Consider the following 140,928-nt stretch of genomic DNA (forward strand, 5'->3'; position numbering starts at 1 on the left):
CCCGACCAGAGGAGGCGCTAGTGCAGCGACTAGGACATATACCCACATCCGGCTTCCCACCCGCAGACACGGCCGTGTCTGTAGGGACGCCCGACCAAGCTGGAGGTAACACAGGGATTCACCAGCATCCCCCGTGTTGGTAGACAACGGAATAGACCGCTCCGATACCCGGGCGCCCAAATGTGGTTATCCTAACTGGGCGTTTGTCAAAGCCAGTGTAACCGGTTATTTTCTTGCCCGGTGCGGGATTCGATACGAGGTGTACTGCACCACAAGGCGACATCACTAACCGCCCGGCTAAAGGGTCAGACCCGTTAGCTGGGGACTAACGTGTCTTATTAGTAGTTTACACCAGGAAGACACCCAAACAGTGCACCAGTCAATCGAAGAGACAAGGACAACAACTGCCTAAGCGTACACCGGTGGTGATTCCGTATGTGGCGGGAGTGTCAGAAAAGCACGCGTATTTTCCAAACACCGGGTCTCCGTTGCTTTCAAACCTCAAAACAAGCTGCGCCGGGATGTTGGTCCACCCCAAGGATCGGATCCCCTGGCACAAACAGAGCAATATAGCGTACGCAGTTAAGTGCTGGGAGGATTGCCGTGACTTATACATTTGGGAAACTAAACAGACGCTGGTCCAACACGTCAGGCCAGGACTCTGCGGTCTACACCCATTTGCCGCTCTTTCGCCCGGGAACCGCCGCAGCCGGGACGCGAACCCGCATCTCCCGCACCACGGACGACTACGTTAACCAGTCGACTAAAGGGATCAATCCATTAGCCAAGGGCTAGCGAGTCTATTTATCCGTGCACGTTACAATACTGTATTGTTTATAAGGGGTGATGATACCTGCAATCAGTTTAGACTGAAGATGTCACTTAGTTGAGCGATGAAACGTATCTGTCAATAAACGTTGTATCCAGATGAACTGATTCAACCTTCTTTGATAGTGTAAACTACTAATAAGAAACGTTAGCCCCTAGCTAACGGGTCTGACCCTTTAGCCGAGCGGTTAGTGACGTCGCCTTGTGATGCAATACACCTCGTATCGAAACCCGCACCGGGCAAGAAAACAACCGGTTACAATAGGATAACCACACTTAACCAGGGCATGTTTAGAAATCCCACATTAAACGGCTCCTGATTCAACTTTCTGTGATTTTCTTACCTGGATTATTGAGCATTAACTTCTTTGTTTTCAGTGCTATATTTATCCAATATGTAGAAATTCTTAAATCCAGTAAACACTGCCTATTCATCCGTGATCGTTACACTATTAAAACACACAAAAAAATCAGTGAAACCTTCTTGTCTTCCTAACCATGATGTATTGAAACCCCCCCCCCCCAAGCGTCTGTGTTTAGTATCTTTGATGTGCCTTATCTTGCTTGTACCCTGTAATCTGTATAATTATTTTGTATATTTTTGTAACTGTATTGTAACGTTGTAAATAGACGCGAACCATAAAATAAATGTCCACCCGCATTTCGCGAAGACCCGCCCTACTCTGCATCTTATTGGCTAGTACTCGTGCTAGGTTGGTTAACGCTAGCCAATCTGAGGCAGAGTAGAGGCGGGTCTTCGCGAAATACGTTGGCAAAAGAAATTAACGCCTCCTATTTGTTCTCCTTGTGTTCGGGCTCAACGTTGACCCGTCGCTCCTCCAAAAATCGTTCACATTTGGTTATTTTTACAAGTCGCGACAGTATTATTTTGTAATTCGACGTTAGTGAGGTTTTAGCCTACTCACCGAGTCGGCGTATGATGAGTCTTCTGAATGCTAAGAGCACCGCTGATCCTGCTGTAGTGGTTCCACCGCAGAAGAAAAGCAAAATGGACGACAGCAAGTATCTGCCGGAGCTACTTGCAGAAAAAGACAGCCTGGATTCGTCATTTACACACGCAATGAAACTAATTTCCGCAGGTAGCGTGTTTTGATTTCTATTGTGGTAGCCTAATTTGAAGCCAACAAAGGCTTAAGGTGAAGTTTAATTGGAGGCCTGTCCGAGGCCTTTTGAGACGCCGGATGCATCGAGACTGAACAATGAAACCAGGCCTTGCTCCACTTTATGCACGTGGCGCACAGTGTACAGCTTAAACATATTTTAATAATGTCACTTTTTAACATCTACGATTAGAAATGCATGGTCAATTGGAAACCATTTGCTTGTTTAGAAAGCTTCACTTTCCCGATACTTCATGGCGATTGAGAAAAAAAAAGACAAGTATATTTGTCGCCATGGCTTGCGAAATGGCGCAAATGGTACCTTTGGTGTTGTGTTACCACGCCTATGCAAGAAAATGTTAAGAGTCGTAGCTGACATGGATTGTTGGGACCCGTGATTTGTTGTGCTTTTTTTTTATTGATGACGAGTTTTGCTTTGTTTTTTGAAAAAAAGTTTGTTCTGTCAACAGAGATAGAAAGGATTCAGAAAGGCGACACCAAAAAAGAGCAGGACAAAGAAACATATCTGGACCTGTTTGCCACAAAAAACCTGAAACTCAAAGAACGTGTGCTCATTCCTACTAAACAGTTCCCGAGGGTAAGTCTTAGTCTTTGTTCCTCACTGGTTCGAAACCAGTCTTCTATGAAGACTTCGGCTGCGCCTGATCCAAACCTGACTGGTGGTCCGTGTCTTCGCGTGCTGTGTCTCACAGTCCCGCCGAAATTGTCGTTACTCTTAGACATATGGTACAGCAGATATTGTGTTTAACTCATTGCATATAATTATTTAGACAGTTACCACTATTAAATAGTTAGGCAAATAAATTGTATAGGTAAATATTAGTGTTTTCTGCATTTGTAACGTCTGGCCGTTATGTTATTCCAACTGCTGAAATTTGGAGAATTACAGTTTAAGGTGGCTGCTGTTAACCCTTTTTATGCGACTATTTTTTCCACAGGTCAATTTTGTTGGCAAGATTCTGGGACCTCAAGGAAACACAATCAAAAGGCTCCAAGAAGAGACTGGAGCCAAGATTTCAGTCCTGGGAAAAGGCTCAATGAGGGATAAGAATAAGGTAAGGCTGGGCCAAGGGCTATCTGACTGTATTGGTCACAGTGAATCAATGTTATCCTGTACTTTAGCACAGAACTTTCTCATAAAGTTTTTTTTTTTTATGCTGTTCTTAGGAGGAAGAGTTGAGAAAGGGCGGTGAAGCTAAATATGCACACTTGGCCATGGAGCTGCATGTTTTCATTGAGGTCACAGCCCCCATACCAGAAGCCTATCTGCGTATGGCTCATGCCATGGATGAAGTGAAGAAGTTCCTTATCCCAGTATGTTCAAAACCCTTTTTCTGATGTAATCTTTTCCTCCAAGGGGATGCTGTGCCTCATAATCTTTTTTTTTCCCCTTGTCTGCAGGAGCCTGGTGAGCAGGATCCATACATGGATCCCCACTACTTGAATGGTGCCCAGGATGGTTCAGGCAGGGGCAGAGGTGGTCCTCCAGTCAGGGGCAGAGGTGGGCCACTTGGCGCTGCTGGACCCAGGTAAGACTTGGTTTATTCCAGCTTTTATTCCCCTGCTACTACTACCACTTTTGGCTTCTCCCATTAGGGGTCAACACAGCGGATCATCCATTTCTTCCTGTCCTCTGTATCCTCTGTCACATCAGCCACCTGCATGTCCTTTCTGACCACATCCATAAACCTCCTCTTTGGCCTACCTCTTTTCCTCCATATTCAGCATCCTATAGGCTCTTTGGTAGTTTTCTTAAGTTGGATTGAATTTTTAAACCTTGTGAATTTTTCATAGGGGGAGAGGAATGCCACGAGGGTCCCCCCGTGGAAGTGCTCCACGTGGTGGGGCTCCACGGGGAGGTCTAGGAAGAGGTGGAGCCCCTAGAGGAGCACCAGGTGGTAGAGGTGGACTGCCTACTACAACCACCAGAGGAGGTGCAGCTTCCCGCTCTAGGCCATCAGCAGCAGGGGCACCAAGAATGCTCCCAGCCCAAGCTCTTTCCCACCAACAACATCAGCTTGCTCTCCCTCCTGCATCACAGCCTAAAGCCGAAGCCTATGATGAATATGTAAGTAGATGTGTCCTGTTGATTTTTTTTCAAATGTTAATTGTCTGCTAAATGTCATTTAAAAATGCAGTGGTCTTTGTGGTTCCTTTCATTAAAGCAGTCAGTAGTTTTTGTCATCTATACCTGGTAAAACGTTAACCATGAAACACAAGTTCACAGGCAGCATCCTACTACTGTTTACTAGGCAAAAGAAATCCCAGTTGAAATTGTGGCATATCAGTGATCAGGGGTGGTGTTAAACATTTTTAGGCACTTTAAAGTTAAAGAAAAGGTGAGCATGGTATTTTGTAATGTCTGTATGGTTATGTCTTGTTGATCACCAAGGTAGTCTTTCTATTCCGGTCAGCAAGCCCAATCTTAAAAGGCCAGTATAAAAAGTAGACAATGCAATTGCAGCCTAAGATAAACTGGCCTGGGGGCTTAAGGTAAATTTAGTGGCTTAAATTAAGACTTTAAACCTCTTGTGGAAGAAGTCATGAATAAGACTTATCAATCCACCATATTTTTCAAAATGTTCTTGTATAGTGGTTCTCAGTCCAGTCCTCGGGTACTACTGACAAGTTGAAAATGATGGTAATAATTTTCTCTTCTTTCCAGCAACAATATGAAGAGCCCTATGCGGAGGCTACCTATGAAAACTATGATGCGTATTATAGTCAGCAACCTGCACCAGCGTAAGTCAAATTTATCAGGATTTTTTTGTTTTTTAATCCAGCTCGATTTCTGCCTCTGAAACTTGAGTGTGGTTTGGCAAATTACCGTATTGACACTTCAATTCTTTTCTCAGGGATACTGAATACTATGATTATGGCCATGGAGAGTCCCAGGAAGCAACATATGAATCTTACTGTAAGCATATCCTGGCATTTTTGGTTTCCTTATGCATGAATGTAAAGCTGTGGCCCACATTACTCCGTATTTGCTCTACAAATAACACTGTTCACTTTCCTATATTTTGTGTCTGAATTCTAGCTGAAAACTTAATTCACGACATAGTGCCCTCAAAAATAACCAAAATGCAACTGAAAATATAGTTGATGCTTTAGTAGTGTCCAAAATCCTCATTTATTACGTCCTATATGTTAGTACCCTACTTTGTGTTTAGGGAATGATGAGTGGATGAGCAAGGAAACGATTCCATTCACAACTTGTGTCTTTACCACAGTTTATGTTAACCTTCATCGCCATGCAAGATTTCATCCCTCACTGAGAACGGATGTTACACGCAATTAATAAGCACTAAATTCCTGACGATACATTGCTTTTGTCTATGAATTGACATGTGGCGTATGTTTTTCTTCTTCGAATCCTTCCAGCTCAAGACGATTGGGATGGCTCGTGGTCCAACAGTGGGGCCGGGGGAAAAGTCACCCCTAACAGACAAAACAAAGCGTACAGAGAGCATCCATATGGAAGATACTGAATGGCTTCTGGTAGAGTTGCCTTGGCAACTGTCCTCGATTGTAACAAACTTTTACCTTTTCAAAAGTAATTTCCTTCTCGTTGGTTCTTTTTTATGTTTTTAAATGAGTTGAAAAACATTTTTGGTGGGTGTATCACAGTACATCAGAAATTCGTAAATGCAAGAAGTTTTTGTTTAGATGTTTCCATTCAATGTTTCAATTGCGTAGTTGGCAGATTACGATCGTAAGTGACATAATCGTAAAAAGGAAAAAAAGTAATATTTAGTTGTATTTGTTTAATGATTATCTTTTTCATAACAAGGTGTAAATGTGGCGATTAGCTTTTACACGTAATGACAGGGCAAAAAAAATTGATGGCTTAATGTAACTTAACTAACTAGCATAGGTATAGTTTCAAATCCAAATGCAGCTCTCTGCGTTGTTTTGGCGAGAAAACAAAAACTCCCAGTAGAGATGTTTTATCTTTTTGTATTTGTTATTCTAATTTAATTTTGTCTACGAAATCTCGCCTAAAATTTCATTCAATACATTAAATCGATTACCACAAATGCCTCGTTTTGCCACCCTTGCGAATGCTACACTGATTTATTGCATTACAAGCTAAATGACCACAGATAATTCCTATTGTTGTGAAGTCTGTAGGGTTAGTGAACGGTCCTTACAGCCTGTAAGACGAGCTGCAGCCAACTCAATATTATGTATATAATCTTAGGACAATTGTATATGTTCTAAAGCCGTGCCGTCTCCAAAATGCATAGTGCTTGTGTACTCTTGGCTAAATAGGATACTAAATATATTTCAAAATGTTTTGCTGCAGTGCGTTGTTTCAATAAAGCCTAAGTTCTTCTTTAATCAATCAAAACATGGTATTTTGCATTTGTTGTTTTGGAGGAATACTTTCAGTTTTTGAGAGTGGTTCTCATTTTCTTAGTTTCTCAATAAAAGTGAATGAGGTTTTCAATTGTATTTATTTACGATATTGACATGATTTTAAAAAGTTCTATCTGCTCTTAATCATGAGTACACCATCTTCGTCTCTGTACTCAAAACTTATGAAGATGATACATGTTATGTCATTCTCCAAAAAAAAGCCATCATTCCTTGAACTGATTTATTGCCAAGTACTTGTTTGACAGTTGAAAATGACAGTGCTGCCTTTGTCAACAACCTTTAGCTAGCATATCTCTTCAAGCTCCCCAAAGACCCATGTATCTTCAGGCATTTGAAATAACTGAATGTCATCAGTATTTCAAATCAAGCTTGCAGGGATCTTACTTTGATGCAAAGTCATGCTGGCTGCTTTTTAAAAAAGAAAAAAATCGCAGAAGAGAGGATTCTAAAAGCCTAAAGATCGCCACAAGAAGGTAAAACTAACCCCAACACTCATTTATTAGATTCTTTGTTTTATTTTTATTTTTTGTACAAAATATTTTAGTAATGCAAGTCATCCAAAACCTGGTATCAAAAACAAGTACATTCAAGTACAAAATCTGCTATGAGTAGCTCTCCGAGCAAAATTAGCTGTACAAAACAATCTTGTTATGGCTGTGATGCAACTCTTGCTCAAATAAAAACAACAATGGTCCAGTCATTTCACTCGGGAACAGTATATTACAAATTTCCATCTTTGAAAATTTGTTGTAGAATGTGTAAAACTTTGCAATTGCACCAAAAAGGTTTGTAAAAAAAAAAAATCCTATTGGTTCGCAAAACCCCTTTTCAGCTCGAGTTGCATGATACTATTAGTAGGATATTTGCATGAGTGTCTTGCCCACTGTGCAAATTTCATATGCATGTGCTGGGGACTGATGTTGTTTTTCTCTTCTTAGGTTGTGAAAGAATTGTTTAAGTGCAGTTGAGATGTTGAGCTTCGGCTTGTAATATACTTCTCGCTGTAAGTTGGAAATTGAAGAACTTTAAACTTTTCAGTATTAACGATTGTTTTACATATTTTCTCTTTGGAGTGCAAACATTGATTAATGACAGCTGATTTAGGGAAGGTTTGCAGAGCACTTTGCACAATTTTGGTTGGAAAAGAGGGCTGATGAGTTTTGCTTTGTTTCCACAGGTCTTTTCCATCACAAGCCTTTGGAGAAGGCAGGAGGTCACAGGGTCTTTGACAGATGACTGAGGGGTATTGCTGACTAATCATAGTCAAGGTCACCCTGATTTTTTATATGATGGGAGCTTGCCAGGTGATATGGGTACATGAGTAATGATGTTCCAATATGGATATCTTTTCTCTTTTTTATCAAATGAACTGATTATCCGCTCTGGCGACCCCTAACAGGAGCAGCCAAAAGTAGTAATAGATTTATCAGAAGAGCTTAATGGCTGCTTATCAGATGTTTCGCTATTTTTGATTTTGTTAATTTATTTAAATGACAGACTCTGATGCCTTAGGAAGGCTTTACAAAGCTGTCAATTAGCTTATGTTTTAGATGACTGTTTACTCGTAGGGTAACTGAAGTTGCCAGTCAAGTCGTATTGCTAATATTGAGCATGGTTTTGAAGACAAGTATGCCAGATGATTATGTGACTTTCACATAGGATGTTCAGTTACTGGTACATTTCACGAGACATTCTTTTTTAAAAAATGTTTTTTAATGATTTAATGAGTGAATTTATTAATGGCCAAGGGAGGAGTACAAAGTATACACACAAGGTGATATCTGTAGTCTTCCTGGTCACGAGACATTCTTTAATCACTAGTGCAGTGTGAATTGTATGGACCATGTTAGGGTAACCCTAACACTATACATATAATTATAGTTATTATGCACTGTGAAAGCACAAATGTCTATATTATGATTTTTAGATGAACGATTTAAACTTAACAGACAATTTCAGAAACCACAGGTTGGCAGGTTTTCACTAGAGGTGCCCGAACTTGCATCTCAATTCTTGTACCTAATTGTGGGCTCTCGGCTCAATCTTTTAATATATATATATATATATATATATATATATATATATATATATATATATATTTATTTATTTTATTTATTTATTAATATTTATTTTTTACCATTGTGGAATTCATTGTCTGTAAGCATGCTCAGGTTGAAATGAACTGATTCAACTTTCTGTGATTTTGAAATGCGTTGTATTTGAAAGTATATATTTTCCTACACATTTTTTTAGGATTAGTGTTCTGTAAAGGATTACTTGTGACCTGATACATTTTCTCTCAGTAAGGTGTACTCAAAAAAGTTTTCTGTATGTCAAACCACCTTGACGAAACCTTTTCAAATAAAATTCTAACAAATACCTGTTTTGTTTTTCGGGTTTTCCCCCCCCCCATATTTTACACATTTCACCTCAATTAGTTTTTCCAACAACTGCTTATATCTAGCAAATTTTCTTAGCACATTGCTGATTTCGTCAATGGCTGTTATGATGGTCTATTTAATCAGTTAAGGGAATGTCTTTCGTTGTCGCAAATGATGCCTTTTGAGCTACTTCACTGATGATACGTGTTGGTTAAAAGAACTTATTCACTGTGGAGATACAAAAGCTGCTGTCAGTGATAACTTGCTGATGCTTGGTGTCTGTGCACTGCCTGAAGCCAAGTAATCTGTAACTGAACTATTGGTGAACTTGGTATTCATGTTTTCCATCCCGAGTGTTTTTACTTAACCATGCGCTCCCAATTAAGATGGTCCATATTTTCCATAAAATTAGTCATCTAATATTTGCTCCGTCTCCATTTTAAGAGTTGGGGTAGTATATTTTACAACGATATTACGCGCTGAAGTAAGATTTCTCAATGTTTAAAAGTACTTCATGTGCATAAAGTTATATTGCGGATACAGCTGACACTAGGGGGGAACTGTTTGAGTGAATGTGATCCAAATACGTGTCCATTCAACTTATTAAGGGTCCTTAAAATAATCACAACCGTTGATATAAACTGATAAAAGTTGTCATCTAATAAAAAGTTGCACTCTTATGGAAGTATCTAAAAGTTGCGTTTGTATATACTAGACAATAAGACTCGTGTATTCAGTATTAGTGTTGGTTCAGTAGTATTGGCGTTGGTTGGTTAGTATACTAACATTTTGCTAATATACTATACTACCTATATACTAACATCAGTAAATTATACTTGTAAAATACTATACTGAAGTATAAAGTATGTAAAGTATATGTTACTATTCTGTTACAGTATTATCTACTACTACTTTCGGCTGCTCCCGTTAGGGGGCGCCACAGCGGATCATCCCTTTCCATTTCTTCCTGTCTTCTGCGTCTTCCTCTGTCACACCAGCCACCTGCATGTCTTCCCTCACTACATCCATAAACCTCCTCTTTGGCCTTCCTCTTCTCCTCTTCCCTGGCAGCTCCATATTCAGCATCCTTCTCCCAATATACTCAGCATCTCTCCTCCACACATGTCCAAGCCATCTCAATCTTGCCTCTGTTGCTTTGTCTCCAAACCGTCCAACCTGAGCGGTCCCTCTAATATAATCGTTCCTAATCCTGTCCTTCTTCGTTACTCCCAGTGAAAATCTTAGCATCTTCAACTCTGCCACCTCCAGCTCCGCCTCCTGTCTTTTCGTCAGTGCCACTGTCTCCAAACCATATAACATAGCTGGTCTCACAACCATCTTGTAAACTTTCCCTTTAACTCTTGCTGATACCCTTCTGTCGCAAATCACTCCTGACACTCTTCTCCACCCACTCCAACCTGCCTGCACTCTCTTTTTCACCTCTCTTCTGCACTCCCCGTTACTTTGGACAGTTGATCCCAAGTATTTAAACTCAAATGCCTTTGTCACCTCCACTCCTTGCATCCTGACCATTCCACTGTCCTCTCTCTCATTCACGCATAGGTATTCCGTCTTGCTCCTACTGACTTTCATTCCTCTTCTCTCCAGTGCATACCTCCACCTCTCCAGGCTCTCCTCAACCTGCACCCTACTCTCGCTACAGATCACAATGTCATCCGCGAACATCATCGTCCATGGAGACTCCTGCCTGATCTTGTCCGTCAACCTGTCCATCACCATTGCAAACAAGAAAGGGCTAAGGGCCGATCCTTGATGTAATCCCACCTCCACCTTGAACCCATCTGTCATTCCAACCGCACACCTCACCATTGTCACACTTCCCTCATACGTATCCTGCACCACTCCTACATACTTCTCTGCAACTCCTGACTTCCTCATACAATACCACACCTCCTCTCTCGGCACTCTGTCATAAGCTTTCTCTAAATCTACAAAGACACAATGCAACTCTTTCTGGCCTTCTCTATATTTCTCAATCAACATTCTCAAAGCAAACATCGCATCTGTGGTGCTCTTTCGTGGCATGAAACCATACTGCTGCTCGCTGATCGTCACCTCTCCTCTTAACCTAGCTTCTATTACTCTTTCCCAAATCTTCATGCTGTGGCTGATCAACTTTATACCTCTGTAGTTGTTACAGTTCTGCACATCGCCCTTGTTCTTGAAAATCGGTACCAGTATGCTTCTTCTCCCCTCCTCAGGCATCCTCTCACTTTCCAGGATTGTGTTAAACAATCTAGTTAAAAACTCCACTGCCATCTCTCCTAAACATCTCCATGCCTCCACAGGTATGTCATCAGGACCAACTGCCTTTCCACTCTTCATCCTCTTCATAGCTGCCCTCACTTCCTCCTTGCTAATCCGCTGAACTTCCTGATTCACTATCCCTACATCATCCAACCTTCTCTCTCTCTCATTTTCTTCATTCATCAGCCCCTCAAAGTATTCCTTCCACCTTCTTAGCACACTCTCCTCGCTTGTCAGCACATTTCCATCTCTATCCTTGATCGCCCTAACTTGCTGCACATCCTTTGCAGCTTGGTCCCTCTGTCTAGCCAATCGGTACAAGTCCTTTTCTCCTTCCTTAGTGTCTAATCTGTCATACAACTCACCATACGCCTTTTCCTTTGCCTTTGCCACCTCTCTCTTTGCTTTACGCTGCATCTCCTTGTACTCCTGTCTACTTTCTTCATCTCTCTTACTATCCCACTTCTTCTTTGCCAACCTTTTCCTCTGTATAATTTGCTGTACTTCCTCATTCCACCACCAAGTCTCCTTGTCTTCCTTCCTCTGTCCTGATGACATACCAAGTACCTTCCTAGCTGTCTCCCTCACTATTTCTGCAGTGGTTTTCCAGCCATCTGGCAACTCTTCACTACCACCCAGTGCCTGTCTTAACTCCTGCCTGAACTCCACACAACAGTCTTCCTTCTTCAACTTCAACCATTTGATCTTCGGCTGTGTCTTCACTCGCTTCCTCTTCTTGGTCTCTAAAGTCATCCTACAGACCACCATCCGATGCTGCCTAGCTACGTTCTCCCCTGTCACCACCTTGCAGTCTCCAATCCCTTTTAGATGGCGCCTTCTACATAAGATATAGTCCACCTGTGTGCACTTTCCTCCACTCTTGTACGTCACCCTGTGTTCCTCCCTCTTCTTGAAATATGTATTCATCACAGCCATTTCCATCCTTTTCGCAAAATCCACCACCATCTGTCCTTCCACATTTCTCTTCTTGACTCCATACCTTCCCATCACCTCCTCATCACCTCTGTTCCCTTCACCAACATGTCCATTGAAGTCGGCTCCAATCACCACTCTCTCCTCCTTGGGTACCCTCTCCACCATGTCGTCCAACTCATTCCAGAATTCTTCTTTTTCATCCATCTCACACCCAACTTGCGGGGCATATGCGCTGATAACATTCAGTAATAAACCTTCAATTTCCAGCTTCATACTCATCACTCTGTCTGACACTCTCTTCACCTCCAGCACGCTCTTGACATACTCTTCCTTCAGAATTACCCCTACCCCTTTACTCCTCCCATTCACACCATGGTAGAAGAGTTTGAAGCCACCTCCGATACTCCTGGCCTTACTCCCCTTCCACCTGGTCTCTTGCACACACAGTATGCCTACCTTTCTTCTTTCCATCATGTCAGCCAGCTCTCTCCCTTTACCAGTCATAGTGCCAACATTCAAAGTTCCAACTCTCACCTCCACATGCCTACCCTTCCTCCTCTCTAGCTGCCTCTGGACATGCTTTCCCCCTCTCCTTCTCCTTCGCCCAACAGTAGCATAGTTTCCACCGACACCCTGCTGGTTATCAGTACCGGTGGCGGTCGTTGTTAACCCGGGCCTCGACCGATCCGGTATGTAAGTCTTATTTATGATCCGCATATTTGATTTGGCAAAGATTTTACGCCGGATGCCCTTCCTGACGCAACCCTCCCCATTTGTCCGGGCTTGGGACCGGCACTAAGGATGCACTGGCTTGTGCATCCTCAGCAGCTGGGTTATTCTGTTACAGTATTATAATTAACACTTACTAATTTTCCAAATATTGTCAAGCACGAGCAATCCAGTTCACACATTTAACATCAAATAGCATGGAAAACCTCTGGAAGCTGCACTCCGATCAGCCTAGGAGGCCAACAAACAGCAGGTCTCCGCGCACAGCGCGGAGGTGAGGGGAAACCGTGAGATTCTGGCGGACTTGATACGTGCTGCTTGCTACTGAGGGTAACGGGAATTAGCCTTCAGGGGAAACAAGGAAAGCACCGGCTCATCAAACCGGGGGAAACCGTGGCGCTCTTAAACCTCACTGCGGAGGAAGACCAGCGGTTATCGACACTCCTTGAAGTTTCCTCAGTGTTTTCCGGAACATCGAACCGTATTCAAAACGCCTTACCTTGGGTAAGTGACACTCTAACACAGAACAGTCAAGACGAGGTGAATGCAGCCCCCTTTTCGTGTCCGTGCAAGTTAGACCACTCACACAACCAACAGAGCGCAGCTGTCTGTTGTATTGCGGTATGTCTGCCAAAATTGAGTTAAAAAGGCGTTTTGGGGATTCAGTGATGTAATGCTGTGTAATAATAATAATGTAATGATGTGAGGCAATGGTGTTACTTAGTCATTTCACAGCTATCAAAAACCATATAAAACAAGAAAAAAAACTTTAATATATAGTTTGACAATATGTTTGTTTAGGTTTTCATTTGGAATGTAGTTCAGCCGGGGGGGGGGGGCACAATATTCTACAATTCTGTGTCAGTTGGAAGAATGAAGAAGGATCAGATTATTGTAAAACAGCACAAGGGCGTCCAGGTAGCGTAGCGGTCTATTCCGTTGCCTACCAACACGGGGGTCGTCTGTTCGAATCCCCGTGCTACCTCCGGCTTGGTCGGGAGTCCCTATACAGAGACAATTGGCCGTGTCTGCGGGTGGGAAGCCGGGTGTGGGTATGTGTCCTGGTCGCTACAGTAGCGCCTCCTCTGGTCGATCGGGGCGCCTGTTCGGGGGGGCTGGGTAACGTGATCCTCCCACGCGCTACGTCCCCCGGGCGAAACCCCATAATGTCAGGTGAAATACGGTGGCTGGTGGCTCCACATGTATCGGAGGAGGCATGTTGTAGTCTGCAGCCCTCCCCGGATCGGCAGAGGGGGTGGAGTAGGAATCGGGAGGACTCGGAAGAGCGGAGTAATTGACCAGGTACAATTGGAAGAGAAGGGGGGGGGCAGCACAAAAGGAGGCAATTTGGATTTGTGAATGCCCAGCCGCTGACCTCACGCACAGTTTGGCATACACAACCACTGGCCTGTGAGGAGCTGCTTAGTGCCGTCCCTCTCATGAGCGCGCACACCCACCCTTCACACTGGAGGATGTGCGACAGCAGGGGTTGCCTGAAGTAGGGGGTCTGGGTGTTCCGCCCCCCAGGAAATTTTAAGCATCGAACACTTAATTTCCTGCATTTTGATGAATTTTTATGCACCAATTTGTGCCTTTTCTGCATAATTTATGACCATATCTACTTTAATTACTAACATTACAATCCCTGTGTTTAAAGATAAATAGTACTAAACACAACAGAGTGGCACCATACAAATGTAATATAACGCTTCCATACTTTATTCTTTAAAGAAATTGTGCCTCCAAAAGTAGGATACATACAAAAGAAAACAATGCACATTAAAAAAAATACAGTCACAGTATAGAGTATAAAGTGCCAACAAAATTAAGATAAATAAGCCTGTGTGGACAAAGTATTTACTTGAGAAATTTGTGAAAAACTTCAAATGTGCTACAGTGTAGTTTGTTAGAAGAGCAGACACCGTAGTAATCTCACCAACAGAGAGACCTGAAAGTCTACAAAGCCTACAAAGTTAACGGTACACAAGACAGATTTATTTTAGCTACATAGCATTAGCTAGCTAGCATTAGCATTGTTGATGACAGGTTTGCTAGCAAACTGAGATGATGACAATTCTGCACCACATTATCATGAAAATCAAAAAAAGACAGGGAAAACTTTATCTTACTACAGCTAAAACTTTTTTAACCACTGGCAAAGTATGTGTATCAAAACGTCTATACTCACACTTCTTCAGCAGCGACAAGACCAGCGAACACGTGTAGCCTCCGGAGACTTCTTGGCGTGTGGTTGAAGAAGGTTTTCAATTTCTCCGAGGAGCCGTGCGCGTGGCGGCTTAACCGCCTTCCTCACCCGCGAGGAGCAACCATGTCTCGCGCGCAGCAAGGAAGTAATTGACCTTTCACAAAGTACCGCCCCAGAACGGTGCTTGTCCAATCCTACCTTAGCAACGGTCCGTCAAGCTTTAAAACACAGCAAAATGCTGAAACGGTGTGCCTATGGGATCTGCAAATCGGACACTAGATATCTGAAAAGTTTGGAGGGGGTGTAATTTTCTTTCCCTTCCCGAAACCCAGAACGCAAGAAGCGCAATGTCGGCAATAGATTTCGCAGTATAGCAGACCCCATGGCCAGCTTAATCCATCCAAAATCAACAAAAATACCTGTCTTCTCCAAGCTAAGCTTGCTACTAGCTATTATTGATAGCTAATACAGCTAACGTATTGTAACGTGCATGGATAAGAAGACACGCTGGCCGCTGGCTCGCGGGTGTGACCCTTTAGTCTAGCGGTTAGCGATGTCTCCTGCGGTGCGGGCGATACGGGTTCGCCTCCCGGCCGCGGCAGTTCCTGTGGTTGCGCTTTCCCCCGAATTCGCTACAGTATTATTACTGGTACTTTCCCCACACAATGCGCTGATTTCTTCCTTCATGTTTTGGTGTTTTCCGGCTACTTCCTGGATAGTTCTGAAATGCATGACGGGCGTAGCAACAGTAACTAAGGGGGGCGGGACTTTGCGAAAGGTCAGTTATTTACTGACCGCTCCAAATCAAAACGTATTGTCGCGGTTTTTCTATAGCCCGGATAACTATGGATGGAGGCGGGGACTTTTAGGTGCGACAAACCGGGCTTCACCACCGTTAGCTAGATAGCTGCGCCAATGCTAGGGCTGGCCTGCTAGTTAGCTAGTTAGCCGTGTGCTAATGGGTTAGCAAGCTCACCTTGGGACCAGGGCTGGTGATGGAACAGGGCGGCTGAGCTCTAGGCGGGGCGGGAGATGGATGGCTGCTCTCCGGGGTGCGTGTCTCTCTCTCTCTCCGTACTCTGGCTCCGGCGTGACCGGGTGAATGTCTCTCTCAGTCTCTCTGGGGAAGCTCACGGGGGTAGTCAGCTAGCTACAGGTACCGAGGCAGTCTGCTGCTAACACTACCACTGCTAGCCACCGTATCTGCTGTCTAGCCCAGGATACGCTAGGTTTCCCTGCTCTATCCCACGCTAAGGTGACAGTCTACGATATGGTTGCTAAACAGTTCTGGCCTTTGTCTCCCCCGCGGTGTCTAATATAGTTGCGTCTGTGACAGCGCGAGCTAACCTGTGATTGGTCCTCTAGCTGCACGTGCCCAGTGCAACAGTCCAAGTACATCCCCAGGCATTTCCCACTACACTGCCCCCCTCCAGCACTGTTGAGTCCCTTCAACATAAATGAACAACAGACTACAAAGATCAGTCTGATTAATCTAACACGATAAACGGGACAGAACACCCGCGAAATGAACTAGGCCCGGAACAAAGGGCGTCAAACAAATGTGGGTGGTCGCTATCCATACTGGACTCTTGTGACTAGCCTAGTAACCCCCAAGTCAACTAGTCACGTCCGTCAAAGTTAGTCTAGGAGCCAGGCGGGCCTCCGGACTGGCCGGCCCCGTCTGGTGGTGTACGGGAGATGGGACTCAGCGGCGTCGGCTTCGTCTCCTTCTGGGTCAGGGGCGTTGGACTGCCCGCCCGGAGCACAGGCTGCTGTCCCACGACGTTGGGTGATTGTCGACTCGCCTGAAGAGTAGCTGGCAGCAGTGTGTTGGAGCGGCTGGAACCGAGCCGGGGAGCCTGGTGTGCTGGGTCCTCCATCGTCGTTTGCGTGGAACAGGTCCTCCAGCCGGAGATCAAGGTCTTCATCGATCTCCTCCTGCTCTGTCACTCCTTCGTACTCCTCTGTTCTCTGCGCCCCCGGCTCCTCCATGTCAGCAGCGGGAGGACCTCCTTCAGGTGTTTCCTGCGGCCCTATGGCTGGTGCTGGAGCAGACAACAGAGCATGGCGCCTGTCATCTGTGCCCCAGATCTTCACCAGGCAGTCATCTGAGCCCGTGAAAATGCGTCGCCCGGTGCGGTCGAAGGTGACACAGTAGACAGAGGAGAGATGTCCCAGAATCCTCTTGTGCATCTTCATGTGCTGGTAGACAGCTGTAGGCAGTAGCTGGCGTAGACGGTAGGAGCCATTGAGCCGACGCCCATTGCTCGTCTCCACGATATTGGGTGGACTCCCATAGATAATAGGAGGCTCTGGGGGTCGTCCACAGTGCAGAGCAGCCAGCGCTGAGCCCTTCCACACAACATGCTTGCAGCTCTTGTTGGTACGCAGGAGGTTCTGCCTGCCGGCTCCCAGGATGCTGTGGAGACCAGGCACGCTGGCAGGAACCTCTTTCTCCAGCAGTGGACATACTCGAGAACACACTTGGAGTAGGTGGTCTGGGCTGATGTGCCTGTGCAACTTCACCTTGTTAATGTTGTCGATGCCACTGGCCAGGGTCTTGAGCTCGGGGGTGCTCAAGCTGTCTCCTACCGGCGGAGGACTTGGAGAGCTATCGCGACGCCGCTCGTCTTCCCATGCTACTCGCCGGACTCTCCCCCCTCCTTCAACCTCTCGCCCCAGCGTCGCTCCAAAGTCATACTCGCGTGCCTCAACCTTCCTGATTGCTTCAGCTAGTGTTTTGGGTTCTGCCCCCAGGACTTCATACGCGATGTTTTGGTTCTTCAGCCCGCGCAGAAAGGCTTCTGCAGCGTAGGCCTCCTGCAGTGTAACACCAACCCGCGGGTATGCCAGTGTGACAAGTCCCCTCACTTCCTCGCCAAACGCATAGAGGGTCATCTCTCTGGCCTGCTTAACCTCGCTGAGTTTACGGCGCGCAGTTCCCCCAGGCAGCTCTTTACCGTAGCGGCGGCGTAACTGGGTGATGAGCGCGTGGTAGTCATCTTTTATCGGAGCCGGCTGCGCGATGACAAAAGACATGGCGTTGTCCCTCAGTCGGAGATACAAGGCGTTCAAACAGGTCTCGTCGGTCCAGCCCCTCTTTCTCGCCATCCGTTCGAATGGTCCAACGAAACTATCCCAGTCGCCCTTACCATCAAAAGTGGCGAGGAGCTTGATGTCATTTTCGTGTCCTCGGTCGGGACCTTGTGAGCTTCGGTTGCCGCTCCGACTTTGAAGGTCTCCTGTCTGGCTCTGTTGACCTCTAGAGGAACCTGCCTGCCCTCCAACGCTGTCATCCAGCAGGTTTCGGCCGCCGTTGCTGTCCAGGGACATTTGGCCACCCTGCATCCCGTCGGGGGGTGGTACTGCAGTCGCTCCATTTTTTCCACCATGACCGATCGGAGTGCTGGTAAGTGGTGCGGGCTCACTGGGTCCATTTCCTGTATAGCGCAGGGCTGCTGGGGCCGCTTTGCTGCTCGGCCTGGCTGGCGTCTCCTCATTGCGCCGGTCGCTCAAGTTAGCCACTGCGCCCATAGCTGCTGGCAACAGGTGATCAGCGCCATCTCGCTGTCTGGCCCCTGGGTTCTCCCGGGCCGGGGTGAACTGCGAGAGTAGGCCCATGTCTTGCACCGTTCTGCTAGTTCGTTCTCCGAGCACAGCCCCTGCCGACCCTACACAACTATCGCTTTGAGGGCCACCAGGAGAAACCCCCTGCTTCACCACTTGAGCGATGGGCGACAAACCGGGAGGCTCACCCCGGATATCCGAACGATGACGGGCCCAATCGGCGCGCTGAATGGGAGGTGTGGGGGGACGAAATCGCTTAGCCACCGCCTCCGCTAGTCCATCGATATGCGCTGTGAGGGCCTCCATCTGCATCTCTATCTGGCGTTGCATCTTAACCTGGGCCTGGCGTTCCACGTTTTCCATCTGGCGTTGCATCTGAACCTGGGCCTGGTTCATGGTTTCCATCTGCGCCAGGAGGAGCTTCATCCAGGCGTGCTCTCCGGGGTCTTCGGTCCCCACACCAGCACCATCCAGACTCAACTCAGACTGTTCTTCTACATCTCCCTTGTCCTGTGACATTTTCACTTTTCCACTGATTTACGTGACTGCTGAAGAAATTACAGTGCTTCACAAAACGGCTGACTCACTCAGTTGCTAGCTGGGTTAGCTCACAGTGTGCAGGCTGAATTATGCCGCCATGTGACCGGGGCAGGATCCTCCGGTGTTGAGATTATGGCGAATCCCAACCTTTTATCCCACTTCTGACACCACTTGTCGCGGTTTTTCTATAGCCCGGATAACTATGGATGGAGGCGGGGACTTTTGGGTGCGACAAACCGGGCTTCACCACCGTTAGCTAGATAGCTGCGCCAATGCTAGGGCTGGCCTGCTAGTTAGCTAGTTAGCCGTGTGCTAATGGGTTAGCAAGCTCACCTTGGGACCAGGGCTGGTGATGGAACAGGGCGGCTGAGCTCTAGGCGGGGCGGGAGATGGATGGCTGCTCTCCGGGGTGCGTGTCTCTCTCTCTCTCCGTACTCTGGCTCTGGCGTGACCGGGTGAATGTCTCTCTCAGTCTCTCTGGGGAAGCTCACGGGGGTAGTCAGCTAGCTACAGGTACCGAGGCAGTCTGCTGCTAACACTACCACTGCTAGCCACCGTATCTGCTGTCTAGCCCAGGATACGCTAGGTTTCCCTGCTCTATCCCACGCTAAGGTGACAGTCTACGATATGGTTGCTAAACAGTTCTGGCCTTTGTCTCCCCCGCGGTGTCTAATATAGTTGCGTCTGTGACAGCGCGAGCTAACCTGTGATTGGTCCTCTAGCTGCACGTGCCCAGTGCAACAGTCCAAGTACATCCCCAGGCATTTCCCACTACAGTATTCTTCTTCTCTGGGTTTTTGGCAGCCTAGACACTACTCCGGCGCATTACTGTCTCTCAGGTTTAAGACTGAATTGCGCCTATAGAGAAAGTTCGGTTTACTCCTCAAAGAGTTCAAATTAAGACCCGCCTCTGACTGGGCAGATAGCCAATCATAGGGGTGGCACCTGGGGTGGCCAAACAGGTTCTAGGGGTGGCACGTGCAAACCCAGGCCACTCTCTGGACACGCCACTGCAAGGCACCCCGGCTAGGGTGCTCAAGCTCTGTGCCGTGGAGCTCTACCTCATCCTCTACGCCATCTTCTGTGATCCTATAGGACAGTATCAGGAAAACATCCACCATTATACCGGTACTCAAGAAACCCCGCCCCTCTGAACCTAACCACTACTAACGTCACGCAATAGTCGAAATCAAAACACCGACATTTTGGCAGGAAATTGGGCCTATTGCTGGGCTAGCTAGCAGCAAGTCTTTTCGCCTGCTGTACTTATACTGCAGCGAATTCGGGGGACAGCCGCGGGAACCGCCACAGCCGGGACGCGAACCGGGAATAGCGAACCCGGGTCTCCCGCACCACAAGCGACAAGTCGACTAAAGGGTCCGACCCGTTAGCCAAGGGCTACCGAGTCTACCGAGTTGTCAAGTGGAAAAATTTAACGTTTTAAGCCTGTTTCCCTCAGTTTAATAATTTGATGAACTACCATCGCTGCACATAAATAGGGAAAACATTATAATAAAAATATTCATCTGTATGTTATGACTTTGGGCGGCACGGTGGCGCAATGGTTAGCGCGGTCGCCTCACAGCAAGAAGGGTTCGAGCCCCGGGGTAGCCCAACCTTGGGGGTCGTCCCGGGTCGTCGTCTGTGTGGTTTGCATATTCTCCCCGTGTCTGTGTGGGTTTCCTCCGGTCGGGTGCTCCGGTTTCCTCCCACAGGCGAATCAGCCATACTAAATTGCCCCAAGGTGTGAATGTGTGTGTGTCGGCCCTCTGATGGTCTGGTGGCCTGTCCAGGGTGTCTCCCCGCCTGCCGCCCGCGACCCTGAGAACAGGATAAGCGGTTTGCATAATGGAATTATAATGAAAATAATGAGCTGATTAATAATCACCACCACTGCACATAGCGTAAAAAAAACATTAAAAAAAATCTCATCTCATCATCAGCCGCTTCTCCGGGGTCGGGTCACGGTGGCAGTAAACTTAAGTAGGGCACTCCAGACGTCCCTCTCCCCAGCAATGCCCTCCAGCTCCTCCTGGGGGATCTCAAGGCGTTCCCAGGTCAGATTGGGCATGTAGTCCCTCCAGCGCGTTCTGGGTCTACCCCGGGGTCTCCTCCCAGTTGGACGTGCCCGGAAAACCTCCAAAGGAAGGCGCCCATGAGGCATCCTAATCAAATGCTCGAACCACCTCAACTGGCCCCTTTCGATGCAAAGGAGCATCATTGTAAAAATTATCTGAGGAGTAATTATCACTACTGCACAGAGTAAAAAAATAGTATAAAATGTATCAATTTAATGTTATAAACTATCATTTTTAAAAAGCGTTTTAAATGTTCATTGAACGTAGTTTATTCGTCAAAGTTAAATTTTTCCTTCAGAATTATTTTCCTTGTAGATAATTGAAATTGATCAGATAAAAGAAAACAAGAACGCCACAATGAGTAACAGACGCCATCGACCAGATGTAATTTGTAGTAGGAGGGGGGCATAATCTGAAGTGACAGTGGGTCTAATTTGAAATGGAAGGGGGTGTGACGTCTAGTTTTGCAGGCTGCAGACGGATGCTCTTGCCGCGCCCTGTCTGGACACACGGGAGAAATTTGCTTTTTGCCAGAGATTAAGGGCTTCCTGCCAAATTAACTGAATTCGCCTTAATTTAACCTAACGTTTACCTTAACCTAACCATCAACCTAATCCCAATTTCTGTTTGACCGGAAGCTTTCTGCCAGAAAGAGCTGAGGGCAAATTTGTCCTGTGTGCTCCGCGTCTATCGTTTTTTCCCATAGACGTATAGCTCCCGTTTACTGTGTACATCCATGGTATTTGTTTGCAGGCCAGTCTTGCCCAGTCGAATATGGCGGCTACGTTGACGTACGATCCAGCGGCCAATGCGGCGTTTACGTGCGTCAGTTATGGTTTTTCCAGCCAATTTTAGATCCAATTTCCGCGTAACAGAAGCGTTCACGTGCCTGATTGACTAACCCTAAATTTTAACCAATCAGAGGTAGAGTTCCCCGCAGTGCTGTTGGAAAACAATTGTCGCCTCTCCGTCAAATCAGTTTTGTTTGATTAGCCCAATATCACAAATTACATAATTGCCTTAAGGGGTTTTACAGCAACACAGCATCCTGTCCTTAGACCCTCGGATCGAATAAGGAACAACTCCCTTAAAAAACTCTTTAATAGGGAGAAAAAAAAACAGGAAGGACGCTCAGCGAGAGCAAGAGAGGGCGCCGTCCAGCGACTTTATTATTTTTCCAACCTGCGTTTCATGAAGGCCCGCCCTACTCTGCGTCTGATTGGCTAGGCACTCGTGTCAGGTTGGTTAGGGTAAGGTTAGCCAATCAGAGGGAGAATGGGAGGGGGGTCGCGAAATGCGGGTGGGAAAATAATAACGCCTTTCAGCACACTAGCTACCTTCACGTCAACAATGACTACCCCCGGCTATTACAATGAAAAACCCGTCGTTGTTTCAACTAACGACCACGAAACCTTTTACGTCTGATTTGTTGTCCATTCCCTCACGGCAGCATCTGCTATAGATTATCTGCGGCGTTATTGGTAAGATTTGTTTTTCATCCGGTCTGTCCTGTTGGGTTAGGTTTGGGGGGAGCTAGCTAACCGACTAGCTAGGCCTCAGTCTTTTGTATTTTGTCCAACGTGCGTTTCCCCCCTCTCGACGGAAAGACTGGGGTCGGGGGTGGGGGGCTCGTTGAGGATGCACGTTGTATATTGCGTGCATACTGATTCACTGAGTGTATGCTTTTACAGATATCCTTCTGTCAAGTAGGGGGAAAAAATGCAGCTAGCCAACAATCCTGCACTGTCCGCTTCCGCAAAACTTAATTTGAGGCGTGATCAAGATCTCGTCAACTTTTCAGCTGTTTATAAAACATCGGTCCGGGAGCACGTGTGAATGCAAATTGGCTTTTTTTTGTATTAGCATCTTGTTCAAATTAGCCAAGCTGCATGTTGCACATGGTGCCTGCTTAGGTGCACTGTAAATTTGGACTTCTGTAACAGTATCAGTTGTCATTTTCAACTGTTTGCCCAGGAGTTGACGAAGATAACGTTTCATTACTAATCCTTGCTTACTCTTTGGCCAATGTACTCTACCCTTAAAGAAACATAATGTTATATATTTGAATGTATATTATCTTCTTATTCGATGGCAATGATTGCGCAGCTGCAAAGATATGAGAGCAGTCTGAGAGGGACAGAGTAATGTCTGGTCTGACTTTTCAAGGTGCGAACTGGTACGAGAACAAGAGGAGGAAAAGCAAACGAGGCATAGAGGGAGCCGTGGCTGTGTCTGCGATGGCCGGTGGAAGGAGAGGGGCAAACCGCACTGCTTATTGCAGGTCTGCACTAAGCAGTGAGCCAGGCTCAGTCAGCAATGGCAACCACTCCACCAGTTCCCCAGTCACAGGGGTTCGATCTCGGACAAGGTGAGGCGGCCTGGTCTTAAGCAGACAGTTGAGCGTGGAAAGGCAATTACACTGCAACCAGGGAGTCAGTAATGAGCAGCTCAGGTTGTGATGCTAAGTTTTGGATGGGATATGGTTGGCTTGGTTATAAGGCATGCTTGTGTCACTCCCCCCTGCTGACAAGAGTTGACACTTAGGCTGTTTGAGTCTGTTTTGTGTGAGTTTTAACAATTTGCTGTATGCCTGTATAGGTGAAAGGACTAACCGAAGGTTAAAAAAAATGTAATGGGCTTTGAGGGTGCACTTGATAAAATAGTCTTCAGAATCAAGTTTGTTGGACATGTAAGTCTGCACATACAGAATTTGACTCTGTTTTTATTGGTTCACACATCTTCAGATATATACACGAGGATTGACTATACAGTGCATCCGGAAAGTATTCAGACCCCTTCACTTTCCCCACATTTTATGTTACAGCCTTATTCCAAAATGGATTAAATTCCTTTTTTTTTCTCATCAATCTACATACAATACCCCATAATGACAAAGTGAAAAAGGTTTTGTAGAAATTTTTGCAAATTTATTAAAAATAAAAAACTGAAATATTGCATGTACATAAGTATTCACACACTTTGCTATGACAGTCAAAATTGAGCTCAGGTTCATCCTGTTTCCACTGATCATCCTTGAGATGTTTCTACATCTTGATTGGAGTCCACCTGTAGTAAATTCAATTGTTCAGACATGATTTGGAAATGCACACACCTGTCTATGTAAGGTCCCACTGTTGACGGTGCATGTCAGAGCAGAAACCAAGCCATGAAGTCAAAGGAATTGTCTGTGGACCTCCGAGACAGGATTGTATTGAGGCACAGATCTAGGGAAGGGTACAAAAAAATTTCTACAGCTTTGAATGTCCCGAAGAGCACAGTGGTCTCCATCATTCGTAAATGGAAGAAGTTTGGATCCACCAGGACTCTTCCTAGAGCTGGCCGCCCAGCCAAACTGAGCAATCGGGGGAGAAGGGCCTTGGTCAGAGAGGTGACCAAGAACCCGATGGTCACTCTGACAGAGCTCCAGCGTTCCTCTGTGGAGATGGGAGAACCTTCCTGAAGGACAACCATCTCTGCAGCACTCCACCAATCAGGCCTTTATGGTAGAGTGGCCAGACGGAAGCCTCTGCTCAGTAAAAGGCACATGACAGCCCGCTTGGAGTTTGCCAGAAAGCACCTAAAGGACTCTCAGACCATGAGAAACAAGATTCTCTGGTCTGATGAAACCAAGATTGAACTCTTTAGCCTGAATGCCAAACGTCACATCTGGAGGAAACCAGGCACCTCTCATCACCTTGCTAATACCATCCCTACAGTGAAGCATGGTGGTGGCAGCATCATGCTGTGTGGATGTTTTTCAGTGGCAGGAACTGGGAGACTAGTCAGGATCAAGGGAAAGATGAATGGAGCAAAGTACAGAGAGATCCTTCATGAAAACCTGCTCCAGAGCGCTCAGGACCTCAGACTGGGGCGAAGGTTTACCTTTCAACACGACAACGACCCTAAGCACACAGCCAAGACAACGAAGGAGTGGCTTCGGGACAAGTCTGTGAATGTCCTTGAGTGGCTCAGCCAGAGCCCAGACTTGAACCCCATTGAACATCTCTGGGAAGACCTGAAAATAGCTGTGCAGCAACGCTCCCCATCTAACCTTACAGAGCTCGAGAGGATCTGCAGAGAAGAATGGGAGAAATACCCCAAATATAGGTGTGCCAAGCTTGTAGCTTCATACCCAAGAAGACTTGAGGCTGTAATCGCTGCCAAGGGTGCCTCAACCAAGTACTGAGTAAAGGGTGTGAATACTTCTGTACATGCTATATTTCAGTTTTTTATTTTTAATAAATTTGCGAAAATTTCGACAAAACCTTTGTCACTTTGTCATTATGGGGTATTGTATGTAGATTGATGAGAAAAAAAGGAATTTAATCCATTTTGGAATAAAGCTGTAACATAACAAAATGTGGGGAAAGTGAAGGGGTGTAAATACTTTCCGGATGCACTGTATACAGGCGAAATAAGAGGTGATAAAGTGCAATGGTGCAGAGAATATAGCAGAGATGCTGAAATAGATGTTAGCAAGTTACTTAGTACATACATGCCTGAGGTAGAGCGTACCAGTATACGTACAATTTACAGTACAGGATATACAAAATGTTTGGATTTATTTGACAAAGAAACTGTTTTTATATCTGGTTGTTTTGGTGTACAGTGCTCTGTAGTGCCTGCCAGAGGGGAGGAGTTGAAACAGGTTGTGAGGTCCTACAACATTTTTGGCTATGTCCTATTTATCCCTAGCCTCATGAAGCCAGCCTAAATCTCACAAACTCAGTTTTCACTATGGAAGATACTAGAGCTGGACCCGAATATTCGACTATTCACATATTTGTTCATTGGGTAGGTATTCTGTTTTCAATTCTGGGATTTATACTTTTTTTTTTTCGCTAAATGTAGGTTATCAATAAAGGCAAACTGCAAAATTTCATTTTGTCAGCACCTTCTGGTAGAAAATTTATACTTTTTAATTGCACTTTTTACTTTTTAATTTAATAATTAAATTCGGTTTTAATTAATAAATGTGGAAATACATACCGTCTCAGCTTGGGCGTGTGACATTCCTCTCACAGCAGTGTCGTCATGCTTCAGTTCACCTTGGCCATCAAAGAGAAGACAAAATACCAAAGACCTCAGCTGTGCTGCTGTTATGATAATTGCGCTACCTTGTTCTATTTATTACAGTTAGCTCATTTAGTTTTCATTATTTACTGTGTCAGTAATCGGTAAAAATAATTGTATTTCCAAGTGATATGTGATTTCTTTGTCAGAAAAATGTCAGAGTATTACACTGTTAAGCCTACTGTTAACGGCTGTCTCATTAAAAGTATTGTTGTTATAACAGAAATAAGCGTGTTTTGTATCTGTTTGACTCTTGTTAGGTTCAGGTTGAATTTTTTTTATAGATTTAGGCTAATAGCTGACGGAATCTGGAACTGGAGTTGACCCCGCCCGCTTCCCCTAGTGTATAGGAAGGGTTAAATGCAGAGGACGAATTTCGTTTCGGTGTATGGGAGTACTGAGAAATTGCAATAAAGAAATTATACATAAATAGAAATCTTCTAGATATAAATCTTAAATTTGTCAGAGCTAGGATGCTGTTTCTGCGCTTCTTTTTCACAGCGCTTTCTCGGGCGCTGTCTCGGATTCGGAGCCTATTACTATGAGCATTTCTGTAGATCTATAATTTATCCATGATAAGAAGAATTGTCTCCCCACCTGCTGCCCAATGACTGCTGGGATAGGTTCGAGCATCCCTGAGAGCAGGATAAGCGGTTTGGATAATGGATGGATGGAAGAATTGTCACACAAAGTACATAGATAGGACCTCGTTCAACCAAATCCATCGGGATTACAAACATGCATAACACACCAAACCTTTTGGAATATGTTTTGTATTAACAAATAATTATACAAACAGTACTGCAGAATAACAGAATCCTTAACAATTAATGCCTTTAATTAAACTGAAAGATGTGTTGCAGTGCTATGCCGTCCATCTCATCCGAGAACGGAGTCATGTCCGGCTGAGTCCTTTCTGAGTCATGTTCACCCCCCCCCCCCCGTCCCCATCTGAAGCTCTGAATATTCGCTGTTGATTACCACTGATGCTCCGGAGCCAAAAAAAAAAATGTATTCAGGACAGCCCTAGAAGATACACAATGAGCGGAGCAGAATTTGTGGACTTACTTTGCAAGGCTAATGTTTCCCGGCTTACATAGAAAACTGCAGTCCGCTTAGATATTAAGTTTAGTCTTAAAGAATTTTAATGTTGACACTGAAATTTGTTCTATTGGCAGAAATGGCTCTGGGACAGGCATCTCTAGCCCACCGCTGGCAGCCCAGACAGTGGTCCCTCTAAAGCACTGCAAGATCCCGGAGTTGTCCATGGACCGCAATGTGCTATTTGAGCTGCATCTGTTCTTCTGCCACCTCGTTGCCCTCTTTGTGCATTATGTCAACATCTACAAGACAGTTTGGTGGTACCCTTCCTCACATCCCCCCTCACACACATCTCTGGTGAGTAGTCAGTTGTCAGCTACCACCCAGCGGTGATGCTATCTGTGTCATTATCAGGGTTCGTCTATGTTGAGCTTTGTGACGTTTGTCTACGGATTTGTTTGCCAATGATTACTTCACAGCTACTTTGTCATGGTTTGCTTATAATTGTGTTGGTGTAAACATGATTTTCAGTCTTTTGTCAGGGTGTTCTTCGTGTTTAGTTGAGCAATCTTCTGGAGATAATTCATTTGATAATACTGAGGTTTGGAAAAATACACTGATTAAAGATTGTATTTTGTTTGAACAGAATTTTCACCTCATTGACTACAATATGCTGGTGTTCACAATCATCATACTGGCCAGGAGATTAATTGCAGCAATTGTTAAAGAGGTAAGATTTCCTTTTTTTAAATTTTGTTTTTTTACACAATTATGAGGGTTTAGTTGTGCAATTGTGGCCTTACCACCGCTGCATTTTTCTGTCTGCTTGTATAATATAAAGACACAAAAAATTACTGCTCACCGGAGAAAAGCAAATGTAAGGCAGTTTAAGTCCAATTATTTCTTGTGTCATGATGCAAGCATCCAAAGTAAAACGTGAATTTATGGTCTGAGCTTAAGTATTCTCTCTTTCAGCTTTCTTGTTCAGAAGGAAAATAACTTGGTGAAATTTTTAATACTATGATGTGGATTTGTATTAACAAATGTAATTCTGTGCTTTGCTCTGGAGTAAAACAAATATATGACTAAGTCTTAACTTATTCCTCAAAACTCCTTGTATGTCCCATATAATCCCATCCATACCCATTCAGAATTGGTTGAAAATCATTTGATGACAATAAAATTTGAGTTTCATTCTGCTTTGTTGTCACTGTTTGTACCACAACAAGCAAGAGTATAATTAACCTTAAGGATACAAGTCCACCCTTAGAGACCTTAGAATTCCTCTTTTCACAATATGTGTAGTTATGAGGATGTATAACGACAATGAAATTGTAATCAGCCTTTGGGAATGTGTCCAAAAAATGGTTTCAAGATGACAGGGAAGGATTGCTCAAATGGTGGGGAAAGAACTTTGATTAACTGCCAAACAGTTTGAAATTGACCTGAAGGCTCAAGGTCTGTTTCAACCTGCAACATCTGCTGCCGTCTTAAAGAAGATGGTCATGTGGTGTCAGGCCCCAGAAGGAGCACATTGATAAGACATAAAAATGCCTAGCTGGAATTTGCCAAAACTCACCAGGACGAACCAAAATTCTTCTTGGAGAATACGCTGTGCACAGATTTAGTCCACATTAGGGGTTTTTGAAAAAGCACATGACCTATTTGTTTACTGCAAAACAAAGTGATACATTGTTGAACATGGAGGAGGTTCAGTAATGCATTTTAGTTGCTTTACTGCTTATTGTACTGAGTCCCTTAGATGGGTGGCATCTTGAAATCAAGAGATTATCAAGGCACTTTGGAGTGTATTGTCAGACCAAGGGTTCGAACAAAGGCTGTGCAAACCAGTATTAACCTGAGCTTTCATTAAGTTGCTATTTCCTGTTTTTTTTTTTATTAAAAGGGGTTTTACAGTCTAAATCACAAACTCTGTAATAATGATATTTATTTTAAAATGTGTTGGCATTATTTTCTATTTTAACTTATTTGTAGATAAACAATTATATAAAACAATATGGTATCAGTATCCACTATTGAAAATGTTTACTGGTACCCGCTTCCTTTTTTGTTTGGCTATGTTATTGTTTGTGTTTCTCATACAGAGTTGAGTTTGTTTCTGTCCTGCTTAAGTGACTGAAACTGCATTGACTTAGGAGTTCATGTATTTTTCTTTTCCTTCACTCCCCTCTGTCTTCCTCTCTCCTGTTCTGCATCACAGGCATCACAGAGTGGGAAGCTGTCCTTCCCTCATTCCATCTTTTTAGTGATGGCACGGTTTGCCGTATTGACACTGACCGGGTGGAGCCTGTGCCGCTCCCTCATATACCTCTTCAGGACCTACTCTGTCCTAAGCCTGCTCTTCCTCTGCTATCCGTAAGTAGAAGCCATGCATTAGTCCAGATGATAGACTGGTGTTGGATTTATTCCAGTCAGGCTTGCTGAGATACAGGGTGCCTGCCCAATGCACAATAATACTGAGTGAAAATTCACAGCTCCTCGCCAGCAGTTCTTGCTCTCTTGCTAGTGCCGAACAGTAATTAGATTGAAACGCTGACTTTTTTTTTTTTTTTACCTAACATTGAAACCTGTTTGTGTAACCTCAAAAGAAGAAAAGCTGTATCAGAAATCTGAAGGACCTCTGTGTTTCTCCCGCAGATTTGGAATGTACATTCCCTTTTTCCGGCTGAGTTGCGACTTCCGGCGACTTCCGCTGTCTCCCATTGCCAGCATCGGCTCCAAAGAGGTGGGCAGTGTTGGGCGAGGAAGGGACTACCTGACCGTGCTGAAGGAGACGTGGAAGCAGCACACCAGCCAGCTGTATGGTGTCCAGGCTATGCCCACCCACGCCTGCTGCCTCTCCCCAGACCTCATCCGCAAAGAGGTAGAGTACCTGAAGATGGACTTCAACTGGAGGATGAAGGAGGTGCTGGTCAGCTCCATGCTCAGTGCATATTACGTGGCCTTTGTTCCTGTCTGGTTTGTCAAGGTGAGAATCTGGCAGAGGTCTTTTTACATTTTGTTGGAGTGCGTTTCACAATCACATGTACCTTTAATGGTGTATGACATTACCACTAATATTTAAACATGTTATTTAGCACATCTTCTGAATGAATCGGTTTTAACCTCTAGGGATCTTATTCAGTTAATTTATTTTTATGTTTAGAGTCTCTCTGCTTGTACCCTTTCCTACAGAGTACACAATATGTGGATAAATGCTGGTCCTGTGAGCTCTTCATCCTTGTATCAGTCAGCACCTCAGTCATTCTCATGAGACACTTACTGCCTCCACGATACTGTGACCTTCTCCACAAGGCTGCAGCTCACCTGGGCTGCTGGCAAAAAGCAGACCCCTCAGTCTGCTCCAATGTTCTTCAGCACATGTATGTTACACTGGGCTTCAATTCATGGATTAGGAGTTGAGGGATGTTTTTCAGGGTATTGCAAAGAGCACTCATTTTTCACCAGGCCATTTTTTCCTTTGATGTACAAAAAGTGCTGATTGATCATGGGGGAAAAATGTGTACTTGGATATATTTTCTACGACAAGGTTTTGTGTCTGTCTAGGGTAATTTGACTTTAATTTGACTTCAATTCTCCCTCTTGCACAGATGGACAGAAGAGTACATGTGGCCCCAGGGTGTCTTGGTCAAACATAATAAGAATGTCTACAAGGCCATGGGCCACTACAATGTGGCTGTCCCTTCAGACGTTTCCCACTATCGCTTCTATGTAAGTATCATGGGGCTGTACAGATTCTATGGAAGGGGGCTAGCCTTGATAATTCACCAATGACAACGTTTTTATTTGAAGCACAAAGCAGCACACCTGGTGCGATTAAGTTTCTACTGAAAATTGAGGGGAACATGTAACTGTTTGTTTGGAATGAGAGTCTGTACTGACACAGTGTCTTTGTACCCAAAGAAATATTTGGCACTTCTATTTAAAGACTTAAGAGGCCATAATTCACACAAAACTTAAGATCATTGTTTAGGTCATTGACTGTGCATCTTTGTCTGTTTCCATCTTCTAGTTCTTCTTCAACAAGCCTTTGCGAATATTGAACATACTCATCATTCTAGAGGGTTCTATGATATTCTACCAACTCTACTCATTGATATGCTCAGAAAAGTGGCATCAGACAATATCCCTGGCATTGATCCTCTTCAGCAACTACTACGCCTTCTTCAAACTCCTAAGAGACAGAATAGTTCTAGGAAAGGCATACTCGTACTCAAACAGCTCATCTGACCAGAAAGTCAGTTAAGACATAAGTTATTGTTGGCCACATTCACCATGGAACAAGAAAAAAACATGCATGAGAGCTTTGTATTTTTTCTACAACTGCATTTTGTGTCACTGTTAGTTTTTTGTTCTGATCTGCCATAATAAAAAGAAACATATTTTTGTATTACTTTAAATCTTTGCTTCAGTATTATATGATTTCAAAGATATGTATGATCTTTGGCTATCCTGAACACAAGAGGCCTTCCCATCTCAAAGCTTAAATCATCTTTATCATTTATCTTTTCTCTCCAAAGAGATACGTGTATCATCACTCATCCTTGTATAAGAAAAACTCAAAATATCCCATGACACTAACCTGTCACTTTTTTTATTACATTCTGACAATGATTGCTGAATAATTATAAGTTGCGTTGCAGGAGAGGTCAGTAAACAAGTCGTTTGCCCTTGTTGGAACTTGAACTTAAAGTAATATAAATATTTCAAATAACTAATGACAAAAAAATGGCTCAAGGCTTCAATGCAACTGTGCTTTATGACAAGCTACCACCATTGCTATCTCAAACAAATGAAGGGCTCAAGACTGTAGAAAGCTATCAATGTCATAATTGAATTTAGCACCACCCACTTAATATTCCGCCTATTGCACTTGTCCTCCGTGTCCACGGCTGTGATGTCTGACAGGCCACTGAATAAACAATTTTATTGTTTACTGGGCAGCCTCCATCACTTGCAGCGAACAACTGTGTACTGGCCCTTTAAGAATCGGATCAAGACAAGCGCCTCTTCATTGAGCGCTGCCAAGGTACATTTTGTATCCCGTGAAGAATATGTTCCTGCGACGCCATGGATGGAAACGTATTGTCCCCTTTTAACGCTATTTTAAGATTATTAAAACGATTTTACAAACAGCAGCATACTGATAGCAGACGAATTGCGGCTGGAAAACCGCTTATGTTTTCGGTATGATAATTTGTAAAGCCGTGTTCATAATCCAATAAATAGCGAAAGGGAAATAAATCAAACTATTCTGTTGCTATTTTCCGTTATCGCTCGTGAAATGGAAAAGTAATAATCAAGGTCCAACTCGAAATGAACGCACGCGCATTGCCGCGGTACCACGCACGGATATCTGGGATACATATTCTTTGGGGGATACAAAATCCGGCAACGCAACGCGTTGATGCCCTGCCGCGCTTTATAAATTATCAGAAATTTCTGAGAGCGTGAAAGGGATCGATATACCTAGTGTGGTGTTTAGAAATTACCAAAATCTGTTAAACTGCAATGACACGTTTTTAGGTGGAAGAAAAGAAAAGAGAAAAAAAAGTCCTACGCTCGGAGGGTTTTGCTTGCCGTGCGCAATTGATTCGGTAAGTCTGTTTTGTTATCCGAGGAACGTTAGCCGTTCCGTCTTCCAGTCATTTTAAATGGCGAGTGAACAAATCGTGGGGAAGGGGGGGGTGGTCCGGGGCTCTTTGCGATATTAAGGCAAGAGAGAAGAAAAGGTTTCGGTCTGTAAAGTTCGCATTGTCGCAGTGGCCATCTTTAGAGAGCGAACCCCCCCCCCCCCGATTCTTTCCCAGCAAAGCCTTGCCCAAGATACATTATTTCCACAGGATGACATCTTTTACCCCAGCGCAGGTGCATTACTTAGCTAGCCCGGGAATAAACACGCCAGACTATTGCTGCGTTCGTGTAATCGCTCGGTGCAAGATCAATATCAGATTTTAACTGAAATAGTGGCCAAGGGCTACTCACTCAGCCGTCCGTCAGCAAATGTAAGTGATGAGGGTCTAATGAATCCTGTCAGGGAATTTTATTTCTGATTTGTTTATATGGGAGATGCCTAATGACGCGACTGCGCATCGCTGGGGTTCAGTTCAAGCCTGATTCTCATTCTCACAGGGTTTAACGGGGTCAAACTAGCCTATTAATAATAATCTGATGATGGTCTAATGACAAGTCTTGAGTTTTGATTCGGTCTGCAACATAGGAGATGCATTTTGAAATTATCTGGTAAAATATGCACTCATATGACCTATTTACTTTAGTAAATGATTGGCGACACTTTTTGATTTGATGAAGTAATACTATGGCTCAGAAATTGCTTCTTTTTTTTGTACTATGGGATGAACTAATGTAACCCGAGTCCATTTGATATGAAGTGGTCTATTCGTGTGTCATTGCTATTGTTTCTGACTTGAGAGTGAAAAGATATTGGAATATCTTTAAGATAAAGAAAAAAGAAAGACAATGCCTGCGTCTGTCTGCAGGGGGGAGCTTCTGAGTTTAAGTCCTGAGTTTGGCAATTTTGTTTTGCAGATGCACCGTCAGTGTGCCCCTTCGGACGTGCATGTGTTGGCTTTAAACCTCCTGCCTTTGTTGTTTCAGAACATCCTGTGCATTGACTGACCAGACATTGTGCTCTCGTCTTGGTCCAGAGGGACTTTGGCTATTAAAGAAAAACAAAACAAAGATGGAGGACAAACGCAAGAAACGGAGCCCGAAGGTGTCTCTCCCCCAGCCTCCTCCTCCCCCCATAAACACCCGCAAGCTCTCTGTCCTGCCTGCGAGCAAAAGTGCCACCTTCTCTCTTGGCCTGCCCCAGCCTCCTTCCCCCAAGAACAGAGGCAAGTACAAGAGATCCATAGGAGCACCGGGACAGACTAAAGAGGTTCTCGCTGCAGTTGTGGCCCCACCAAAGACCACCAGGTTTGTATCCTTAACAAGCCTGAAAATATGGGTGTGTGCAAAGTGTACCCTCTCCTAATATGAGATGTGTTTTATATCTGTAGCTGTGATGGTGAGTACAGGGTACCTTAAAATTCACTACTAAGCATTAACAGGTAGAAACATGAAATAGTGAACTTGCTGATAGCATTTCTGCTGCAGATGTGCCACTGTCACATCAACTCACTAGATGAAATAAGAGATGATTACATCTGTTAGAGTGTATGCAGTATGTAAAATATGTGAGATGGGAAGAGGGGAGCGTGAAAGGTGTTCAAGTGTGGGCATGCAGTCAGGTATGTGTAACCTTGTTATCTGATTTATGTTTGTGCGTCTGCCAGGCCCCATAAGGAGAAGCCCAGGGCCCCACAGCCTGCAGGTCCAAGTAAAGTAGCCCAGTCTTCCCCCTTGCAGCACTCCTTTCTCACGGACGTCTCAGACGTGAGGGAGATGGAGGGAGGGCTCCTCAATCTCCTCAATGACTTCCACTCAGGCAAACTACAGGCCTTTGGTAAGACAATCTCGATTAGCCGGGCCACCCTGGGAATATTCAGTTACCTGCTGAAGATAAAGGTGGTTGAATAGCGGCTTGGTCACACAGAACAAAAGGGAAATCGAATAGTTGCAGCTCTATTTCCATTCAGCTGTCACTTGACTTTGCTAATAATGCCCATCCCCTTCCAACCCCACACACCCATACGTACATACACACACTTGCAACTTAAAAGAGATGACACTCGAGTTTCTTAAGGAGTAATCTGTCAGAAATGTCGTGCTTGACAGGCTAAGCCTTGTTCTCCCATAGGCAAGGTGTGCTCCTTTGAGCAGCTGGAGCATGTGCGCGAGATGCAAGAGAAGCTGGCACGACTGCATTTCAGTCTGGACAGCCATGTGGAGGAGCTGTCAGAAGACCAGAAGAAGTGTGCCTCTGACCACAACCTGGAGCACCTGCTCTGCAATGTGAGTACCAAACACAGCAGCCGAAGAAAGGAGAGGTGCGCATAAAAAAAACCACAAAAAAACCCCCAACTCGTACAACTTTCTTTTAAGAACTTGTGCATTTATTTTTAGTCCAAAGGAGATTCGGTGTGCATTCAGCTTTGCGCATGTCGTCTTTTTATAGCTTAAAATAACAGTGAGCACCTAGGAACTGCATGGCATATTTACCATGTATCTGCATTGTCATGAGACAAACTCATGACCTGTGTTTGATGCTTGTTATCCTGCCTCATCCCTCTCTCTCTTTCTCTCTCTCTTTCTCGTCATTCCTGACTGCACAGTGAAGGAGACACACCTTAATCTGAATACAAGAACAATCTACCACTGCCACTAATGGTTAAGATTGTAGTGACCAAACAGATGCAACTGTAGCTGTGGGTGTAATGGTCGTGTGATATGCTGAGCTACTAGTATTCATATTTGGGCCAGAAATCGCTGTGCTGTGTGTGAGGGAGGCGTGAAAACTCTTCCGCTCATTGCAGATGGCGGTGTGGAGAACACTAGGTGGCTGTGGCAGCTGTGAATGATCCTCCCTCGAAGCAGAGCTGTGAAATGACTTTCTGTGGCCAAAACGAAAACTTGAGAATTTGCTCTTAAAAAGAATAAAGTGCATGAAAGGAACCAGGGTCAAGTATTGATTGGACATGGGCCGTTATGTAACATGATCTCATGTATTGTTTACTCGTACTACAGCATCAGATTCTATTTCAAGCTGTTTTCTACTTGTGTTACCCAACTCATCTAATGTTCCCTTTTTCCACAGCTGGAGGAACTTAGCACCTCAATGTATCCTTTTTATTTCCACTTATAAATAATGAGCTAATAGGGTTAACCTGGCATTCCCCAGGTGCATACACTAGATTTGAGTCATCTTTATTCCCCGCAAAATCTTTTTGTTGTGAATCCTCAGTGTGCCCTTGTTCAGACAAAAGCTTCACTTGGCCGAGAATCAGGACCTGCCGAAGACATCTGGTCCTTGACGTGGGAGGTGTGGACACTGGCAGCCACTCATCTTCTCACAACATCCAGCGAGTCCAGGTTGCCATGACATATATCCAGCTTGCCTTAGCACCAGTGTGGGAAGATCCACCGGAGCGGGTCAAATTTTTTCCATTTTGTTTAGTCAAAAGGAAGAAATTTTGTAGTGACATCAAGCAGCAAAGCACTAGATGAACTTGAAACCAAATTCATTAATTCCTCATCCATAGCACAAAGCGATGACCGGCTGGATTACCTTGTTCTTTTCTATTAGAAACAGCCAGTAATGCTGCTGAATCCAAAAAGATAAGCTCCCTGATCCACTATTTTTCCCCCCAGTTAACAAGAAGCACATATATTGAGAATGGACAGGATATTATAATGAATTTCTGTTGTTGGTGGCGTGACGTTTTCATCTCGAATAATCTGAGGGTCCAACGTCTCCGCCGGCAAAGTAAGAGCAAATAGCCATATTAAAGTAGCAGAAGTGCTTGCCCTTATGTTGAAGCCACTGCAGGTCAGCTCAGGATTTTTGAGGGACTTTTCACTCTTGCCGGCATTATTCAGAAAGCCCCCCTTTCATTTTTATATCTTTACAAAAAAAATGATTAAATACTGCAAAACACTAAAGCTTGTCACGAAGGGAGAATGTTAGACAATTGCCTGTACGGGCAAGACAAAGACAACCTGAGTATTAAGTGTAGAAGCTGACATGTAAGAATGTATGAAGCTGCAGATGATATGAATTAACCATGTGCAGTTCAGCTACTGTATGTGTTGTCACTGGTGTTTTGATACGAGGAACTGGAAACTTTTTAGTCCTATGATATGCCGTAATTTATTTTGCTTTCTTAAAATTAAGGCATTTTGAGGGCCTAGTAGCGGCACCCCTCTTAGCACAAGCCTGCCCAATCTGCTACTGCAACGCTGTAAAACCAACTATTGTACATTTAGGTGACGGGGAGGCTCCCTGATCTGACACAGAAGACACTCACTCGTTTCTCTTTCGAGACACCGTGTTTGCATGCACACACACACTCTAACACAGCAGACACAAATCTCTGCTATTAACATTTTCACAAGGGCAGCTATGTTCATAATTGCATTTGTTTGGGTCTGATCATAAACCATGTTGAGTACTAAACTCCTGAGTACCGCACCGTAGCTATTCATATAGCTCTTAACAGGGTTAACTTGTTATTCATGTTTAGATTTAAACTTAGAGGCATGTTGTGTGTTAGTACCTCTCTAACATTGTGCGACTAATTTTTCTGCTTTGTCAAGCCTACCTCTTTTTGGACCTGAGTATTGAAGGACCTGCAGCCTCTGGTTACTCTCTCAAGGATCCACAGATTTTTCATAGTCCGGCTTTTCCATTGCTACGTGTTTGCTTTCTCTTACATGTGAAGCGGTAACTCGCCATGTTTGACTAAAACGATACCTAACTGCAAGATTTGGACACCATGTCATATAACTTTGCCACGGTCAAAAAGTCAGAAAACAGTAGTTGGAATATCTTTTTATGTGCGTATTTTATAATTTGCCAATAAATACAAGCAAATGATGAACCTCAATCAGTGCTGTTCATGTCAGGTTTTTTTTTCCATCTTGAGGACACAAAATAATCTCACAATAATCAAAATCTCCAAATGTAATCGTGATGATCATGCTTTTTCAGCCAACAAGTAGAGGATGAGTTGCTGACGATTCGGCTGAATGAGTCCATCAATGATGTGACCATTTCACCTTCTCCAAAAAACAAAACACACATCGATATCAAATCCCATCAAGATTTGAAAGAGGCAACTTTGAGGCACTTTTTATACAAATAAAACACTTTATATATATATATATATATATATATATCTGCTGTTCTTTCTCTTCACAAACTCAATATAATTTAATAGAGTAGCGGACGGGCTAAACGGGGACTGGCACTACACTGAAACGGTCACAGAAGTGGGCATAACTGCTTTTTGAACCAACAATTAGTGTAAAGCTAAATGGTTTCCATGTTCTATGCATGTAATAGAGTAAGCTTGAACCCAACCTTGACTTAAGCATCAGTGTACATAGATATCTCCTTAACAAAAATATAAACTTGTTTTTTTTTTAATTCCCTGTCAGTTAATTTTGGTCATGCAGAAAAATGACAGTACTCAGAACATCAGTAACATATTTCACACAATAGGACTTTAGAACCACAATGTTTTCTGATAGATAAATTATATACTGTAACATCAGACACATTAAAATTACAGATTAGATTAATACTGTGCAATTACACATTTGAGTTGTACAATTTTTTTAGTGTCATTAATCTCAACTCACAAGTCTTCAAAACAACTGTGAGAGACACATCAATAACATCACATTAAAATAAAACATTAAAAATATACATGCTCCAGGTCCCTCCTGTCCTCTCCTTTTTGTGCATTTCAATATTATATTTTGCAATGGTTTGTGTACAGTATACACTTTAAGATTTTTACACATAAACCAACAATGACATTCAAAGGACAGTATATCTGATGTAAAACCCATGACGTCTATCATGATAATGAGCTACCTTTCAAAGTGCAAAGAGAGCAGGTTGTTGAATATGTGTGAGACCTGATACCAACATGAAAATGTCTGCCCATGCTTCAGTACCAGAGGATACCTCGCTGAGATAGGGATTGAGTTAAGCGCTTAAATTCTTTTAAGGACTTTCTCTTTAATGACATAAAAGTGCAGGCACTATTAGAAATGTAGAACATCTCTGTCTTCAAGTAAGGTCAGTATTAGTGTTCTTTCAGGGTCTTGTTTGTGTTCGGATTTTCCTGTTTACCTCTCAAGAAGAGGACGAGGTTCTCAGGAACTCATTGAGGCCCTTGTAGATGTTGGCAGGCTGGGAGGCAGCACACTCAGCCAGGCTGGGCCCCATCTGGGCATAGAGGGCTTGGCACAGGTTTGTAGTGGCCCCCCGCACACTGCCGCCCCGGCCGTGAGCAGTGCCACTGTGACTAGAGGTACCCAAGAGGTGCCACAGCAATGGTAGCACTTTCTGCTCCACCATCTGGGGCTTGCGATGGTATAGTTCTGTCACAAGATCTGAATTTTCATTAAAAAAAAAAAGAAAAAAAAAGAAGGAAGCCAAAGGAAGTAGTTACAATAACCAGTCAACCAGAAGCTGAGGTCATCACCAAGTATTGTGGTAATATGCACTACACAGTTTTCAGCCATACCTGCAACCTTTTCAACAAGATCCACCTTAGCTTTTCCACTTAAAAACTGGGCCTTGGTACAGAGTGGCTGGAGGAGGAGGAAGTTATCTAGAATGGAAACAGAAAACAATGTCAAATGCAGACCTGCTAAGCTCTCGGGTTTGACTGAACCCAGACAGCCCAGCCCCAAAATGGTACTTGAACCTAAATGTGTGAGGTGCGTACCAAGGTTAAAAGAAAGTGCATCGATGGCTCCAATAGCAGCAGAATAGATAGCGTTATTTTTGGAGTTTAGGTGATTGTCCACTATAGCTGGTACCAGAATGTTGACCACCTGGGACAGATTGTCCTTCATCAAGCTGATGATGGTCTGGAGAGACTCCAGAGCATATAGGTTGACCTTACTATTGGACTCCTGCAGCCTGCCCTTAAAGGCATCAAACACCTAAGTAGAAGGGTAGAAGGGAGAAGACAGAGGAGCAACAACAAGAACAAATAAGGCCTTGACATTAAAGAGAAAGAGCAGAAGAGGGCGCTCTTCTCTAGACAGACACTTGTTTGGTAATTAAGGTATTAATTGTTGCCAGGTAAAAGGCAATGGAATGTCAGCATGAGTAGTAAATATACACAAAGCTAATGATTGTTACCAACCGGGAATATACTGCTGATGACCATAGTGGGGTTATGCTGGCAGTCAGCAACTAGCTGGTCGATGCCCTTTATCCTCTCTCTGAAGTCCTTTGAACCCAGCAGAGCTGAGATCTGCTTGATATATTCAGTCTTGTCTGCAATGCTGTGTACCTGAGACCTGCAGCTGTACTGGCTGCTGGACTCCCTGTAAGAATGCAAAACATGTCACATGCAGAACTTTGATAAAGCTTGTGCATAAAATAGCTCACTATCCGGCCCTGTGATGGACTGGATAAGCGGTTTGGATAACGGAAATGGATGGACATACAAACTAACTTTGTGGATAAACTCCCAAAGTCAGACTTACAGGCATCATGGAACGAAAGGGAATTTAGCTGTGCTCTTTATAGGCAGTACTGGTGCACATTGGTTCTCAACCTGGGGGCTGGAGATAATTTTTGGGGGTCGCCAGATGGTTGTTGAGAAAACAAGCACGAAACTGTCCAGACCTGATGTGAAATGTAGGTGTGCTGTCCCTTCAACTGCTGTGCCGTCACAGTATAAAAAGGCGGTGTGCTCTGCATTGGCCCTCAGTATACTGCAATACTTCTTTGAGAGTGCAATACAAGCACAAAACGTCTGTACGTTTAGTAGAAAATAACAATCATTCTTCATCTCAGGATCAGCATGGAAAAAACATCGCTGGTATTGAATGTTGCACAAATCGAACATAAATGATTGGCACCTTTAAAAACGCATTCAATTTATTGTCAGATAATAGGGATACATTCTAAGTTTCAGCTTCTTAAAGAGATAATTTCATGCTGTTTCTGAGTACATGTTTAACATGGGTGGTTTGAATTACAACCGAAAGGTAGGTGTGGTTTTATGATTTCATAGGTATTGGCTACTGAAATTCAGGGTGGTTGTGTGGGTGTGGCTGGGTGGGTGGGCTAAACTACTACTACTACTACTACTACTTTCGGCTGCTCCCGTTAGGGGTCACCACAGCAGATCATCCGTTTCCAATTCTTCCTGTCCTCTGCATCTTCCTCTTTCACACCAGCCACCTGCACGTCTTCCCTCACCACATTCATAAACCTCCTCTTTGGCCTTCCTCTTTTCCTCTCCCCTGGCAGCTCCATATTTAGCATCCTTCTCCCAATATACCCAGCATCTCTCCTCTACACATGTCCAAGCCATCTCAATCTTGCCTCTCTTGCTTTGTCTCCAAACTGTCCAACTTCAGCTGTCCCTAATATAATCATTCCTAATCCTGTCCTTCTTCGTCACTCCCAGTAAAATCTTAGCATCTTCAACTCTGCCACCTCCAGCTCCACCTCCTGTGTTTTCATCAGTGCCACTGTCTCCAAACCATATAACATAGCTGGTAAACCTGTGGCTGGGTGGGCTAAACACTGGGGCTAAATCGCTTGCCGTAGAAAAACAAGAAATTCACTGGTGACAGCCCCCTTCCTGCTCTGTCGTCATTTTACAAAAAAAAAAAAGGCACGTGACGAGACCACCGACAGTAGCTTTGAGGTCGAGGATGTGGAAGACAATTCCTCTTTCTCAGTGGAAGTTGAATACTCGCCTCACGAATATGTTGCTCAGCCAATACAGCCATATTCCTTCGAGCCAAAAGGGTGCGTCTCCGCTTTTATAGCGTCCTGCTATGGACACGCCCTCTATGCTAATGGTAATTCGTGATGTGGCAAGTTACCACATTTTCGCCAACCGGAAATATGATTTCGACTACTGATATCTCTCGTCTGGCCATAAATGTGATTTCAGGGCTACCATTTGTCCCATCGATCACATCCACACTCCTTACATCGATTAACAACAGGAAAAGTGGCATTTTGATGCAAGTATCTCTTTAAGAGGACCCTGGTTTCCAGCGGTCTTGGTGGCTATTGTGCTTGGAGGAACGGCTGTCTAGAAAATTGAAGGAAAGTGAGGACAACAGCAGACTAATAGCAGGTGCAGTCCAGAACACGGTTAATGTTTAAAGTTGATGTATCAAAGCCTGTATCAAAGAGGAGTCACACTATTTGAAGGGGTGTGCGTAAGACGGACATGACATTGTCATAACCATGACATGACACCTGTCATGAACATGAAGCAATCTTTATGAATGTTTTTCATTCAGTCAATTATGTCATTTTTAATGCAAAGTTGACATTGTTTGTGATATGTCTTTGTTGTAGCAACCTGAGTGGGACCGAGCCGCTCGGTTTGATATATTTTGCGCATCTGTAGCTCGAAAACAGACATCTCAAACAATGTCAACTTTGCATTAAAAATGACATAATTGACCAAACGACACTTAATGACAACAGTCACAAACATTCATAAAGATGCCTTCATGTTCAGGACAGTTGTCATGTCATGGTTATGACGGTGTCTTGTCAGTCTTATGCACACCCCTTCAAATAAAGCGTTACAAAGACGATAGGTGGACACGCGAGTTGTGGCAATCAAAGGACAGTGAGGACAACAGCAGACTAATAACAGGTGCAGTTCAGAACAACAAGGTTAATGTATATATTTAATATATCCAAGACTAATGTTTAGTAGGATGTGTTCGTGCGTGAGTGACCACAATTTGCAATGCATAGCCCACAGCAGCAGTTCCATGGTGCCATGGGAAAAATAAAACAACTTAATTTAGACTGGGGAATGGTTTTTACATTACATCGCCTGTACCAGTGATATAATTTGCCTTAGAATAGATTTTATTGAGTGTGTTTGGAAGAGTCAAAGTGTGTGTGTGTGTGTGTGTGTGTGTGTGTGTGCACGCGCACGTGCACATGAGGTGCCGTTATTTCACTAATTCTAAAAACACTAATTAAAGCCAAAATTGAATTAGTTGTTGTTCTGTCTGTGGGCAAAGCAATAGTTTTCCTGTGTGAGTTTGGCAGCTTTCATGTGTTATATTACAGTAATCCCTGAACAGTCTCGGGCAGACCGTTTATGAGCAATCAATGTGTTTGCATCGGGGTGTTGTGATTTAAATGTCCCGGGGGGGGGGTCGTGAACACCAACCTGATTATTCTGGGGGGATCATGACTTGAAAAGGTTGAGAACCACTGCTCTAGCAGAAGTGAGCACCCACCTGTTAGTCTGGTTGAGCGGTTCTCTGGTGAGAGATGAGGCCCTGACTGTGCCACTGCCTGGGAGGGACCGTCTGCCTCGAGCTGACGGTATATCCTGGGGAATTTCACCGAGACCCTGAGGAACACAAAGCTTCCATCTAACAACAGCAAGATTATGCATGATCTTAAAAGCAACAGGTTTGGCTTACGCGAATCAGGTTTTAATCCTGAAAACATGAGGCTATATTATACACGCATATGAATGACTGTTATACCTTAGTCTTGAGTGTAAAGACAGTGTCTCTGACAGTCACCAGGTCTTTGGTGGGGATATACTTCTCTAGAACCTTATCAAAGTCACGGTGGGATGATAGAAACAGTAGCATCCGCCGACCAAAGTATCTGAAGAGAAAACCGGTCCAACAATCAGCACTCATATGAGAGAGTGACACTGATAACAATGGTATAAAGTGCCACACTCTTCTACATGCCTGGCTTCCTGGGAAGAGTCCTGCGCCAGCTTTATAACAGCAGGTAGAATTCTGTCAGTCAGGTCTTTCCCTCCGGACAGGAGACGGGCAGCACCAACCTTCTCAACCAAATTGGTCAGGTGCTGGGCTGTGCATTTCCTCACCACTGCATTGAGATGACTGCACAACAAGGGGGAAGACAGTTGGTCAGTAAAACAGTTTGAATTATTAGGCTGCCAATTTTTTTTTGTGCAATCCCCCCCCCCCTTTTCCTCCCCAGTCGTATACGGCTAATGGCCCCACTTTTCTGAGCTATCCCAGTCACTGCTCCACCCCCTCTGCAGATCCAGGGAGGGCAACAGACTACCACATGTCTCCTCCGATACATGTGGAGTCGCCAACCGCTTCTTTTCACCTGACAGTGAGGCGTTTCACCAGGGGGATGTAGTGCGTGGGAGGATCATGCTATTCCCCCCAGTTCCCCTTCCCCCCGAACAGCTGCCCTGACCGACCAGAGGAGGTGCTAGTGCAGCGACAAGGGCACATACCCACATCCGGCTTCCCATCCGCAGACATGGCCAATTGTGTCTGTAGGGACGCCCGACCAAGCCGGAGGTAGCATGGGGATTCGAACTGGTGATCCCTGTGTTGGTAGGCAATGGAATAGACTGCCATGCTACCCGGACGCCTCGCCAATTGTTAACAACACATGCATGTGCTCATGTTTGAAAAGAGTATGGTATTCACTTCTATCTTACCTGAGACCTCCAGTGAGCAGAGCATTGATGCTGCGGATGGGGGTGCAGTGCTGCACCATGCAATCCAGTGCTGCATCAACATCCTGCCGGATGAAGGCATTGCTCTCCCCGGCCTTCTGAAGCAGGGCTTTAGCTGTCCCTTCCAGCTCCTGGTCCATGGCCTTCTGCAAGTGGCTGTACAGGTCTCCAAGTGTATACACTGCCACCCTGGACACCCCTGACCGCAGGTTCTTGACCTAGATTAGATGAAGAGATTCATTGATACCCAAAGAAAAGAATACAAAAAAATAAAACAGTAACAAAGAAAACAGTTAAGATGCAGACACAATGTTGTATGTAAATATGAACCTGAGGAGGAACAGAATGAATTGGTTATTTGCAAGTCATGAGCAGATGTAAATAAAATTTATGGTGAAAAAAGCAAAGTCGATGGTGGAGTGATCAATCAAAAGAAACGTTGTTTAAAGAAAGGTTGTTCATGCAACAGAGATCATATAGTGTATGTCAGCAAACTGAGTCTGAGTCAGGGCACTGAGGGAGTGTGGCCTTCGGAGAAGCATTACCTCTTGAACGAGGGCAAGGCAGACATCATGGAGCCTACTGTGAAGTGTGTCTGAGTGGTACTGAGCCAGACTACGCAGGAAAGTCAGACCCTCAATCTTCTTTTCCCTTCATTCATAAACAAGAAAGACACGACTGAAAAACAAACAAAAAAAAACAAACAAAAAAAACATAGCATGTGGGGCCCCTCCTCCTCCTCCTCATATTAAAAATTCCATAAGTTTTTCCGATTTTCAGTTCTGAATATAATTTTCAGCTAGTGGTCAGCGGTGTATTTAAGGTGGCTGAGTTTAACATTCATTCTTAAATGCTCAAATGTTGTTTGACCCAGACAACGTATGACTATGCTCACCAGTCTTCTGAACTGAGAAGCTTGAAGCTCCGTGTCAGTGCCAGGTCGGGTTTGGAAAATGGACGGATCTCAGGAGGCTCCACCAGATCTCTCTTCTGACTGACAGTGCCTGGGGCCAATTCATCTGGATATCCCAGCAGCCACCAAACCATGTACACAGGTAGGCGGGCATAGCCGCATGCACGTGCACGCACGCGCGCGCACGCACGCACGCACGCACGCACGCACGCACGCACGCACACACACACACACACACACACACACACACACACACACACACACACACACACGTCTCACGTTACATCTCCATCAGTCTGAAAACGAGCAGCATGTGTGTGGGTGGAGGCATAACAACAGTGGGTTGTCAAAACACAGCATGGTGGTAAATTACCTGAGAGCAAACACCTTGTTCACCCATGCTGTGCTGTGCTAGCTTTGACTGCCTATTTAACAAGATAATGTGCTCTATAAACACATTCCTGTTAATGCGCTGGTTCACCTATTTATAATGCAATGCAGTAATGCTGGTTTGCAAAGCCAAATGACCAAGCTAGAATGCCTACTGAGAGCTAGGAAAACAGAGGAAAGTTTGACATACTGGATGTCAGAGATGCTGGATTTGATTGTAGATGTGATCGTTAGTTGTCGGCTCCACTGACCTGAGCTGTGGGAGAGAGAGGGTTGTGTCCTACTGAGGCTAGGGGCCCTTCTGAGATGGGTTAATGTTTTTGGGTTGGGGCGCACCATGGGAGGGCTGGGTTTGTGAGGCGGGGTGAAGCACTTGATGGGGCTCTGGGGTACTGGGGAGCTGGTGAGTGTGACTGGGGCCTCATCGAGGGGAGTGTCGAGCCTGATGGAGGTCAATGTACTGCCATTTAGATGAAGATCTGAAACAGAGATGATTATCTGTTCAAGTCTCTAACTGTGAATGATGTGAGTTGTACACTTTGGTCGCCCAACGATTGGCTTTGTTTACGGCAAGTTAAGTCTTTAAATAAAGGTATTTCATTCATTATGAATCAGAATTGGTTAAGGACTGACAGTATATAATAGTTAAGAAAATGGGCTTTCTATGTATTTTGAGGCAGCAAAGATTTGCAAAATTTTGCCGTATTTTCTCATGTGAGAAAAACAGACTTGTATTCTTACTTGAGAGGGTTCTGAAAGCACTTATTTCTATCTACAAGCCAATGTGAACATGAAGTAAAATAAATTCCAGATTGTTTTTTTGAAAATCATAAAGGTCTCCTTACTATTTCTGACTGATATTGGATTTTCCTCTGTGGGTTTATCAGCCAGCATTCGTCTGACACGGTAGCGGACTTTGTCTCGTTCAAGATCACTCTGACCAAACTGCCCCTCCGACTGGTCCAGACGTTGAAGCCGCATCTTATCCCTGCTAAACCTTGCATTTCTCACTCTCTCCTACACACATACCAATCATAAACACACAAACCAGTTGTTTAGTTATCTTCTTATTCGGCTGCTGCCATTAGGAGTCACCACAGTGAATCATCTGTTTCCATCTTTTCCTGTCCTCTGCATGGTTGATTAGTTATTCTAAATTTTGCCACTTTAAATCACTCTTGACAGTTATTCTTATCAATCAATCAATCAAGTTGCATTTTATGTAGCGCTTTTGTAGCTGCAACGGCCACTCAAAGCACTTTACATTTCTGGTCAAATCTCAATTTCAGACACCTTTCAGACACCTTAAAATCAGTTTTTTGGTCTATAATGCAACATTAGACAAGGGTGAGGCTAACCTTAGTCTCCTCTGGATCTAGGCTGTCATCAGTGTCTAGGTAATTGCCAGTCTTGGCATGGCCATAGATGCCTGCTGGGGGTTCACTGGGGGGCTTTGCCATTAAGTCACTCTGCTCAAATGACATGGCAATGCATGGACGACTCGACAAAACTGCTGAGCCAAACATACCTGTGGAGTAAAAGGAAAAAATGCAGATGGTGCAAAGAAATGTATATAGTGCTGGAGACAACACTTTGTATGGACACAGTAATCAATCTGAGCATTTTTAAAAAGGGCAGACAGAATAGCAGTGAACTTCATGTGGAAACTGCATGCACAAGTCAACAATAATGCTGTTCAGCCACTGCAAACAGTTCTTGGGTATGTTTCTTTATGAGTCTGAGGTATCACTTTGGCACGCATGATACTTTGCCTCAATCTTTGTGAAACACTAGCCTCGCACAGCTGGCCTAAATCTCATGTTTTTTTTTTTACTTCGAGATATTACACTGGAAAGGATCCATTGAGAATTGATTGTGTCTGGCAGCTGAAAGCTGGACCAATGGCGAGGGTTTAGATAACGAGGAATAGTGAACAGCGCTACATTAGGAAAGTAACAATTGCTGCAGTGCTCACTGTCGCTTGTTTTACACTGGAAAAACAATTTCTAAAAAAAAATTATTTCTAACCCAAAACCAGTGACCATTTTGAATCCAAAACCAGTGAGCAGTGCCGTATTTGGAAAACAACAATGGCAGCAATGCAGTTTGTGTATGTTGTAGCAGATCACTGTCATCATTATCTTAACCCTCCCCATAAGTTCACTAACTGGTCCAACTTCCAGTTGCCAGACAATCAACTTTCAATGGATCCTTTCCAGACTAATATCTCGTAGCAAAAAACCTGAGCTGGCGTGATTTATGCTGGGTGTGTAAGGCTAGTGAAACACAGCACTGGTCCACAACAAAGCGACCACAAAGCAGAGCACTGAACAAGGTAACAATGACATTAGAGCATAGATAAAGAGCTGTAGCGACTGACCCCTTCCCACCACTCCTGCTGGCATGTCAGTGGCTGGTGAGTTCCTGCTGCTGTGGCTCTGAGAACCTATGGAATAGGGAAGGTAAATGATTAATTTCACTGAGCGCACAAAATGTTTGGACAAGTAGCTCTTATAAAGAAATATTAGTTGATGTGACATTTGCATGTGCTCTGTCTGAAGAGCACACGCTCGAAAATGTTACATGTGGTGGTACATCTTATAAATGCCATTTCATGACTTTATTTTCCTATATTTGATTGTATTTCTGTCCAGCTCCTAATAATTAAATTGGATGTGCATGCTGGGCGGCTCAGGGGCACAGTGGTTAGCGGGGTTGCCTCACAGCAAGACGGTTCTGGGTTCGAGCCCCGTGGTAGTCCAACCTTGGGGGTCATCCCAGGTTGCCCTCTGTGTGGAGTTTACATGTTCTCCCTGTTTCTGTGTGGGTTTCCTCCGGGTGCTCCAGTTTCCTCCCACAGTCCAAAGACATGTAGGTCAGGCGAATCGGCCATACTAAATTGCCCCTAGGTAGGAATGTGTGTGTGTGTATGTCGGCCAGGGTGTCTCCCCGCCTGCCGCCCAATGACTGCTGGGATAGACTCCAGCGTCCCCGCGACCCTGAGAGCAGGACAAGCGGGTCGGATAATGGATGGATGGATGTGCATGCTTTCATATTTCTTGACAACTTGCTCTTTCCGTGAGAGACCTATCAGTTGAACTCTGGTGAAAACTATGATCCAGTGTGCACTGACATTTTTGACGTCTTTCGGTATTGGCCAAACACACATTATTCTGCCTAAGAGCACTGTAACACACGATTGTGTTTTCTTTGCTCTCCTTGGTCCACATGCGTTGTGTTTAGCCAATGTTTAGCCTATGATAATGTGCTGTGCATCTATCTGCATGGTGCAGACAGGAGGCTGTTTAACCCTGGCATTAACACGCGTATTGTGTGATCCGATCACAAGTGGACAGCTCTAAGTACAGGTGTGAATGCACCCAGTGCGTCCTAAATGCATCTTGAGATCCGATCGCTCAGGCCACATTCAGAGGTGGCCTGGGACGCATTTGTCCACATCACATTTGAAGTGTAAACACACATGTCCCAGGCCGCATTGAAGATCCCCCTAGTCAGCACAGGATGTCAGTTGACACAGAGGATGCCAGGTGACTAGGCAGTCATCAAAGCCTCCTCTGGGTTTAGTTTAGGGTTTGTTTTTTTTTACCTCATCTATCATTTCTGACACACATCAGACCCACAACTATCGAAGAGCCCCCGCCTGCTTGCACATTCAAGTTAAATTTCAGGTTCAAGTTCATTTATCTACTGCAGCACAGAGCCTGACCCTCTCAAACCTGCTGGAATAACTAAATAATCTGAGCCTGAACCGACGTGATTGGTTTGAGCCTGACGGGGCTTCGGGTTGAGAATTACAAACTAGTGTTCAGACAGTTACACTTTCTCACATAATGAGTTTTAAGAATGAGTTTCAACTTTTGCTGTGTATTTTCGGCAAAATAGAAAGAAGGCAAACAATCGGAGCCTGATGCTCCTAATTCACTCAGGTAACTTTCCTTATCATATTATTTGTCTCTATCTGCCGTGACATGCAGTTACTGCATCCATGCCATTGTAATAATGTGAAACTATTTACCCACAATAGACTATTTCCTAAATGCAATATATCAGGCCAGGGGTCTGAAGGCTTTCAGAGAGATCGACATCATCATCATCAGAATAATAACTTATGTACACAGCACTTTTTTAAAAACCTGCTGTGCTTCACAACAAAGTGGTATAGAATTGAAGTGCAGTTAGCATATGGGAAGATTTATTTTATGTTTTTAAAAGAACTTCAACCCAGCCACTGAGGATGCACAAGCCAGTGCATTCTTAGTGCCGGTCCCAAGCCCGGATAAATGGGGGGGGGGGGGGTTGCATCAGGAAGGGCATCCGGCGTAAAATCTTTGCCAAATCAAATATGCAGATCATAAATCAAATTTCCATACCAGATCAGCTGAAGCCCCGGTTACCAACAACCGCCACTGGTACTGTTGGCTAGCAGGGTGCCGGTGGAAACTATGCTACTGTTGGGTGAAGGAAAAAGAGAGGGAGAAGGCATGTACAGAGGCAGCGGGAGAGGAGGAAGGGTAAGAGTGTGGAGGTGAGAGTTGGAACATTGAATGTTGGCACTATGACTGGTAAAGCGAGAGAGCTGGCTGATATGATAGAGAGAAGGAAGGTAGATATGCCGTGTGTGCAAGTGATCAGGTGGAAGAGGAGTAAAGCCCGGATTATCGGTGGGTTCAAACTCTTCTACCATTGTGCTGATGGGAGGAGAAATGGAGTAGGTGTAATTCTGAAGGAAGAGTATGCCAAGAGTGTGTTGGAGGCAAATAGGGTGTTAGACAGAGTGATGAGTATATAGCTGGAAATCGAATGTGTGTTGATGAATGTTATCAGTGCATATGCCCCACAAGTTGGGTGTGAGATGAAAGAGAAAGAGTAATTCTGGAGTGAGTTGGATGAAATGGTTTCTGGAGTGAGTTGGATGAAGTGGTGGAGCATGTACCCAAGGAGGAGAATAGTGATTGGAGCGGACTTCAATGGGCATGTTGGTGAAGGGAACAAAGGTGATGAGGAGGTGATGGATAGGTATGGTGTCAAGGAGAGTCAAGTCAAGTGAAATTTATTTGTATAGCCCAAATTCAATATCACAAATATCACAAAAAGAGAGGAATGTGGAAGGACAGATGGTGGTAGATTTTGCAAAAAGGATGGAATGGCTGTGGTGAAAACAGATTTCAAGAAGAGGGAGGAATACAGGGTGACGTACAAGAGTAGAGGAAAGTGCACACAGGTGGACTATATCTTATGTAGAAGGCGTGACCTGAAAGGGATTGGAGACTGCATGGTGGTGACAGGGGAGAATGTAGCTTGGCAGCATCGGATGGTGGTCTGTAGGATAACTTACGAGACCAAGAAGAGGAAGAAAGTGAAGACAGAGCCAAGGATCAAATGGTGGAAGCTGAAGAAGGAAGACTTTTGTGTGGAGTTCAGGGAGGAGTTAAGACAGGCACTGGGTGGGAGTGAAGAGTTGCTGGACGGCTAGGCAAGCACTGCAGAAATAGTGAGGGGGACAGCTAGGAAGGTACTTGGTGTGTCATCTGGACAGAGGAAGGAAGACAAGGACACTCGGCGGTGGAATGAGGAAGTACAGCAAAGTATAGTGGAAGAGGTTGGCAAAGAAGAATTGGGATAGTCAGAGGGATGAAGAAAGTAGACAGGAGTACAAGGAGATGCAGCATAAAGCGAAGAGAGAGGTTGCAAAGACAAAGGAAAAGGCGCATGGTGAGTTGTATGAGAGGTTAGACACTAAGGAAGGAGAAAAGGACTTGAACTGATTGGCTAGACAGAGGGACCAAGCTGGGAAGGATGTGCAGCAGGTTAGGGTGATCAAGGATAGACATGAAAATGTGCTAACAAGCAAGGAGTGTGTGTTGAGAAGATGGAAGAAGTACTTTGAGGGGCTGATGAAGGAAGAAAATTAGCACGAGAGAAGGTTGGATGATGTGGGGATAGTGAATCAGGAAGTAAGATGGATGAGCAAGGAGGAAGTGAGGGCAGCTATGAAGAAGATGAATAGTGGAAAGGCGGTTGGTCCACATGACATACCTGTGGAGGCATGGAGATGTTTAGGAGAGATGGCAGTGGAGTTTTTAACTAGATTGTTTAACACAATCTTGGAAAGTGAGAGGATGCCTAAGGAGTGGAGAAAAAGCACACTGGTACCGATTTTCAAGAATAAGGGCGATGTGCAGAACTGTAGCAACTACAGAGGTATAAAGTTGATCAGACACAGCACGAAGATATGGGAAAGCGTAATAGAAGCTAGGTTAAGAGGAAAGGTGATGATTAGCGAGCAGCAGTATGGTTTCATGCCATGAAAGCACACAAAAGATGCGATGTTTAGTTTGAGAACGTTGATGGGGAAGGTCAGAAGGAGTTACATTGTGTCTTTGTGGATTTAGAGAAAGCATATGACAGGGTCCCGGGAGAGGAGTTGTGGTATTGTATGAAGAAGTCGGGAGTGGCAGAGAAGTATGTAGGATATGTATGAGGAAAGTGTGACAGTGGTGAGGTGTGCGGTTGGAATGACAGATAGGTCAAAGGTGGCGGAGGGATCACATCAAGGATCGGCTCTGAGCCCTTTCTTGTTTTCAATGGTGATGGACAGGTTGACGGACAAGATCAGGCAGGAGTCTCCATGGACTATGATGTTCGCAGATGACATTATGATCTGTAGAGAAAGTAGGGTGCAGGTTGAGGACAGCCTGGAGAAGTGGAGGTATGCACTGGAGAGAAGAGGAATGAAAGTCAGCAGCAGCAAGTTGGAATACATATGCATGAACAAGAGGGAGGACAGCGGAATGGTGAGGATGCAAGGAGTAGAGGTGACAAAGGTGGATGAGTTTAAATACTTGGGGTCAACTGCTCAAAGTATTGGGGAGCGCGGAAGAGAGGTGAAGAGAGTGCAGGCAGGATGGAGTGGGTGGAGAAGTGTCAGGAGTGATTTGCGACAGAAGGGTACCAGCAAGAGTTAAAGGGAAGGCTTACAAGATGGTAGTGAGACCAGTTATGTTATATGGTTTTGAGACAGTGGCACTGATGAAAAGACAGGAGGTGGCGCTGGAGGTGGCAGAGTGGAAAACGCTAAGATTTTCATTGGGAGTGATGAAGAAGGACAAGATTAGGAATGAGTATAGAGGAGTTTTCCCGTCCTTACCTAGGGCGCCGGGGTGGGTGCATTGTTCTTCCGGTCTAAACATCCGTAGCCGGATGTAAACATTCAAGTCTAGATCTGCGATATCTTCAACAACATTAAACATTAAAAATGGACATTAGAAAATTTTAAAAATTCAGAATGAGTGGTTGGTAGAGTGTGTTGCCCATCAATCTGCCACAAAACGGAAATGTCCCTGCATTCCATTGTTTTCCTTCCACAGAAAACCAACAACAGATTTCGAATCACAGATGTGGTTGAAGGCTTTGAATTTGAAGAAACCACCGCAAAACGTCTTTTTTTGTTCCCATCACTTCATTGCCAAAAAGCCAACCACAGAAAACCCTTTCCCTGAACTGTGGTAACTAGGTAGCTACTCGTTACAATGGAAAAGAAAAGCATAGGGTGGCCTGAATGCAGAAATGGACCGGAAGTGCCGCGTAAACTTGTCTATGTTAGAGGGACAGCTCAGGTTGGACGGTTTGGAGGCAAAGCAAGAGAGGCAAAATTTAGATGGTTTGGACGTGTGGAGGAGAGATGCTGGGTATATTGGGAGAAGGATGCTGAATATGAAGCTGCCAGGGAAGAGGAAAAGAGGAGGTTTATGGATGTGGTGAGAGAGGACATGCAGGTGGCTGGCGTGACAGAGGAAAATGCAGAGGACAGGAAGAGATAGAAATGGATGATCCGCTGTGACAACCCCTAACAGGAGCAGCCAAGAGTAGTAGTAGTAGTTTTAAGAGCACCTCAAATTTTGTATGACAATATAATTTGATAGAATAATTGACAGTAATAATTTACAGATGTGGAATACGTCATACTAATTGACAGTGCATTAAAACGAAGCTCGAGTGAGCAAGGATGTCTCATTTTGTTAAATGACTGTTGCTTCGACTCCTCGCTCCTTGTCTGTATCTGCTTATTTATGTGATCGTGACATACCATGGTGGGGTTTCGTGATTAGGTGGACTTGGTTTTAGGTGATGAACACAGGCTTTATTTAATAATGTCTTTCAATCATTCACTCACACAGGCACTCCTCTCTCCACTTGCAGCCAAGACTAAACCACACCCCCTTACTACAATGATGTTGGTGTTTATTTGCATATACAGCGAGGGAGTGAGATCCAATCACAAGTGGTTACTCAAGACGCATGTGGAGACAACATTCTAATGCCAGGTGTGAACAGCCTCATAAATGCCGTGATACCCCCCTCCCCCGACTAATCAACAGGCCACTTTGCCTCTCTAGGCCCCACTGACAGCCGATTTATAATATAAAATTGTACTTTTACTTTATATTATACTTTTTAGATATTTTACACTGATAAGCCAAAACATTATGACCACCTGCCCAATATGTTGTTGGTCCTCCGTGAGCCGCCAAAACAGCGCCAACCCGCCGAGGCATGGACTCTACAAGACCCCTGAGGCTGTCCTGTGGTATATGTCACCAAAACATTAGAAGCAGATCCTTCAAGTCCTGTAAGCTGTGAGGTGAAGCTGCCGTGGATTGGACTTGTCGGTCCAGACCATCCAACAGATGCTCAATAGGATTGAGAGCTGGAGAATTTGGAGGCCAGGGCAACACCTTGAACACTTCATCATGTTCCTCAAACCATTCCCAAACAATGTGTGCAGTGTGGCAGGGCACACTATCCTGCTCAAAGAGGCCACTGCCATCAGGGAATACCATTGCCATGAAGGGGTGTGCCTTGTCTGCAATGATGTTTAGGTAGGTGGCATGTGCCAGATTGACATCTGCATGAATGGCCAGACCCAGGGTTTCCCAGCAGAACATTGCACAGAGCATCACACTCCCTTCACCGGCTTGTCGTCTTCCCGCAGTGCATGCTGGTGCCATCACTTCCCCAGGTAAACGGCGCACACGTATGCAGCCAGCCCCATGATCTATAAGAAAATGGGACTCATTGGACCAGGAGACCTTCCACTGCTCCAAGGTCCAGTTCCGACACTTGCATTCTCATTGTAGGTGCTTTCGACGGTGGACAGGGGTCATCATGGGCACGCTGACCAGTCTGCGGCTATGCAGCCCCATTTGCAACAGGATGCAATGAACTGTGTTGTGACACATTCCTCCTATAACCATCATTAAAATTTTCTGTGACTTGTGCTACAGTAGATCTTCTGTCGGTTTGGACCATATGGGATAGCCTTCGTTACCCTCACGCATCAATGATCCTTGGGACCCCAACACTCTGTCGCCTGTTTGTGATTTGTCCTTCCTCAGACCACTGTAAGTAGGTACTCACCACTGCTGACTGGGAGCACCCCACAAGCCTAACCATTTCAGAGATATTCCGACCCAGTCATCTGGCCATAACAATTTGGCCCTTGTCAAAGTCGCTCAAGTCTTTACTCCTGCCCGTTTCTCCTGCATCCAATACATTGACTATGAGAACTGATTATTCGCTTACCATCTCATCTACCCAGACCCTTGACATGTGCCCTTGTTTGGAGATGATCAACGTTATTCAGCTCACCTGTGAGTGGTCATGTTTTGGCTCATTATATATATATATACATACACACACACACACACACATACATACATACTATATGTACAAAAGTATTGGGACACCTGGCCATTACACCTACAGGAGCTTTTATGACATCCCATTCTAAATCCATAGCCATTAATATGGAGTTGGTCCCCCCTTTCCCCCTTTGCAGCTATAACAACTTCCACTCTTCTGGGAAGGCTTTCCACAAGATTTTGGAGTGTGTCTGTGGGAATTTTTGCCCATTCATCCAGAAGAGCATTTGTGAGGTCAGGCACTGATGTTGGACGAGAAAACCTGGCTCGCAATCTCCGTTCGGGTTCATCCCAAAGGTGTTCAATGGGGTTGAGGTCAGGGCTTTATGCAGGCCAGTCAAGTTCTTCCACACCAAACTCACCCAACCCTGTCTTAAGGGACCTTGCTTTGTGCACTGGGGCACAGTCACGCTCGAACAGAAAAGAGCCCTCCCCAAACTGTTCCCACAAAGTTGGAAGCATATAATTGCCCAAAATGTCTTGGTATGCTGAAGCATTAAGATTTCCCTTCACTGGAACTAAGGGCCCTAGCCCAACCCCTGAAAAACAACCCCGTACCATTATCCTTCCTCCACCACACAGTACAGTTGGCACAATGCAGTCAGGCAAGCAATGTTTTCCTGGCATCCGCCAAACCCAGACTCATTCATCAGACTGCCAGACAGAGAAGCGTGATTCATCACTCCACAAAACACATTTCCACTGCTCCAGAGTCCTGCGGCAGCGTGCTTTACACCACTCCATCCGAGGCTTAGCATTGTGCTTGGTGAGGTAAGGCTTGCATGCAGCTGCTCGGCCATGGAAACCCATTCCATGAAGCTCCTAGTGCACTGTTTTTGTGCTGTGTTAATGCCAGAGAAAGTTTGTAACTCTGCAGTTAGAGTCAACAGAACGTTGGCGACTTTAACGCACTATGCGCCTCAGCAGTCGTTGACCCCGCTGTGTGACTTTAGGTGGTCTGCCACTTCGTGGCTGAGTTGCTGTTGTTCGTAAACGCTTCTACTTTTCAATAATACCACTTACAGTTGACCATGGAATATCTAGCAGAAAAGAAATTTCACAAACTGACTTACTGCAAAGGTGGCATCCTATGACAGTACCACGCTTGAATTCACTGAGCTCTTCAGAACAACCCACTCTTTCACAAATGTTTGTAAATGCAGACTGCATGACTAGCTGCTTGATTTTATTCACACGTGGCAATGAAACACCTGAATTCAATGATTAAGAGGTGTGTCCCAATACTTTTGTACACACACACACACACACACACACACACACACATATATATATATATATATATATATATATATATATATATATATATATATATATATTGTCATGGGTGTGTGATCTGGGTCATCGGGGTTCCGCCCATCCCGATTGGTGTTTCAGATCACCTGCGCCCATGTGCCTGAGTGACCCTGATTGCCCGGCTTCACGCACCTGTTCCCTTCTCCCATTGGCTGTACGGTTCCTGTGCACCTGCGCCCAATCTCCCTCCCCTTTCTCCAATTGGCTGTCCGGTTCCTGCCCTCTCCTGCGCACCTGTGCCCAATCCCCCCTTCTCTGATTGGCTGTCCGGTTCCTGCCCCGTCCTACGCACCTTTGCCTAATCTCCCTCCCCTTTCTCCGATTGGTGGTGCGGTTCTTGCCCTGTCCTGCGCATCTGTGCCCAATCTCCCTGATTGGGCCCACCTAGGTATATATGCCCCATGGTTTGTCAGGCTCGTCTCACATACTTACAGAGAAACTCACAAAGACTCTTGGTCGTCAGATGCGCCCTGTCATGTTGTGAGCTTTCCCTGCTGTCTGTACCTGATGTCTGTTCCTGTTATGTAAGTTCGTTTGCCTTATTAAAGCTTTGTTCAAGCCCAGCCTGTCCTTGCTATCTACATTTGGGTGCTCTCACTGTGACCTATATATAGACGATGGCGCTGGCATAGGGCGACATGGTGCTGTCTGTTTGTCGGGTGACTAATGACTGAACGAGTGGTCTGTTTGTTAAAATATGGAGGATCAGAACTACTGCACATTCGGAACAGGCATGCGTGCGTGTGTGTGTGTGTATATATACTTAAGACTATTTATTTTATCGCACCAATAACGCCAAGTAAAACTCCTAATGAATGTAATGTACATGACAACAAAAGTCTTTCTGATCCTGTTCAAAGACTGATTGTGAAATGTCAGCATTAAATTCTACAGTATGGGGCTATTTCCGTTTCTGAAAAGACAAAATACACTGCTGGTGGAAGCTGTTTGGCTGAAATACCAAGAGAGGTGGGGGGCATTGCTAAGAGCAATGAATTTAATTTACTGCCTGAAAATGCAACATCTGGGTCACCATGCCGAGTACAACAATGTGAAGTTCGAGGTACATGCATCCTCCTCCCAATATTTGTTTTAGGAACAATGTCTTCTGGAAAAGAATTTAATATTTTGTAGTGCTAATGTTTTTGGTTTAGATGACCGACAAGTTAAATGTCAGAAAAGTGATTGTTATATTCCAAACTCAGTGTGTTTTATTTAACTTATAGTGCCTGTCTCTGACAATTAATGGTAACTCTAAATGGCTTCCCTCTGGCCATTGGCTAACCTTTGGGAGGCCTCAGAGCTCTGATTGGCTTACGAGAGGTTGGTTTCACTGGGGGAGGGGATGGCTCGCTTGTCTGGCACTCATCCTCGTATTCCATTGGTCCATTGGAGTACATGACTCTCTGGCCAATCACACCAACTTCAGGGGATGCTTTCTCTTTGGCAGACAAGCCTAGAGAAAGCAACAAAAAAAAAAACGTTTGGAAAGAGTCCTACATGAACAACAACACAATCTAACTAGCCAAAAACATCTTCGCTTAGCCTATCTTTACCTTGAAGGCAACTGAAGTCCATGGACACAGAAGACCTCAGTTTTGCTGAAGGCACTCTTGCGATGTGAGGTTTCACTACTGAAGAGGCACAGTTTCCAGAACTGCTGACGAGTGTGAAAAGTGAGAGACAGTGTTGAAATACCACTCAAAATGTCCTTCATTAATGCCAGATGGACTTCAAGATCATTGCTTGGTCTCATTACAGGTTTATGGAACACTCTCCTAACGGAAATAATATAAAAAGCAATGCACGCTAAATCTACAGTGGGGGAAATGTCAACATTTTTTTCATTAAACCTATTTCCAGTCCAGCTATTCACATTAAGATCAGACATTGGTACTAATTCAACAAGGCCACACAGCTTAAGAAATAGCATTCTGATCAATAAAAAGTTATGTGCATTAACCTGGAATGACAGGAAAAAAATATTGAACATACTAACTGAAATGTATTTAATACTTGGTGGAAAAGCCTTTGTTCGCAATGATAACTTCAAGATGCTTCCTGTATGAAGAAACTAATCTCCCGAGTGTTCAGGGGGGATTTTGGCCCTTTCTTCTAAGCAAACATTCTTCAAATGTAGAATATTCCGGATGGCCCGCTGATGCATCTTTATCTTCAGTTCCTTCAACAAATGTTATATTGGGTTCAAGTCGGGTGATTGGGCCATTGCAACACCTTTATTTTCTCTCTCTGGAATCAGTTGAGAGTCTCCTTTGCAGTATGTTTTGGATTGTTGTCCTGTTGGAAGGCCCATCCATACTATGAGAGGAGAAAAAGCCCCAATGAGGCTTCCACCTCCAAATTTTACTGTAGGTATGGTATTTTTAGGGTCGTATGCAGAGCCATTTCTCCTCCAAACATGGCGTGTAATATTATTGCCAAAGATTTCCATTTTTGTCTCGTCTGACCACACCACATTCTTTCAGTAATCAAACGAGCTTCAACACGTCTTTTCTTCAGTAATCGAGTATTTTTTTTATATGTCTTATAAATCCATGTTATTTTGTTATCCTGTTTCAATGTTATATCCTTCTCTCACTCTGATGTGTGACTTTTTTCTTGTTTCTTTTCCTATATAGTATGTGAATGGTGTGATGTGAGTCTCCCTTGTGTGCATGCGTAGTCTGTCCTGTTAGGTTTACATAATGATGGTTGTCGCGTGGCTCAGGTCCTTGGCTTTTCTGGTGACATCTGGACACTGCTTGGCACCCTCTTCAAATATCTTATAATTCCATTATAATTCTGATATCTTCTTTCAATGTTGCATTCTGTAAATTGTGTACACGCAACATCCATTGCATGTCTGTCCATCTTGGGAGAGAGATCCCTCCTCTGTTGCGCTCACTGAGGTTTCTCCCTATTTTTTTCAACCTGTTAAAGGTTTTTTTTTAAATTTTTTTTTTAGGGAGTTGTTCCTTACCCGATGCAAGGGTCTAAGGACAGGATGTCGTATTGCTGTAAAGCCCACTGAGGCAATTTTGTAATTATGGGCTATACAAATAAAATTGACTTGACTTGACTTACGGGGTGACCGTAGCAGCAGAGTGCATCACCTATTGTTTTCTCTGTGACAATTGCACCTGCTTCTTCCAGGTCTTTCTGGGGCTCTTTTTGAGTGGTCCTTGGATCTTGGGCTACTCTTCGGATCTTGGGCTACTCTTAGGACTAAATTTCTTACTGCCCATTCAGCAATCTTACGAGGAACTCCTGTGCGTGGCCGGTTGTTGGTGGAGTGATGCTTCTTCCACTTGTGGATCATGGCCCCAATGGTGCTTATGGGAACATTTTAGGAGTTCAGAGATCAGTCGGTAGATAACCTGTGCCATTCCTATATTGCTGAACAATCTTGTTGTGAAGGTCTTGGGAGAGCTCTTTGCCTGTACCGATCATGAGATGGTGCTTGTGTGACAGCTTGGTAACAAATGATGCTTTCAAAGATAGCTAACCCTTTTTAAAAGAGTGGAAATACTAATAGCCACATGGACTAACCCAGCTGATTCTAATTAGCATGGGTAAGAGGACTAAGTAGCGGAATAACCTGGTTCAGTGCTTACTGCGTGTTCAATATTTTTTTCCTGTGTCATTCCAATTTAATACACATAACTTTTCTTATTGATCGGAATGTTATGAGTTCTTTAGCTGTGTCACTTTATTGAGTTAATGCTAGGGGTGGGACGAAACTGGATCGAATTCCAAATCATTCGATACAGTCTTCACAGTTTGAGATGCTCCACATTTCGCGAGATCGTGTCTTATTAACACTAGAATGACCGGGATTTCCCTCCTACCTAAAACAACCATGGGCGGTCAAAATGACCGCCAGTTTTTAAACTCTATATTCTGTCAAGATAAATACCCAACTGAGATATTAATGCATTGCATATGTCAGTACGTAGTAGAGGAAGATGCAGAGGGCAGGAAGAAATGGAAACGGATGATCCGCTGTGGCGACCCCTAATGGGAGCAGCCGAAAGTAGTAGTAGTAGTAGATATGTTAGTATGTCTGTTAGGAAATGACTGACACCAAAATTAACATTTTAACTTTAGTACTGTAGCGAATTCAGGGGGCAGCCGGGAATTCGCCGCAGCCCGGACACGAACCGGGGTTGCCCGCACCATGGGCAACTGCGCAAACCAGTCGACTAAAGGGTCTGACCTGTTAGCCAACGAGATAGCGAGTCTACACATCTGTGATCATTCCAATACTATTTTTCAAACAATTTAAAATCGCTGCTGTCCAACGCCTGCAAATACTGCAACGCCTCGGTGGTAGTCATGGTGCGTCTGAAGCGGTAGCTGTACCCAAACATGTTGGAAATAATACCTGAAAAACAAAACGGAAAACACATATTGCTAATCTAACAAACGTAACAAAGCCTATAAAACGTGAAATGTAAAAAAAGAACTGAACGTTGCGAAGGAAATGACACAAACAACACACGTCATAAATAGTGGCATGATGCGCATGATGACGCGCAAATTACGCACGGTCATTTTGACTGCTCATGGTCGTTTTAGGTATTATAACTTTTTTGTGCAATCGATCTAAAACTCATTTTAATGCAAATATATGCAATTTTAAGAGCATTCAAGGAGCAGCAGGTCTGTATCTTTTTTTTCTTTCAGTTAATAAACTTTGAAAATCCAAAACGGTCAAAATGACCGCCTTGATCATTCCAGTAATTTTTAAAGTTAAAGTAAAGCAATTGTGTTACACAACAAGATGGCACAAAATTTTGTTAGAACTTTTGGACTTGCATTATGTTTGAATACGTGCCTTGATAATGCAAAAATATTGGGCCTAATTCTTAAAATAAATTAAAAGTAGAGAACTGCAATGGTGTTTTGTCTCTTGCTTACCAAGGCATCCACTGTATAGTATGGAATCGAAATCGTGAGCCCTGAATCGTGACACGTGTCGAACCGTGAGATTTGTTAATCGTCCCACCCCTAGTTAATACCAATATCTGGTCTTAATTTCATGTTACTAGCTACACTAAAAATATGTTCAATGAAAAAAATGTTGATGTTTTGAATACTTATTTCCCCAACTGTATGTGAGCAACTAGCAATGTGGAGATTCCATACCTAGTTTTGGTGCCATTGAGGGTGGAGTTTGGGGGTGAGCAGAGACTGGAGAGGCCACTCTCACTGCCAGGGCTTGTGACTTTGGGGGAGCTGCAAGACGGTGAATCAAGACCCAGCTCAAGTTTCACAGCTGAGTCTGGGCTGTCAGGGTCCTGATCGGAACTGCTTTGGCCCACTTTGGCCTTCTTTTTGGCAGCACTGTTGCGTAGCGAGCGCAGTGAGTTCAACATCTGTAAATAACATATGCATTTGCACATGTGAGCATGGGGATGATTGTAATGTGTGAAATGGAAAAAAGCTGTCAGCAGACTCACAAATCACAACACAGATAGGGATTCTTGTGCTGTATTTATAACAATCTATACACAATCAAAGCCCCTCTTGCAGAGCGGATGCTCTTAAACAGCAAATTGGATAATATTCAGCATGTCTAACCTAGTCTATAATAAGGAGGGAAAAGTGATGACCTATAGCTCATTCCCCTGCAATGAAATGGCCAGAGTTATGTATACATAACGCTGAGAAATCCCTCATGTACAGCATGCAAGTGGAAACTTACAGGGTTTTCTAAATTCCTAAACAGTCTCAGACTATCCATAGATTGGTTTACCTCTTCCATGTCAAGAGGTTCATCCTCCTGTGGGTCCTGTACCACGCTGATGCTGGTAAGATCCAGATCAAGGTTCCTCTCTAGCTGCTGGTTCTGAGGGCTGGATGAGGCACTGGACCTCTGGTAGTTATGAGACTGGGCCCGCTCTGTAGGGAGAAGTGGTGAGATAGGGAGGGCTGTCCTTGTTCCGCTCAGAGCCTGATGGAGGGAGGAGGGGGAGCTCAAAAAGGTGGCACGAAGAGGCCTGGGAGAGCATCTAGTAGATGTATAGTCTGCAGGGAGGGGAAACAAAGCAGTGTAGAAATCAAATGAATCATCAGAAAGATATCAACATCAAGATAGAGGCCATTTGCAGAACATTATTGACCTTCAACTGACACCAAAGGAGATATCAACTAACAATCTTTTCACTAGCTTCCAATTTTGTCTCCTTGCCTGTTGTGTCTCTCCAGGGACTGGGGTCTCGCTGGTGAGGGCTGATTTCTCTCTTGTTGGGCCAAGTGTTGGACATAGAAAGGGGGGATTCTGCTTGGCGACGGGGTAGCTTTGGGGTGAGCAGACCTCCAGGAAGAGCAGCCAGTGGGTAGGAGGGCAACAGGAAGGAGCCAGGTGTGGTGGGATTGGAGGGGAGGGAGAAGGTGCGCTCAACACTGGGGTTTCCTGAGAGAATGCGTGCTTTAGGTGCCACTGTCAAAGCCAATCACAATGACAATCATCCTTAAGTACCCTAACACAAAACACTGGAAATGCAATAATAAACAGTAGCTACATGCAAATACAGTTCATGCTTAGCACAAGGTCAAAAACTTCAGAGGTGAGCAATTACTCACCACCATATGGCTCAGAGAAGTTGGTGGATTTAAAGAGGTCAGGTTCTAAGTCCAGGCTTCCGCTTCTCCTGAGGCGTGCAGGGGACTCCCTCCTTCTGGAGGACTGGAACTTCTCTGGTGCTGCAGAACCTACATGAAAAACATAGAGTGCTCAGTTCTCTAAACAACTGAGCAGGGCTACACAAAATTTGATTCCTACCAAAGGGTTAAAATTACAGACCAATGAAATACTTGTGTTACAAAGATTATTGAACAAAGCCGTTGTAGGTAGGTTTTGTGACTATTCATATACTGCCTGATGGTTTTGACAGGAGAAATTACATATATAAACATCCACATTTTAATGTATCATTGTTATTTATTGAAGAAAGAAAAGAAAAGAAAAAAAACCCAGGAAAACCCTGGTTAGATTCTGAAGTCTATTTAGTTCAAGCTACTGAATACTAATCAGTACCTGATCATTTTTTTCTTCTTTCTCCTGGTGTCACAATGCTATATTTGTAAATGGTAGCCTCTACATACTTCATAGCAGTATGATAGTGTTACATTTAGTACTTTGACCACCCCTTGAAACCCACTGATGGCCTGCTAAAATTGGTCTAGATTCAAGATTCAAAGGTTTATTCATCACATATTTCACATACCATACAAATACAATGAGCAGTGAAATGCTTTTTTTTCTGGCAAACTCCAAACTGTGCAGAAGAATTAGAACAAGAAGCAGGTTGGAATAATCTGGAATCAGGAATGATTTATTTGTCATTTCATCTTATGTACTATGTACACAAAAGAAATGAAATTCTGTTTCCCCCAGCCCACAGCAGTGCAACACAAAAGACAAAAACACATATCTAAAAACCTCCAAAAGCAACACCACCAAAAACATACAAAAACAGAGAGAAGCAACAAAAAAAAAAAACCCAAAACCAGCCAACAACACAGTCCACCCAGTAAAACACAGTCCAAAAACTCCACTGTCCAGAGAACGAACGCCAGCCAGGATATGTCGGACCTGCCATTCTGCATGGGCTAGCAGTTAGCAATAAAATTTAAATGTTAGAATTAAAAAAAATAAAAAATCCAGGGAGTGTATAGAATGTATACTCTGATAAATATCTATATACAAATATACAAATAATGACAAATGTGTAAAAGTCTGTATGAGGGAAAGTGTCAGTAGTAACAGTTCTTAGTATGTATTCAGTATAACTTATTAATGTTATTGTTATTTGGTGTTAACTTGTCTATTATCTAATGCTAGTGGGCTTCAGCTGATTTTTTCGACCATTTCACTTGCTAGATGTGGTCATAATTAAACACACTTAGCTGATACTTAGGCCAAGAAGTTTAGAAATAGGTTCCGCTAGTTTGTGACATCATGATAAGGACTCCTGGAATTCAGCAAATACATAAAAACAAAATGTTATGCAACACCAATGATAGGTAAATTAGATTGATGCTGTTTGTTCGAGCTGGGTGGTAGAGACTGCTGGCATACTCAGCAGCTCACTGATAACAAAGGAGACAAGTCCAGCCTTGCCTGTGTGAGCACATGCGACTCATGTACACAGTTGCTGGGAATTAAATCTCTTTAAGATCAATTTCATCTTTCAAAGACCAGACATTTTTATTGCAACATTGTTACACATGATTTGAAAGAAATTCACACAGCACACCAATTGATTTACATTGGGTATATATAAGACTATTAGATCAGAGTCTTTTCAGCCCACCTGCTGCAGCTGTAATCTTCATTTAAGGATTACCACAAGCGTTGTGTCCAGATTGCATAGTAGTGAAAGTGAGTTTAAACCCACTGCTTGCAATCGCATCAAAAGACCAAAAGATCAATGAAGAAAAGTCCCAGATAAGCAGGTTTCCCCTCTATCTCATGCCAATGATGCTCCATGTACTGCTTCATGAAAAGGTTATTGTGACACAGTGTCAAGTTCAAGATTTGAGATTCTGGTGATGAATGTTTAAACAGCCTACTGTGTCTATTTTCTGGGAGTAAATCACCACTTCCAAGCCAGGACATTCCCCCACCATTAGCACATTTCTCCTAACTGCTCATCCTAGCTGGGGCTAGGAAACTGAAGGGCTTGTGAAAATGAGTCAGGAGCTGGCAAGTCATCTCTAATTGGACTGCACTGACAGGGTGACCAGAAACTCTTCATTCTTTGCTATAATTACAACAGCTGTAATGCAGCACATCTGTTGGACATGACTCTATAGAACAGCTGAATAATTGCAGGAGCCTCTCCCTATTGGTGTTTCCCTATTGGGTAGATAAATACATGTAGATTCGGGTCTATGTTAAACCGCAGTTATTGATGAATTGTAGTGGATTAATGTTTTAGAGGAAAATTGATGCACACGCAACTAGCCTTCCATGGACCATACTTTAAATCTGTTTACCTCCTGATGTGTGCCTAACTACTTGTATAGAGGAGTATCTGACTTTGATGTAAATGACTGATGTTTGCAAAAATAACAGCCAGACTGTCCCACTTCTATATCATTTACTACTACTATTACTTTCAGCTGCTCCCGTTAGGGGTCGCCATAGCGGATCATCTGTTTCCATTTCTTCCTGTCCTCTGCATCTTCCTTCGTCACACCAGCCACCTGCATGTTCTCTCTCACAGCATCCATAAACCTCCTCTTTGGCCTTCTTTTCCTCTTCCCTGGCAGCTCCATATTCAGCATCCTTCTCCCAATATACCCAGCATCTCTCCTCCACACATGTCCAAGCCATCTCAATCTTGCCTCTCTTCCTTTGTCTCCAAACTGTCCAAACTGAGCTGTCCTTCTAATATACTCGTTCCTAATCCTGTCCTTCTTCTATAGTATTTATTTCTATAGTATTTAAGACAATCTAAATAACTCAGAAAAAAAAAATATCCAAACCTTGGTAGGGTAACTTAGTTATATAGTTTTACGGCTTCAGAGACATTCAATGGAACAGACCCCTGGAGATAAACTGCTTACAAAAGTCAACAAATGTCCAGAACATATCAAGTGACTCATCTTTAGCAGAGAAGAAAAAAAGGAGAATATTACTGTTATTTTTGTAGAATGGGTTCTTTTGTTATGACATTTGTTAACCAAACAGCCTTGCAGCCTGGTCATCTCAGGGGCTTTGTGTGGCATGCAACAGGTTGGCTTGCTTTGACTCAGCATTCTAATCCAATTCAAAGCTGCTCTAATTTTGAGAACAGCTAAAGCAGACCATGAGAGCTGTTTAACTGCTCTGCGATGTGAGGGTGTAAAAGAGGCATACGATGGCACTTACCAAAACTGGGGACGTAAGTCTCCGGACTGAACCTTCTTGAGAGGGACAAGCAATCCTCACTAGCCAACTGTGAGGGGGCAGAATAACACAATGCAGTCAAAAGTGAGTGTTGTCCTTGAAAGCATCAAGAAAGGATGGGGTTCAAATGATAAAGGTGAAGCAATCTTGAGACAGAGAGACCCTCTGAGGAATTCAATGAATTTGCTTCAACAAAGGGTTGTAGAAGAGACTTATTCAGCTTAGACAATAGATGCTGGGCTGTGGGTTGGAATTTACCCATATAAAATGTACATGCACACCTCAACATACATGATGTCTACAGTTCTCATTAAATGTCTACTGTCAAGACTTAATCATTACACCTGAAAAGCCTTGGGCTTAGATCAATACATGAGAATAAAATGAGGTGAAAGACTTTCACTTAACTGCTCACATCTCATCCACTGAGACATTCTCTGGTCGGGGTAAATCTAGCTGCTTGCTTTCTCATCAACTCACATTTCAGTGCACCCAGTGTCATTGTAATTAACACTAGAGCAGTAAACAAGCCATTTTTATAGCCACAGCCCTGCAATATTACCAGATATGTTTCACGCCCCCTCTGTCAAGTGTGTTGTTTAGTAATGATGTTGCTGGGAAACAGAGACTGCTATAAACAGAAGGTTTTCAATGGTAGGCACTGAAGTGGAAGATAGTGCACAGAGCGATCTATACTGAAGGAATACCTTATATGCTATAATCAACAATCCTGGCCTATGAACATTATTCCAATAGCTTTGATGATGGCTGAATGCTTAATGCACATAGGTATTCTAAAAGAAATGTGTCAAGTGAATCAACATATTGTGCATTTTCAATGTTTAATCCCTTAACAGGTTGGCCTTGTGTTAACATAATTCAGCTGTCTCAGTTTTAATTCTCAAAACAGTGGATGTTAATCTCTGAATAGGTGTTTTTGTGCAGAACATCAAACTACTTGGCTTTTGTGTATTTACCACTCATGACACCAGTTGTGCTCTCACTAACCTATAGTTATTGCCCGCCTTTACATTTAATGGATGAATGTGTTTAAAAGGGGATGCAATGTAATAAATTCTAAAGGTGCTTAACATATTGACTAGGAACTATATTCCTAGAGGGGGGAATTATGTAAATGATAGTCAAGACTGTGATTGTTGTATATAGCACTTGCCCTCTCCCCTACTCTGTCTGTCCATTCAACATCATAGGAGGTGTAACTAGATCTATGTCTGTTTTCCCAACCCATCTAAAACAGGCATCACTCATAGAATTTCATTAAGTAGTCTAGATTGGGGCCTTCGGGTATGAAAATGATACATCTTAACACTACCAACGCTAGAAGTAAATTAATTCTCTGTGTACTATGACTGTCTTGTTATTGTCCAATATGTTTATAAAAATGAATCTTGACTAAAATGGAACGTAATCTCATTGGGGTTAAACTTAACCATTCCCATGTGAAATGTGTATGAAATAGAGCAAGCAGGAAAACAGGCATGTTTTAAACACACTAATGATTATTTGGTTGTGCATTCTCCTTACTATTACTCTCTTCCTCAGTGATTGGAGATGGAGACAAATGAATCGGGCAAACATAAGGCCCTTGAGATGCTAGGTGATTTCAAAGTAAATATTAATGATAATTTGGTCCCCCCTAAAACCACTATGAAGACAGTCACTGAATAACTCATTTAACGGTTTTTGCATTAGATTTATGGGCGTATTCTTAGAAGCCCTCTCACACAAAAAAGATGAACATACTAGAGTGCTGAATCAATAGCAGCTTCATTAGTGTCCATCAATGACAACTAAAGGCTGAAATCTGCATGAACTCTCCAGGAAAATTAAGCAGCACAAGAGAATCCTCATACATTCCTTACACATATACACACAATTCTGGAAATGGCATCATGCAGCCAGTAAGAAAATATTCAGGAGTGTCTATAACATATCAACAGAAGCCTATTGCTCAAAACATATGTGTATTAAAAGAGTACAAGGCCACTTGGTACTTGTTAGGACTAGTAATGATTGCCCCCACCTTTTCAGAGCACCTTCCATTGGGAGCATTGAACTGCTGGCCACTCTCTGCGGATGAGACACTTGTCATATCCCAGGGTAGTTTGTTCTTCCCTTTGCCTGCACTAACAATCCTTCTTTGCAGTGGAAGGTCTTCAGTGAGAGAACCTAAGCTGCCATAGCCATACAACCTGTCTGGGTCTGGCTCAGTTCTGTGGCTCCTGGCACTGCTTATACGCCCTCCATTAAGTACCCAGTCCAGGTCGGCCCCAGAACCAAATTGTGGGGAGCATCGCTGTTCTGGTTTGGGCATGATCAAGGCATACTCTACCATCCCCTCTGAGGACAGTCTCGGAAGAATGTGCCTTGCTCGTCTTGCTTGCACAGCGGCCATAAGGCCTTCTGCATCCTCACTGAGTTCAACCATGTCCACGGCTTTCATTAGGGGCTGCTTCTTCCCTATGTCAAGGCAATGGTCAAAAACAGCAAACAGTTCAAGGGCTGCGAGGCGGACTTTCCTTTTGCTGTCTGCCAGATATGGTGCAACTTCAAAACAGAGATTAGGGATGTTGAAGTCTTTCCTGGGATGGGTGAGCATAGCTGCTGTGATGATATTAAGGACATCCTCTCGAACTTTGGAATTTTTGTGCCTCAAGCTTCCTATAACAAGATCCAAAACTTTTTGTGGCCCAACAATCCCCATCAACTGTCGAAACACATTCATGTATTCATTCCTGGTTATAGTACGTGTGTCCCCTAAAGCCTTCAGAGTCACAAAAGCTATCTGTTGAAAATATTTATCTACACTGGAACCCAGCTTCTGAATGGTTAAGTTTATAACCTGTAAAGTGCCATACAATACTTTAAAATTGCTGTCATCCAGAAGTTGACAAAGAAAATTGATAAATTCCACAATACTGTCTGATGGGACTGACTTCATGTCCAATTCTGAGAGAATGTGTTGAAGTTCTTCCACCCCTTTTGTTCGATTTTGGTAGTTCTTCCGGTCCAGAAGCTGCTCATGTAACTCCTGGGAAATTAATCCAAGTATCATCATTGGCGGCCTTGTGGATACGGTCAGAGTTTAGAATTAAAAGAAGCAATCGCAATCCTGCGAGGATAACAATAGTCCTCTTTTTTCCACTGTGACTTCATCTTGAGACGTTGGAGTGCTCTCCTGTCGCGATGTTAAGACCGATAACTGTAAATGTGAAATACAAGACACGAATTAACGCAGGGAAACAGTATAACGCACATTTCGATTAACTAAATCTCAAAATGGTTAAGACTTCATATAATGAAAACCACTGCGAGTGAAACGAGTCGTGACAACGCAAACGCACGATTGAAATGTAAAGAAACTACAGACGGGACATATCTGATGGACTATCTCATGGCGACACGGGCGAGACGTCTTCCTAATGAGAACAGCCGTTTGGCCGGGGTTTTCGATTCGTCTGTTCTCCTCTTTTATTGACATCTTTTTTACCTGTGCACTTTAACTTAACGTAATACAAATCGCATTGCATTTCAATACATGAAATGTGCAACGTATCGCTAAATAAAGCTCAGTTGATTGATCGATATAATCAAGATTTTGCTGGCGTACAGCAAAACAACATCTACCAGATTTGGCGTCCGACCCACACAACCACTTGTGGCTGTCACTGTCGACTGGGAAATGTTTGGAGAGAAAGAGAAAAACTTGGTGTAATCTCGTCCTTGCTTTAAAGTACAACCTTACTTGATACCAAGTATATCCTTAGATTATTTTGTTATGTCACCGCAAAGAGTAAGAGTGCTCGGTAGGCTTCCTCTTGAATGCTAATGAACGCTAGTTGACTTTGTAGGATTCGACCGCAACATCGCCTCGGCGCACACACGGCTAACGGCTAACCAGCCGGGCTAAGAGCTAGCGTTAAAAGACCGTCGAAAGCTAACGCTCGGCTAGCAAAGTTGGAGAAACGGCGAAACAAAAAAAATAAAAATAAAACAATAATAATAAAAAAAAGATCACACCTCGCATTGCCCCGAAGTTCTCATTCGGTGACTAGCAGAGAGAGTAAAACAAACCATCCTCAAAATCTCCGTGACCCGGTCGGGAATCCGCTCTTCCCTGTGTTTGATATCGTTAGCTTGCATCTGGAGCGAGCGAGCGAGCGTCCCCCCCGCACACCGAGGCAGGAAAATGGCGAACGTGGGTCACAAACCGAGCGCGTCCATGGCGACGCGAGTTCAGATCCCCCCCGATGGCTGAGAAGCCGCCAGGTAGCGGTGCAGATCCTGCTACTTACACTATGAAATGGGCATTGAATTCATTAGCAAAATTAATTCAATGCCCATTATTTTTGGTTAGGAAGTAATTTGGGTATCCAGTTTCCCCCTTATTATTTTTTATAATGTCATTCAATACCTCCCATGTGTTTTTATGTTGTTGTTATTGTCCTCTCTAGTAATTTGCTATAGTAATCTCTTTTGCTGCTTCTCATGATTTTTGCCGGTTCGTTTTTATGACTTTGTGTTCCGATTCTTTTGTTCTCTTCTTTAAAAAGTCTTTATATGATATATGTTTCTTCTTACATGCGTTTAATTGCTATTTATGATGGGGGACATTCGATTGTTGATGTTTACCAACAATGCCCTGTGATGGCCTGGCGGCCTGTCCAGGGAGTCTCCCCGCCTGCCGCCCAGTGACCGCTGGGATAGGCTCCAGTACCTCCACGACCGTAAGAGCAGGATAAGCCGTTTGGATAATGGATGGATAATCAATATAATCGTGGGAAATTCCTACAAGTATGAATAAAATGAAATTGCCGACTCTGGGTTCAAATGCACAGGACGCGGCTATACTGTGTTTACAACCTCTCTTCCTTCCAGAGAGGTTGATCTGCTTTACTTTGTTTTGTTTTGTTTTGTTTTGTTTTTTTAAAGTGTCATTTTGTGGTGGACACGTATTGGGGACAGAATTCAACCCAGGAACTAAGGGTTAAGTCATGGTTGCCCTGGCAGGTTAACGCAGGGTTAAGTTATGGTTGTCCAGCCAGTTTTCTGATTATTCTTGCCACCTCCGCTCAGTCGAGCTGTGGTTTGGTTGCTCTCGGATTTACCGTGGATTAAAGAAAGTTGCCTACACGGCTAAAGTGTGAACCTACGGTCTTCTCCGTTCCTTCGGCTCTACACTGGTGACCCCGACGTCGGTTTTCGGATAAGTTTTCTGAAACCACACACATTATGGCTACGAACGCCGTTGCAATTAAACTGCCGGAGTTTTGGGAGTCTTCCGCGGCTACATGGTTCGCGCAGGCTGAGGCACAGTTCGCGCTCAGAGACATAACAGCAGACGAGACCAGGTACTACTACGTATTGGCAGCGCTGGGGTGCGCTACGGCTTCCAGGATAAGCGGTTTCATAACCAACCCACCGGCCGATGGTAAATACGCCGCACTTAAACATCTCCTCCTTGAAACTTTTGAACTGTCAACAACGGAGAGAGCACGTCGCCTCTTCGCAATTCAGGGCTTGGGAGATGGCAAACCATCGGAGCTAATGAGCAGGATGTTAAACCTACTGGGTCAAGAAAAGCCATGTTTCCTGTTTATGGAGCTGTTTCTGCGCAACATGCCGCCCCACGTCCAGACTGCGCTCGCTAACTCCACCATCACTGATCCCCGTGAGCTGGCAAAGGAGGCTGACCGATTCTTCGTCGCTACACAACGTTCCTCCCATGCCGGGGTGCTGGCTCCTACCTTCACTGGCCCCCCGCCGACATCGCGGGCGTGGCCCGACGGTGGCGCCACAGCATCAGACCGCTACAAGCCCTCTGGACTCTGTATGTACCACGCTCGATTTGGTGCGAAAGCTAAACGGTGCCGTTCCCCCTGCAACTACAGGCCGACGGGAAACGAGAGGGCCAACACTCAGTAGTGGCCATGAGTGTTGGCGATACGAGCAGGCTACTCTTCATCCTCGACACCATCTCCGGTCGGCGATTTCTTTGTGACACGGGCGCACAGAGAAGCGTGCTCCCTGCTACTGACGTCGACATCATGGGCGGGGAGCGGGGCCCCCAGTTGGCGACGGCTGACGGCAGCCCTATCCACACCTACGGCGTGCGGTCTGTAGAACTGTGTTTTGGTGGACAACGTTTCACGTGGGAGTTCGTCATGGCCAATGTAACGCTTCCCCTCCTCGGAGCTGATTTTTTGTGCGCTTACGGTTTGCTAGTGGACATTCAGAACAGCCGTCTGGTCGATGCCTTAACCTTCTCCTCCTTCGCATGTACGCGGAGGGAAGCGGCCTATGCAGGTCTAGCCAACTCTCTCTCAGAGGCAGACAAGTTCACCTGCCTCCTCGCTGAGTTCCCTGACCTCACCCAGCCTACCTTCTCTGCACCCACCGCTAAGCATGGGGTGGAGCATCACATTGCTACGAAGGGGCCCCCGGTCTACGCCAGAGCCAGGCGTCTCGACCCCGCCAAACTCGCCATTGCCAAGTCTGAGTTCGAGCACCTGGAACGCATGGGGATCATCCGCCGCTCTGACAGCCCGTGGGCGTCCCCACTCCACATCGTCGCTAAGCCTGATGGAGGTTGGCGCCCATGCGGGGACTACCGCCGACTAAATGACGCCACCACGCCCGACCGCTATCCTGTCCCGCATATCCAGGACTTTTCTGCAAACCTGTCTGGCAAATGCGTCTTCTCAAAAGTCGACCTGGTCCGTGGTTATCATCAAGTTCCCGTGCACCCCTCAGACATCCCCAAGACAGCGGTGACTACCCCATTCGGCCTATTTGAATTCCTACGAATGCCATTTGGACTCAAAAACGCGGCCCAGTCCTTTCAGCGGCTGATGGATTCAGTGCTCCGTGGCCTTCCTTTCCTCTTCGTCTATTTGGACGACATACTCATCGCCAGCGCCTCCAAGGAAGAACACCTGTCCCATCTTCATGCCCTCTTCACACGCCTCAGCCAGCATGGGCTGATCGTCAACCCGGCGAAGTGCCGGTTCGGGCTGACAGCCATTGATTTCCTCGGGCATCGCATCACTGGGGACGGGGCAGTCCCCCTGCCCTCAAAGGTGGAAGCGGTGGCGGCCTTTCCGCGCCCCCAAACAGCTCGTGCGCTCAGGGAGTTCATTGGGATGGTGACATTCTACCACCGCTTCATTCCCCGAGCCGCCTTTATCATCCGGCCACTGTACGAGGCGCTGAAAGGCATGTCCCCCAACCAGGCGGTCGACTGGACAGCAGAGCGGGACCGTGCGTTCACCGAGACTAAAGCTGCGCTCTCCCAGGCTACCCTGCTAGCGCATCCTTCACCTACAGCGCCTATTTCCATAACCACGGATGCATCGGACTATGCTGTTGGTGCGGTTCACGAACAGTGGGTGGGGGGGGCTTGGCAGCCTTTGGCCTTTTTCAGTCGCCAGCTTACACCCCGAGAGCGCAAGTATAGTACTTTTGACAGGGAACTCCTCGGTCTCTGGCTCGCTGTCCGGCATTTCCGTTTCCTGCTAGAGGGCCGCGAGTTTACTGCGTACGTGGACCACAAGCCCCTCACGTTTGCCATGTCCAAGACGGCCGAGCCATGGTCCGCTCGCCAGCAGCGACAACTCTCCTACATTTCGGAATTCACTACCGACATCCAGCACGTCGCTGGTAAGTCTAACCAGGTAGCTGACTGCCTCTCTAGGGCAGTGATTGGAGCGGTCCACCTAGGCCTTGACTATGCACAGATGGCCGTTGACCAGGCCACGGACCCGAGCATCCTCCGTCTCCGGGCCTCCGACACGGGGCTCCGCCTGCAGGACGTTCCTTTCAGCGACACAGGTGCCACCCTCCTGTGTGACGTCTCCACAGGACAGCCCAGGCCCATCGTCCCGCACAGCTGGAGACGCCCCGTATTTGAAGCTGTGCACGGCCTCTCTCATCCAGGCGGTAAGCCATCCGTGCGCCTGACCTCTGCTAAGTTTGTGTGGGAGGGACTTAAGAGAGACGTGAAAGCGTGGGCCGACTCGTGTGTTGCCTGTCAGCGGGCTAAGATACACCGCCACATTAAGGCGCCCCTGGAACGCTTCGCAGTGCCGGAGAGACGATTTGACCATGTCCACGTCGACCTGGTTGGTCCCCTACCCCCCTCCCATGGGTTCACCTACCTCTTCACTGTGGTGGACAGGACTACGCGCTGGCCTGAAGCTGTTCCCCTGGCATCCACGACGTCTGCTGATGTGGCCCGGGCTTTTATTGGGTCGTGGGTCTCACGTTTCGGTACGCCTTCCGACCTTTCATCTGACCGCGGGCCACAGTTTACCTCAGAGCTATGGAGTGCTGTGGGTGAGGCTCTGGGCGTCAAGCTTCATCGCACTACCGCCTACCACCCTCAGGCGAACGGCCTATGTGAGCGCTTCCACCGGTCCATGAAGGCTGCGCTTCGGGCTACTCTCAAGGACTGCAACTGGGTCGACAAGCTCCCATGGGTCATGCTGGGCCTGCGGACCGCCCCGAAGGAAGACCTACAAGCCTCCTCTGCGGAGCTGGTGTACGGCACGCCGCTGCGAGTCCCAGGCGATTTCATGCCCAATGCAACGCGTCCCTGGTCAGCTGTGGACCAACGAGCCTCCTTGCTGGACGGGGTCAGAGCTTTCACACCCGTCCCTACCGCCCAACACGGCGCGCCGGTGTCCCAGGTGCCCCCAGGTCTGCAGTCAGCGGACTACGTGTTCATCCGTCACGACGCACACCGCCCCCCTCTGCAACCCCCTTATGACGGCCCCTTCCGCGTCCTGGAACGGGGAACTAAGCACCTGGTGGTGGATTTTGGGGGCACGGCCGAGCATGTTTCAGTGGACCGAGTTAAACCCGCACACCTGGACTTGACGCAGCCGTTGGAGTTAGCCCAACCTCCTCGTCGCGGTCGTCCCCCGGCTCCGCCTCCTCCCCCCGTGGAGGCCCGAGCTGCCTCTTCTGCTCCTCAGGCCGACCTCCACAGGCCCGCGTCAATGCCTCCCAGAGACACTCCGGCCCCTGTTATCCGGAGCCGCCGCGGACGGCCTGTTGTCCCCCCGCGCCTGCCTGACTTCGATTACTAGGGCGAATTCTGGGGGGGCTCATGTGGTGGACACGTATTGGGGACAGAATTCAACCCAGGAACTAAGGGTTAAGTCATGGTTGCCCTGGCAGGTTAACGCAGGGTTAAGTTATGGTTGTCCAGCCAGTTTTCTGATTATTCTTGCCACCTCCGCTCAGTCGAGCTGTGGTTTGGTTGCTCTCGGATTTACCGTGGATTAAAGAAAGTTGCCTACACGGCTAAAGTGTGAACCTACGGTCTTCTCCGTTCCTTCGGCTCTACAATTTAAGATTTAACAGAAAGCAACCGATTGTCAATATGGAATGTTTTTCTATTTTGATTGTAGCTCCACATCATAACGACGCTCCTAACTCAACACAAACGCAACGGAGGAGCTTTTTTTCCTCTCATTTTCTTTTCTTTTGTTAATAAACAAAGTGGTGCATCGTATAAATTAACGGATGTGGCGGAGAAAGTTGAAAGTGTAGTTCATGCTTTAATTTTGAGCTTGTGGTTTTTTGACAAATGTCTTTATTTTTACTTGTCATGTTAACACGCGCCCTATAATGACCTGGCGGCCCATCCAGGGTGCCTCCCCGCCTGCCGCCCATTGACTACTGGGATAGGCTCCAGCGTCCACGCGACCCTGAGAGCTGGATAAGCGGTTCAGATAATGGATGGATGGATAATAACGAACCGATATAAACGTTTTATGAACTTATTATTGTTGTTGTTGTTGTTGTTGTCGTTTTATCTATAGAGCCATTTGATGTCACCATTAAAGAAAAAGTGCAGCGTTATAAATTGTGAGCCGACGATAAAAAAGGTAGCGGTAGATTTTTCGGGGACTGGGGGTAGGGTGCTCACCTGACGGGGCGGGTAGCACAGTGAGAGTCATGTTCTTTGACTTGTCCGGTGCGTTCAACACCACCCGGCCTGCCCTGCTGGGGAGCAAACTAACGGTGATGCTGGTGGACGCTCCCCTGGTGTCGTGGATCCTGGACTACCCGACCGGGAAGCCACAGTTTGTCAGGCTGCAGAACAGCGGGTATTGACACTGTGGTGAGCAACACAGGGGCTCCGCGACGTGCTCCCTGCTTCCTTTGCCAGTTCGTCTTTGTCTCTGCTTTACACACTCGTGTTGTTCATCCCCGCTGGCTGACCGCCTGTGTACCGTACTTGCCTGTCTAAGAAGTGAACCCGCGAGTTTTGGAAACCTCGAACTGTCCGAGTCGTGCATTTGGGTCCTCTTTCCTGCTGCCGCTGTGACATCAAGCTGCTGAGAGCGTGACTAATCATTCTGATCTAGCTGCGCAAATTGCTCGTTTTCTTTTCCATTTTTACAGCATAGCTGTGCTGTGCCCTCAGTAAAAAGCTTTAGTTGTTCTGTTCTCTGAATGTTATTAATTTGTACTAAAAACAAATTACATTAGATTTTATTGGGATCACAAAAGCATTTTATTCAATTGTTGCCAGCATCATGTTCTTCGTTAAGATTTTAGCAGAAAATTTAAGGTTTCTATAGGAGGGGTTCCGTGCAACGTCATCACAGAGATGCGTGCGCAACTAGGGGGCAGAAAGCAGCTACAGCGCAGAGATTTTAACCAAGATAGAGCTCGGATACAGCAGAGATGACGCGCAATTGTTGTGCAATAAACTGCACAATCCGCCAAAAGGATGGGTGGAGAAATGTTCAACATTTCCATTGTTGAATCGCTTTGGTAGCTCTCAAAAGATTATGCATCTCACAATCTTTTGAGAGCTACCAAAGCGGTTTTGCCCCCTGGCTGCGCACGCACCCAGTAATGTTTGTAAACAGGAAACCCGTCTATACGCGCTACTATGGTTGGTTCATGTAAAACTAGAATGGAGTTATGAAAAGCAGTTGACATCATCGACAGGCCACGCACGACTTAAGTGAGTTAAAAGTTGCACACCGAGGAGCAAAATTAGTTGATCACTAAAGATGATTATGAATAGAGGCACATACTAACAACTATCTGTTTAAAAAGATTCACGGGGGCTAACTGTATATTCTAACCGAATGAAAACATTTGAATACTTTCAGAGATAGAAAAAGAGAATTACGAGCCAATATATTTATGACTGAAAGTAATAAATTGATCCTTTATTTCTATATACTGTGACTTATTTCTCTTTTTCAACATTGTACTGATTTTTTTGCTACTCTAGTATTCAAATCCTTTTCTATATATCTCATCATCAGCCGCTTCTCCGGGGTCTGGTCGCGGTGGCAGCAAGCCAAGTATAGGGCACTCCAGACGTTCCTCTCCCCAGCAACGTCCTCCAGCTCCTGCTGGGGGATCCCAAGACGTTCCCAGGCCAGATTGGACATGTAGTCCCTCCAGCGAGTTCTGGATCTACCCCGGGGTCTCCTCCCAGTTGGACGTGCCTGGAAAACCTCCAAAGGAAGACGCCTAGGAGGCATCCTAATCAGATGCTCGAACCACCTCAACTGGCTCCTTTCGATGTGAAGGAGCAGCGGCTCTACTCCGAGCTCCCTCCAGATGTCCGAGCTCCTCACCCTATCTCTAAGGCTGAGTCCAGACACCCTACGGAGTAAAGTCATTTCAGCCGCTTATATCCGCGATCTCACCTTTTCAAGATCTACTACTACTACTACTACTACTTTCGGCTGCTCCTGTTAGGGGTCGCCACAGCAGATCATCTGTTTCCATCTCTTCCTGTCCTCTGCATCTTCCTCTGTCACACCAGCCACCCGCATGTCCTCCCTCACCACATTCATAAACCTCCTCTTTGTCCTTCCTCTTTTCCTGTTCCCTGGCAGCTCCATATTCAGCATCCTTCTCCCAATATACCCAGCACCTCTCCTCCACACATGTCCAAGCCATCTCAATCTTGCCTCTCTTGCTTTGTCTACAAACCGTCCAACTTGAGCAGTCCCTCTAATATAATCGTTCCTAATCCTGTCCTTCTTCGTCAGTCCCAAAGAAAATCTTAGCATTTTCAACTCTGCCACCTCCAGCTCCGCCTTCTGTCTTTTCGCCAGTGCCACTGTCTCCAAACCATACAACATAGCTGATCTCACAACCATCTTGTAAACCTTCCCTTTAACTCTTGCTGGTACCCTTCTGTAGCAAATCACTCCTCTTCTCCACCCACTCCACACTGCCTGCATTGTCTTCCTCACCTCTCTTCTGCACTCCCCCGTTACTTTGGACAGTTGACCCCAAGTATTTAAACTCATATGCCTTCGTCACCTCTACTCCTTGCATCCTCACCATTCCACCGTCCTCCCTCTAATTCACGCATAGGTATTCTGTCTTGCTCCTACTGACTTTCATTCCTCTTCTCTCCAATGCATACCTCCACCTCTCCAGGCTCTCCTCAACCTGCACCCTACTCTCTCTACCGATCACAGTGTCATCCGCGAACATCATAGTCCACGGAGACTCCTGCCTGTTTTCGTCTGTCAACCTGTCCATCACCATTGCAAACAAGAAAGGGCTCAGAGCCGATCCTTGAAGTAATCCCACCTCCACCTTGAACCCATCTGTCATTCCAACCGCACACCTCACCACTGTCTCACCTCCCTCATACATATCCTGCACCACTCCTACATACTTCTCTGCAATTCCCGACTTCCTCATACAATACCACACCTCCTCTCTCGGCACCCTGTCGTATGCTTTCTCTAAATCTACAAAGACACAATGTAACTCCTTCTGGCCTTCTCTATACTTCTCAATCAACAGTCTCAAAGCAAACATCGCATCTGTGGTGCTCTTTCGTGGCATGCACCTTTTCAAGATAAGATAAGATAATATTTTCGGTCACTACCCAAAGCTCATGACTATAGGTGAAGGTTGGAACTAAGATTGACTGGTAAATTGACAGCTTTGCCTTCCGGCTCAGCTCCTTCTTCACCACAACGGTCCGGTACAATGTCCGCATTCCTGCTGATGCTGCACCAATCCACCTGTCATCTCCCGCTCCATCCTACCCTCACTCGTGAACAAGACCCCGAGATACTAGAACTCCTTCACTTGAGGCAGCAACTCATCTTTACTATATCCTATATATACTATCCTATACTACCCCCTCAAAATGTTTCCTTGTCGCAGATTGATACCGCTGTGAATCCGCTTATGTCAAGATTCAAGAACTTTAATTCAAATGGTGCATACAAAGAATAATTAAGACAAGAGATAAGAAATATAAGATATAAATATCAGCAATAAAAAAGTACAGTCTAAACAATATAACTAAAAAATATAAGTCTGTGAATGTTCTCATTCATCCAGGTCATGGTTATCCAAAGGATTTGAATCAAGTGCAACTGGACTTGGTATATATCCGTGAAGACGTTTCGCCTCTCATCCAAGAGGCTTCATCAGTTCGTGCCTTTTTGACTAGACCAAGCTAGTCTGACTGGCTGGTGATGAAACTCAGATATTTATCCTCTTTGGAGTCGTTATCAGAGCTATTGATGTCCATGGCTCTTTGTGTTCCGATGTTTAGCAACGCCCGTCGTTATCGGAGGTATTGATATGCGTGGCTCTTTTGTGTTCCGATGTTTAGCCACGCCGGTCGTTATCGGAGCTATTGATGTGCATGGCTCTTTGTGATCCGATGTTTAGCAGCGACGGTCGTTTGGGGTGTTAGGGTTAGGGTTAACAGAGGAGGAGGTCTGCGACACCACCTATGTCCCACTTACAATGCCGTCCTTTCATCTCTACCCAGGAGACTCAAGAAGCCTAGCCTCCAAGAACAACAGTCGGTCACTAACGGCTCCAACGACTCATGACCACTGAATGAAGCACTAACCAAGTCGAAACTAACACCCCCAACGACCGTCGCTGCTAAACATCGGAACACAAAGAGCCATGGACATCAATAGCTCTGATAACGACTCCAAAGAGGATAAATATCTGAGTTTCATCACCAGCCAGTCAGACTAGCTTGGTGTAGTCAGAAAGGCACGAACTGATGAAGCCTCTTGGATGAGAGACGAAACATCTTCACAGATATATACCAAGTCCAGCTGCACTTGATTCAATTCCTTTGGATACAAAATATAAGCAGTATAAAATATAAAATACAGTGCAGTTAACGATAAAATACAAAAATATCATCAGTAAAATGCAGGAAAGGTGCGGTGGACATGCAGAAAATGGTGTAACAGGTTATTTCTTGCCGGGTGCGGGATTCGTTACGGCATGTATTGCACCACAAGGCGACATCACTAACTGCTCGGCTAAAGGGTCGACTCATTAGCTAGGGGGTAACGTGTCTTATTAGTAGTTTACAGCCGTCACCCTCCCCGGAAGCGCGCCCTCGCGCTTTGTTATTCCCGCGCTCCGAAGAGACTTCTGAGGATCTGCACACTTCCGGATCCCACCGCTGCCACCAATGTAACCGGTTATTTTCTTGCCCGGTGCGGGATTCGATACGGGGTGTATTGCACCACAAGGCGACATCACTAATCGCTCGGCTAAAAGGGTCAGGCCCGTTCGCTAGGGGCTAACGTGTCTTATTAGTAGTTTACACTAGCATACTGAAATACCCAAATGTGGCTAGTGCTTTGAAATGATCGAAGAAATATTTGTAATGGAAAAAATTACTCATGCCCAATGAGTGAAAGAAAAGTGAGTGATTGACTGATCCAAGTGATTGATTGATTAGTTGATTGATTGATTGATTGATTCGTATAGCTATAATATTGTAACGTGCATGGATAAGTAGACACGCTGGCCGCTGGCTGGCAGGTCTGACCCTTTAGTCTAGCGGTTAGCGATGTCTTCTGCGGTGCGGGCGATACGGGTTCGCTTCCCGGCCGCGGCAGTTCCTGTGGTTGTGTTGTTCTCCGAATTCGCTACATTGGTGTCAGAAGTGGGATGGGGCGACCGTAAGGCCATCGGAAGCGTATGCGCCCTGAGGCGCGAAGGAGCTGATATGCTTAAGCGCGGGGACGCGCTTCCCGAAGGAGGGGGGTATTGTAACGTGCATGGATAAGTAGACACGCTGGCCGCTGGCTGGCGGGTCTGACCCTCTAGTCGAGCGGTTAGCGATGTCTCCTGCGGTGCGGGCGGAAATGAGCTCTTATTCTGAAAACAACGGAAGTGGCTCACCTGTTTTCTTTTTAGGGCATGGAGTTAATGGCAGCTCGGGAAATGACGCCAGAGTCAGATTGGAAAAGAGAATAAGGACACGAGATGGTTTGACTTTGAAAATAAGAAAAGGAGGAGGAATACCTGTGATGGCCTGGCAGCCAGTCCAGGGTGTCTCCCTGCCTGCCGCGCAATGACTGCTTGGGATAGGCTCCAGCATCCCCGCGACCCTGACAGCAGGATAAGCGGTTTGGATAATGGATGGATGGAATTTTGTAAAGATTGTAAAGTTGACAAAGTGCAAGCAAAGTGTCCGCACTGCAAAATAAATCATGATACGGGGTCACAACAGTGTCCAACAAAAATTAAGGAAGAGATAGTGAATAAGACCAGAACAGAAAAGGGATTGTCGTATGTTGAAGCTGCTAAAAGAATGGAGAGGAACAACGAGTGTGATGTGAGACAAGAATCTAAGGAGGACAAGTCAGTCGGGAAGCATGCTGTTTTGCTTTTTTAAAGAACCAGTTGAAGTTTTTGGTATTTTGGCATTATTAATTAACTGTACTGCTGGAGCAGAAAGAAAATCGGAGTGAATTGATATAACTGTAGATGCAGCAAGGACATTTCCGGGTAGTGTAGAAGTTTCTGGAGAAGGTAATAAGCAGCTGCTGATTGAGGCTTTTAGTCCCTCTCAGAAACCTGATAAATAACCAATTTAATTGAGAAGACATGGTTTTTTTTAAATAACTTGACATTCTGGTCCACTCGCCGTTCCAGTTGGTGGCGGTAATGCGCCAAGTTGTTGTTTGCCAACCGTCAATAAACCTAAAAAGAGGAGGAAGAAGAGTGACTCCGCTGTTGTTCAGCGTTGTAAAGCCAGTTTCGTAGGTTCCCCCAAATGAAGCCTTGGCTCGGCTAGCTTGTTTTCCAGACCGCCGCTGAACTCTGCCACTGTAAAATCGATCTCGACAGCGGCACAACATAAGTGCAATAAGTCACAGGTTGGTGTTTTATTTTTAATTTTTGTTTTGCATTTGATAGGATTTGACATGACGAAGGTAAACGCAATCTTCCGATTATTGTCACGTTTTGTATCCGTCAGCCATGTTAACTGTATATCAATCAATGATGCCGTTAGCCACAGTAGCCGTGTTTATTTTTAGCAGCTAACCTGCGCTAACTGCAGTGAAAGGAAACGGGTACCGTCTACTTGCTGAAAAACGCAGTTAAACGCTACCCTAGCCAAAGGTGTGTTGCGGCTGTGCTTTGCAAGATGTTTTTGCAATATCAAAGTGCCTGTCAGTGTCTGTATTTTCTAGTGTGTTGCAAAACAATACCGTTAAGGAAGCAGTCTTGTATTTCGTATTGATTAAGCCGAGGCCTTAGTCAACAAAGCCAATTGGCTAGCGTTACTGGTTATACGCCAGTGTAAGTCATAGCCGAATTACGCATTAGGTTGCATCGGTAACCTAGCTTCATTATAACTAAAAAATATAATTATACGGTTTATAGAAGTTTCCCTGCAGTATCTCTAAACAAATGGGTTGTTTTTGTGTGAATCGATGTACGGGTAAATATTGCTTCTGATGTTATCGAGACAGGTAACTAACGTTATGGTAGATACAGACTTTGACTGAGATGTTCGGCTTAGTACAAGACAAGGCAGACAGTTAAACGGGCCCGACTAATCTCTGGTCGGCTTCAAAATATAACGGAAATATTACGGCCAAGCCTCCAAATTTCTTGCTGTGTCAGCTGCTGTCGTGTTTATTTATGTCGGGTTTGCCACTTTTCCAATCAGGTTTCATTGATTGGCAAACCACGTAATGTATTCAATTCTTTTGAGAGTTGATATAATATAGCACGCTTACAAATATACTTAGCATGACGCTGATCTGTGGATTCCTGCTCTTAGATGGACAAGCAGGCCCAGTCCTACATGCTTGCCAGTTTGACACGGCCTCACTCTGAGCAGTTACTGCAAGGCCTACAGCTCTTGCGGCAGGATCATGAACTATGTGACATTGTACTGCGTGTGGGTGATGTGAAGATCCATGCCCACAAAGTAGTGCTGGCCAGCATCAGCCCGTATTTCAAGGCTATGTTCACCGGCAATCTGTCTGAAAAGGAGACCTCTGAGGTGGAATTCCAGTGTGTCGACGAGTCAGCGCTTCAGGTACGTTGGGAGCCAGCAGAGAACTGAGAATGATCTGCTCTAGGCAAGTGTTCAATTGCAAGATGTTGTTTATATGAGTCTTTACAACAGTCCTCCCCTTTTCTCCTCTAGGCCATCGTTGAATATGCTTACACTGGCACGGTGTTCATCTCCCAGGAAACGGTAGAGTCTTTGCTGCCTGCTGCCAACCTGCTTCAGGTTAAGCTAGTGCTTAAAGAGTGCTGCTCCTTTTTAGAGAGCCAGCTAGATGCTGGGAACTGCATAGGCATCTCCCGCTTTGCCGAGACGTACGGCTGCCATGACCTATGTCTGGCTGCCACCAAGTTCATCTGTCAGAACTTTGAGGAAGTGTGTCAGACAGAGGAGTTTTTTGAGCTGACGAGAGCTGAGTTGGACGAAATCGTGTCCAATGACTGTCTCAAGGTGGTGACTGAGGAGACGGTATTTTATGCTCTGGAGTCATGGATCAAGTATGATGTGACTGAGAGACAGCAGCATCTAGCTCAGCTGCTGCACTGCGTGCGCCTCCCTCTTCTCAGTGTAAAATTCCTCACCCGCCTTTATGAAGCCAACCACCTTATTCGTGATGACCACGCTTGCAAGCACCTGCTCAATGAGGCCCTCAAATATCATTTCATGCCTGAGCATCGACTCTCCTATCAGACAGTGCTGTCCACACGACCCCGATGTGCTCCCAAAGTGCTGCTTGCAGTAGGAGGCAAGGCTGGACTGTTTGCCACACTAGAAAGGTAGTTGCATTATCTTTTTAGATGATCATTTATACTTGCTTTATTTTTCATTTAAACAAATTCTCCATCCTCATTGTTGTGTTCTTTAAGTCAATTACAGATCTTTCTGTCCTTTTCTTGCAGCATGGAAATGTATTTTCCTCAGACAGATTCATGGATAGGACTTGCCCCTCTCACTGTACCCCGATATGAATTTGGAGTGGCAGTGCTGGACCAGAAGGTGTATGTAGTGGGAGGCATTGCCACACATATGAGACAGGGCATTAGTTATCGCAGACACGAGAGCACAGTGGAGAGCTGGGACCCTGACAGCAACACCTGGTCATCAGTGGAGCGAATGGCTGAGTGCCGCAGTACACTGGGAGTGGTGGTCTTGGCTGGGGAGCTATATGCTCTTGGAGGTTATGATGGCCAGTACTACCTCCAGTCAGTGGAGAAATATGTTCCCAAAATGAAGGAGTGGCAGCCAGTGGCCCCTATGACAAAGTCCCGCAGCTGCTTTGCCACTGCGGTGCTGGATGGCATGGTGTACGCCATTGGGGGCTATGGCCCAGCCCATATGAACAGGTACTAGAAGAGAGTTATGCATGTCGTTATGAATGTAGTACAGTTGTGGAAATGTCCTGCAACTGCTGATGTTTTGTTCAAAATTTACATGCTCATATATAGAGGATGCGGATCTTGACAAATTTCATTAACTATTTAGGTAAAATATGGATCTGGCAACCCTTATGTTTATATGTTTCAGTGTAAATGCCAAAAACGTACATGCCCTGTACAGCACAGACAAAACTAAATTAAGTGGGTATTTTAAGAAAAGGGACATCAACCGGTATTTCTTTTGCTTCTTTGTACATTACCTCGTAAATTGATCGACTAGACTATCATCTTCCTTGTACTTAAGATTTGTTGAACTTTTTTTTTATAAGATTGAATTTGTTGCATTTTATTTTTATTCCTAAACAGAAAGTTATTTATCCAGTGACGTTTATTCATGATTTAAAACAAATGGACATCATTTATGACCAAAACATGTTCCTGTTTAGATGACAATTCAATAGCAGTGACATTGGGGTCTGTATATAGTCTTACAATACCTTTTTTCAGTATGGTCTTTTATCCAAATAAAAGATCGCCCATAGTAAAAGTTGCCAACTCTTTCATGACTCTGGCTTTTTAACCTTGCTCATTATCCAAAATAATCTTGTATCTTGTGCGTCACTGTTATCCAGCTGAAGTGGCAAATAACTTAAGGATATCAAGTGTTAGCTGAGAAAACAGCCAAGGGCCTGCTAATGAGAAGAGAGGAAACTTAAGAAATGGCTGCTGAAGTTTTCTTTGGACAGTTGCCTACCTACTGTGGGTTGGATTTTTGTTGTTGCTGTGGCTCACAAGAGAGGGAGGTCTCTGTTGTTGGTTGTTTCCTTGACTCCCCAAACCCCTCAGGAGAATTTGTTTGGACAGAAAATCTTTTGAGATTTCCCCCTCCCCTCCTCTAGCAGCTTGTATGCTCATAGATACCATGAGGCAATTCCCAAACTGCCAGTTTGCAAGCAACATTGTCAGGGGTTTCATCAATTTGGCTTTGGTATGGTAATACAGGATTTCCCCAGGTGGCCTGATTAAACTAGTTTTAGTGGAAATGTGATCAGATGTATTACTAGTATTGATTTTGACAATTTTTCCCCTCCGTATCTAAGTGGTAATATCAATATACGCAAACATAGCATTTTTTTATGTTTATTTGATTTTTACCTGTTTTAATTCATGTTAAAGCCAAGATGGGATGTAACAGTGTTGCTGTCATTATTCAGAGATCCCTACCAAACAAAAAGAGTTTCATAATTATCATACCGTCTGTAGAGCAAAATACATTTCCCAGTTTGCACTGTAGCTGTTAAGCCCAGCCTTGCTGTCCCCCCAGTAACTAGACTGGAGTTGATCGAGGGTGTATTACAAGGATCTACCTCCTCTAAGCTGTTGTCCTGATCTGCCAGGATTACTCATTTCAGTGTTGTGTAGTTCCAACTTAAATTTGCTATGTCTGTCCTGCACAGTGTGGAGAGGTATGACCCCAGCAAGGATGCCTGGGAAATGGTAGCCCCCATGGCAGACAAGAGGATCAACTTTGGAGTTGGGGTCATGCTGGGGTTCATATTTGTGGTTGGTGGCCACAATGGTGTGTCCCACCTGTCCAGCATTGAGCGGTACGATCCACATCAGAATCAATGGACAGCCTGTCGACCCATGAATGAACCACGCACTGGTGAGTGGGGATTGCTTACTTAGCATATATGTGTGCCTGAAATTCAGCAGTGGGCAACCATGGGCATTTGTTAATACCTAGTACTCCAAGTATGAACTCGCAGGATCACAAGCTCGTAGATTGCTCAAATTACAGTTTGAGATGAGGTGGACTTGCCAGGATGTTGTACCTCGGGTTCTGTGACTCTATGATTAAACATGCCTTCAACAATGTTAATTAATGGATTAACGTACTCATCATGTATATATTCTAAAAGCTGTGTTCCTAAGCTTTCTCACCGTGTAAAGCATGTAGTCAAACAAATAGCGGTTTGTAAAAGCCTACTCCTGTCTGTCATATGCTGCTTTTTACAGCAAAAGCGATTTTGCACGATACCGATTTCTCACACCTTTTTGTTTTGCTACATGCCGTACATGGTAAGAAAGCTTGGCAACTTAATCATCTAATTAACAATGCAGGAGGCTTTGTTTAATCAAAGGGACACAGAATCTGTGTCATATATCTTAGTATAACTATGGTGTTGCACAATACCCCGAGTTAGCAGGGCTTCCTTGCTTTGGAAAAAAGTCAGAGCAAATTGTCAAATTGGCATTACTTTATGAAATCTACATTGTTAATTTCTTGCCACAAATTTTCTCAGGTCAATTTGGTGACAAAACAACAGTTTCAGTGCAAAAAATTTGAATAACATAGTTGTTTGCTTTGCTGTCACTCACGAAAGCCAGAATGAATGTTGGGATCTTGTTGTGTATCTCACATTTGTCGAGTCACAATCCGATGCATTCTTGATTCAGTGGGAAGTTCAAGAACACATCTGGATCATTTTCAGCTAAATGCAAACTTATGTTTTGGGAAAGGAGGGCTGCGACGGATGATATTTCATGAGTTCACATATTGAGAAACATCCCATGTGTCCTTATGAGCCGTGTGCACGTCCTTTTGAACACAAGACCGGCTAATTTCATCAAGTAGTTCCTACCCCTTAGGTTGAGGTGTTTAATTGGTGAAATCCAACAGCTTTTGGTTAAAATGAACCCTCCAGCTCCCAGTGATTGTCCACTAATACTCTGACTAATAGAAAGCTGATGAGACCTTTTTGTAAAGCGTCATCAATTACACTGTTTTTTTATTTTTTTATTTTTTTATAACCTGATGTATTGAGTTTGGTAACTCCAACCAGACTTTGGCTGTAGGACTGGTTTACTTGTTTAGATCATATCGAGTTAAATACACTGATATTGCTGTATTGTTCTCCTCAAGGTGTCGGCTCTGCCATCGTGGACAACTACCTCTATGTGGTAGGGGGCCACTCAGGGTCATCCTATCTGAATACCGTCCAGCGCTATGATCCTATCACAGACAGTTGGTTGGACTCCAGCGGCATGATGTACTGCCGCTGTAACTTTGGTTTGACTGCCCTTTGACCCATGCCCCAGCCGGCTAGGACTCCGTTACAGAAGACTTAGACAAAAAAGGCTTTTCTTTTATTGCCTCTGTACCCTTCCCCGCATTCATCCTCCAGGGGCTAAGGAAGGCTCCACGTCGATGTGAAACCCAGAGAGAGAGAGCTGGATGGATGGATGGATGGATGTGCCCAACTAGCTGGCTGGTACAAGGGACCACAGAGATGGCGAGGGAAATTAGGAAGAGGTGTGCGAGGATGGAAGAGGAAGATGAGATGGCTGTCGAGGAGATGAAGAGACGACTGCTCTATCGCTGCTGGACCACAGTGAGGACTCTGAGCCATTTACCAGAGGATTGTAGGAGAAATCTGTCACTTTGTTTCTTTTAACATTCTGTGTTATGCTGGTAGACTTTCTGTTGCTGTTGTTGCTCATACCCTTCATTCTGTGTATTTTACTCCAGTCTTGATTTTTCCTCCTGTGTGCAGAATAATTTGTACTAATTTTGTATGATTTTTGTGGTTTGCTGGTGTGTTTGAGTGAAAATGTGGTTGTTTGCCAAGTATGTCTGTGTGTGTATATGTTCAGGAGTATCTGCATGTCAGATGAAAGTCTTTGTTGCGTGTCTGTGTGTGCAGTACTGAGGCTCCAGCTCAGTGATTGACACTGAGTTTACACATTAGAATGAAGACCTCCGTATAGAAATCAGTGCTTCACAAAAAGAGAAAAATGAAATCTTTCTCTTTCCTTAAAAAGGGCTGCCTTTTTTCTCTTGTAAATAGTTGAAATTAAATATATATAGTTATGAATATATCCTCTAGTGCATTGCCTGTAAATGTTTTTCTGCACTGGGTCACTAGTTAAGGGATATGTGTGTGTGTGTGTGTGTGTGTGTGTGTGTGTGTGTGTGTGTGTGTGTGTGTGTGTGTGTGTGTGTGTGTGTGTGCATATGTAATTTGAATCAATGGTTAACGGAAAGATAGACTACAAACTGCTGAATTCTCCTGATGGTTTTGGCCACTTGTCTCTGCTTCATCCTGGGAGTCATTCAGAAATCCCTGTAACAGCTTCTGTCAAACCTTCCTGTAGTTGGGTCAGGCCCTTCACTCCTTTTCACAAGTGTTGGAAAAAAGTGACCGGAGTCCTTTTTACAACCCTGGGTTTGTACACAATACTAACTGGTGCTATATTTGGGATTCAGGACTCAGGTGTTTGTGTCTGTGTTACCTCCCAAGGTAAGGCCAACCTTTTTGTTCAGTCTCCGTTAAGTTATAGTCTCAGATGTTATTTATTAGACTTGTGTGAATTAAAATCCACAGAATCTTAACAGTGAGCCTCATGCGGCCAAGGTCTTGCTGGCAAACTCAGGTGAGAAGCAATCTATTTACAGCCACATGAGCAATGCCAAAATATGACCTTTATCAAGATTTGAACTTTCCCTACAAATAACTATAGTGCTACAAATAGCTTCCCCTAGTGGTGTGCCACAATCGATTTTTTTTTTTAAATGTGTTGCATTCTTCCATGCTCTCATCTGGAGGGGGGGGGGGATTATAAAGCACCAAGGGCTGTACTAGCAAACTAGGCCAAGTTGTCACTGTCACCAATTCTTTTGCCCTGAGAGAGACCAGACTTGCAAACTCTGCTCTCCCCCGGGTTTGTCTGACTCCAGGCTGGGCTAGACAGAGGAGATGTGAGGCAATAGATCGAGCACGGAGAAGGAATGACTAGATGTGGTGTATACATACAAGTATCTGCTTTTGGAGGAGTCTAGTTTGAGTTGAATTGTACACTGATGTTTGCACACAAGTGGAAACTTTAACAGCTCTGCGTTGCACTTACCAAACTATTTGATACATATTGTAATTTGTACATAGGTTTAATTTAGGCTGATGGCATTTAAATGACGCAATAATAATTATTTTTCTCTGTGGATCAATGTGTTAATTTCTTTTTTTTAAACAAGCCAAGGCATCTCGTATTGCTGTAATAGAATCACTTATGGCATGTCTATTGAATCACATGTTGGCTAATCGGCTTGTCTGATGAAACATCAAGCAGTACTTTTTTGACTTTGTCTCTTCCCACCTGGCTTCTTGTGCTCTCATTTCTTGTTTTGTGTATTTGCTCTAGAATCTGTTTTTAGGCAGATCCAAAGGGATTGTTTACCTGTTGTCTCTTGACAACCTTTCTGTAAGCCAGTTGCTCCCCACACAGAAGCCTTGTTTCTAAAAAGTTTGATGCTAGACGGTGTACGTGCTCTTCCAGTTCGAGCTTTGCAGCATTAGCACAATGTTTTTGCAAAATGAAAAGCTTCCCATCCAGAAACGGTTACTACAGAAGTGGATTTAAAGAACTGTCTTACAAGTCAGCCAGGCTGTCCTCGAGTTGGAGAATTTTTTTTTTCTTCTTCAAATGCAACTGATGAGCTGTTTCTGCTTTATGATGTTGCATATGGTCTGCGTCACAATCGAGCATACTTCGTCAAATTTTCTGGCACATGTAATGATTGTTTCATGTACATGATTTAACAGCAAACATAACTTTGTACTGCAATTATGTCATTGTTTTTGCTTGAGAAAGACACAGGAAATTGAGTTATTCATTATAATTTTCATTTTTGCTATTGTCAAGGCGATATAACATGACCTAGCCTGAATCTGTCTGCAGTACCGTTTTCTGTCCCATGTCCATTGAGTTGCATTTTTTTTTGTAAACTCACCATTAGCTAGAGCACAAATCACGCAGGCGTAATTATGTGCTGCTGCCATCATTTATCTAGTGTCTGTTACATGCATCATGTACCAACATGTTATTGATTTTGGGAATCTATATTAACAAACTTTTCTTTTTCTTTTTTTTTGAGAGTCTGAAATCTGCAAACGTGAAACTGCAAAAAGAAAGGATCCTTAAATGAAGTTAATTCTCATTTTTATTATGGCCTAAACCAATATCTTGTTTTGCCATCACTCTCACCAAAGTGCTTGTTTAACTAATGAATGCAGAGGTAGGATTAACACCAGGTCTGGATCGGTTTGTCTAGTATTTGAAAGAAATCCTTTGAAACTGATGTCAATGTTAGCCAAAACACCACTTTGCTTCTTTTACATTTACCATTGTGTCTGAAGTAAGGTGATAATCTTGAATTTTATATCCTGTGGATTATTACTGGAAGTACAAGATAACCTTAGATGTAGAGGCAGTAACCCCCACCCCACATTTACCATGTTTTGATTGAAGACATTTTGCATACATTTTAGTCTGTTTGTGTGGTGCAGTTGTACCCAGTTAAAATAAATAAATGCCTGCCTTAGAAATTGATGTTTATTTGCTGTAAGATATACCCACCCATGCAATGTCAATGCAACACAACAAATCAGTGCCAATATATAAAAATATTTGTATTGTTTTAACAAGCTTTACAGTGGGTGTATAGAAAAATAGTAACTGGAAACGATCTAAAAAAAAATTTTTTTTTACTTAGGATTTCATTCAGTTTCACACGTTCCACACTTTTCCATTGACAGAGGCACTATGTGATAATTAATTGAGGTTAAAACGTATCATCAAATAACAATATACTTCATGAGAAAATTGAGGCTGCACTATGTGTTATGTGGTAGTGTCAATTAAGAGTATGGACATCCGAGTTTATCTTGGATCAATATAAAGTGGACATGTTGACTCTATCCTAAAAAAGCAAGCGAGCTTTTACACGGTCACTTAATGAGATGAGGCCTTCTAAGTTGAAAAATATTTGTACAATTTAAGTATTTAGTTCAATCACAAATTCAATTAAGTTCTGCCTGAAATATTTATCTCCAATGGTCATAAAAATCAAGAATTATACAAGATATGACAGATGTAAAAACAAAGTGTTTAGTTTTGTTTACCTTTAAAACCACAGTGTAGATAAAAAGAGCACCAGTTTAATACATGGCAAGGGCTGATATGCATAAACATTTGAAAGAGTGTTGCTGACAGGCAGGCCCACATACTGTACATTTGAAAGTCATGCTACAACAGTAGTTGGACATTTATATTCCCTCGGTAGTTATTTCAACATTGATTCATGATCACATTTGATGCAGGGTTGCTTGGCAGCATTGTAAATCCAACAACCATCAAACTGTCAAAACTGATTTGCATATTCCCCCATTGAGGTTGCTAAGTGTATATGAGTATGATGTGTTCCCCCATTGAGGCTGCTAAGTGTATGAGTATGATGCGTCTCCTTCAGTGGTATCTGCATTTGTGCATATCAGCCCAGAACTATTATAGTCCATTAAATTCTTGGATTCCAAGCACGGCCAAAAAAAAAAGTTGTTTTTTTTTCCTTTTCTTTCAAGCTTTCCAAAAGGATTTGGGCAAATCAAGCACGCTTAATTTACAAGTAATCCTAGAGCTAACATGAAGCGTGATAGTTGTTGGGAAGGTATCACAGTCAAATTCTAACTTAGGAATATATATAATTACACATTTTATGGTTAAATGATGCAGTTGTGTAATGCCATCACTAAAGTGGGAGTGACAACATTTTACCACCACATGGGGGTGGTAAAATGTTTTTACCCTTGTGCCCATTGGGGCAGTCGCATCTCTCCACTTTAGCGCTTCTTGTGTACACGGTTGACTTTAACTGAGCTCACTTGTCAGAGGCACGGATGTAGACCAGAGAGGAGAGCAACAGGAGCTCAGGTGGTTTGTGTAACAGAATCAGATTGTCACTTCTCAGGCCATCATAGTGCATCCAGTAGCCGTCTATCTGGAAGGCTGCCGAATAGTGATGCTCCTCCTTGTTAAAGAGTGTGGCACCCTCTAGTGAGTACCTGTGAAAGGACAGGTTGGCTTGAGTATGCAGATATCGATAAGATAAATTACTTTCACAAAAGAAAATCAAACCAAGAGTGGAAATAATAATAGGTGCCAACCTTAACTAAAAAGTGTAATTTTGGTGATTCCAGCCTTCACACAAGTGTTATCTAACTGAGCCGAGTCTTGCAAATTTTGGTGGCCTTATATCTGTGCTGGGACAGGGCTAGATGGAGGCCTTACACCTCTGCAGGGACAGATAGATGGAGGCCTTATATCTGTGGTGGGACAGAGATAGATGGAGGCCTTATACCTGTGCTGGGACAGAGCTAGATGGTAAGGAACATAGGACAGCTCCTCTGACTTCCACTGTTGCATGTTAAGAATAACAAAAGGTGGAGGTCCATGGCAGAAGATTCTCTGAGAGAACTCCCTCAGTCCATCACATCTGTTACACAGATAATCAATTAGTCAATAAACCAGGAAAACACAGGAAAAAGTGATTTGGAGTTGATGAATAACCTCTCTCTGCCTTACCCAAATTCTTTGCAGAGTAGAATCCTGGGGCAAAAGAACTCATCAACAGCAGACTGAATAGGATCTCTGGCTGGCAGCTCATGGGGAGGACTGGGAGAGAAAAGGAATAGTCAGAGCGTATGTCTAAAAGCCATGCCAATCAATCAAAAACAGGTTTATTCACATTAATAGTTATCATCCTACCCTTCTTTGTGGAGGAAAAATATCTTTAACAGACTGCTGGAGTGGTGATGAAGAGTATATAATCCACAGTCTAAATAGTATGCTTGGAAGGTAAACATGTCTTTATAAGGCTCTACAAGAGACCAGACAAGGGTGGAGTCAGAAATGAGCACTATTCATTTCATCACAACTAGACAGCTGGAGATTATTTGTAAGGTTAACACATCAAAGGATGGAAACAGAACCCACTTGAAGATGGACTTGCGGATCAGCTGGCATAAAACATTAGTAACATGTTCGGTTGTAAAAGGCCCTCTGGACAAAGTCCATCTGAGCTGTTTTTTTCAGGGTCATGGCTCCCCACTGCATGTGGTTTCACAAAAAAAAGTATTCATCAACGTACTGCCGAATTTATACATATGTTTTTTTAAAATTTGGGTTAGTTTTAATTCTACCAAATAGCCAATCTCGTGCAAAACAAAATAGTCTGCTCGACAGGCTCAACGAGGCACAAAGCTCCCTTTCTTGTGATGAGCCATAAGAGAAGAATGCAGTGAGTACCAGGCTTACTTGATACTGATCGTCCTCCTGATGAATTCCTGGAAGCGGGCAGGACAGCTCCAGTTGGTGCAAAGGCTCTCCTGCATGGTAGACATGAGGTTCTCCAGGTTCTTGGTGAAGTTCTCATGCTCATTGCCAAACAAGTCAATCTCTAGGGCTGCCTGGTGGACAGCTGACCGATACTGCCTCTTGGACATCCTGTCCCAGATCCACAGCATTTTCACTGTGGTGTAGTCATAGGAGTCCATCAGATAGAGGAAATGGTCCACAAACTGCTTACCCAAAAAGACACCAACCTCCCTGGGAAAGTCTTGGTTGTCTCGCAGAATCACATACAGGATCATGAGGAAGCCATCAATTGTACAGGTGTTCTTTAGGTTTATCTTGACGTACAATGGTGTGCAGGATATTGCCTTCCGCCCTGCCCTGATGGTGTAGACTCCACCCCAAGGAAGCACGGGCCTCCAAAAGGAATGATCCTCTTCGTCATTATTGTTGATTGAGGCACGAATCTCCTCATACAATGTCTTAGACCTGATTACAAAAAAACATGCATTGCAATTAAACACTGGCTGGACTGACGGGCAGCTGATGAGAGTCGGGTGGGTTGAATTCCAGCCATATCTGTCTGTTCGCTGAATTTGGATGGGGAAGCTTTATAATCGATACCTCAGACGATGGCAACTATAACAGCAAGAGCTTTTTGTTCTAGATAGTGTGGCTGATGATACAAGTGTTCACAGAGCTACAATGACAAAGAATGCACCAAGTCACCCCTAATCCCACAAGGACTACTGCCACGCCAGTGAATAGACGGGCCCCTACATGTCAGTCAGCTAACAGGCTATGCTATCTAGCAGCTGCAACCAACCTACCTTTCGAACTGGAGACCCTGTTCAGTCTGTGAAATGAGCGTTTGGAGGTCTTCGGTGTCGTTCAAAACACAGAATTTACTTTCCATTATTCTCTTTATTCTTCATGTCTCACAACGGGCGCGCAGCCAAAGACCTTGCTGGGGTTTTCTGTTTCTTTTCACTTGCGATCTCTGAACCTCATTACGCCGATACCTCAGCAAGATTCACAAACAAATCCTTGAGCAACGTCAAAGTTACGCCCCTAAACATTGTATTATTTTTTCTGTTTCTGTTGAGAGGGCGGCAAGAGAATTAACCCGCGTGAAAGCAATGCTGCCATCTTCTGACTCTTCGCTTCAGATCTTCTGCCAACACACCCCTTCACATGGGTGGGCTATCCGGATCCGTGTTTCTATTGGTTAACATGTTCTGCCCATAATTTCTAAAAGGCATGGGATTGGCTGTCATGGTTGACACTTGGTTATTGACTCCGCCTCTCTTTTGTTGCCCACCAATGACTCTGCGGGTTACGTGATTGCCATTCTTAAAACGTTTTACGTTTGACGTAAGAGACCGATTTAACGCTGGTTTTGCAAATTCGGCGGGCGCTGCAAGAGTCAAACCCACTTTCGCCGGTCTGAATAAACTTCAGCCACATTTTTTTGGAAGCCCACTCCTCCCGTTGAGCAGCGTGCAGAGGTATTGCTCTTCACCACTGTGAACTAAGTGCCAAGGTCCAACGATGTCAGCCCAAATCATCAGTGGCAAAGAAGTTTCAGGGTAAGTTTGTCCCCCCATCGTAGATTTACTGAATGCACAGCAAAATCCTGCTGTCAATGAACCATGCGGTCGTTTGCAGGCTAACTAGCAAGTGAGCTAATATTGACTCGGAGTAATTTTTTTGTGCTGTTTATAGCTACACGGACTTACTTTGAGCTGTTATTGATCAGGGATAATCTCAGAACACACTGGCGATAGACAGCTGGCTTTGGTTTCCGTGATTGAATCTGCATTGGTTGTATCGGCCACGTGCATCAGGTGGATACATAGTTAATTAACCGTGTGTCATCTTATCTTAAGTTTGAGTTTGATAATGTCGAGGCAAATCAGTGGATTCCCATCTGATATTACGCGAGACGCTTATCTTCTAACAGCTTTGTTTGTAACACTCGGGGAATGACACCCGCAGACTTTAGATCGACTTTATAAATTTAAATTATTCAGTCCAAATCTTCAAAGTCAGATAAGGTAAACTAACATGAGTTAAGGGCATGAAACCCGCTGGTGTTATGTAAGAGAATTAGACTGTGGTCTTTGCCCTACTTGTTCGTATGAATAGTGACCTCAAGTTTAATGGGAGTCACTGATGGGATTAAAAACTCACTAAAAAAACCCAACAACGCCGCATTACCAGCATTTTATTGTACTTCGTATGGATTATAACACGAGTGCGGTTATAAAAGGATCATTACAAAGGCAAAATTGGTGTTTAGTTGCACATGCTTGTCACAAGACATGTCTGTGCCTTCTTAACTGCCCCCTTATGATACTAATTAGTTAATTATTGCATGTAACGGAGTGCACTGGGGTTTGTTCAGCATGTCCTCGGATTGTTTTTTTCTCTCTTTCAGTTAGAAGATAATTTGCTCTCATTGTCATACAAGTGTAACACAAGCTGTCGTACTTGAGTTATAGACGAGTTGTAAGCGTTAAAGCCCCCTATTTAGACTGAATTTACAGACACGATGATGTTGATCATACCATACCCGTAAGTGGCATGACCCAGTTGATCAGTGACCAGAAAATGAAGGGCCTTAACTCCTTCCGGTCAGAGCAAGCTGTTTTATTAGCCACCACTGTCACTGGGACTCTGTAAAGGGTTCAAGATGTTGTAATGATCTCTCATAAAGTGACTGTATATCAAAGTGATTATTTCTTGTCATTGTTTTGATATGATGACCCAGTTCTTGCCAGCCGTTGTTTGTGGAAAAAGCATACCATGTGTACCAACCATACATAGAACGTGTAGCCTATATGAGGGTTTAACACTAAGCCTATATTGTATTTCTCTTCTCTCACCATTTCATACAGTTGGGCATATTTACATGGTTATATTAAGGAACTTAATGTCCACATTCCAAACACTTTTGAATGCATTATGCAAGATATGAAATGCATGATATATTTTAGCTTTTTTTGGGGGGGGGGTCGCTGGGGCAAAATGAACACACAGCTTATTTCAGTGGGGAAACCTCTGAAAGAAGCAGCCCAATTTGGTCTCACTCATTTGTGTCATACCTTTACAATTATTGGTAGTCACATGTTGTGTTTTTGTCATATGTCACCAGTGGTTTTCAGTCGAGTTTAGAAGTGTGCCCCACTGTGGAGTCTAATTGTGTGCACAAGCTCATTGATAAAGCTCTGCTATGAGTCCCTCTAAGCAAGTGAGTTATTGCTCTCTTTTAGCCGAGGTGAAATCGTCAAAGCCCATTTTGATGCGTTATTATATGTAAAAATGTAATTTGAAGTTCGAGTTCAAAATTGAAACTCAAGAAATATAGGCGTTGGTTAGGTAAACACCATGCATCTTTTTATGTCAACGGGATTCCCAAATAACAATACTGCATGCGTACATTACATTACATTACCATAATTCAAACTCTGATACCTCTTATTTCTGAAATGTAACCAACTAATCTTTGGTTAGTTGACTATTGGTTCAGTTGGCTAACCCTAATCTTTCTTGTTTCGACATAGCTGTTGCTCAGTCAGTGCTATGCTTTATGTCCCATAATCTTACGTGTAATTTAATGCTTGGCAGTCTACAACCACTTTAGATTGTTAAAGGCCACACAAAGGACCTTTGACCTGATATTACGTCTTTGATATCCTGGTTTAGGCTGGATTTTTTTTTCTTGCCATGCAATGTTCAAAATGTGGACCTCTCCCACAAGATGGCTCAAGACTCAAAGAAATGCCAAACAGGTGTGCAGACAATCGGACAGATTAGCAGTTGTACAAGAGTTGTTTTTTCTACTTTTTTTTTTTGCCATCCATCACCTTGCTTCTCTCAGACGCCACTGTGCCTTGTGGGCCACCAGAGTATGGCGGTCTGTAGTTTCTTTCAGAACAAAACATCACATGAAGAACAGTCAGGTTGTTAGAATAGGGGGGCCGAGGATGTTTGCTTTTTTTTTCTTTTCTTTTTTAATCAAATTCACTTTTATTTGTTTGCTAGTGTGGTCACTGAGCAGGCAGTGGCTGTAGTTGGCATGTAGGGCCTTCCAGCAGTTCAGAGGGCCTCTGTTGGGGATGTACTTCACCCCACTGCCATCGAGAATCAGATGCTTCTCGGCCATCATCCCACCAAAGTCGCAGGCATTATATTTGGTGAAGCCATACTTCTTGGAGATGTGGATCTTCTGGCATCCAGGGAACTCGAACTTGGCTCTGCGGAGAGCCTCAACCGTATGCCTCTTGTTCTGTGCCTTGGTATGCACAGACATGATCACCTGACCAATGTGCACACGGGCCATGGTACCAAGAGGCATGCCAAAAGTGCCACGCATTCCGGTCTGGAGCCTATCAGCCCCAGCGCAGGATAACATTTTGTTGATATGGATAACATGGAAGGGATGCAGATGTATGCGGATATGGAAGCCATCCTTACTGCAGGTCTTCACCATGTACTTGTTAGAAAGGATGTTTGCTTACAGGATTCACTGCCTGGTCCTGACCCACATTGTTCTTTCTGTACACATAGTATACTTGACACTAACTGAAAACCAGGAGACTGAACACAACTTGTTTCATTCTGTTCTCAGACAGGTGAGGGAGAGGCTGAAGAAGCAGGTGGAACAGATGAAGGCTGAAGACCCCAACTTCAAACCTGGTCTGGTGGTCTTACAGGTCAGTGAAATAGGGGAATTTTTATCAGTTGGAAAGAAATAGTATTTATGGATGTTTCGCTGGCTGAATTTTCCCATGTGCTTCCCCATGGCTTGCCCCTGCAGGCGGTCAACAGGTATGGATTTGTATCTCTTGTGTGCCCTTGATCTGGTCTTGTGGTGTGCTTTATGGATATGCAGTATACGAAAGAGTCCTTCCACTACCCAAGTTTAAAAATACAAATAGTTTTGGACATAGACTTGGACTTTGGACATGGGACTTTTAGCCTGTTAGTTTAGCTGGCCGAATGTTTTGTTTTTTCTTTTTGTAAAACACGTGGTGTCATCCTGTTGATGCTGATTCTTGGAACTGAAGATATGAATGTATTTGCAGGTGGGAGACCGAGATGATTCAAACCTCTACATCAGCATGAAGCTGAAAGCGGCAGCAGAGGTAAAAGAAACTTCATATGCGTTGATATTTTAAGTGTGCCTGTATATGTACATGCAAAACCTACTTTTGGTGTTTATGCATATTGTAATCATCAAGTGTTAAGGCCTAAACCTTTCCATGTTTGTGAATAGATTGGAATAAATGCCACACACATGAGGCTCCCCAAGACTGCAACAGAGGATGAGGTGAGGGGGACTAGGCCTTCCATTCCTCTATCTTCATATACACACAGAGAACAAACTGAATACTGCATATTATCCAGTTTGTAACCTGTACTGTAGTGTCGGTGCACTTTATAAACTGCAGTGTGTAATTTGTGGTGTTCTATACGTATATACAACATTGATCATGAGAACTGTACCGTGTAATACACTGTCATTTACAATGAATTGTGCACTTTAATGTGCTGTGTTCGTATACTGTACTGCAATATTTGTTACACTTATTTTCAGACACATAGTGTAGTTTTTGTTTTTGATAATTTTTTGCCTTGTCTGTAGATTCTTCACAGTGTCAGAGAAGTGAATGAAAACTCATCTGTCCACGGCCTCATTGTTCAGCTGCCATTGGACTCCATCCATAAAATCGACACAGAGAAGGTCACTAATGCTGTGGCCCCTGAGAAGGATGTAGATGGGTAAGCACCAGCATAACATGAGAAAGGTTGTTCATCAGGGTGGATTAAAAATTATCCAAAGCTTTCTGAGAGGTTTTTTTTCTTGGGTCTTTTGACTTGAGCTATTTGAGTATTATTGTAAACTGCTAATTTACACACAACAAATAATATAGTATTTAGTATTTGTTGAAGACTAATGGCTTGACTTCCTTGGGTTTATTGGACAATGGGAGTGATCTAGGCCTAGTTTGCAACATTTAACGATATTGGAAAAAAAGGTTTTGTTTGTTTTAGACAAACTAAGGGGCGGCACGGTGGTGCAGTGGTTAGCACGGTCACCTCACAGCAAGAAGGTCCTGGGTTCGAGCCCCGGGGTAGTCCAACCTTGGGGGCCATCCCAGGTCATACTCTGTGTGGAGTTTGCATGTTCTCCCCGTGTCTGCGTGAGTTTCCTCCTGGTGCTCTGGTTTCCTCCCACAGTCCAAAGACATGTAGGTCAGGTGAATCGGCCTTACTAAATTGTCCCTAGGTGTGAATGTGTGTGTGTGTCGGCCATGTGATGGACTGGCGGCCTGTCCAGGGTGTCTCCCCTCCTGCTGCCCAATGACTGCTGGGATAGGCTCCAGAATCCCGCGACCCTTAGCAGGATAAGCGGTTTGGATAATGGATGGATGGATAGACAAACTAAGTTCTCACAGCTTATTAGGTCAAAAAGGTGAAGGGAGTTTAAGCGTTGGTAAGTTAAACGAGTCGAGGAAAGGGCTATTCTCCAGTAGTTTCACTGTGTGTATTTGTGTCTTTTCATAGCCTGACCAGTATCAATGCGGGGAAGCTGTCTCGTGGAGACCTAGGTGACTGCTTTATCCCTTGCACTCCAAATGGCTGCATGGAGCTCATCAGACAGACTGGTAAGTAAAGCAGGGAACACGATCAAAGATCAGGGACAATCGGTGAAATGGCCATATCGGCACTATGAGATGGATTTATAATATGATTTGCATATAGTGATAAACTAACTGCTTGTCCACAGGTGTTTCAGTGGCAGGGAAGAAAGCTGTGGTGATTGGTCGCAGTAAAATTGTGGGTGCGCCAATGTATGACCTGCTGCTGTGGAACCATGCCACTGTCACCACTTGTCACTCAAAGACTGCTGACCTTGCTGCAGAGGTAAAGTGGGAACGCTCATTTCCAGATTGGACACAGATTAGTCATATTCATTAGCCATTCTGTTTATTTCATACCAGAGTAAACAGGCCGTCTATATTGATAATATGCCTTTTGCGGTCCTCTCATTTTCATTAAATATTAGTACATTAAGGCTACCCTTTCAGGCTGCACATGGCTTTATAAAATTGGCACATTTTGTGAAGTGATTTGTCTGTTGATCTCTGTTCAGGTGGGCAAAGCAGACATCCTTGTTGTGGGCATTGGAAAAGCAGAGATGGTGAAGGGCGAGTGGATCAAGAAAGGAGCCGTGGTTATCGACTGCGGTATCAATCACATTCCAGGTTGGCATCCTAAGCTCTCGACCAAAGCACTTTGATTTACTTTCAACAATCTTTGGCGCACCAGGAATGATCCTGCCCAGTCAACGTTAAAGCAACTTTCTCCTCTCAGTTTTGCGTTCCATGTCAATGGGCCACTTTAAAACAACTGTCACTATGGCTTGGACTTCATGACTTCTCTTTCAGATGCGACCAAGCCTAATGGGAAGCGAGTGGTGGGGGATGTCCACTACGCCGCAGCCAAGGAACAGGCTGGCTTCATCACCCCGGTGCCTGGCGGCGTGGGGCCCATGACTGTCGCCATGCTGATGGCGGTAAGGAGAGTCCACCCATAAAGTGGAGTCACCTGAACTGCACGTAGATGTTCCTAGACATTGAATGTCACTGAAAGTGTCCGCCACTTGGTTGTGTATGTCTTTTAGATATCAGCGCTGTTCAGCCTCCTATCTTTTTATTAGAATGGCAAAGCAAATGTCTTTTAAATGAGCATGTTGTTTTGTTGAAGGAGATAAAGGGCTCTTTCGGATGGTCATTTTGTCTCTTTTGCCCCAGTGCAGAAATAATTGCATTCTTATCAAAAATGACTGAATGAAGAGCGGATTCTGATTTGCTTTATTTCATTGCTGGTGCGCTTATCATGCCAGAGCACAGTGTACTGTGTTGAAAATTTTATACATTTTGTCTAGAAGAGGGAATTATGTGATTAACTTGCCCATCGGTTTCACAGAATATTTAAATGTGTATTCGAAGCATGTTTATGTGTGTATTTATATATGCATGTATCTGCGTTTGTGTAGAACACTGTCCTGAGTGCACAGCGTTTCCTGGAGAGCCATAAACCAGGGAAATGGAATATTCGTTACAGCAAGCTTAATCTCCAGAGGCCTGTGCCAAGGTTGGTCTCCTCATCCCTGATTCATCTCTTCTTCATCATAAGGCTCCTTCCTCCATGTCTTATGCTTGTAGGCGGTGCCTGTTTAATTCTTTGTCTCATTTTAGAAAATTGAACTTGGTCAGTGCTTAAAAGCTTGCATGATGTTCCTTCCTGATTATCACTTCTCTTATGAATATCGGATTTTGTCTGTGTGTTTTATTTGTGTGGTTTCCTCCAACAGTGACATAGTGATTTCTCGCTCCTGCGTGCCCAAACCTATTGATCAGCTGGCCGAAGAGGTGGGTCTGCTCTCTGATGAGGTGGAGCTGTATGGCAAGACTAAAGCCAAGGTTCAGCTAGAGAGCATCAAGCGCCTGCAGACCCAGCCTGATGGCAAATACGTGGTTGTCACTGGGTATGTTGATGTCCTCTACTGTCTACCTTTTGATCATAACCATTTTTTGCCTTGCTCTTTTCCATTTTGATTGTTTGGATGTTGTTGTTTTTTTTGCTGATGCGTTATAGCTTGTGGGAAGGTTTCTTAGTGCTCTACCCCTCATTGTTTATCCACAGAAATACTCACTGCTAGCTCTTATCAGTACTGCTGATGTCATTTTCTGTCAATAGCATCACACCAACCCCGCTGGGGGAGGGAAAGAGCACCACCACCATAGGTCTGGTCCAGGCACTTGGGGCCCACATGAAATTAAACGTCTTTGCCTGTGTCCGGCAGCCCTCCCAGGGGCCAACGTTTGGCATAAAAGGTTAGCGTTGTAAATACCCTCAGCTCAAAGGAGGCTGAATCAATTTCAAGCTGTAAAAATGTGTTCGAAACAGAGGGTCTCAACTACAGTCCAGTGAGGGATGTTGATAACAGTACTGCTGATTTTCCATTACGCCAAGTATTCAATCTGCCTAATCAGGGAGACTTTAGACCTTGCGCAACAGATGAACATAAACTACCTGTCAGAATAGAAAACCAAGCACTACTGAAGACTAGAGTTGAGAACCTAAAGACTTCAACTTAAAGAGAAATTTCATCAATAGTTCTGTGTAAGTGTAGTCAGCATTGATGAGTAATGTAGTCGATTGAAACAACAAAGCCATACCAACGTGTACGCTGGCTCTGCCAAATGACAGATGCTAAGCAGGTGTGGGCTTGGCTAGTACTTACTTGGATGGGAGACCTGGGAAAACTGAGTTGCTGCCAGAAGTGGTGTTAATGGGCCAGTAGGGGGAAGTCTTCCCTCTGGTCCTAATATCCTCAATCCATCCATTTTCCGAAGCGCTTATCCTGCTCTCAGGGTCGCGGGGATGCTGGAGCCTATCCCAGCAGTCATTGGGCGGCAGGGAGACACCCTGGACAGGCCGCCAGACTATCATACAGGGCAAATCCCAGTGCCCCAGTGCAGTGACGGGAACACTGTGCTGTAGGAGATGCTGTCCTTCGGATGAGACGTTAAACCAAGGTCCAGACTCACTGTGGTCATTAAGGATCCCATGGCACTTATCGCAAAGAGTAGGGGCTTCCCTGGTGTCCTGGCAAAATTCCCAACCTGGCTCTCTCCATCTGGCCACCTAATCATCCATCCATCCATCCATCCATCCATCCATTATCCGAACCGCTTATCCTGCTCTCAGGGTTGCGGAGATGCTGGAGCCTATCCCAGCAGTCATTGGGCGGCAGGTGGGGAGACACCCTGGACAGGCCGCCAGACCATCACACGCCACCTAATCATCCCCCCATGTAATTGGCTCTATGATTCCTTCTTCTCCACCTCAATCTGATGTGTGGTGGGCTTTCTGGCGCAATATGGCTGCCGTGCATCACCCAAGTCGGTGCTACACATTGGTGGTGGTTGAAGTGAGTTACCCCCTTCAATGTGAAGCGCTTTGGGTGTCTAGAAAAGCGCCATATAAATGTAATGATTATTATTATTATTACTATTATAAAGCGTTCACTGTGTACTCTATTGGCGGAAGAATCAGTGTTGTCCTACTCACAGAGTCTTTACCACAGTGCCTACACATACCAGAATGCATTACTTTATACTTCTGTATCGTCCATAAAATCGTCTGCACTAGTGTTGTGGGATGTCATTTCCATCATCGGAAATGTAGCTTAGTTGAGAGAAGGAGCATTTTTTTTTTTTGGAACAGGTTTGTTAGATTACATTATTGGAAACGCTGCTAGGCTGTAGTTTTTCTGGCTGCCAAATGATGTCACGATATGTAACTTGGTGGCAAAAAGAAAAAAAAAGAAAAAAGGTTTCATTGCTGCCACAGAGATGCAGAAATGATTGGGAAAAACTGTAGAAATGTTTCGCGCGCTATCCCTGTCGAAGATAGGGAAGATGAAGAAGTGACAGAAGAAGTGTGACGAAGAAGGGCAGGGTTAGGAACGAGTATATTAGAGGGACAGCTCAGGTTGGATGTTTTGGAGACAAAGCAAGAGAGGCAAGGTTGAGATGGCTAGGACATGTGTTGGGGAGAGATTCTGGGTATACTGGGTGAAGGGTGCCTAATATGGAGCTGCCAGGGAAGAGGAAAAGAGGAAGGCCAAAGAGGAGATATATGGATGTGGCGAGGTAGGACATGCAGGTGGCTGGCATGACAGAGGGAGATGCAGAGGACAGGAAGATGGAAACGGATGATCCGCTGTGGCGACCCCTAATGGGTGCGGCCGAAAGTGGTAGTAGAGCCTTGTCAACGCTAGAGATAAGGTTGAAAATCAGTGAATTTTCCCTTTGAAGTAGTGGCGTCTAACCCTGCTCCTGGAGAGCTACCCTCCTTCCGGTTTTCACTCCAACCCCAATTCAATTAATCAAGGTCTTGGTCAGTAGGTAATTAGTAGAATCAGATGTGTTAAATTAGGGTTGGAGTGAAAACCGACAGGATGGTAGCTCTCCAGGAGCAGGGTCGGACACCACTGTTTTAAAGACTGTTCTAAAGACTTAAACTTGTAGCAGTGTAAATGTATTCCTGTCCACAGGTGGTGCTGCAGGAGGTGGATATTCCCAAGTCATTCCAATGGAAGAGGTAAAGCTGTGTTTTCTTTTGAGTTGGAAATGTCTATGATTTATGGTAATGCCCAAAGATTCAGGCAGACCAACAGATCTGTTGATTTACAGTTCAACCTCCATCTCACTGGTGACATCCATGCAATCACTGCTGCCAACAATCTAGTGGCCGCAGCTGTTGACACTCGCATGTTCCATGAGTCGACCCAGTCTGACACGGTGAGCTTCCGACCTTTTTTTTCTTCCAGTGTCATGATACATTTAAGATAGATTCTTTGCTGAATTAAATGGATTTAAAATGTTGTCTGTGTCTCTTCATATCCTCAGGCTCTGTACAACAGGCTGGTCCCCCTTAGTGGAGGTCAAAGGAAGTTCTCCCCCATCCAGATCAGTAGACTAAAAGTAAAAACAAAAATCACGTCACACACTTGCAGGTTTGAGTCCATGTTTAAGCTTGCAGGGCACAGTCTCTATTTAAGCTTTGCTGTATGTTTTTCGGTGTGTGTTTAGAAACTGGGCATTGAAAAGACTGATCCCAAAACTCTAACTGAAGAGGAAATTACTCGTTTTGCCCGCTTGGACATAGACCCTGACTCCATCACCTGGCACAGAGGTATGAACAATAGAGCTCTCATATCAGGTGTGAACAATAGAACTCTCATTTGTGCCCCTCGGTAGATCTTGGTCCGGATGATCATATTTGAATCTAATTTTATGTGCCGCTTGTAATATTGGTCTGTCATTCCAGTGTTGGACACCAATGACCGTTTCCTAAGAAAGATCACCATTGGCCAGTCAACGACTGAAAAGGGATACACCAGAGAGGTATGTTGCAAAAACCCACTCCATTTCCTCCACAGATACGCTGTTCCTGAGGTGTCATCCAGTTACTTACATGGTTCTTCAGCGGAAGATCCCAGATGTATCCATTGGAATTGAGATTTTTTTTTCTTCAATTTGGCTGTGATCTAACTCGCTAGAGGATGGTAAATGTAATAAAACTGTTACCCCACAATATACAGGACAGTTAAATAATTCTGAAGTCATTTGCAACAAGAAATACCTTTTGAAATGATAAGTCTTTAGGGCAAAATCTTATTAAACTGCATTCATTGGTCTTCTGTTTATCTCATGAGGTTACTTATGACATAAAGTTTGGTAATCCTACCCTTCCAGTGGCTTACTTAGTTACTGTTTGTTGCCCCCATCCCACCCCCTTCTTCCAGGCGCAGTTTGACATCACTGTGGCCAGTGAGATCATGGCGGTGTTGGCCCTTACCAGCAGCCTGCAGGATATGCGCCAGCGCCTGGCCAACATGGTGGTGGCCACCAACCGCAGTGGCCAGCCCATCACCACTGAGGATCTGGTCAGTGTCCAGATGGCAGGACCTCACTAAAGCTCTGGTGGTCCATCTGTATACACTTGGACTGTAGATAAACCCATTCGTACAAATTCTGTCATTGTTTTTAATATATAATCGAACGTTTATGTTTAGCATTGTGTATTTTTAAAGTGATGTTCTCGCGTCTGTCGACAGGGTGTGAGTGGTGCACTAGCTGTGCTGATGAGAGACGCCATCAAGCCAAACCTGATGCAGACTTTGGAGGTGGGTGAAAGAGGCAGAGGGCACAGGCTTTATCACAGATGACTTCCTGGGCCCGAATTGCACGGCCTGGAAGAGACCGTGTGGGAGCAGTCCACAGAACTTGAACTAGGGTAGCAATGGGTTTGTTTGTGCAAAACTTAGAACCACAAGAAAGCTTCCCACAAGCTCCCAAAGGCAGTCCTAGACAGTCTGGAGACGACAGATACTGTTTGCTGGTGGCTGTTTTTCTAAGTTGCAAGCTAATCCTTAGTCTCTCATTGAAGGCGGGAGTGGGTAGAAAAAAAGTGGCTTATTGGATTGCATTCAGTGAACTCATCTTTTGAAGTTCAAAACTTACATATTTATTCAATTTCTCAGCTTAATTTCACTAAAACTTTTTTTTTAAATTATTTGAATTTCAGTGTGTGCCTAAGAGTAGACATTGCCAATGGTTATGTTTTTTTTTGCTGTATCACTAAGTCAACTCACTCCACAGGGAACCCCAGTGTTTGTCCATGCTGGTCCCTTCGCCAACATCGCCCACGGCAACTCCTCTATCCTCGCAGATAAAATTGCCTTGAAGCTGGTTGGACCTGAGGGTTTTGTAGGTGAGCAGAGTTTAGATCTGCTTTATAGTGTGCACTTCTTGTCATCGTCAACAATTCCGTTTGTGTGCTATATCTGGTACTAAGCCATTTGTAGGCCTATGCAAGAGCTAGATCTTTACTTGTGTGTATTGCAAATGCTAGTGATATGTATTTAGAAATTTAACATACCATGCCTCTTGGGTGGACCATTTCATCCAAAGCACCTTATGTTTCAAATACACCTTTGGTATGGGTGGAAAAGAAAGAACCAGACTTCTATTTCTGACAGTGCTGGTGCCTTGCTATGCTCAATCTGTCTCTATATCACATTGCCTCGCAACTGTCTTTTTATCCATTAGTAACCGAGGCTGGTTTTGGCGCTGACATCGGTATGGAGAAGTTCTTCAACATCAAGTGTCGATACTCGGGCCTGAGGCCACATGTAGTTGTGCTGGTAGCCACCGTTCGAGCCTTGAAGATGCACGGAGGAGGACCAACAGTGGGTTCAGGGAGCTTTTTTCAATGTTGTACAAAATCAAGATATATACAATGTGCCTTTTGCCCAGACGTTTTGAATTTATTGCTTGGTGTTTTGGAGAAAATGTCCTTTTTAAAATGAGGAACATCTTTTTATGCTGTGTCACTGTCAGTAGTACTGTGAATCCCAATCCCAAGATGAGCCTTTGGAACATCCACATGTCATGTTAAATGTGGCCTGTATTCTATACGATGCCTTATCTTCCCTCAGCAATGCAGGTGAACTGCTGTGAAGGTAATTACATTTCCTGCTGGGTGGATGTCACAAAGAGCGCTCATTCGTATTCCATTCTAGTTCCTCTTCGCACCAACAAACTGTTTTGTGCTCCCCAATCCTACATCATAGAGGGAAACGCTTTAGAGAGAAATGATTAGAATACTTGTTTAAAGATTTGGTCAATTAATTGGATATTTTTTCTTCTTTAGGTCACTGCTGGGATGCCATTGCCCAAGGAATATGTGGAAGAGGTAATTTACCCCGACCTCTGTTGCATTTTTCTGTTTTCAGCGACCAGCCACAATGTACTGATTTCTGTTCAGTGTATTCTCGTGTCATCAGCTTTTGGCTCGTCATCCTTTTGGATAAGTCCGGTTTAATTCTTTTATTAGTTAGAATGGAGCACTTCAGCATAGTATCTGAAGATGAGCTGTGTCTAGTGACCCAGATAAACGCCAGTCACACACATTTAACCAAGTTAAACTTACCCCTCAATATATCACTATCCATGCACAGCAATGAGGTCGAGGTCAAAAGCTTGCCATACTTTTATGTGTGAACACATTCTCAGCAACTCTATAAAAATGTTAAGATGTAGTGTTTTTAACTCATTTATATAGTCATTATTGTAAAGATTCGCTTTGTGTGTGTGTGTGTGTTTAGAACCTTGAGCTACTGGAGAAGGGCCACAGTAACCTGAGGAAGCAGATAGAGAATGCAAAGCACTTCGGGGTCCCTGTGGTGGTGGCTGTAAATGCTTTCAAGTAAGTGTTACATGATGCAAATGTGACCCAAAAATATGAGTAAAACGGTTCATTCAAGACACCAGAGTAGATAAAAGAAAAGTTGATTTACTTCACATCCTATTGGGAGTGTGAGTCTGTGCCTATTGTCTCTTGATATTTGCTCTGCATTGACCCAACCTGTAGGACTGACACCGCAGCTGAACTGGACCTGATCTGTAGACTTGCCAAGGCTGCTGGGGCCTTTGATGCTGTGTACTGCTCCCACTGGGCCGAGGGTGGAGCTGGTGCATTGGCATTGGGCCAGGCAGTCCAGAAGGCCTCTGAGGCCCCCAGCAACTTCAGGTTCCTGTATGATGTGGAGGTATGGGCTCTTCGGCTATTTTGATAAAAAGATACCATTATTCTAGAGTTTTTCCCTCAACTGCATCTAGCGTTGAGATTACGTCTCAGGAAATCGTTGCCTTTCATTCATGAAATGTTAATTTATTCCACTTTGAGTTTTCCTGTTCATTCAACAGCATGTCTCCTCCTGCTCAAAAATGACCCATTCAGCCACATAGTCAAAGATGGTATGGAATTTCCACAGTTTATTTCCAACAACGTGCCAGCAGCATTTCGAGATTCATTTTCCGAGTCATGGTGTTATAAGGATAACAGCCAATCTACCCAGGAAGTCACTGATGGCTTTTTTTTATGTTAAAGTGTTCTGTTCTTTTCCCCATTGCACCTTTCAGAGGTGTCAATGCACAGCAGCTCTCTTAACATCCCTTTTTTTGTCTCTGCATGAAATGTAACAGTAGCGTCTGTGTTTTCACATTTATTTGAAAATGGGCTATCTTTGGTATTCATTGGTCTCTGTAAAAATTATGAGACTAAACCAAGGTCTGTCTATCTTTGAGCCTAATTTATGGACCAGTCATTTCTTCTTTATGACAATAAACATACGGTACATTTTTCTTTTGTGTCATTGGTGCAGAGACCTACTGATAACTTGCAAATGAAAGCCATGTACAGACTGTAGGATTTCAGTTTATCATGCATCATGTTTTTGAGATACAGAAAAATTGAGGTTTATTAAGGTAACTTTGTTGAACCCTTTGGGGAAATTAGTCCTCTGCATTTGACCCATCCTAACTACTTGGGAGCAGTGGGCAGCTGCAGTGCAGTGCCCAGGGACCAACTCTAGTTCTAAGGCCAGTGCTTTGGTCGAAGGCAATAGCAGGAGGAAACCCATGTGAACACTGCGAGAACATGCAAGTGATTATGCATCATGAGTAAAATCCTTGGTCCTACATGTTTTTTTTTGTTTGTTTTTTTTTTAGTCCCGTCTCGTCCAGTGTGACAGGGTCCGCAAGTGGGAGGCAATCTTAGGCTGCAACAGTTTCAGCAATGTCAGAGTTCTTTGGGACTCATTGATGTAGCATGGAAGGGCTTATGAGTCAATACAAGTGACTGACCAGTTGGAATTTTGCCAGAAAAGATCATGGCTGCGTGCAAATCATATATTGATAAATCAAAACCGAGTGGAGTCTTTCTCCTTCCTTTTTGTTGTTTTTTTCCCCCCCTGCTCAAAACACTGCTGGAATCGCAGCAAACGGCTTGTTCTTGTTTAAAAACTGTATTTGTGGGCATCAGGGTAGCGTAGTGGTCTATTCCGTTGCCTACCAACACGGGGATCGCCGGTTCGAATCCCCGTGTTGCCTCTGGCTTGGTCAGGCGTCCTTACAGACACAATTGGCCGTGTCTGCAGGTGGGAAGCTGGATGTGGGTATGTGTCCTGGTCGTGGCACTGGTGCCTCCTCTGGTGGTCGGGGCGGCTGTTCGGGGGGAGGGGAACTAGGGAGAATAGCATGATCCTCCCATGCGCTACGTCCCCCGGGTGAAACTCCTCGTCATCAGGTGAAAAGAAGCGGCTGGTGACTCCACATGTGCCAGAGTAGACATGTGGTAGTCTACAGCCCTCCCTGGCTCACCAGAGGGGGTGGAGTAGTGACTGGGATGGCTTAGAAGAGGGGTAATTGGCTGGGTACAATTGGGGAGAAAAAGGGAAAAAAAATGTATTTGTGAGTGACTTGCACCCTGAGTCTATTAGCTGTGTGTGTGTGTGTGTGTGTGTGTGTGTGTGTGCGCGCGCGCGCGTGTGCGCGTGCGAGATCAGAATTTCTGCCAACTAAATAATCTGGCAAGGTGGAGATCAAGATTTTAATGTCGTCAAATCTTGGCGTGTCGGATGTAATAATGGTAAAAGACCAAATTGGTTGGAAGTGTTATTATGGTTTATTGCAGTACATACGTAAAGTTGCTAATGGTAGTGTGTGGATGTTACTTATTTACCTTTAGCTGCCCATTGCCGATAAGATCCGGATCATAGCCCAGAAGATCTATGGGGCTGATGACATTGAGCTGCTCCCAGATGCCCAATGCAAAGTGGAGCTCTACACCAAACAGGTTCGTTCATTGTCTATGTGTCTTGTCAGACCTGTTTGTTTGCCTGATTTTGTCAAGAGATGGTTATACTTCTTGAAGTCATCAGTTAACGCCTGGGTAAATTTTGTAGTCGGTTCATTTTATTGTTTTGGTAGATTTGTAAAAAGTACAATGAAAGGGGCGTCCAGGTAGCATAGTGGTCTATTCCGTTGCCTACCAACATGGGGATCCCGGTTTGAATCCCCGTGTTACCTCCGGCTCGGTCAGGCATCCCTACAGACACAATTGGCCGTGTCTGTGGGTGGGAAGCCGGATGTGGGTATGTGTCCTGGTCGCTGCACTAGCGCCTCCTCTGGTCGGTCGGGGCGCCTGTTCAGGGGGGAGGTGGAACTGGGGGGAATAGCGTGATCCTCCCATGCGCTATGTCCCCCTGGTGAAACTCCTCACGGTCAAGTGAAACTCCTCACGGTCAGGTGAAAAGAAGCAGCTGGTGACTCCACATGTATCGGAGGAGGCATGTGGTAGTCTGCAGCCCTCCCTGGCTCAGCAGAGGGGGTGGAGCAGTGACCGGGATGGCTTGGAAGATTGGGGTAATTGCCTGGATACAATTCGGGAGAAAAGGGGGGGGACAATGAAATTAGGAAAGTTCCTAGAGATAATACCGGGGATGGAAAAAGGTTTCACAAACTTGATTGTACTTGTCTCATGGTAGGGTTTCAGCAACCTGCCCATTTGCATGGCAAAGACCCACCTGTCGCTTTCTCACGAGGCAGACAAGAAGGGTGTGCCCACAGGATTTGTTCTGCCCATCAGAGACATCAGGGCCAGTGTGGGTGCTGGCTTTCTTTTCCCTCTGGTTGGCACGGTAAGCACCAATTCAGTCACAAAAATGCCAGTTTTTTTTTTCGCCCTCAGTTTGGCTCGGAAGTCTGAGTATTTCCAATACTATTGAATTTGCCACTTCATCTGTTCCCCCCCTAGATGCCAACGATCCCTGGTCTGCCCACCAGACCATGTTTCTATGACATTGACATTGACCCAGAGACTGAGCAGGTCAATGGACTCTTCTGAAGTGGAGCCCTGAACTGCTTACTGGTGAGAAGGGCAGAGTTTGTTAAGACGCGAGGAAGAATAGTCGCTCCTGAGGCAGAGATTAATGGGGATCTGAAATAAAGAATAAAGAATACAATCTGACCCGATATATCCATCTTACGCTAGAGTTTCCTGTCTCGTAATGTGACTCGTTCTGTCTCTCTCTCTCTCTGCCTCTCTCTCTCTCTCTGCATGTAGAGATGACCTGTCAATCACTGAGCCTTAATGAACTGTGATGGAGTAATCACTGAAAGCACCTGCCTGCTGCCTGCCAATATATTTTTGTTAAGTTAATCTCACTCAGCCACTAACCACTGACATTTGTAAATAATTCATTTCCTTTGCTCTTAAGGCCACTGAAGGCTAAATCAAGAACTTAATTAATCATTCAACGGGTTGTCCACTAGAAAAGGCGACTGTTCGATATACTTAAAGCAGAGGAAAATGTTTTGTCCACAATCAACCCCTCATTCCCTGTGTTGTATATTCCCTTTCTTGTGCTTCAGGTAGTTATGGTGATTATACATTTTAAGGCGGTACTATTATACATTTTAAGGCAGTACTAGCAAAACAATGTTTGGAGTCTAGCATGTAGTTTAGTTTCCATACCTGTATTGTGTGCACTACAACATACGTCCATTCTCATCAACAACGAAACGAGTTGACCATGCCTTTTACATAGTTTTAAACGGTGTTATTACACAGTATGAGGCCCAGCATAAACCCGACACGGTTCTACAAAATGTATTTGATAATTTTTTTGTGTGTGTGCTCTAATGAAGTATCTTCAGTGTGTTACACTGATGATGTAATCAACACTACTGTCAAATTAGGATATCAAGATGATGTAAAAACAATTTCTTGTTAAAGAGTCAATTCTCTTTTATTAAAAAGCCACACATGGCTCCTGATGTTTCAGAAATACTACCCTGCTGTATCCATCTATTCTTTCAAAAAACCCGTATCTGTCTCCTCGAACTGTCTGATTTTTTCTTTGCTTTGAATATAGTCTGTACTTACAGTAATTGTGTGTAATGTGTGGCTGCAGGATTGGAGGTTTACAGACAATTAGTGATCCTCTTTTCTTTTCTCAAATCAGAGAAGAAAATGAGTCTGACATAAGCAGCCCAGGGAGCAGGTGGCCTGTTCTGGTCTGATCTGTAAGGCATATCACAAATGTGGAATAGGAATTAGGTTTTGTTTTCTGTGGCAAATGTAGGATACTGTCAGTGGATGATAAAATGATTAAGTTGTCAAAATAACTATACGTTTGAATGTTTTTCTCACCATCATTTTAGTATATCTATGGATTTTTCACAACAATGAATTAATGTGAATTCCCTTTACAATACAACAACAGCAAGTTTAATTGTGGTGCGTCACTCTGTAACTAAGTATTTTATTTCAATATACTGGCAGCTCGGGGACATGGGAGGGGTTAGCAATATATTTGCAGTGTGTAAAACATCAATCATAGCATCACCATGGCAACCTGTAATGATGCTGGTGTGTTGGTGCTGAGGATGACAGAGCTCTGCTGAACGCTGAAGTGCAGAGGCACACGCAAAGCATGACTTCAGGGGTTGTATATATGCCGTGTCTTGTGGAGTGGAATGAATAGACGCTGCAGTTTTTGACGGGTAAGAAGAAATTTAACACCTACGGTACAAATTAATTGTGTTCTTTTGTGCTCAGGTTCTGTTTATGTGGGAAAATTCATTGACGATATTAACTTGCAATCTGATTTGAATTACACAAATTACACACCGTCTACCTTTAAAGAAAAGGTAGACTGCGTGCAATTTGATCATATATGCCGAAGCACTTTGTCTACATGGGGATGGTGATTTCATACTGCAATTTAATTTACTGTCTTCTTAGATGCTTTATGTGCAAAACTTAAGATATTCACCAATAAATGATTCATTGAGGTAAAATTTAATATCATTATACTATGTGGCTTAAAATGTCTATTTGACCAAATTATTGTGATACGTTGATGCACAGCCTGCCGGGTGCTGATAAACATTACCAGATGGTGAGACCAGCGTGATTGGACAAACACTGCAGTAGTGAACACTAATCTCCCTCTTGATATTTGAAAATACTATCCTCTTCTTCCACAGATGAGTGATTTACCAAAGGCTGTTGCATAGGAAAGAGAAGGGCTGAGTTTGTGGATCATCACAAATTAACCAAGTCGGTCCAAGAAGCTTCAGTTGGACATGTTTCAATTAAAAAGAGGCTCAGGACAAAGCTGATAGGTCCTGTGAATCTTCCCCTTGGACAATCAAAAAACACAAGTGAAACAGAAAGCATGGGGGAAACCAAGACTTGCAGACACGAGGACTTCAGAGACGGAAGCGATACAATGGAAGTTTCAATACCAAGTTGCGAAGGACAAATCTGTGAACTAATTTCAAAGTCTACCACAGAACCTCAGAGAAATGATGAATGGAGAGAAGAGGCTGCAGCTGTCAATGTCATCATAGCGGCCAAGTCCCTCTCCCTGAATCGCAGTGAATTAAAAGCCAACCAATCTGACAAAAATCAAGTCACTCAAAAGCTAAAAGCTTTGAAACAAGTTTTCTCTCCAAGTGTGATTTGCTTCAGATGTACCAGGAGAGCCAGTTACCACGATGAGGGTGAATATCATGCTGTCACATTCTTCAACAGTCAAGCCCAGGACTTTGTGGACCGAACCACTAAATCACCTTCAGTCAGTTTCATTTCAACCTTGGAGGTCAAGGAACCCGGCTCCCCAATACAAAAGCCTGCTAAGCTGGCGAAGGAAAATACCAAAAACAAGACATTTAGACTCTTCAAAAGACTCGTTAATATTCCCAAGTCGCACTCGAGGACAAAATTTTTGGGTCCAGATAATGCTCTTCAATGTGACACTGCAGCTTGTTCCTTGAAGAGACAGCCAAGGCTATTCTGGAGCCACAGACCCAAAAAGCCTTCTCCTTTCTTCCAGGAGCGTATTGGAGACAATCAGGAGTATATTGAGGAGGAGACTATCATCCTGGCCAATAAACATGTCGATGATCCTAATGATAACATTATGATACTGAGCCCTTACCTTGACAAAGTGGACAGGTATCATTGCCGCGAGATGCTAACAGTATGTGTAGATGTGAGCTCTTTGACATTAGAGGTCAAGGATGGTACTGAAGCTGGACAAACTGTGGAGTCCTCTGGAGCGACCTCATATGTAAGTAAACACATGAAGAGACACCCAAATGAAGGTCTGATCAGATGCAAAGAGATTCAGATAAGTCCAAATGCCCCGGAGGACCACAGCAGTCCCCAAGATGGCACAGGGAGCCAGTGCTCTGATGTTTGTCAAAGTTTAGGCATCCTGCAAGGACCGCAAAGCGACAACAGCCCTAACATCACTTCTTCAAGTGGGGACCAACAAACCTCACCAACACTTGGGGAGGAGATAAAACTGAATGCCACGAACAGTGATTCAGAGACGGCTTGTCAGGATACAATAGCAAGGTGCATGCCAGGGGCAACTGTGGCAGATGATTTCAATTTAGACAAGCCTGAAAACTTGAAACCTTGTGGTTTTGAGCAAACACCTGCTGCAAAGTGTGGCCCTTACACTTTTCATCCAGGGAGGGCTGACTCTGAAGACGACACAGAGAAATGGGGTGATAAAAAAGAAATACTCCTGCTGGAAACTGCATGCTCTGTGGTTCAGCTTGCCATAAAAGCTGCTCTGGATCAGCTTAAAGGTGAAGTAATGGACTCAATACCCCGCATGGATCAATACGACTGCCACTAAAATGTTAGATGCAAGAGGCCAAATAGCGTGTTTTATGGATATACTTTTATGATAATTTACAGTAGATAGGTTTGCCCCATCATAAATAACTGACAATTTCACTTTTCTTTTATTAAATGGCGCGTTCCGGACAAACATTATTTAGCTAAATAGATATATCTATGCCCACATGCATAAGTAATACTGTTCATGATATAGATTTAGATGTATTTTGTTTTAATATGAAGTTTAAAGTCAACAGTGTGAAAAAACGTGCATATCAATCAAGCTGTATTTCATATAGTGCTTTTCCAGCCGGAACAGCCACTCAAAGCGCTTTACATTTAATTAATTCACACACACACACACACACACACACACACACACACACCCGATGGCATGTCAATCCATCAATAAGTCTATCTTTTGTCCAGCTAAGTTGTTATTTAAGTTTAAGTTGTTATTATATCTATGTTTGCTTATGATGAACATATCCGAATATGAGCGGCAATGACAAATTAGAGTGTGTCAATTTACCTTGATGTGCCGTATAGTATATGATCTGAAGAAAAATACATTATAATTTACTATTATTCATCAAATTGGTCCATTTGTATTAATGTATGTTTAAACTATTGACTGCGTATAACATTAATGTTTGAGATATTAGATATATGTGAACTAATGAATACGACCAGTTGGCTTTGTCCCTGCTAGGGTTATAATCAGAAATAAAACTGGATCATGAATAATCGTTTACCAGGTGTTGTATGTAATGCTCTGTTTGCATATTTCGGTTTATTTCTTGCAATCCACCTGAGTATGCCAACTAAAAAAGTGGGGGCAGGTAAAAATTCTGACTACATATCCAGAGGTCTAACAGAGAATATAAAAGTAAAACACTTAAATGAAGACACTTGTCTTAAATCAGTCTGAATGCAGCGTCCCAGACGAAGCCTTTCAAATAACACTTTGTATAAAAGCTTAATTATGTGGTAATTCGAAATCTTAGTTGGAAATGGTCTCTTAAATACAAATGGTTTCAAATAGTTTTCATGATTCATACAACGCAATATATGTTTTGCAACTGTGTCGCGAGGTTCCTCCCTGATTTTTATTTACCTTAGACGATGCATGCGTTCATTATCGAGGACTGCATAAGCCCCAAGAGTGTGATCAAGAACCCGAAGACCCTCTTTCAACCCGAGAAATTTAGCCAACTCCACGGCCTTTAAAACTCACCTAGCTCAAGGGCAATCACACCAGCAGCCTCCATCTCCTGCGCCCTGAGGTGAGTCTGCATAATCACCAAGGGTAGCACTAATCCGTGGTGGTGCAGTTTCATGCTCCTTATTCCACCTCAGGAAACAGTCGCATGGTAACTGTGTACCATTCACACTGCTCAGCCCTTACCCTGCTGGAAGTAAAGGAGTAAAGTCTCGCAGTGGATGATAACTGCAAATGGTCAAATCAAACTTCGTTCATAGCACATTTCATAACAAAGGGCAACACAATGTGCTTTACATAAAATGGCAATACAATTGCAACTCAATCATAAAAGTGCAAATACAGAAAATAAATATGCATATTAACAGGTGTTAGTGCAGAATATGCAAATATCAAAATATACAAAACACACACACACCAATAACTTAGCTGTAGGCTGTTGTGAAAAGTAAGGTTTTTAACCCGCTTTCGGAAGTGTCCAGCGTGGGGGCCTCTCTCAGGTCCTCAGCCAGGGCGTTCCATCTACTTTGGGTATAAATACAAATGGCAGCTTCCAGTGTTTTAGAGTCAGTACGAGGGATGATTAAAATACCACTACCTTGGACCTGAGAGTTCTCGCTGGTTTGTATCTAATTAGCATGTCTTTTATATACTGAGGTGCAAGGCCATTTAGAGCTTTGTATACGTCCGTCCATCCATTATCCAAACCGCTTATGCTGCTCTCAGGGTCGTGGGGGATGCTGGGGCCTATCCCAGCTGTGTATACAAGCAACAGCATTTTAAAATCGATTCCAGTTTGGACGGGGACCCAATGCACAGATCTAAGAACAGGTGTAACGTGTTCACACTTTATAGCTCTGGTGAAAACATGCTGCTGCATTTTGAATTAACTGTAGTTGCCACACAACTGATTTTGGGAGGCCGCTGAATAGACCATTACAGTAGTCTAGTCTACTTGTTATAAATGCATGGATTAATTTCTCACTGTCTGATTTTGATAGAAAATCCGGTAGTTTTGTAACGTTTTTAAGATGGTAGAAGGCTGATCTTGTGAGATGATTGATGTGGCTCTCTTAACATTTAGATCACTGTATGATTACACCCAGATTTCTAGCTTCACTCTGCGCAAAGTGTGCGCTTCATATGGACATCTACTGTGAGTGTTTACTAATGGTTAGATGACATCAGAGCTGATTATTTGATAGTCTTTTTTAAAAAGACATTGTCATAGAAGTAATTCTCTAATGTCTATACAGTCTCTCCAGCATCCAAATATTGGCATGATGATATGATTTAACAGTAGGAAAAACAAAGTAGTTCTACTTTTATGTGTTACTATACAACAGTCTCATAGGCGGATTATGAGACAATGGGCCTTTGGGCACGGACGCGTAGGAGCCCCCAACCCCACCGACCCACAGTAGGGCAGGTACACTGACCTGCAGCCAACAGCACAATAACTAAATTCACCTGTACCTCAACAGGATCTCCAGTGCACATACACACCATTAACATCAACAGCATATTAACTAAGACATACCTTCACCTGCAGTTTCCTTCAGTTCTCTGGGGGGACTTTTAGGGGCTCTGTTATTGACATGAATGACTAAGCCCTTTGACTATGCGACAAGAAATGCAAAGTTAATAATAGGGACTTACAGGTCCCTTGAGCCCTTGGGCCCCTGGGCCTGGGTCCCGTAGGCCCGTTCAGTAATCCACCCAATCTTCTGGTAAATACTGGTTTGTTAAGCTGTAATGTAACATGTCCATTACAGTATGGATATTTGGGAGAGACGAACGGTGTGAATTCCACACATGAAAAATGCAACGTGAAAGGCTTCACTTACGATAATTTGACATTTGTGTATCACTCGGGCAATGTGTGGAACACATGCTTCCGAGCATTTGGAGAAACATGATCTGGATTTGGAACATTTTCATGTGGCAACATAATGTCACATATAACACAATATGTCCAATACAGAAAATGCAAATTTTAGCATAAACAGATCATTTGCTCCACATGTGATAACGTTCGTATGTGGGATATAGTAACGTGGTACACGATGAACACATAATCACATGGGAATTTTATGTTTTGTTTTTTTCCCCCTCTGTAGTGGCAGTCAAAACAGTATGTTCTGTGCTCTTTCCTAATTCATCCCACTGTTCCCTTTATCAGGTTAACTTCACTGTCACATATAAGAATGCACGTTATGATCAGGTAACTTATTCTTCCTATTGACTTACTGCATGTTACTAGGTTTGCACTTACTTGGAATCAGAGAGAGAGAGAGAGAGCGGCATGGCGGCGCAGTGGTTAGCGCGGTCGTCTCACAGCAAGAAGGTCCTGGGTTCGAGCCCCGGGGTAGTCCAACCTTGGGGGTCATCCCGGGGTCGTCATCTCTGTGCACATTGGTATTCTAGTTTAACTTCTGCACGTTGCAGCTCATGCGTAACATGTGACCTAACAACTCAATATTGCACACTATAGTGAGTAAAAAAAAAGCACATGATCATTTACAACAAATCCCTCCCGTGTGACCATAAAAAGGTAAGTACAGCAACTTGATTTATCAAGTGTAATGCTAAAGCTTGCTGACGGGCAGTGAATGCGTCCACTGTGGTGGCAAATTTTGTACCCCCTGTAGAATATGTATCCCTTGTATTCAATTAAAGTGGAACCGTTATTGCGTTTCCATTTCACGCAAGGAAAATGAAAAACAACACGTTGACGAGAACATTAGTGACTCCCCTGCATCCAAGATTAATACATTAAAGTCCTGTGTCCACATATGAAGCAAAATAAATCTGTTTTTTTCTCCTGTCTCTGCAGAAGATGCAATTCAAATTGTATTGTTATAAAGGGCCTCCATGTTATCCGTTGCACTGAACTGAGAATGTGCACTCCTAAAACACTTATCCTATTACAACTGAAATAATGTCCGGTATGTTCTCCAGGGGCACGGAGTTTGACTAGCATACATCTTGTTGTATGTCCTGAGAAACTGGCAAAGCTTCATGAAAACTATCAAAATATCTGAAAATTACGATTTAGTGATTAGTTTGACCAGTAATCATAGTGTAATAATGTTATTATAGTGTATTACATACGATGATCATGGAAAATTGGCTGGAGGTTGTGCGTTAAAACAGTATAACGTGAACGTAGTTGGACGCAAACTATGTATCCATGGCAACACGCTGAATTAGCAGCAAGCCCAGTAAACATGCGAAGCTTTAATGGCTTAGCGGCTAACTTTTATTTCATACACTTTGAATTCTTTACGCAGCCCCCCCCCTCCCCCCTGGGGGTCAGCTGAAAAAAAAAGACCTGTGAATCTGTACTCTTGGTTTAGAAATCAGAGAAACCATGCCCTCGGATCCAGAGTTTGGTTTGACAGAGGATATTTGTGTGTACTGTGTGCATCTGGAGTGCCTGTAAACATTTAGAGGGAGGGGTGTGTGCGCAGGGAAGCGCCGGTTTGTATAAAAATTACAAATCCGTGGGCATGGATTCAGCGCCGGGCCCACCCGAGAGACACTCTTCCCCGGTTTCTCCTCTCTCCCTCTGCCCATGGCACGTCTGTCAAATCTTCCTCTGTTATGTTCCAGGCCCTCCTCAGCCTCTCCCCACTTCACCTGTCTCCCCTTTTTGACTTCCCAGTGGAGGTCTCTCCCTTGTTTACCCCTCTTCCTACCCCTGCCTCCTCTCCTCCAATCCCAGCAGTTAACACTTCTGTCCTGAGTTCCAGCCCCACCTCCTCCACCATCACCTCTTTCACCTCCGCCTCCTCCTCTACAGTTTCCCCAATGGAGTTGAACCACTGGGGCCAGAATGAGCAGAGCAGTCAAGAGAAGGCAACCAACAGGTAGGATAAAGTGTGATGCAGGTAATAAATGCTAACTGGGGTTATCATTATCATATTGATTCTTGAAAAAAGACTTTACACTCCCTGTCAAACCAGCTGTGGCTGGTGGACCCCCCTCCAAAAAAAGAAAAGATAATAATAGCAATTGAAATTACTTTTTGTGGGGCAGGGCAGGGTCAGATAACTTCATTATGAATATCCCTCTGATTTGTTTTCTTCACCTGGCACTTGTAAAAATTATGGCCAAGTTTCTAAATTTGCTCCACTTTAAAATGTTGTGGTAGTATTGTCACCATTCTTCATTAAAACAAATGCTGTTAATATGGAGCTTGTGAGCTAGCTTTATAGGGACACCTGTGCCCTTCCAGTGAATGAAACATCGTTATCCATGGTAGCATGCCATTCTGGAGCTGGAGCAGGTTTGGGCACAGAGATGATTTTCCTCTCTCTCTCTCTTTTTTTTTTTTTTTAGTTTTCTGACACTCCAGAGAAGAAAAACCGCTCATTCAAGTTTAGTGTATAGACTTAGGAAGCCAGTGAACCGCGATTCTATGAAATGTTGTTCTTGTGGGGTGTACAGTCATTTATTTTCTCAACATGTTCGTGTTCATTCATTCTTGGCAATTTTGTAAATCAGTAAGCTTATAAATTTTCTTGCATAGTTTTGAAAAGAGCCAATAATGTCTTCATAAAGAATTGCAAAAAAAAAAGCTGCAAAATATTTTTCTTTGTGTCTTCTAGTTTTGTTGTTTCTTTGCACTGATGTAATTTCCTCTAAAGGTTGCCGAACCTTGAAAACACCTGAAGCAGGCGTTTCCAAGCGACATTGGTGAAGCACGAATGCCGCTCTCCAGGGTCTCTGCAGGGTCTCTGCAGCGTCTCCGTCTTCTGTGACGACATCATGAGGCAAGAGGCCCTCTGGAGCCCTGATACAAAAACTACTCTTAAGCTGCAGAGGCATAGCGTAGACTCACTGAACTACACAGGCTGATTGGTCCTCTCATTTCTTCTTGTCCTGTTAGTATTAAAATAAACAAGCCTGCTCTCTGAAGGTATTTGGGAGAGTTGTACATAGCAAGGCAGGGTCAAAGCTACTACAAAAGCAAGAAAAATCTCCTACAGTTGGTCAAGAGGAGTTTGGCCATTTACAATGAGGAGCACATTGGCTACTCTGAGCGGGTGAAAGATACGCGCCTAGCACTCAGTTGTTCTTTTTAAGTGTAACGTTTGTCAGTGAAAAACTTTTCAATGGCTTGTTGGCTTTCATGTCACAGGATGCTCATGGGTTCTTCACGTTCCTATTGATGGGAACGAAAAGCAAAGCGAGATACTGCAGGGGTTGTCCATGTCATCAGGCTACATTTGCCCCATGAAAAACTTCCGAGTTCAAAGTGCAGTGTGCACGCACTTGCTCTGGGTAACCTCACACTGAATCTAATTTACTTAATTGCTTTGGTTGTGGTCTTACTCATGGGTTTCTCAATCATGAGAAATGCTTAGAGAGCTTGGTATCTATTTGTGACAGTATACCTTCATAAATTCTAATGCAAAAACTCCCTCGTGTAGTCATTAAACATTGTGTAAATATTAAAACTAAATACATCACTGATCACCAAGGATCACGTTAGATAATTAGATTGGATCACATTAGATTAGATTGTCATGGGGTATTTTTTTGATTATCACATCCTCCGATGATCTGAGTCCTTGTGCGTTTTCTTTCAAGCTGTGGCAACAAAGTCTACCAGGAGGAGGAGCACAGCAGCCTGTCCCTGGACCTCTAGCCATCCCTGTTAGAAAGCGTCAAAGTCTACTTCGAAGTCACTGCACAAATGTTCACCATGTTAAGTCCATGATTTGAAAGTCTTTCACGTTGCCTTACAAATGCACATAGAGACGGTAGTAACTCTTCATCTTTTTCTCTTTTCTCTTTAGGCATCAGACTTGGAGTGCACCTGCTGGTGGTGCTTTGGCTGCGAGGCGACAGTGGTTAAACATTTTCTCACTCTACCCAGGTGATCCCCATACATAAAAGCATGCCCATATGTTCCATGATGCTGTAAATTACACCCTATGAATTCCTGTACACAAGGCGAAAAAGGTCAACTGATCAATAGTGTTTTTTGTCTTATTCAGGGTGCTACTGCTACACCTGCTGAGATTCAGCCATGATGGGGAAGAGCTGAGGAAAGTGGACGGTGCTGTTTGCATCCCTTCATTACTTTGCCTCACCCCATCCTCTAGGGAGCAGGCAGATGTGCCTGAAATGCACTCACCGAGGTAATCCATTAGCCCATCAGTCCCCTTCGTAATTTAACGTACTATGCACTGAACTTTGTGCATGCTGTATCATCCAAATCAACTGTAATTTTCTGTGATGAGTCATAAAGGTTGACTATACTCAGCTCTCGAGCTAGAAAAAAGAGTTCCATTATGTAAATGTTTTGAATCAAATCAAATCAAATAAAATCAAACTGTATTTATTCTGTACAGCACATTCATACATTAAAGTGCAATGCAATGTGCTTAACATTATGCCAAAGCGCACAGATAAAAAGTAGGTATTCATAAGTACCCAGTACTGGTGTGGGAAGATGGCGGCGTGGATTCACGTTTGTGGCAGCCTCACCTAGTACTGTCCATGCAGTGTCTTTGTTCATGTCTGCGTCTAAGTTTGTGTCTTCGTTTGATGGCTGGGAGAGCTGGCACTGGATCGGCTGGGAGAGCTTGCGTCCTGTGGGCCCAGGGACCACGGCCCTACCCGGAACTGTGCCCGAAGAGGTAACACCGAGGGCGGTCTGACAGGATGTGGAACAGGGCAGGCTAAGCTAACTGCTTGCCCATGCAGACCGGCAGTTCCGATACCACTGAGGGTGGTGTGGCAGTGGCCTCGCCTAGCGTTGACTGTGTTTTTAGTGTTGCCATGTGGAGTGTGGGGAGGTGTGTCGAAGGTGTCTGGCTGGGAGAGCTGGCGTTGGATCGGTTGGGGGAGCCTGGTCTGCTGCATCTGGTGGGCCCAGGGACCACAGCCCTGCTTAGACCTGCACTCGAGGAGGAAACACAGAGTGTGGTCTGACAGGACGCGGAAGCAGGGCAGGATAAGCTAACTGCTAGCCCATGCAGACCGGCAGTTCCAATAACACTGAGAGCGGTCTGGCAGCAGCCTTGCCTAGCATTGACTGTGTTTTTAGTGTCATTGTGGAGGTGTGTCGAAGGTGTCTGGCTGGGAGAACTGGCGTTGGATCGGCTGAGGGAACCTGCTCTGCTGCTTCCGGTGGGCCCAAGGACCACGGCCCTGCCCAGAGCTGCACTCGAAGAGGAAACACCGAGGGCGGTCTGACAGGACATGGAAGTGAGGCGGGCTAAGCTAACTGCTAGCCCATACAGACCGACAGCAGTCATCGCTGGCGTTCGTTCTCCTGGACAGTGATTTTTATTTTTAAATTTAGTTTGGATAGATGTGTTAATTTGGATACACTATGTGTTCTTGTTGTTTTTGTAGTTTTTGGACATGTGTTTTTGCCTCTTGTGTTGCACTGCTGTGGGCTGGGGGAAAATGACAAAGTGCTCCTGATTCCTGAGTCCTAATGAAAGAAGAAACATAGGATACAGGAATACAATCAAGACAGCAGAGCAGCTTGCCATGCTGGCTTACATAAGATTTATGGATGTAAAGGTAAGAGAGGCTCACTCGGGTAGGCACTGTAGCAATGGCTGCATGTCTGACTGTTGTTTTTTTTTAGCTATGTTTCTCTGGCAGACAAAAACTATTTAGCTAACTTACTTTTCAGAACAACCTCACCAGGAGGCAGTCAAACACTGGCCAGGGGGAAAAAACCCTCCAAAGTAAGCTAGCCAGGCTCAAAATACCTCATTTCGAATGTGAATCAGAGTAACAACAGGACTTTTGGTGTATTTCTCAGCATCAGTCGATCAGCTGGAGAGTTTAGGAGACAGAGAGAGAGTGCAGCACTACAAACATGCGGTGGGGGGGGGGACAGGAAAGAGTCAAACAAGTTGATGGAGGAGAAATCTTTCATTTTCGTTTAAACAAAAGAGAACAGGGTAGTTTATTTAGCCTTGAGGAACACGAGCTGCAAACCTTAACTTGGCCGACTTGTGTTTCTTCACAGAGGGATCACAATGAGAGCATCTACCACTTCTCTGGAATCGTCTCTCACCCCGGGGAGAGCCTTCACCACTGTAATTGATCATATTCGTATCAGACGTTAATATGTATGCACGAAATTCATACATAATAACAAAGGTAGGACACACACAGCTCCACTATCACACAGGCCACTACATCAGTGACATACGGGAACAACATGGCAGCGAAAGGCTCACCATCAATGACTCGTGTGTGGACAAGACTGACGAGGCCACAGTGCTGAAAGAGAGATAATGCACAGCTTACATCTTTTTCTATGTCCTAGGTTAAGGCTGCTACCCTTACTTAATACAAGCAGAATCAATGGCCTTTCTGGTTGAGCCTGCAAACAAAGTGAAAGTGAGAAGGCACTGGAATATTTAAAGTTTTTCTTTTCTCTGTCTTTTTTTTTTCATCGTCTAGTGGAGCAGGTGATGGGGACCATATGTCTGTGGAGTAAAATCAAGTCATCTGGTGCTGTTTGCATCAGCCAAGCAAAACAGAAGGGGCTTTGCTCTACTCGACGCCAAGATCAGTGTTTATACAGCCCAAAATTGACCCTGAAAAAACCCCAACTCTAGTTATGCAAACATGAAAAATGATGGTAGAACTTTCAAACCAACAAAGAAAAAAAACCATCAACTCTTCCATTACCTCAGATATAAACACCAACACAAAGGGTTTGCTTTATATACAGCTTTGGGTCTTTGATATGTCCGCATGGATTTGATGCATCTTATTTCACTATTTTGTATTTCTCCTCTGCTTTGCTGCAGATTTTATCATGCTAAGTCAAATTGAATGGGAGCGGTTTTCAAACACAGCTAGAAAAATGATCACAGCAAGAATTCGAAAAAAGGATTCAAGGAAAACGGCACAAGGGGAGAATTCAACACGCATGGCTGCGTGTTTGTAGTTTCTTCTCATCAAGGACCCCATCGGCTGGCACTGTTTCTCCCTGGCCTGCCATGTCTCGCTGTGTGATCTACTCAAAAGACTTGTTTGGCTTGAATTGCAAAAGGTGACGTCTGAGGTAAAGCCAATACAGCAAGGTGCACCACCTGCTTGCCACTTTTAGACACTCGGTTCCCCTAGAAACTGCTAGAAAGGGCAGCACTGAGAGAACAGACTATTTTCCTTGAATGTCACACATACCGGGTGTACAATAGAGCATCGGGCGGCTGGGTCCAGATTAAAGAGAGCCAACACAGCAGAGGTGATTTCCAGTCAACCACTTTAATACACCGAGGAGTCAAACTCCTGGATATGGACTTTTGAGCAATGGTGCATTTAGCAGTGGGTACAGCACTTTGCCTTTGTGTTATGCTACTACAGAGCAATAGACATCCAAATCAGTGCAACAACTGTTTAATTGCTGATTATTTATTTAGTTATTTATGTATTTATTTTGGAGAGATCTGCGTCATCATATAGTTGAGGTTCAGAGAGTGGTCAGCTTGATGATATTAGGATAGCATCCCTGCTGTTTGCAGCATACTCTGTTTGCAGCATGCCATTTCAGCTAAAAGATGAATTATGAACTCAGTCACAAGTAAGATTAATAGGGACTGCCACTGAAAAAGTTAAATGCGGGAGAGTTACGATTACTTCTTTTTTTTTTTTTACATTTACAGATAATTGGTGACAACTTCCAGAGTAGATGGGATAGGAGAGGGCCCCTATCAATTGATAGTTTTCCATATATTTAATTAAATGGGTGTTTGAGAGAAACCTTATTTAGATAAACAGACAATCCTCTGCCCATAAACACAATGCATTATTACCTATTGTAAGCCTGTAACTTTCCCTCCCGGAGTATTTCAGTGCCTGTTAAGTAGGTAACTTGGTGATTGCTCTCTGTTTACCCCCCATTTCTCTGCCTTTAGCCGTTTGAACCCGTTTAGCCAAAGAAATGTACCCCATGTGTATGTGCAGACAGAGAGAGAAACACGTCCACCGAAACACACATTGACCCGTGCACTGTGAGAAAACCAATAAGATTGTTATTTACAGCCCTGAAAAGGAAAGACTGAACTACCGGGCTTACCTTATTTACCCCAGTGTTGGGTTGAATGAATTATTCATAGCCGCTGGAACTCCCATTTTGCCGAGTGTCCCTGCAGAGTACTTGTATCTGGTCTCAGTCACCGGTTTCAACATATGTGGCTTTAATATGCACTATTACCATTGACATTGTGGAAAACCTACTCATGCTGATTTAGCATTATCTTTGTTTGTGTGTCTTTATGTGTATATATAACACTTTATCTACACCATTGATGGTTTCAGAAAAAAGTTATATATATATATATATATATATATATATATATATATATATATATACTAATACACCTGTGAGACTTGTTTTCAGAAATAAGACATACATCTGAGCGTGGCACTTTAAATAACACGATTTTATGATATAGATGACATTGCATTGGGTCATATGTAATTAATCTGCACACTGAATAATTTGGTGAAATAATTTCATGTGTAAACTATGGCTTTCATATAGATTTTAACATGGATGTGTGAGTTGTCAGTTCATGTTGACGAATGAGATGCATTCAGTTGGATATTTCTCTACTCAAGTCACAGTCATGAAAACTGAATTCTGAAGTGATGCGTTTATTTCCACAAGTAATGACTGCACTGTGCTGTTTGCGTTGTTTGTTGCTGTTGTTTTATTCCGTCCAAGCAAACTCGATATGAAAACGGTGAGGCGGTAGGTTGGGTGAATACTAATGGAAGCTTTTACCCGGCCTAAATCCGGTAAGCATTAACCACAGGTATCCCACCACACTTTATGGACTCTACTCCTCGTGAAACTATCTGGTGGTTAAATATACAAAGGCATGGCTGTTTAACTGCAAAAGCATGCTTCTGACAGTGTATTCTGCAAGAGCATGAAATTAACGAGTTTTCATAAGTCACACAACAAAGATTTATAGTGTAAATATCATCACAGGTATCTGACTGGTGCAGAAGTGTTATTTTGAGGATTTTCTATGACCTTAAAGCAAAGGCATACAAAGAATTAAACAAGCAGATTCTGAAAAAGTTTGCTGTTGAATTTGTAAACTTTCATTTTACAGCATAGACCAGTGAGGGCTTGTTCAACAAGGACAATTCATTGGCGGCCATCTCTTCCTTTTCCTGCATGACCTCCTCTTCCATCACCTCCGCCATGCTCCTTGTCGCCACCTTTCTTCTTCGACTTCGCCTAGAAACGCCCATGAAAATAAGGAAAGAAACCATTGATGAGGAGGAAGTGGGACTTAAAGAAGGATGCGTCACAACGTGCACTTGCAACCGTAGCATCTTTGATATCCCACCTTTCCCTTCATTGTTCCCTCCCTGTCCTGTGGAGATAAAAGTCAGCTTTAACACATGAGCGCTGGGAAACAAGTCAATAAAATGACATGGGATAATTCTAATTCATAGAGATCTTATTGACTGAATATGGTATCTGCAAGCTGAGCAAAGTCTCACATCTTCACATCCAGATCCCGTTCCAGATCCAGATCCGGAGTCCTTTTCCTCCTCCACCTCATTGAAAACAGCAAGCACGACACTCATGCTTTGTTTTGCTTTGTGAGAATGTGTGGAAGTGGGTTAAGTCAAGTCAATTTTATTCGTATAGCCCAATATCACAAATTACAAATTTGTCTCAAGGGGCTTTACAGCAACACAACATCCTGTCCTTAGACCCTCGCATCGGATAAGGAACAACTCCCTAAAAAAAAACCTTTAACAGGTTGAAAAAAATAGGGAGAAACCTCAGGGAGAGCAACAGAGGGGGGATCTCTCTCCCAAGATTGACAACGTGCAATGGATGTTGTGTTTACACAATTTACACAATACAACATTGAAAGAGGATAACAGAATTATAAAATTTATGCAGAATATGATGAGCAGGATGACAAGCAGTGTCCAGATGCCACCAGAACAGCCCAGGACCAAGCCACACGACCACCATCACCATGTAAAAAAATAAAAAATAAATGAGTCACACATCTTAGTGAGCCTTAGTGAGAGAAGAATATAACATTGAAATAGGATAACAAAATTATATGGATTTATAAGATATATAAAAAGAAAATGAGGAGGATGCCAAGCAGCGTCCAGGTGGCTACCACCATCACCACAGAAACCTGGGAGGAGGACCGACTGTACGTGCACACAAGGGAGACTCACATGACACCATTCACACACAGAAAAAGAGAAATGAGAAGACATCATTCAGAGAGAGAGAAAAGACATGTGACAGAAGAGAACAGTTTGCAATAGTCAATAATCTATATACTATAATCTCGTCGGCAGAACAGTGGTTGGTAAATTCATTGAGACAGAAACCGACCCGCCATGCAGTACAGGTTGTGACACACTCAACTTAAAGGCAACTAATTGTAGGCTAAGGCAAAAAGATGAGTTTTAAGTTTGGATTTAAAGGACTCAGCAGACTCTGATTGTCTGATGGCAGCAGGCAGGTTATTCCACAAGAACGGGGCCCGATAGGAAAAGGCCCTGCCACCAGCTGACTTCTTTTTAACTTTGGGTACACACGGTGACAGATGTGTCCCAGTCAGGATTTTGAACACATCTGACAAGACTGCCACTTTAAAGCGTCACACCAAGGTAGCAGATGTGTCTACCCGCGTTGCCATTGAGGTGCTGCTGCATTCAGGATGTTACATCCAAATGATTGGAGAGAAGAGCACTCCATTTCATTTGAATGGTTGAAAACTGCACTCCTGGAGTCTGTTGTGCTTGTGCATCCTGATTTCAGCCGACCATTCATTCTGTCTACGGATGCCTCTCAAGATGGCCTGGGTGCCGTATTATCTCAGGTCCAAGAGCATGAAAGTAAATCACGCCCTATTGCCTTCACCATTAAGGCACTCACCCATGCTCAGCAACTATCCTGCTCACCACCGAGAGTTTTTGGCATTAAATTGGTCTGTTTGCGACAAATTTAGCTATTGGCTAAAAGGACATATCTTAACTGTTTGGACGGACAATAATCCAGTAACCTAACAAAACCCAAACTTGATGCATGTGAGCAAAGGTGGGTAGTGAAGTCGTCACCATACAACTTCAGCATCAAGTATATACCTGGCAGTAAGAACATTGTTGCTTACACTTTAAGCAGAGGGTCCTCTGTCCAAAACCGTGTCTGCCAGAGGCACTTGAAGGAACCATATGAAACGCTGTTGGAGGAGTCGCAACAAGTCCAGGAGGGTATAGTCCAGGAGGTATTCAGAGTCTGTGCCAACAACCAGAGTGATGCCCACTTTCATCAGAGAACGTGGAACATCGCTCTGTGACAGATGACGAAGTGTCTGCAGTATTGGCGGGTCATGTTGAGTGGGCTCAAGGTCCCAAGCAAAGGATGGTCTCCTGGCTCGCTCAAGGCCTGGGGATGCTAGTCCCACCAGAGCAAGGCAATTTGCCCATCTTCTCACTCCAAGAGCTCCAAGATGAACAGAGAAGGGATGCTACACTGTCACAGGTCATATTGTTTGTCACCTGTGGGACACGGCCGTCAAGAAGAGAGAAAGCTGGACTGTTGTTAAAGGTGCTTAAAGCCCCGAAACAATAGTAGAAACTGAGAATGCTTGACGTCATCCTGTACAGAGTGTGTAAGGACTCACTAACAGGAAAAAATGGCATCAGTACATGGCACTCTCCTCCTCGGTCAGCCATGTTCTCCGTGGTGTCAATGAAGATGCTGGCCATCAGGGTCAGCTGTCAGAGCAGGACCTTGTACCTCAAAAGGCCGAGGTTCTTCTGGGTTTATATGGAGCACGATGTCAGAGAATATGTGAAATGCTGCTGTGTTGTCAGCAAGACATTGGAGCCGAGGGAAGAGCCTGCTTGAACATATCAAGACTACTAGTCACTTAGAGCTGGTCTGCCTGGACTTCTGGTCTGCAGAGGATTCCAAGGGAAGGAGTGTGGATGTGTTGGTGGTGACAGACCATTTCACTAAAATGGCCCATGCCTTCAAATGCTCTGACCAGCCAGCAAAACAAGTTGCACGTCAGCTGTGGGATAGCTACTTCTGTGCCTACGGACTCCCACAAAGGATCCATTCAGATCAGGGTACAAATTTTGAAAGCCAGTTGATTCAAGACAATCAACTTTAAAAAAAAAATTTCAAGAATTTTTTTCTCTCCCCAATAGTTCTTAGCCAATTACCCCACTGTTCCAAGCAGTCCCAGTTGCTGCTCCACCCCCTCTGCCAATCTGGGGAGGGCTGCAGACTACCACATACCTCCTCCGATACATGTGGAGTTGCCCGCCACTTCTTTTCACCTGACAGTGAGGAGTTTTGCCAGGGGGACATAGCATGTGGGAGGATCACGCTATTCCCCCCAGTTCCCCCTCCCCCCTGGAACAGGTGCCCTGACCGACCAGAGGAGGCGCTAGTGCAGCGACCAGGATGCATACCCACATCCGGCCTCCCACCTGCAGACACGGCCAATTGTGTCTGTAGGGACGCCCGACCAAGCCGGAGGTAACGCGGCGATTTGAACCGGCGATCCCCGTGTTGGTAGGCAACGGACTAGACCGCTATGCTCCCTGGATGCTGGTTTCAGCTTTTTAGATGACTTCCTTGGGTTTAAGTGCAGATCTGGGTTCACATCCCACTTTTAAAGTGGCACCGGGTAACTTTTCTCTAAGAGGCTGAAAGTGCAACATAACAGGGAGATAAAGGAGATCAAATTTTAGTGCAGGACCATACAGACCTCACAGGCAAGGGACACATAGCTGCTTAAATCTCCACAATAACAACCTTTCTTCAAATTAGGATCCCCATGGGAGCAACACACAATTTGTCACAACATTGCTAATAGCGTAAGATGGACAACGCTCGTCAAACAGGTGTGACTCAGTGTGGGACTTTAAGCCCTATCCTGAACGGAATAATAATGATACAAATCCACATGCAGTCAGTGTATTTGGGCGAATGACTGACAATTATACAGTATGCAAATGCTGGGCAAGTCTGTCAGAGTCGTGGGGCATTTGCAGCATGCAAATCTGCACAGAATGGGTGCTAAAACGTTATTTCCAATACTAATGCCAAGTCAGACGTGCAAGGCGGTTGCTGTGACATGCACATTGAAGCAGAAAACAAATGCCATATCTGAATGAATAGCAAGTAGATGGACTTTAGCATGCATTCAAAATACTGTGGCCTGAACAAGGTCAGCATTGCAGTTTGAAGCCAAGCTGCTCACACTGCCAAAACAACTAGCTGATGAGTACATTGTTTGGCGACAGCTTGGCATCAACCTGACATTTATTGGAAGGGCCGCACCCATTTACGGGATCAGGTAAAGATGTAACTTAAAAGCATTTAAATTAAATCAGACGATCACTGTTGAACAGATTGGAAACGGCATCTACTATCCACATGAAATCGGCCAGAAATGATCTGTTTCCAACTTAGTAGATATAATTTGACCCTGAGAGGTTGTTATAGGTGAAAAGGCACTCCTCCATGAGAAACCATCAGACATAAAACTAGTATTCACTTGCTGGCGAGGGTCTTCAAAGAGGAATCAGGTGATGTAATAATATTTGCTCTAAATCCTCAGCTCACCTGAGGTTGTTTACCTCATTATCACGCTATCAACTCTTGTAAAGATAGCAGCACCATCATAGCCTGAGCATCTACAGGCCGAATAAGTAATCCCATCCGATCTGTAAGTAATCCCATACTTCTTAAGCAAGGCCATATAGCTGGGTTTTTGTACGGTCAGTTTACACCTACAGCCATATGAGGTTGGATGTGGTATCAGATGAATACTAACGCGTATCAAACAGGTACGGCTCAGTGTGGGATTTGCAGTAGAAAATCATTAAGAAACAGGTCGAAAAGGGAAGCAACTTCGTCACTTTAGTAGAATACGAGAACAATGAGCTACTGACTTTTGAGCATTTTTTGTTGTTGTTTGTGTCTGAGTTATCTTCAGTCATCCTGAATGAATTGAATGATGATAATACTTCACATAAATTATGTCTGTTGACTGACATTGATTACATAGTATGCAAGCAATGGACAAGTATGTCAGTGTCTTTGGGCATTTATGCTTATCTCGCAAAGGATGGGTGTTTAAAAACTACTTCCAATGTTTATGTCATGTCAGGTGTGTAAGGCACTTGCAATGAAATGCACATACATCTCTGAATGAGCAACTAGAAAATTGCGCACCCAAATTATTTTGGCCTCCGCAGCTTGAAACCAATGTGCTCGTACTTTCAGAACAATTGACTATGGCTAAATTATCCAAAGAGAGCTCGGTATTCATCTGTCACTTGTTGGAAAGACCACAACTAGTCATGGTGTGAGGAAAAAGATTGAAATAACATAAACAAATTTTGTTGAGAAGAAATCAGAGGGCTGCTGCTCAACAGATCTGTTATACATTTGAAATTACTGTCAGAAATGAGCAGGGACGGTGAAGTCAGAGTTTGTGTGTCTTTGATTCTTGGCTTGCCTATCATCTCTTTATACAACATAAATGCAACAGCATAAATGAGAGAGAGAGAGAGAGAGAGAGAGAGAGAGAGAGAGAGAGAGAGAGAGAGAGAGAGATTCTCATAGTTCAGGCTAGGCACAACATGGAGAATGAAACATCTCAGTTTTCAATGTAGCAGAGATAAAATATCTATCAGGTGGTTGAAAGTGAATGGGCCCTGCTGATTAATTAAGGAGTTAATTGCATAATTAATCGATGACATAAAACTCGGATTGGCTGCAAGGGTCTTCAAAGAGGAATCAAGTGATGTGATGTTTGATGTAAAGCTGCAGCGCACCTGAGGTCGTTTATCTTATCACTCCATCCGCTTTTCTCATTAATGCAAAGGTGGAAGCACCATCATGGCCTGAGGCTTAGTAGGTAATCTCATATTTCTTATGCAAGTTTATATTACTGAGTCCAACTTCAAAGTGTCAGTATATTACTTTCGCGTTTTGGAGTAAAATCATTTACAGTACAAATTCACGGCATGAAATAAAACTTTACGAATATTCCCTGTGTAGAATCAGGTTATTCCCCACTCACCGAGGCAAAGAAAAAGAGTAGAGGTCGCCATCTAGCGGCCACATTCAGAAACGCGGCTACCATCACGTCTGATTGTGTTTGGGTTTTTTTCTTCTTAGCGTCATGATGGGATGGTGAATGTAATGTGATGGTGAGTCCATTCTTTGTTATATCACATCAGACAATATGCCCTACTCGTGTTCCTCTGGGCAGATAATATCACATCCACCGGAAAGCGGCTCCGTGACCGCTTCATTTCGAGACGATGTGCAACTGATGTGAACATGTCCAATTTCCAGTCCACCATCTTCCAGCCTGCGTCCCATGCAGGGCAGACCGAGGCACAAGGCGAGGTTAGTGAGCCCTGCTGGCGTCTCGCACTCCAGCATCGTCACTGCGTTGACATGGCTGCGTGTCAGTTTGGCCGTTTGATTTCATGTTGCTATTGCAAAATAAGCCACAACACGTCAGTCACTGACGCTGCTGCGCTGCGCGCCGATGACAGAAAGTGAATCGTGGTGGCGGATTATTATGAGTCTCTCAAGGGAATTAGGCTGTCTCAGGTCGAGTCAGGTCATTTGTTCAAAGTGCGTTATAACACCAGAACATAAACCGTAATACATATATAGTATACTGTACATAAGAGATATTAGAAATGCATATATAAGAAGGTATATATATTAAAATATACACCGAATACATACTTCACTTCATACAAACAGGTGGGGCTGGAAGTTTGCTGAGCTCTTTTCTTGAGTCCTTTTTAAACATTTCCTCTACCTTTACTGTAATAGATAGGCTGCTCTGACTTAAAGAAAAGAAAAGAAAAGAAAAGGACCTTACCCAAGTCAGCACAATATGCACAAATCCTAAAAGGCATTAGCCGCAATTAAGAAAGCTCATACAGCCTAATCTGAAAAGTACAAACCATTTTTCGCTGTAGTGTCAATTCATTTGCGTGCCGGTGACGTCATCCTGTTGAGACGGACCAACCGAGTTCGTTAAGACTTCCAATAAAACCAAAGGATCCGAATCGGAGATCGGATTCATATCCAACGGGCTCAAGAAAGATCGAGATCGAGATCACAGTTAGAGGTCAATTGTTTTGAATCGTGTTATGAAAACGTCCATCGGCGGCGCCAGGTCATTTTACCGGGGCTGGAGCCCCCAACGTGTTGAGTGTAGTCCCGAATATAATGTTACATTTAAGCCTACGTGAAGCCAGACAAACGCCGTAACGTGTGTGAATGTCCGACAGTCTGCTAACATAACAGCCTGTCAAAATAAATGCAGGTCTCTAACCTAACTCTGTGTGCGTGTGTGTGTGTGTGTGTGTGTGTGTGTGTGTGTGTGTGTGTGTGTGTGTGTGTGTGTGTGTGTGTGAAACAAAATTTAGTATTCCAATAAACTAATGTTAACATAAAATAGTTCAAATTTTTCTCTCGTCTAGTACTGTAGCATGTCAATAAATGTTTAATGATAGCAGCTGTGAAGTATTCTGCTTCTACTCGATACGAAAACTGATTACTAATAACTGCTAATATCTTTAACATCACATTTCATAATGAATCTGGAGAGTAAAAACAGTTTTTGAGGTACATATTTCAACCTTTCAATGGTTACGACATGCACTTTGAATGTAAATAAGGTACCAGAGTGCACTAAAAAGCATAAAAATAGAGTTTATTTATAAAAAAGGGGAAAAAAATCTGGGGAGAATCCTCCTGGACCCCCCTACAGAAGTCCAGGCTAAGCCCCGAATGTCCTCAAATCCTGGAAACGCCCCTGAAAACCTTAAAGTAATATGTATGAAAAAGGCCCCGTTAAAGATTTGGGGACAAAAAGTAACTTAAGTCTCTAGAAATTTTTACTTTTAGTGAGAATTTTTTTTAACTTTTACTTTGCAGCATTTTAAGAGGCAATGTAAGAAACAGTCTCCAGTACCATGCATTTCTATGCAATTTCCACAATAGCCAAGACAGTCCTTGATTGTTCCTGTGCCAATACTTGTGCAGTGTGTGTGTGTGTGTGTGTGTGTGTGTGTGTGTGTGTGTGTGTGTGTGTGTGTGTGTGTGTGTGTGTGTGTGTGTGTGTGTGTGTGTGTGTGTGTGTGTGTGTGTGTTGTGGTGACCCACGAGATAACCATGAATATGATGAAACCTGATGCCATTTCCAAAGTATAATTTTGAGTGCTTCACATGTAATGCACCACAACATAAGGAATCATCAGGAATGTCACAAAGTAATCCTAATATGTTTGTAGGCTTTGACAATTTGTAAGGCGCTTTTGCCTGTTAGTAAGTTTAAGCCTTTAAGAAATGTATGCATTAAGTTTGCTTAAAACCGAGAATGCTGACCGACAACGTCATATGCTATGAATGATGCTGTCTGTCTCCTCGATGCTCTGGAAATTGGAAAGCACTCAAACTGAGTCACAATTGACTAACTTCCCTACTGCTTCCCCACGGGGCAGTCTGTGGCATTTGCCTGTCAGCTTGCCTGGTTGCTGCATGTCATTATCTCCTACTCTTTGCCCTGAGAGGAGGCTGAATGTCCTGGATGAGGTATTGTGGGAACTCCTACTGGCAGCACCCCCTCTTCCTTCCTCATTAGGAAGTCTCTATAGCATTCTATGGGTCCTCATAGGCTATGCAGCTGTTAATTCGACCAGACAAATCATGCATCTCATTTTGGTTGGCGCCATATTTCTTTGACATGTTTAAACATCAGCAAAATCTCAATCAGAATGTGAGAGATTAAACCACCGTTCAGAATGTTTACAATTTTGCAGTTATTTTGCGGCTGAGAGGTCAGATGTGTAATTTTCCTTTAAAATTTAAAGGGGCCAGCATGAGTATGGGGGGGCAGTATTTAACCAGCACGCACAGAGAAGAGGACAAGTGAGGAGGGGGGAGAACAAGTGCTCTGAACGAAAAAAAAGAGGGAGAGGGCATGTAGAAAGGGGGGTGCGAGGGCTGGAGGGAGAGCGAGAGAGAAACAGAGAGGGAGAGAGAGAGCGAGAGAGGGGAACGGGTGGGTGCAGCGAAATCAGTTAACAGGGGAGCTCTGTGCATTTGTTAGACATCTTGGCTGCTGGCCCAACTTGGCTCATTGTAATCTAGGCATGATCACCGACTCCAGGCAGCCCTCTCTGCCACCTCGGCTGCCTTGTGTTTGGACCCAGCCCAGCTTTTACCGCTGACATGGAAAGACCCGTGAGTGTTCACTCTCCTTTTCCTCTTCTCTGATCCCAGGCTCTCTCCCTATGTAGATTTCATACTCCTTCTCGCTGTTTCTGTCTCAGCGTGTCTGGTGTTAGGTTCCCTTCTCTGCTCTCCCTCTCCCTCTCTCTCTCTTTCCCTCCTGTTCTACTGCTGAACATTTAGCTGTGGCTAAATGCAGCCCAGTCAGTCCGTCGCTCTGTTTCATCACCTCCCCGCTGGCTCTTTCCCCTGCAGTGGCTCCTGTAGGTGGTAGGAACACTGGGCAGGGAGAGAGCTTTCTTTCTGCAGCTAGAACCCCCCCAAACCCCCCGCCCCGCCTGTCCGGACATGGGTGCTGGCAGAACCACAGCTTCTCTGTGTGTTTTGTGATTGTGTTTTTGTGCGTGTCTACGTGCATGTGCATGTGTGTGTTTACAAGCGGACCTGCCTCCCCACTACACAATCAGACAGCTACACAAGCAATGGAAAGGGGATGCACCCCGAAAACCCTGAGGGATTTCATCCCCACAACGCATTTCACCACACTTAGCTAGACGGGGGCTCCTCCGGCTGAGAGAAAGGAGATATTTTTTCCGGCTGCGCCATCAGCCTCGCTGAGATTGAGAATAGGCAGTGCGTCTCTCCCTCGCTCCTATTCCTGGTGGTATGTCCTCATGGTCTGTTATGTTTGGATACCCTGACAACCAGAAGCAGCTAGTCACCTCCCCACCCTCCACCTCTGTGAGTGTGTGCTAACTTTTCTCTCTCTCACTCACTGTTTTGTAGGCTTTGTTTAGCAGTATAGCCGGAGATGCTACCAGATAGTGGATTTGAACCCTTTTTTGTTTGTTTGAATAGAGAATTGTGCTGACAACTGATTACAGGGCAAACAGTGCAATACAGTCAAATATCCCCAACCAGATTTCGGCTAGTTGAACCATATGTGACAAGCTCCTCTGATGGAAATATGCTGTTGATAGTGATGGTTTGAAGTGACAAATTGGCTGAAACTGAACCCAGGGAAGAGCATGCCGTACTTTTGCAGGCGTTGATAGTGGTGCTGATGGAGAAGCATGGAGGGATCCTGGAATTCAGAGGTGATGGTGTCTGGATCTGTGCGTCCACGGCAGACATGACTCATTGCTCTTTGTTTGACCGAATGTCACGCGAGTGCAGCGATGATTCTCGTTTGTCCTCGCTGGAATAACACTGGAGTGTGACTGACGGACCCAGAGAGTTTGGCATGTCTGCTGCTTCTCTTTCTCGTTCTGTCATCAGTGTTTGGCTTTTATTTGTGTTTTTGCTGCAAACGTGCCGGAAACGCCCATAGTCGCTATTGGCGTAGCCTAGAGAGAGTAACAACTGAAGCTTGGCTTTTTTGGCAGTGTTCTGGTTTTACTACGAAGTGAGTTCAACTCTCCTCAACTGTGGATAATGTTCAGGGGTGTTAACATAAAGGGGAAAGGCCTTGCCTCAATTTGACTTTGTGGCTTAGGAGGTGACTTTTTTTTTTCCTAAACAGCCATTTTTGTGTTATCGTGTTGTCTGTTGTCTGAGTGCCAGATTAAATCTTTTCGTCTCGCATCCCACAGGCGATATGAGATGACTCTACCTCTCTGAGCACCGTGAAGTGCTTTTGTCTGCCCCGGTCTGACATGACAGCGCTGAGAGCGAGCGGGCGGTTTGGTCAAAGAGGTTTATCAGTACTACATCACCACCGTAGCTCATAATGCGTGTATTTAAAGCCATATTCTGTATCTGAGATTTGAGAGAGAGATATTTTATTTATCCCCATGGGGGAAGTTATGCTCTGCATTTGACCCCTCCTAGCTGTGCAGCTGGGAGCAGTGGGCAGCCGCCGTGCTGTGCCTGGGGACCAACTGCAGTTCGTCTTGCCATTGCCTCGGTCAGGGGCACAGACGGGGGTATTAACCCTAACATGCATGTCTTTTTGATGGCGGGGGAAACCGAAGCACCCGGAGAAAACCCACCGCAGACACGGGGAGAAAATGCAAACTCCACACAGAGGACGACCTGGGATGACCCCAAGGTTGGAAAGCCCCGGGGTTCGAACCCAGGACCTTCTTGCTGTGAGGCGACAGCGCTAACCACTGTGCCACCGTGCCCTAACCACTGCGGTATCAAAGCACGCATAAAGAAATATTCTATGTTGTGCATAAGGTATGAAATGCAATGTCACCTCTCCATAGGTGAGCGTTGTGGATAGGAGGCATTTTTACTGCAATGCCGAATGACATATAAGAAAGCCAGACAGGAAAGTAGGCGAGCAAAAATGAAACATGCCATTGACGAGAGTCCAGTGATGACATAAGACATATGCCGAGGTACCCCCATGAGCTGTACTTAAAAGAAGGCTGTGTTACTCTTTTAACCCCATGTGTTGCAGGAGGGGTATTCTTCATTTAATTTCTTGCACGATCTGCCCCCAAGTCCTCTCTGCAGACATTTGAAGATACAGCAACACACCGCCTTTCAAACATCCAACCCATGCAGTCCTTCAAGATGGACTAGACAGACCGGGTTAGACACAGCAGATCATAAGGTTGCTGTAGGTCAGAGGAATTAAGAGGCCTTTCTAGGAAGTGGGCTACTTTGGAGGTTGCGATTCCCTTATAGTTATACCTCAAGTCTATCATATTAAGCCTGTCTGTAATATTTAAGTCATCTGGAATACAAATTGATGCTTAAGATAGTGGCCATATTGAATATGCGTCCTTCATGTTTGGTAATGCAGTTTCAAGAGACACAATTAGTGTTTAGACGCACTCGGTTACAGCACGAAGAGACCACATGGAGGCTTTTATGGGGGGGGGGTGAAAGGCAGGGGTGAGG

General features: G+C 44.2%; 9 protein-coding genes and 1 long non-coding RNA gene across 12 annotated transcripts in view; 6 read left to right on the forward strand and 4 right to left on the reverse strand.

Annotated features, from left to right (window-relative positions):
* Window positions 1-1,604: 1,604 nt before the first annotated feature.
* khdrbs1a (KH domain containing, RNA binding, signal transduction associated 1a) lies at window positions 1,605-6,278 on the forward strand. Its single transcript, XM_056295568.1, has 9 exons — window positions 1,605-1,928; window positions 2,420-2,547; window positions 2,909-3,025; window positions 3,138-3,284; window positions 3,372-3,499; window positions 3,765-4,038; window positions 4,636-4,712; window positions 4,826-4,887; window positions 5,355-6,278. Exons 1-9 carry the CDS (start codon window positions 1,766-1,768, stop codon window positions 5,459-5,461), a joined length of 1,203 nt encoding a protein of 400 aa, XP_056151543.1. The 5' UTR covers window positions 1,605-1,765; the 3' UTR covers window positions 5,462-6,278.
* Window positions 6,279-22,361: 16,083 nt separating this feature from the next.
* Window positions 22,362-31,575, forward strand: tmem39b (transmembrane protein 39B). The gene is made up of 9 exons (XM_056296159.1): window positions 22,362-22,539; window positions 23,225-23,426; window positions 27,310-27,529; window positions 27,819-27,902; window positions 29,394-29,548; window positions 29,831-30,161; window positions 30,368-30,555; window positions 30,784-30,904; window positions 31,206-31,575. Exons 2-9 carry the CDS (start codon window positions 23,296-23,298, stop codon window positions 31,437-31,439), a joined length of 1,464 nt encoding a protein of 487 aa, XP_056152134.1. The 5' UTR covers window positions 22,362-22,539; window positions 23,225-23,295; the 3' UTR covers window positions 31,440-31,575.
* Window positions 31,576-32,588: 1,013 nt separating this feature from the next.
* ccdc28b (coiled-coil domain containing 28B) lies at window positions 32,589-36,207 on the forward strand. The gene is made up of 6 exons (XM_056295843.1): window positions 32,589-32,790; window positions 33,812-34,132; window positions 34,492-34,661; window positions 34,956-35,110; window positions 35,913-35,935; window positions 36,075-36,207. The coding sequence occupies exons 2-6, from the start codon at window positions 33,897-33,899 to the stop codon at window positions 36,127-36,129; spliced, it is 639 nt and encodes a 212-aa protein (XP_056151818.1). The 5' UTR covers window positions 32,589-32,790; window positions 33,812-33,896; the 3' UTR covers window positions 36,130-36,207.
* Window positions 36,208-38,942: 2,735 nt separating this feature from the next.
* Window positions 38,943-70,700, reverse strand: LOC130126365 (TOG array regulator of axonemal microtubules protein 1). Its single transcript, XM_056295844.1, has 23 exons — window positions 70,589-70,700; window positions 68,592-69,770; window positions 66,530-66,596; window positions 63,235-63,363; window positions 62,816-63,091; window positions 62,405-62,676; window positions 61,795-62,024; window positions 58,203-58,303; window positions 57,932-58,102; window positions 47,991-48,056; window positions 46,969-47,138; window positions 46,456-46,627; window positions 45,862-46,089; window positions 45,203-45,326; window positions 44,853-44,958; window positions 44,290-44,525; window positions 43,553-43,711; window positions 43,337-43,463; window positions 43,082-43,197; window positions 39,985-40,168; window positions 39,559-39,778; window positions 39,355-39,441; window positions 38,943-39,220 (listed from the first exon to the last, which is right to left on the reverse strand). Exons 2-23 carry the CDS (start codon window positions 69,624-69,626, stop codon window positions 38,961-38,963), a joined length of 4,536 nt encoding a protein of 1,511 aa, XP_056151819.1. The 5' UTR covers window positions 69,627-69,770; window positions 70,589-70,700; the 3' UTR covers window positions 38,943-38,960.
* A 12,942-nt stretch (window positions 70,701-83,642) lies between these two features.
* LOC130126732 (kelch-like protein 28) lies at window positions 83,643-89,005 on the forward strand. Its single transcript, XM_056296349.1, has 5 exons — window positions 83,643-83,903; window positions 84,015-84,652; window positions 84,776-85,219; window positions 86,710-86,918; window positions 88,179-89,005. The coding sequence occupies exons 1-5, from the start codon at window positions 83,643-83,645 to the stop codon at window positions 88,340-88,342; spliced, it is 1,716 nt and encodes a 571-aa protein (XP_056152324.1). The 3' UTR covers window positions 88,343-89,005.
* A 2,629-nt stretch (window positions 89,006-91,634) lies between these two features.
* c16h14orf28 (chromosome 16 C14orf28 homolog) lies at window positions 91,635-95,543 on the reverse strand. Of its 2 annotated transcripts, none has more exons than XM_056296140.1 (5): window positions 95,269-95,543; window positions 94,403-94,927; window positions 93,671-93,760; window positions 93,447-93,581; window positions 91,635-93,150 (listed from the first exon to the last, which is right to left on the reverse strand). In XM_056296140.1, exons 1-5 carry the CDS (start codon window positions 95,352-95,354, stop codon window positions 92,967-92,969), a joined length of 1,020 nt encoding a protein of 339 aa, XP_056152115.1. In that variant the 5' UTR covers window positions 95,355-95,543; the 3' UTR covers window positions 91,635-92,966. The 2 variants fall into 2 exon arrangements, 1 of the variants encoding a protein (XP_056152115.1); XR_008811732.1 differs by having other exon boundaries at window positions 93,057-93,150; window positions 93,253-93,581.
* A 398-nt stretch (window positions 95,544-95,941) lies between these two features.
* mthfd1b (methylenetetrahydrofolate dehydrogenase (NADP+ dependent) 1b) lies at window positions 95,942-114,419 on the forward strand. Of its 2 annotated transcripts, none has more exons than XM_056295521.1 (28): window positions 95,942-96,027; window positions 99,072-99,156; window positions 99,529-99,588; window positions 99,720-99,773; window positions 100,089-100,225; window positions 101,012-101,112; window positions 101,235-101,371; window positions 101,601-101,712; window positions 101,896-102,023; window positions 102,507-102,604; window positions 102,825-102,998; window positions 103,211-103,347; window positions 105,576-105,622; window positions 105,715-105,822; window positions 105,931-106,005; window positions 106,114-106,216; window positions 106,352-106,428; window positions 106,830-106,970; window positions 107,142-107,210; window positions 107,686-107,797; window positions 108,136-108,275; window positions 108,740-108,781; window positions 109,194-109,294; window positions 109,460-109,637; window positions 111,617-111,724; window positions 112,416-112,568; window positions 112,685-112,798; window positions 112,994-114,419. In XM_056295521.1, exons 1-27 carry the CDS (start codon window positions 95,990-95,992, stop codon window positions 112,772-112,774), a joined length of 2,805 nt encoding a protein of 934 aa, XP_056151496.1. In that variant the 5' UTR covers window positions 95,942-95,989; the 3' UTR covers window positions 112,775-112,798; window positions 112,994-114,419. The 2 variants fall into 2 exon arrangements, with proteins under 2 accessions (XP_056151496.1, XP_056151497.1); XM_056295522.1 differs by having other exon boundaries at window positions 106,836-106,970.
* On the reverse strand, window positions 98,304-99,060 carry LOC130126652 (60S ribosomal protein L10-like). Its single transcript, XM_056296260.1, has 3 exons — window positions 99,027-99,060; window positions 98,495-98,956; window positions 98,304-98,368 (listed from the first exon to the last, which is right to left on the reverse strand). The coding sequence occupies exons 1-3, from the start codon at window positions 99,058-99,060 to the stop codon at window positions 98,304-98,306; spliced, it is 561 nt and encodes a 186-aa protein (XP_056152235.1).
* Window positions 114,420-128,325: 13,906 nt separating the features above from the next.
* LOC130126855 (uncharacterized) lies at window positions 128,326-135,239 on the reverse strand. The gene is made up of 3 exons (XR_008811742.1): window positions 134,894-135,239; window positions 129,152-129,178; window positions 128,326-129,039 (listed from the first exon to the last, which is right to left on the reverse strand). It is a non-coding gene; the product is annotated as an uncharacterized LOC130126855 (long non-coding RNA).
* Window positions 135,240-137,920: 2,681 nt separating this feature from the next.
* The window catches only part of LOC130126824 (coiled-coil domain-containing protein 9B), a 19,620-nt gene continuing 16,612 nt past the window's right edge, over window positions 137,921-140,928 (forward strand). The window contains 1 exon segment of the mRNA XM_056296466.1: window positions 137,921-138,087. Coding sequence (XP_056152441.1) covers window positions 138,076-138,087 — 12 coding nt within the window. The 5' untranslated portion in view covers window positions 137,921-138,075.

This window comes from Lampris incognitus, chromosome 16 (genome assembly GCF_029633865.1).
Source record: "Lampris incognitus isolate fLamInc1 chromosome 16, fLamInc1.hap2, whole genome shotgun sequence".
Classification (NCBI taxonomy): domain Eukaryota; kingdom Metazoa; phylum Chordata; class Actinopteri; order Lampriformes; family Lampridae; genus Lampris; species Lampris incognitus.

Excerpts from the sequence above, each read along its gene's own strand:
- khdrbs1a (XM_056295568.1), top strand. The coding sequence starts at position 1,766 with ATGATGAGTCTTCTGAATGCTAAGAGCACCGCTGATCCTGCTGTAGTG. Across the intron at positions 3,026-3,137 it reads CAATGAGGGATAAGAATAAG|GAGGAAGAGTTGAGAAAGGG; the intron begins GTAAGGCTGGGC and ends TGCTGTTCTTAG. Across the intron at positions 4,039-4,635 it reads CCGAAGCCTATGATGAATAT|CAACAATATGAAGAGCCCTA; the intron begins GTAAGTAGATGT and ends TCTTCTTTCCAG.
- tmem39b (XM_056296159.1), top strand. The coding sequence starts at position 23,296 with ATGGCCGGTGGAAGGAGAGGGGCAAACCGCACTGCTTATTGCAGGTCT. Across the intron at positions 27,530-27,818 it reads CCCCCTCACACACATCTCTG|AATTTTCACCTCATTGACTA; the intron begins GTGAGTAGTCAG and ends TTGTTTGAACAG. Across the intron at positions 27,903-29,393 it reads TTGCAGCAATTGTTAAAGAG|GCATCACAGAGTGGGAAGCT; the intron begins GTAAGATTTCCT and ends TCTGCATCACAG.
- ccdc28b (XM_056295843.1), top strand. The coding sequence starts at position 33,897 with ATGGAGGACAAACGCAAGAAACGGAGCCCGAAGGTGTCTCTCCCCCAG. Across the intron at positions 35,111-35,912 it reads TGGAGCACCTGCTCTGCAAT|CTGGAGGAACTTAGCACCTC; the intron begins GTGAGTACCAAA and ends CTTTTTCCACAG. Across the intron at positions 35,936-36,074 it reads GAGGAACTTAGCACCTCAAT|ACAAAAGCTTCACTTGGCCG; the intron begins GTATCCTTTTTA and ends GCCCTTGTTCAG.
- LOC130126365 (XM_056295844.1), bottom strand. The coding sequence starts at position 69,626 with ATGATGATACTTGGATTAATTTCCCAGGAGTTACATGAGCAGCTTCTG. Across the intron at positions 46,090-46,455 it reads TCCAATATCAGTCAGAAATA|ATCTTCATCTAAATGGCAGT; the intron begins GTAAGGAGACCT and ends TCTCTGTTTCAG. Across the intron at positions 39,221-39,354 it reads TCTTGTTGAAAAGGTTGCAG|ATCTTGTGACAGAACTATAC; the intron begins GTATGGCTGAAA and ends ATGAAAATTCAG.
- LOC130126732 (XM_056296349.1), top strand. The coding sequence starts at position 83,643 with ATGGACAAGCAGGCCCAGTCCTACATGCTTGCCAGTTTGACACGGCCT. Across the intron at positions 85,220-86,709 it reads GGCCCAGCCCATATGAACAG|TGTGGAGAGGTATGACCCCA; the intron begins GTACTAGAAGAG and ends TGTCCTGCACAG. Across the intron at positions 86,919-88,178 it reads CATGAATGAACCACGCACTG|GTGTCGGCTCTGCCATCGTG; the intron begins GTGAGTGGGGAT and ends GTTCTCCTCAAG.
- c16h14orf28 (XM_056296140.1), bottom strand. The coding sequence starts at position 95,354 with ATGGAAAGTAAATTCTGTGTTTTGAACGACACCGAAGACCTCCAAACG. Across the intron at positions 93,582-93,670 it reads CTACTCTGCAAAGAATTTGG|ATGTGATGGACTGAGGGAGT; the intron begins GTAAGGCAGAGA and ends TCTGTGTAACAG. Across the intron at positions 93,151-93,446 it reads CTAGCTCTGTCCCAGCACAG|GTACTCACTAGAGGGTGCCA; the intron begins GTATAAGGCCTC and ends GTCCTTTCACAG.
- mthfd1b (XM_056295521.1), top strand. The coding sequence starts at position 95,990 with ATGTCAGCCCAAATCATCAGTGGCAAAGAAGTTTCAGG. Across the intron at positions 99,589-99,719 it reads AGCTGAAAGCGGCAGCAGAG|ATTGGAATAAATGCCACACA; the intron begins GTAAAAGAAACT and ends GTTTGTGAATAG. Across the intron at positions 109,295-109,459 it reads GTGGCTGTAAATGCTTTCAA|GACTGACACCGCAGCTGAAC; the intron begins GTAAGTGTTACA and ends CCCAACCTGTAG.
- LOC130126652 (XM_056296260.1), bottom strand. The coding sequence starts at position 99,060 with ATGAAACAAGTTGTGTTCAGTCTCCTGGTTTTCA. Across the intron at positions 98,957-99,026 it reads GTTCAGTCTCCTGGTTTTCA|CAAACATCCTTTCTAACAAG; the intron begins GTTAGTGTCAAG and ends GAATCCTGTAAG. Across the intron at positions 98,369-98,494 it reads CTACAGCCACTGCCTGCTCA|AAACTACAGACCGCCATACT; the intron begins GTGACCACACTA and ends TTGTTCTGAAAG.